The 108692-nt window shown below is 37.8% G+C and overlaps 1 protein-coding gene and 1 pseudogene across 1 annotated transcript; one reads left to right on the top strand and one right to left on the bottom strand.

The window, feature by feature from the left end:
• Nucleotides 1-16207: 16207 nt before the first annotated feature.
• ACADL (acyl-CoA dehydrogenase long chain) lies at nucleotides 16208-68419 on the bottom strand. The gene is made up of 11 exons (XM_077771343.1): nucleotides 68266-68419; nucleotides 62757-62912; nucleotides 59333-59470; nucleotides 57404-57568; nucleotides 48320-48386; nucleotides 42947-43111; nucleotides 41991-42092; nucleotides 40756-40869; nucleotides 27822-27949; nucleotides 23621-23707; nucleotides 16208-17111 (listed from the first exon to the last, which is right to left on the bottom strand). Exons 1-11 carry the CDS (start codon nucleotides 68340-68342, stop codon nucleotides 17018-17020), a joined length of 1293 nt encoding a protein of 430 aa, XP_077627469.1. The 5' UTR covers nucleotides 68343-68419; the 3' UTR covers nucleotides 16208-17017.
• On the top strand, nucleotides 63152-64912 carry LOC144237602 (poly(A) polymerase type 3-like; annotated as a pseudogene).
• Nucleotides 68420-108692: the final 40273 nt, after the last annotated feature.

The following is a 108692-nucleotide window of genomic DNA, read 5'->3' as shown; positions in this document are numbered from 1 at the left end:
CACACACACACACACACACACACACACACACACACACGCCAAAAATACGAGCGGGCGGCTTCCCGCCCTTGCTTTTCTATTTCTGTACCACCGTGAGAGGAAAAGCAAAGCGAAGGGAAAGTCGGGCTGCTTTACGCCCTCCCGCCCGCGCTCGGGCTGCGCTGGCTCCTGGCGTCCAGACCATCCCGTCTTGCGGCTCGAGGGGCAAGTTTTAACAAAGCTTTGTCACAGTTGCCAAATCTGTAAGTCTCCTTGCATTTGCTTGCATACGTGCTCTGCGCTCAAATCCAAAGTCGTAGTTCTGTACGACCCCCGAGAGGCCCTGAAATAAGGTGACAGAGCTGTCCTGAATCCAGCTGGGTGGTTTTATGGTAAAAATGAGGAGCCGCTCGCTCGAGCATTTTAAAATGTGCACAAAGCTGGTTTGAGTGGCGTTAGAGTTAACGCTACTGCAGTAGTGCAAATAAATAAACCGGGTTTTGTGAGGAGATTGTTGGCCAGAGACACAAAACATTTCTGAATCTTGCACCTGGCCCAGGGTTCCACTCACTACTAAACTACACGTGGACATTTCCCCAGCTGCGTACTTAAAAAAAAAAAAAAAAAAACTTTTTAAAATATGTCTCCTGAGGTGATAAGTTTTCTCAGGTTTTCTTAAGCTTCTAATTTACACATAAATAAAGCACGCTATAATTTTGGCTACAAAAAGACAACTGGCATTATTTCAACCTTATTAATTGAATAAGATCATGGGGGGAGGGGAGAATCTAAGGAATTGGAGTTATAATGAAGCATAAGGCATGATACAGATTACTGGAATTAGAAAATAACGGCCTTGTTCTCGATTTTTCTGCAATAACTTTTTATGACAAGCTGCATTTATAGCAGAGAATACTTTCTAAAAATCGCTCATGACAATAATTGCACCTTCGTATGGGGTAAGGGAAGACTGATTTACCTTCCTTGGAATAAAAATGGTAAGCGAATGATGATTTGTGAAAATAGTCAAATCAATACTTACTGAATATTTACTACTCAAAAGGTTGTCCTTGTCCCTTTGGCCAGAAATGCAAAATTTAGACCATAAATATTTTATTTATTTATTTTTAAAGTTTATTTTTGAGAGCGTGAAGGGAGAGGGGCAGAGAGAGGGAGGGAGAGAGAGAATCCCAAGCGCGCTCCTAGGCACCAGCACAGAGCCCCTTGTGGGGCTGGAACTCATAGCCACCAGCACAGAGCCCCTTGTGGGGCTGGAACTCAGGTAACCGTGGACCTGAGCCAAAACGGAGTTGGAACCCCAACCGACTGAGCCACCCAGGAGCCCCTAAAATGTTTTATTTTTTAATTAACAGTCTGAGAAGTCAAATCAGTGTTGAGATAGTTAAAAGGAAGATTTTTAATTTGAGCTGTATATTTTTAAAGACTTTAGGCAGAGAAGAAAGTAGGCATCAATCAGGAGATAGTATCTTTGAGTTTGAGTAGAGGTTGTTTATGATATCATTGGGCTTGAAAAGTACATGTCAACTAGATTGAGTAAATCTTGACTAGCAGGAATTCAGATTTTAACCTGAAGGAACTGTAGTGCACTCAAATGACTTGAGGATACAGTTTTATTTTATGAAATAATTATCATTTACTGCAACAAAGTATTCATATACTTACTGTTTATTGCACATGTTTTGTGATGGGTATTGGAGATACAGCCATAAACAAAGTTCTTGCCCTGGTGGAATCTGTAGATGATAGTAGAGGCATTAAGCTTTGTAATTATATAAGTCATCATTCAGAAGGCATTTTACATACATTATCTAGTTTGTTCATCAAACAACCCAAAGATAGGCTGTTTCCAATACTCCAGGTTAATTCTTCTACCTTGTAGTCAATCCTACGCTTTGCCAAATTTTTAGACTTTAAATAAATACTTCAATCTAAGCCATCACATGAATATAATTTTCTCATTTCTTTCATATTCAATTTTTGAACCTTCAAAAATAATAGAAACTTGGGGGATAGGAAATGATTAACAATACCGGCTTGGCCTAAAAAATGTAGAAAAACCCAGGGGCATCAGGGTGGCTCACTCGGTTAAGTCCGACTTCAGCTTAGGTCATGATCTCATAGTTCAGGAGTTTCAGCCCCATGTCAGGCTCTGTGCTGACAGCTCATAGCCTGGAGCCTGCTTCTCATTCTCCGTCTCCTTCTCTCTCTGCCCCTCCTCCCATATGCTCACTCTCTCTCTCTCTCTCTCTCTCTTTCAAAAATAAGTAAACATTAAAAAATATTTTAAAATAAAAATAAAAAGATGTAAAAAAGTCCAAAGAAGAAAAGCACAGTCATCTGTAAGTCCTGCTGTATTTTATATGAATGAGATGATACTGCACAGGATTGGTTTGTTTGTGGGTTTTTTTGCCCCATTTAACCAAATATTAAGCACATTGTCACTTGACATTGAACATTACTCTCAATACTCTAATATTTGTGGCATATGCATGCTGATTTTCCAGAAACTGTAGAATACCAAAGCTCCTTAATATGAAAACTGACATACTGAACCATTTCTCAAATTGTTTTCCATATTCCTTATTCTGCAAAACCCTGAAAAATGCAGTTAATTTTTTTTTTACCAAGGATATATTATTATAAAGGTAGTAAATTAAAGACATTCTTATTTCTAAGAAAAAATATAACAATGGCTAGGAGACTTACAGAATCCAGCAAGAACAAGGAGAAGGGAAGGGCACCATTCTTGCTGACATAACTATTACCTGTCTGGAAGCACATAAAAGTGTCCAGGTAAGCAGTATTACAATGATTTCATGAGATAAATTTCTCTCGTCAACACTGGTTTTTATTCAGTCACTCTCTTCATTCAGGAAACATGTGCACAGCATTTAATATACAGCTGACATTATGATAAATGCTAGTGATACAGGAAAAAGATCATATTCTAATCTCAAGCAGCTCACAGCCAAGGAGGAGTTATAAGCACATCCTTTACTATCTCCCTTTCCTGATGTGTTTTTCTCCATGGTACTTTCCACCACCTAACAACACAGATTTTGATTCTTCTGTTTTTTCATTGTCTTGTCTCCCCTGGTAGAATGTAAACTCCATGAGGTCAGGAGCTTTTACTGTTTTGCTCACTGCTATATACCCAGAGCCTAGGCAGGGCCCGGCACGTGAAGGTTTCCAATACATATGTGTTGAATGCATGTATTTAATTCTCACATTTGCAAAGTGAGTTTTATATTCATTTTCCAGGTTGAGGGGGAAAAGAAACCTCAGTGAGGTTCAACAATGTATCCAAATTCTCACACTAATAAGGTGTGGCCAATGTAGGATTTGAAGACAGACCTGCCCAGATCCAAATCCAGAGTCCCTTCCCCACTACCTCTCTTGGGACAGAAAGCTAATTTGAAAGCCTGTACCATTTATTCCCAAAATTTCCATGCCCAGGGCAAGTGTTCTCCACTTTTATATGCTAGTATATTTAATCCTTTCTTCTTATGGCCGTGTTTAGAGAGCGGGATAAGAGAAATGTCACGGCTAACAGGTGATAACTCCCATCCAGGATAGATCTGGCTCTAACTAGTCAGTGTCAACAGACAAGCAGACAAAGGGCAGGGTACCTAGCAAGAGCTGTAAGATTCTTAGAACCAGAGCAGGATACAAGAGTGGCCAGAACGGGCCCATGCCTGTAGGGGAATAAAAACTGACTCTTTCTGGATACAGATAGCACCTTTATTCACACTAGTCCTAAATGGGAGACAACTCTAACATCCATCACCTGGTAAAAAGATAAAAAACTATGGTATATCCATATAATGAATATTGCTTGGAAATAAAAAAGAAGAAAATTATTGATAAACAGAACAACATAGATGAGTTTCAAACAGTATGCTGAGTGAAAAAAGCCAGACTCAAAAGAGAGTAAATATTTTATGATTCCATTTATATAAAGTTCTAGAAAATTCAAATTTAACCTATCATGACAGAAAGCAGTTGCTTAGGCCTGTGGTAGGAGAAATTGACCAGGATAAGTATAAAGAGTATTGGAAATACTCTATAATTTGGTCATTTTGAAAGTTAAATGGGTGCATGCGTTTGTCAAAATTCATCATAACATACTTAAAACTGGTACATGCCAATGTATGATAATTATACTTCAATAAACTTGATTTTTAAAACAAGGACTCTGCTTCTGCTTGAAGCCAACTCAGAAATTTGAAGGAGCATTGAGTCCAAAATGTAGATAGAAAAATAAAAAAACCAGTCTGTATTAGCTAAAATGCAGATTATCCATGAAATGTATCTAAAAGTCCAAAATAATGACAGTTCAAAAACAAAAGAGTTAATTATCTCTTATATTTTGTTGACTCTAAAACACATTTGTTTTACAATTTAAAATTTATAAAATTGAAATTGACCTCATTGCTAATGCAATAAGACATCGTTATAACAATGTGACTAATGATAAGCTTTCTTAATGATACATAAATAATGATGCACCTTAAGAGTTAATACGACATGGTACCAAAAAAAAAAAAAAAAAGTTTAAAGGTGGATAGCCCCAAGCAGATATAGAAACTGCACAAGGTCACCAAGGACCCAGGCTGCTTTCTTTTATTCTTGTCTGCCATTCTCAATTTTGACTTCCATTCTCAAATTAACTTCATGGTCCCAGATGGCTATGGAACTCCAGCCACCATATCCACTTTGCAGGCAGCAGACAGGAAAAGGACACAGGGCAAACAGAGCCTTTAAGGCTCCTTCTTCCTCTTCTGATGTCTCTTTCCACAATTCTACAGTTTGGTCTTGTGGATATACTTAGTTGCAAAAGAGACTAGCAAATACAATTAAAGTTGAACCTCCAATAATACAGGAATTATTATAGGATCACTTAGAAAGAAAGGGAGAATAGATGTTGGTTAGTCAATGGTTTCCACTAACTCCCAAAGCAAAATGTCTAAAACCAGAGCTGCTAAATGTAGAAAGCTGGTAGGGGGTGGAAGGATATTAAACAAACAAGCAAAAACAACTAAAAGAGATTTTTTAATTTTTTAAACGTTTTTATTTATTATAGAGACAGACAGAGCCAGAGCATGAGCATGGGAGGGGCAGAGAGAGGGGGAGACACAGAATCTGAAGGAGGCTCCAGGCTCTGAGCTGTCAGCACAGAGCCCGATGCGGGGCTTGAACTCACAAACTGCAAGGTAATGACCTGAACTGAAGTCAGACATTTAACCGACTGAGCCACCCAGGTACCCCTAAAAGAGATTTTTGAACTGCATTCCCTCTTAAAGCTCTGTGGCTGTGTACAGAGGTGTTGAGAATGATAAGCACACTGATGAAATTAGAAAGAATAATGGTGCATATATCTGCAAAAGTAGGTGAGGACCAAAATATAGAAGGCTTTGAGGCAAGACACTAAGTAAGGAATATAAAGTTCAGTAACAGTGGAACCATTGAAGATTATTGTATAAGTAAGTGAAATGGTAAAAGTGTTTTCAGAACACTAATTTCATAGGTGCTTTACTAAAGAAGTGTATCTGGTGAGAAATCACTACCCTCGAAAAACTATCACAACATTCTGATTCATTTCACATGAAATGTGAACATCATGGTATTTCCTGGGATCACTGGTGTTACATTTCTATTATAATATTAGTTTTATTTCCTCAGTTACACAGCATGGGTAAGAACATATGAAATTTGTATTTGTCAAGATGGGTCAGGTTAGGAAGCAGTAACAAAAAATACCCAAGTCAATGATTTGAGACAAACATGTTTACTTCTATCTCACACAAAGTCTGTTGCAGGTACAGGTAACTATCCAGAGCATTTTTCTGCCCTATGTTGGATCTGTATTCCATATTTTGATCTTCTGTCACTTCAACGTCACTTCTACAACTGCTGCCATGGGTAAAACACATACAACACTTCCATCCATAACTCATTGACAAGGACTAGTCACACGGCTCTGCACAAATGCAAGATAACCAGGAAATATAAATTTCTCATGTGCCCAGAAAGGAGACTTGTGCATGGATGAATATTAAAACTCTCTTAACAAAGTCCCATCAAACATTTTTAAATGGTAACAGCAAGTGAGACATTGTCTCATTTGAGATGTGACAATTTTCAAGGCAAGTTTGTAAGTTTTTGATTTTTTTAAAGATTTAAAAAATGTTTACTTATGAGAGAAAGAGAGGGGGAGGGGGGAGAGAGAGAGAGGCGGGGAGAGAGAGAGAGAATGAATGAGTTGGGGAGGGGCAAAGAGGCGGGGGACAGAGGATACAAAGCTGGCTCTGTGCTGATAGCAGAGAGCCCAATGCAGGACTCGTACTCACAAACTATGAGATCATGACCTGAACCAAAATCAGACATTTAACAGACTGAGCCACCCAGGGGCCCCTAGTTTGTGGTAGTTATAGCAAGTATGTGTTAGTTGCCTATTTGGTTCGTATCCCACAATTTCCTTTTCCTAACATTTTCCTGATTTTCATGCTGGTTTCCAGTTCTCCACCCAGCTTATGTACTTTGAGTGAATCTGCTCCTACCTCCACCCTTCAAAGTGGGCCCAAATTGGCTGGGGCCAATTAATGCATTTAATTTCCTTTGGCACTGTCATTGGTTCAAAGGCGGGCATGTGACGAAAACTAGCTCCATGAGACTAAATTTCAGCTCCTATGACCAAAATGCTGGGCATAAGTGCAGTCTTTCACTCTAGACATGAGTAAGAAAAACCATCCCATGACCATTAGAGGAACTAGTTTTCAAATTAGGCCTACACTTGGGGCACCTGGGTGGCTCAGTCGGTTAAGCGTCCAACTTCAGCTCAGGTCATGATCTCACGGTTCATGGGTTCGAGCCCTGTATCAGACTCTGCACTCACAATGAGCTCAGAGCCTCAGAATGTGTTTCAGGTTCTCTATCTCCCTCTCTCTCTGACCCTCCCCTGCTCACACTGTCTCTCTTTCTCAGAAATTAAAAAAGTTAATAAAAATAAATAAAAATTTAAAAAGTAGGCCTACACTATAAATGATAGAACACAGAGATGGAAAGAAACTAGTAAAGTGGGTCCTTAGTGACAAAACTAAGGTATTTGGTCAACCAGTTTTGAGTCTGCACTGTCTGTGAGATTTCCAGTTTCATGAGCCCTTCTTTCATTTTTTTAAGTCAAATTTGATATGGGTTTTCTGTTTCTTGCAGCAGAAAACATTCTAGCAATATAAATTTCTACTGTAAAATGGAACATAATCTATCTCTTAATAAACTTATGTTGAGTTTAGATATAAGGAAAAGACTGAAGAAAAAGTACAATTGTTAGTAATCATAATATATTCAGGAGGGATTTTTATTAAACAGAAGTTAAAATTGAAACAAAAACAAAAACAAAAAAAGAGTGCTAGGTAGCTCAGTCGGTGAAGCATCTGACTTTGGTTCAGGTCATGATCTTGCAGTCTGTGAGTTTGAGCTCTGCTTCGGGTGAGCCCACTTATCTCTCACTCTCTCTGCCCCTCGTGGGATTCTCTCTCTCTCTCTTTCTCCCTCTCTCTGCCTTTCACTCACTTGTGCCCTCTATTGCATAAATAAATAAAGTTGGTAGTAGCTTGGACCTAGAAATACCTCGCTAAAATAAACTAGGGATATTTGGAAAAATGACTAAGTTCAGCTCTAAGTCACAATTTGTACATGATAAGTATGGGAAATTTTATTGTGCAAGAGAGCAAGCACTATCAGAAATAATGAGGTAATGTCCAAATGATCCAGCATTACATGATGTCTGGTACTTGCTTTAAAATAATCCATGACAGAGGTGCTTTGGTAGCTCAGTCGGTTAAGCAAGCCACCTCTTGGTTTCAACTCAGGTCTTGATCTTGCATGAGTTCAAGTCCTGAGTCGGGCTCTGCACGCTGAGTGAGCAAAGCCTTCTTGGGATTTTCCCTCCCACTCTGCCCCTCTCCCACTCACATACTCTGTCTCTCAAAATTAATAAATAAACTTAAAAAATAAATAATCCATGACAGTAGGGGGTATATAGTGCTACAGATGACTAAAGATTAGTCATGAGTTGATAATTATCAAAGTTGGATGATGTATACATAGTGGTTTATTTTTCTGCTCTCTGGACTTTTGTAAATGTTTAACATTTTTTATAATAAAAAAGAAAAAAATAGGAACAAACTTGCAGAAGCTCTTACTGGCCTAAGACAAAACAATTCACACATCAGAAAGAATGATGATTGCAATTAACTAAAATACATCAGCATTTCCAAAATCCATGAGTTCTTCTTGATGCTAGAAAGCCATTATCATTGGAGGTTCTTGGGATATCCACTCATTAGTCTAAAAACTGATAAAAGGAAAACAAAAATCAAGAATTTTTCTGCCTTTAATTTACAAATTCTATTTCAGGATGTGGCAGCCATGGAGGTGCAATTCTCAGATCTCCCTTTAAGAAAGAACTTGCCACTCTGTTGTAGGGAATACAGTTAACTGAGCCTATAGCCGTTAGCACTGTAGGATACACATTAGCTTTTGAGCTGAGGATATGCTCTTCCCAGGCAGTTGCTGGACAATGACTAAGCAGGGCAGAAGGACAAGGGTTTGACCATGTAAGACAAATGTGGGACTCTTCTAATAGGCAGACTTTACTCCTCACTGGCCTGTGCAAGACTTTGTCAGATCTGCTTCATGGTCTAAGGCTGTTTTCTCCTTGCCCACCAACTTCCTTCCATGTTCATCTTTCACAGATGTTATCTCTCAAAAAACCTCTTGAACTTCTGTGTCTCCACTTCTGATTCCTAGATGACTCAAAGTACATACAGACTAACCAAAAACTTGATGAAAATTCTTCTTTATGAAAGTTCATCAATGCAAAAGGAGTTAAAATTTAGAATGTCATCCTTTACCTACCTAACATACCCAATGGATGTTAAAGCCATTAGGTAAAATGTTGATAGGGAATTTCATGGAAATATCAGACTAATACTAATACTATCTGAATCCACTGATCAATGTCAGTATCTCTAAAAGTGAGACAACTAGATTTTATGTATCTTCTGGCACGATGCAATGGAATATTCAGAGTTCCATTTATTAAGTTTTCTGGGCAAAAATATTGACACTGACTCTAACCACGCCTTTAGTGCTATCAGTTTATAATAAACATAGGGAATAAAGGAATAAGTTAAAAGTCACCATGAAAGATCAGTCAGGCAAATCAACAATGGTGGATATTTTACAAAATGACTAGGTTTCTTTTTCCCCAACAAATCAATGGCATGGAGGAAAAAGGGAGAAATAATCCTCAATTCATTGTTTGAGGTTAGCATTATTGTGATAACAAAATGAAGCACAGACACTTCAAGAAAAGAAATTACAGCTAAATGTTCCTTATGAAGATAGATGCAAAAATTCCCAGTATATATATCAAATAGAACCAAGCAATATGTAAAAATCATAACACACAATGACCATATGCATTAATCCCAGAAATGCAAGCTTGGTTCAATACTTAAAATACAATCAATGTAATCTACTATATTAATAATCCAGAGAAAAAAACTATATGGTCATATCAATTGATGTAGAAAGGTATTTGACAGAATTCAAGATCCATTAATGTAAAAAACCCTCATCAAATTAAGAATACTATAAAACTTCTTAAACCTGATCAAGGTTTAAAGAAAATCTGTATTTAATGTGAGACCCTGAATGCTTTCCTCTTAAGATCAAAAACAAGCAAGGAGGTCCATTTTCACAATTCTTACTGTGAAGAGTCCTAATAAGTACAATAAGAAAAAAAGAAAGGAAGAAATGAAAGGAGGGGGGCAGAAAGAAAGAGAGAAGGAAAAGAAGGCAGAGTGGAAAAGAAGAAAGAGAGAAAAAATAATAAAAGATATACAGGTTAAAAAGGAATAAAACTGTCCCTATTAATTTCATAATGTTCCCATTCATAGACATTATTGTCTATGTAGAAAATCCCAAGGAATCTACAAAACAAAACACTCTAGAATTCACAGGTGACTTTAGCAGATGCAAAGTCAAAACACATATAAAATCTCTATGTTGAAAACTACAAGATGCTTTAGAAATAATCAAAAAAGGGGTGCCTGGGTGACTCAGTTGGTGAAGCATCTGACTCTTTATTTCAACTCAGGTCATGATATCATGGTTTCTGGGTTCGAGCCCTGCATCTGGCTCTGTGCTCCCAGTGCAGAGCCTGCTTACGATACTCTCTCTCTTTCTTTCTCTCTGCCCCTCCCCTGCACAAATGCTCTGTCTCTCTCTCTCTCAAAATAAGAGAGATTAATAATAATATTTAAATAGATAATATTTAAATAAATAATCTTTTTAAAAAAGAAATAAATCAAAGATATAAATAAATTGAATCCCTTATTCCCATTCGTTAATTGAAAAATTCAATATGGTAAAAATGGCAATTCCCTCGAAAGTGATTTATAGATTTACTATCATTCCAATCAAAACCCTAGCAGGATTTTTTTTGTAGATACAAAGATTGAAAAATTTGTGTGGAAAGGTAAAAGGACTAGAAGAGCCAAAACAGTTTTGAAAAAGAAGAAGAAAGTTAGAGGAATCCCATTATCTGAAATTTTAAGACTTTCCATAAAGCCACTATAACCAAGACAAAGAAGGAGATACATAGATCAATGAAACTGAACACAGTCCAGAAATAAACCCACACAAATATGTCAACTGATGTTTGACAGAAGTACAAAGGAAAATCAATGGGAAAAAAACGATATTCTTTACAACAAGCAGTGCTGAATTAGACATCTATATTAAAAAAAGTGCCTTGAACAAAATCTCATCCTTTATAAAATTACTAAATGGAACACAGACCACAATGAAGAATCCAAAATACAAAATTCTTAGTAAAAAGCAGAGGAGAAAAACTTTATGACTTGAGTGTGAGCAAAATGTTCTAAGATATGATACCAAATTCATGATCCATAGAAGAAAAAAATTCCAAATTCATCAAAATTAAAAATGTTTGCTCTATAAAACCCACTTCAGAGCTAACTACAAGGGGCCCTGAGTAGCTCAGTTGGTTAAGTATCCAACTTTTGGTTTCAGCTCAGGTCATGATCTCAGTTTATGGGTATGAGACACACATCAGACTCCATGCTGGCAGTGCACCGCCTGCTGGGGATTGTCCTCTCTCTCTCTCTCTCAGTCTCTCTCTCTCTCTCAAAAATAAATAAATAAACCTAAAAAACAAAAGAGAGAACTAGCTTCGGATAGGGAGAAAATATTTACAAATCACATATCCGACAAAGGACTTGTATCCATTGGGGAAGAGCCAGAGACTGATGACCTTGCTTGCGTCCACATAGGCCGCGTGAGCAAGGCTTTGAACAGCTGCTGAATCCTGACAGAATACTTTGTGAGCCCCCTGTAACATGAGAGCATGGAAGGCTTGTGAGGTGCTGCTATGAGCCGTTCCCCAATGGCTTCCCTATCTTCCCAGGAAGCTGTCATGAGACAGCCCTCATTGTTTCACGGTTCTTATGGGGTATGAGCTTTTGCTGTCTTGCCACCCAGAAGGCACACCTACAGCTACAAAAGTAATGAACTGTCATCATGGAATGCAATCTGCAGCAAGAGAGTATCGCCTCATTTCCACCACAGTCATCTGGGCTCTTTTGGCCTCTTTTGGTTCAGTGTCATTTCGCACAAACCACAGAGAGTGGATAGAGTGGATACCTTTAAGCTACCTATCTTTCCACTCTATGTAAACAGTAAATTTAGTCAAAAGAGAGCTCATTGTTTATTTACCGGCTGAATCTGTCAGCCTGGCTTTGCCTTGTGCTTGACAGTATCAGAATATATAAAGAATTATTTTTTTAATGTTTATTTTTTTTTTTAAATGTTTTATTTTATTTCCAGGAGTGAGAGAGACAGCGTGAGCAGGGGAGGGTCAGAGAGAGAGGGAGTCACAGACTGAAACAGGCTCCAGGCTCTGAGCTGGCAGTCAGCACAGAGCCCGACGCGGGGCTCGAACCCACCAACCGCGAGATCATGACCTAAGCGAAAGTCGGACGCTTAACCGACTAAGCCCCCCAGGCGCCCCTTAATGTTTATTTTTGAGAGACAGAGAGAGACAGAGCATGAGCGGGGGAGGGGCAGAGAGAGAGACACACACACACACAGCCAAAACAGGCTCTGAGTTGTCAGCACAGAGCCCGATGTGGGGCTTGAACTCATGGACCACAAGATCATGACCTGAGCCGAAGTCGGATGCTTAACCGACTGAGGCACCCAGGTGCCCCAAGAACTCTAAAGTTTAATATTAAGAACAAGCAACCCAATTAAAAAATGGGCAAAAGACATCTTGAACAGAAAATTCACCAAAGAAGGTATTGGAAGGCAGTACTTATGAAAAGCTGCTCAATATCACCATGCATTAGGGAGATGCAAATTAAAGCCACAGCACGATATCACTACATACATATTAGAATGACTAAAGTAAAAAATGCAGTGCTAGAGAAAACTCAGAGCAACTGGAACCCTTGCGTTGCTGGTGGAGAGAAAAATGGTTCAAATAATTCTGGAAAAACACCTTGGCATTTCTTAGAAAGTTAAACATACGTTTATCTTTATGACCTAATAATTCCTTTCCTGGGTACTTAATCTCAGCAACCAAAATGTCTTAAGAAGATGAATGAATGAATAAACCTCAGCATATCCATACAATGACGTACTATTTAGCACTAAAAAAAGGAACACCCTATTCACACAACATGAATAAATATTAACTTAATTTTGCTAAGAGAATGAAGCCATTCTCAAGAAGTTACATACTGTATGATTCCATTTTTATGACAGTCCTGAAACAACAAAACCATAACAAAGAACAGACTGATGGTTAGGGGTACAGACAAGGTGTGCCTATAAAGGATACGAGGTATTTTGGGGGGATTAATGGAACTGTGGTGGGGCTTGCATGAATCTATTTGCCTGCTATATTCAGAGAACCAAAAAAGGCAATTTTGCTATATGCATGTATACCAAAACCAGGCACGTTTATTATATGTTAACTTAGAAAATAAAATTTTAAAAGAAAGAAACAAGAGAGAAGGGAGAACTGTTATTAAAAACAGAGATTTTAGAGACAATTAAAAAAATGCAATTTGTGAACATTGTTTGGATCCTGATTTGAACAAACTACAAGAGGCGTTCTTGATACAACCAAGAAAAAAATTGTTTAATGTTTGTCTATTTATTTTGAGACAGAGAGAATCCCATATACATTCCACACTCAGCATGGGGCCCAATGCACTGCTCCATTTCAGGACCCACAGGGAGGTCACAACTGAGCAGATATCAACGTATCAATAGCTACCCAGGCATCCCAACCAAAACAGTTTGAACATTGATTTGGGACTATAAATTAAATTTAAGTTTTTAAATTATAATGATGGCCTTGTGGTTATGTAAAAATAATCTCCATCAGTTAGATATTTATTCGGAAGTGTGTGTGTGTGTGTGTGTGTGTGTGTGTGTGTGTGTGTGTGTGAAATAGAATTAAGTCTGGAATTTGATGTTTAAAAATTGAGAAAAAAGTGGGGGACATACATTGGCAAATATTGAAGCTAGTGGTTCATTATACCATCTTGATTATTTTTGAGTATGTTTTAAGTTTTCTGTAATTTTTCTTAAAAATGGAAAATGAGATTTCAAAAACAGAATAGAACTTCCTTTACACATTTAGTATAAAGCAGCAGATATGGTAGGCCTGCAGGTGGTTTTCATCTCAATGTCAAATCTTTCCAATGACGCCAAATAAATAAATGCTGTGTGTGCCAAAAATAATACTGACATATGAAAAAAAGAGTCTCCTAGAAATCTTACATCTTGAACAATGAACTCCTAGAATTACTAGATTAGTAAAGATTTGCAGTTAGATTTTAAAATAGCAAATCAAAACAGCTTCTTTTACATATTGCCATTTTCACTGACACTATCAAAGAAATAAAGGGCGAAAAATAATTTTATAGCAATAATTATTATTCTAAAAACCTCAGCTAAAAACCAAAATTACTCAGGCTTTTCAATTCTCATTAATTATTTACACAGTGTGCCTTTCTTGCTGTGTTGGTCCAGTCTGTTCCTTTGAGCATTATTATTATTTATCATTTCTTGAGCACTTAGCACAGCGTGGTATACAGATGACAGATTCCCTCCCTAGGGGACAACAATCAAAGCCACACAAGCAAAACACGGAGGTTAGCTATTTAAGAAATGAAAACTACATGAAAGATTAAAAAACACATTTTGTATTCCCGTGTTTTACTTTCAGCTTTAAGCCCAGGATACAGCACATGATTCTTTTAGGGGCCCAAAACAAGAGCAAAGTTGGCAAGACAAAGAGAACAACTGGCTTAGAATAGATAGAAAACATCCTAGACAGCAGTCCAAGAAGATATCCTACCTTACAAATCCTTTTACTTTCTGAGGTATAAAAATGACTAAAACCTATTCCTAGCTCTAGTGGACTATAATAGCTTTGTGCGTGGTGTATGATTTAGGTCTGCCCAGCAGACTTTTCTGTTCCTTTTCTTTTGATGATACCACGCTCTGCTTCAGGAACTGCTTCCCCTAGTCTATGTATTCCTGATGAGACTGTCAATCATAATGCACCTTTCCCCTACCTTATAATCACATTGTGCTGAAAGCTGTAGGCCTGGAGAAGCCCAAGGTCATTTTTACAGACCGTGTAATGAAATTTCTCTACAGGGTCCATTCCGCCAATTTGCACCCAAAAAAAAAAAAAAAAGGAAAATAGGTAGAGATAGTGTAAGTGCTGAAAGTTGTAAGCCCCATAACCAGGCTTTCTGAGACCCTGGTTCCTATAGTTCTTTAGATTCTATGAGTTACTCCACAATCCCTTTAAACTACCACAGTCAAGTTTGTGCTTACAATAGTAAAAATTAGGTTTCTTTTGTCATTTGCCCCTGAAAGAATCTTGAGAAGTTAAAAGAACTTGCCCAAGGTTTATTGGCTTCTAAAAAGTAGAGTCATTATTCAAACTCAGGTCTGTCCACCTCTACATAGTAGGCTTTTCCTACTAGGGCAATTTACTTTTTATGCTACAGATGTTCCTAAAATTTAGTTTCATTAAAATGGAGAAAGGGAGGAAAAGGGGCTGGGAGGGTGGGGCTCCATCTGTCTAATCCTATCTGGTTTCCTGGTAATAGGAGGGAGGTGAAAACTACAAATACCGTAATCTGATAAAAAATTGATTTTAACCCACTTTGCCTGGTATTTAATGTCTATTAGCAAGAACTTTAGGTTGCAACCATATAAACTTCTACCCAAGAGCAAACCAAAGGTGTGGAATTTTAGGAAAGAATGGTATCAAAGTAGTTTCTCTTCCCTTTGCTCTACCCAGTTGCAATGGTTGCATTAAAAAAACAATGTTTGATACCAATAATACCAAATAAAATGTTTAAGTTTACCAAGAATACATCTATGTGTTTCCCTTAAAACTGTCTTTATTCACTGTATTGCAAGTATATGCAAAAAGAAAAAAAAAACCAAGTAGTGAAATGATTCTAGCAGAATACAAATTAATGATTTTGTTTTCTGATAATAATTACTTTTAAGTGTCAAACCAAATGTTTCATCACTTTCTTGTTTTCTTTTATTTATTTTATTTTTTAAAAGATTCCATTTTTAAGTAATCTCCACACGCAATGTGGGGTTTGAACTAACAACTCCTGAGATCAAGAGTCGCACGTTTTACCAACTCGGCCAGCCAGCCAGACACCCTGTTGCTTTCCTATTTTAAATGCTTACTTTGTTATTGCAGATATCATGATTTGAAGTCATCTTGTTTTTTTAAAATTTACTTCTTACTTTATTTATTACAACTTACTTGTTTATTCACTTATTAGCAGGGATCTTGCCAGTTTCATTTGCCATCATATTTTTAACAGTTTAGCTTATAGAAGACAAAATATTTGTTAAATTAATTTTTAAAAGTACACTGTTCCAAAATAAAAGTCATTGTTTTGATACCTATAAATATACCATTATATTGAAACTTCGAAACTAAAGGATGATAAATGATTCTGTGTCCTACTATAAAATAAACTGAGATGGAATCTGTTGAAAGCCCAGGTGTCAGTAGATGAAGCAACCACACTCTCTTTTTCTTTTTTTAATGTTTATTTTTTGAGAAAGAGAGGGAGCACAAAGGAGAGCAAGCTAAGAAGGGCAGAGAGACAGAGAGAGAAATCCCAAGCAGGCTCTGTGCTATCAGCATAGAGTCCAAAGTGGGGCTCAAACTCAAGAACTGTGAGATCAAGACCTGAGCCCAAGAAACCAAGAGTCAGATGCTTAATTAAGTAAGGCACCCAGGCGCCTGAGAAGCGACCTCACTGTCTAGCTGAGGTCGAGCAAATGATCAGCTTGAGTCCTAGCAGATCCAAGGCAATAAGGCAGGAGGGCTTCTTGCTTCCAGTAAAAGCAGTTCTTCATTCATCAACCTTTCAGAGACTCTTCATAAGCTTTTGTTTGAAGAAACGATTCCACTGCTTAGAAATAGATTTAGGGGAGGGTGGTTGAAAACATTTGCATTGTATATAATATTTATTTTTCCCTTTCAAAGTCAATGTGCTGTAACTGTTATTAATGTTTTTATAGTATAATAACAAAACTATTGCTGTCTCAATTTGAAAGCAATTATGCTTTTTTTTTTTAATTTTAGGGAAAAACAAACACCAAGGGTTTCTAGAATCAGAAAATCTTTGCCTTTTAGCTATATAAAAAATTTTAAAGTTAAGCCTATATTGGAGAATTTTAGAATCTTTAGGAATCAAAGATTTCTCCTACCACTGTACTAATCTCATATTTGATTTCTGTTTTGACAGAGAGAGCATATAAAAACATGTTTAGCATTTCCTCCTTTTCCAGGTTGCATTTTATCTTGAGTAGATTTAAAACCGGATTAGCTGTAATAGGATTCCAGGATGTGGGCAGATGTCTACTTGTCATGGACGATCTTTCTTGCAATCATCTCCTTCATTATTTCATTGGAACCACCATAGATTGGCTGAGCTCGGGCATCCACATAAGCTCTAAGTAAATCAAAAGATGATTGAATAAATAAAAGATATTGGAAGTTATAAATTTTGTCTCAGCAGGTAACCATTGATTCCATTAAAGTATTCATTTAATGAAATCCAAACAATAAAAGTTCTTTATAAATTACTTTTTTTCAGTATTGCATTCATCCTAGATTTGTATAATTACAAAATTCTATTAAGATACTGATCATCTGTACAGCTTTTAGTTTGCTTGATGAGATTACAATTTCAAAATAACATTTTAAAAAATGTTTGTTTATTTTTGAGAGAGAGAGAGCATGAGCAGGGAAGGGGCAGGGAGAGAGGGAGACAGAGAATCCCAAGCAGGCTCTGAGCCATCAGCACAGAGCCTGATCTGGGGCTTGAATTCATGAACCTTGAGATAGTGACCTGAGCCAAAACCAAGAGTTGGTTGCTTAACCGACTGAGGCCCCCAGGAGCCCCAAAATAACATTTATTAGTATGTTTCATTTGATTTAATTTTGTAAACTTTAGCACATATACTAGCATTTTAAAAAGGCTGTTTCAGGTTTAGAGTGGATAGAATGTCTCAATTTCTTATTATCGTTAATGTTTCCTTAAAAACATTGAAATCCACTGGTTTTATAGGAAACAAAAGAGAAAAGAAAGCACCTATTTTCTAACATCCCTTTAGATTCCCACCGCCACTGCTGCTACCAGGAGTATACACTGATGCTTTAGAAAATACTACTTCACACAAAGTTAACAAGTAACTTATTTTTTGGAAATGATTAATAGTCACTCCAGTAATGTATGACATTACAATACTGAGTAGCTGAGTTTACTCACACACACACACACACACACACACACACACACACACAAACTGTTACCAGGAATTCACTTTTGGTAGCAAAGATAGCAAACATGATACTGTATAGTTGTTCTTACTTTTTCTCATTTCATTTTACCTTCTCAGCTCTGGCATCAGGAAGGATAAATATCATTATTGTTTTGTAGGTAAGGAAACTGAGATGCAGAGTACTTAATACACATACTAATTAATGGTTGTTATTTAATGATCACATAACAGATAATTGGCAGGCTGGAATGAGAAGGTAGATATTCTGCCACTTTGGCAACTACCTTTTTTATTATATCACAATATTTTCATTGACCCAAGCATGTAGGATTAGTTATTGAGCTTTGGACTTTCCTAGTAGAAAAATTCAAAGGTTTTTTTTTTTTTTTTTTTCCAAGAATAGAATCTATTTTTGGTTTTTGCTTTTTTTTTTTCTTTAATTTAACATTTGAGACAAATTAAATGTTCTAGCTCCCTAGGAACATGACCAATTCTCGACTCTTCATATTTATCATGGTACCTTACAAAAAGTAAGCACTCAGTAAATATTTACTGATTTAATGTTTACCAAAGAGTTTTAGAGTCTCAATACCTACCTTTTGTTGAAACTTGAAATCTAAAGACATTTGGGGGTGCCTGGGTGGCTCAGTCAGTTAAGCGTCCTACTTCAGCTCAGATCATGATCTCATGGTTCGTGGGTTTGAGCCCCACGTCGGGCTCTGTGCTGACAGCCAGCTCAGAGCCTGGAGCCTGTTTCAGATTCTGTATCTCCCTCTCCCTCTGACCCTCCCCTGCTCATGCTGTGTGTGTGTGTGTGTGTCTCTCTCAGAAATAAATAAACACATTTAAAAAATTAAAAAAAAAAGAAATCTAAAGACATTTGCATTTTCAAGTATATTTTTTTCTTTTGAACAGATTCCATTGTTGCCCACAAAATCCAGCACTTGCATGTGGAGAATCTACAAGGCACTTTCGCCTACTTCAGCAATCTCAACGCTTTCAGACATTTTTGGATTGGATTGTGCTTGCTGGGTTTTTTTTTTTTTTTTTCACATTAAAGAAATTCCAGTGGAGTAGGTAATGAAAGAGATCAGTAGACCTTTTATAGGTTACTAATTAAATTCAGTCATCAACTAAAATTAACAGAGAAAGGCAGCAAGAGGAATGTTTAACCACGTAGTGATGGAGCTCTGTATCTCAGGCTATTCTTCCTAGCATGGCAGAGAGGTCTTGAAACGGCAACGCTTAAGCCTCGCTTCTCACAGGCCCCAAACCTAATGCGTAAGACTGAAATAAGTTCACATGCTTAAGACTATTTATTAAAAAAAAAAGAAAGAAAGAAAAGCAACAAAACATAAAAGCAAAAAAAAAAGAAGCACCTGTTTTATCCGCAAAATCAAGACTCAGCAATACATACACATGAATACACAAATAATATAGCTTAATTGGAGGATATAAGAAACACAATTAGAATGATTTTTTTCTTTCAAATCAAAATCTGTGCACTACAACCACATACTCCCTAATGTGTCTAATCAGCCTTTTATATTATCTACTACTCTATCTCTTGTTAACTTATATGTTGCGGACGAAATGACACCGAGGACAAGACATACACAAAAGACAGACACAGACACAACTCCGGCCGGAGGAACAATTCTACGCAAGCCCCTCTTGTGGTTTATTTTATACCCCGGTAACTGGATACAAACTGAAACCTACAAGATCCATTCCTTTACCAATTAAGGGCAAGTAGCCAAACACATTTCAAGGACAGGGGGGAGCAAAGGGAGGAAGCGACCACAACATGTTTACTAAGAGGCCTGCTCACAATTCCAGCCTTCTCCTTACTTCTAAGGAGGGCATGTTCCCTCGTTTGCGAGCGGACCCTTAAACTTGGATATTGTGTGCAGGCCTCCTGGCAGAGCATCCTGTTTGCAGGCATGCTTTGCCCAGGCAGGGAGCCCCGTGTGCAGGCACATCCCCGCGTCCCTAACCACGCTTTCCTGTGGTCACTGTCGGGCTCCCACACTTATGAAAAGTTCTTTCTTCGTATCTGGGGTGAGAATTAGCAGTCTAGTTTAAAAGTTCATACAATCTTTGAACAAACCAGCCAACAGGGGGATTATTATACTTGAGAGGAAATATAAGTCTCTCAAATTGAAAACAGGGATTTCAAATAAGTCATCAAGCTATAATTTTTGCTTGCTACTGACCTGAAGGAATTACTTCTAAGAAAACAGAGAACAAGACTTACTCTGCACTCTAATCTTAACCCATGTGGATGGGACTCCTCTCCTCATAATACCTTTCTTAGCACCTGAACTAGTCAAACACTAATCCACTACATGTCTACATTGCCAGCAGAGGTTGGAACAGCACACTTCAGAAGAAAAATATAGACATTCATTATGATTTGACTTTCTTAGCATTATGAATATTGCGAATAAGATAGATTAACATTGTGAATAAAACATGAAAATATACAGAAAAAATTCCAGTGATGATTTAATTTACGCTAGTATAACTCAATGTTTACTTCTGATTTCATGACTACACAAAGATAAAAAACAATAAATCTGCTTTTGATTAAGGCTCTTTGAAGTAGTTCTGAAAGGATATACCAAAATCCAAGTCCAAGGATTGCTAAATAAATAAATTAATTAATTAATTAAAAAAATCATTTAGTTACTTCACATCTTTCTTCCCAAAAAAGGGAAAAGCCCTGGTTTTTGCTGAGTTTTTGTAAAAGGTTATAAATTATAGACACCCTGTGATTAAAGCTTTCTGAACTGCCTCCATGGCTACAGAAAATTAGCAGATTATATCTATGCTACAGCTTCTGTTCTTAATGTAACTTAACCTAAATGTTTATTTTCCTCATTAAAGACCATCAAATGTTTTCAATTATGTTTGCCAAAATGAAAAATGTCAAAGTCAGTTTGAATCCCAGTTTGATAATTTTTCCCTTTAGGTAGGCTGTATTTACATTAAAATTAGAATAGGAAAATTTTTTTAAGTTTATTTATTTTTGCAAGGAAGAGAGAGAATGTGTGCACAGGGAAGTGGCATAGAGAGAGGGAGAGAGAGGGGGAGAGGAGGAAAGAGAGAGAGAGAGTCCCAAGCAGGCTCAGCACCATCAGCACAGAGCCCACTCTGGGGCCTGATGTGGGGCTTGATGCGGGGCTTGAACTCACCAACCATGATATCATGACTTGAGACAAAGTGGGACACTTAACCAACAGAGCCACTAGGGGAAAAAAAAGGTAGAAAAACCTAAGAACAAAAACAAAAAAACTAAAAACTGGAAAAAGTTTTTAGAGGCTCATAGCATTTATATTCTCAGATTTAGAACTAAACCCGACTTGTTTCCACATAGTAAAACTTCCTTGAGAAAGTTTTATAAACTGAAAATATTGCTAAATTAGAGGAAAAGGATATTTTCTAGAGTGATGAGGAGAAATGTCAAGGGGAAGAGGGAAAGAAGGGATTACAGAAATGGAGAAAGAAATATGGAAGAGTATGTTGCTTATTGAGAAGCCTGTACTGCTCCAAACTAATGACAAGAATATTCATGTGTAAGAGACTAAAAGAGGGTGCAGTTAATTTCTTTGGAATTAAATAAAAACTCTTATCTGGAAAAAGTTAATACTTTTAACTTGTTTTTTGCGGGACAAATAATCAAATATTTAAGATATGACAACTTAGATCTTTTTGATGTGTAAGTTTTTTCCTAAAGTGCCTTTTTTTTACTTTTAAAAAGTGATATTTTTAAAAGAAGACATGTAAATGGCTGACGGGTACATGAAAGAATGCTCAGTGTCACCAATCATCAGGGAAATACAAATCACAGTCACAGTGAGCTATCACCTCACACCTGTGAGGATGGCTGTTAACAAGAAAACAACGGCCAACAGGTGTTGACGAGAACATGTGGAAATTGGAGCCCCTGCACACTGTTGGAGGGAATACAAAACGGGGCAGCTGTGATGAAAAATAGTATAAAGGTTCCTCAAAAAATTAAACAGAACTACTGCATGATCCTAAAATCCCACTTCAAGGTATTTATCACAAATAATTGAAACCAGGACCTGCAAGCAATTTTAGCATGTACATGCTCTTTGCAGTATTATTCACAAGAGCTAAGATGTGGAAACAATCTAAACACGCATGAACAGCCAAATGGATAAGGAAAATGGAATGGAATACTGTTCAACCTTCAAACAGAAGGAAATTCTGCCATGTGTGACAACTTGGATGGACTTGAACATTCTGCTAAGTGAAATAAGCCAGTCACTGAAAGACAAATACTACGATTCCATCTACAATGAAGTACCTAAAATAGCCTCCTTCATAAAATCTAAGAGGTATGATGATTGTCAAGAACAAAGGAAGGTGATAATGGGGAGTTGTTAATCAATGGGCATAGGTTCCAGTTAAGCAAGATGAATAGGCCTTAGAGATCTGCAGCACAACCTTGTACTTATAGTTAACAATACAGTATGGCGGGGCACAGGGGTGGCTCAGTTGGTTAAGCTTCCGACTCTTGATTTCGGCTCAGGTCATGATCTCACAGTTCTTGAGTTCAAGCCCTGCATCAGATTCTGTGTTTATAGCGCATAGCCAGCGTGGTATTCTCTCTCACCCCTCTCTCTGCCCCTCCCCTGCTGACATGCACATGTACTTTCTCTCTCTCTCTCTTTCAAAATGAATAAACATTAAAAAAGTACAGTATGGAACACATAAAAATGTATGAAGAGGGTAGATCTCATTGTAAATGTTCTTATCAGAATAAAATAAGATAATTAATATTCAATGCAAATTAAGGGAAGAATAATAACCTATTTTCTACACAATATATTAGCACAAAGTTTAAAAAGCAAGAATGTTCATAGTTTAGGAGGATAAGTTATCCTCAGACTTTTTTCATTTCAGTATGAGTGGCTACTAACTGGAAAAAATAACCTGGCAATGTATTAAAATTTAAAATATGCATACTTTTGAACTAGCAATACTATTTTGGAACTCTGTCCCATTGTAATCGAAAACGCATGTATCTAACACAAACGTATAAAGGTGTTTTGCCACAGCATTCATTGTTTGTCATAGCAAAAAAGTAGAAATAACCAGATTATGGTTAACCATTAAATACAATATTCAACTATAACAAAAGTGATATTAATCCTTCTGTAAAATGATTCAAATAAAGTCAAGCTTTATCACACTGATCTCTTTCCTTTCTTTAAAAATGATAAAATCCTTGGGGCACCTGGGTGGCTCAGTTGGTTAAGCATCTGACTTTGGCTCAGGTCACGATCTCATGGTTCGTGGGTTTGAGCCCTGCGTCGGGCTCTGTGCTGACAGCGAGCTCAGAGCCTGGAGCCTGTTTCAAATTCTGTATCACCCTCTCTCTCTGATCCTCCCCTGCTCACGCTCTCTCTCTCTCTCTCAGAAATAAATAAAAAACATTTAAAAAAATTTTTTTAATGATAAAATCTTACTGGTGGGCTGCTAACCTAAAGCTGTTTCATTTGGTTGAACACACTCTGTAGTCAGCTGACAAATGCAAAGATTTTGCATCTGTTTTCCCTCTATACTCAATGTACAAAATACAGTAAAGAAATTTTCCTTTTCCTTCACATCATCCAGACGAGAGTACCACCACTGCCATACTCACTTTGCAATTGGGTACTCCCACATGTATCCCCAGCCTCCGTGGAGCTGGACACAGTCATAAGCTACGGTGTTTTGTAAGTCACTTGCCCTGGATAACCAAAACAAAAAGCAAAAAAGGAACATTTGAAATGGATTTACACAAGGTGCTTCACAATCCGGAAACAAATGATTTATGACTGTATAAATACATACATGTATCAAACAATTACAGTTAGACACATTAACCAACCAAGAAGATTGACATAAATTACATATGAAATAAACTTCTGGAAAATTTTCACATATTGAATACTTCCTGCATTGGTTGGTTCTGGCTAGGTTTTTGTTAAGGCTAGAAATAAAAAGTGGAAAGCATAATCTATTAGGTTTGTGGCTACATTAGGCCTGAAAAGGACATAATAAAAGTTGAATTTGGTCTAATTTATTTAAATTCTCCATATAATCTAAGTTAACTACATAGTTATACAACCGTCTATTTCCTTTTGCCTTGTAATATGTTTTTTTCTCCAAAGATGTCACTTCTACCCAAAAGTTGCAATTCTGGATTTCAGTAACTGTGAAAAAAAATTTTTTTTAGAGTTTTTCAAAAATAAACTGAAAGTAAAAGTAAAAACCTAAAAGGGTAGACTAGTAACTATTAAAGTACATACCATCATATAGGAAACTTACTAAAGATTATTTGGGTATTATTATTCCCAAAGTATGTGTATATTAATATGAAATATTGAGAAATATTCTTGTTTGATCACATCACAGTAATTTTAACTATCATTAAAATTCATAAGATAATTGGTAGGGATTTTATTCATCTTAACATAAAAATATAAGTTCAAATTCTTTTCAACCCATTTTTCTTTTTTTCCTTTTTAATTAAAGATCTCTTTTAATATTTATTTTTGAGAGAGAGAGTGCAAGCAGAAAAGGGGCAGACACAGATTCACTCTCTGTGGGAGACACAGATTCTGATGAAGCAGGCTCCACACTGAGCACAGAGCCCAACGCAGGACTCAAACCCATGAACTATGAGATCATGACCTGTGCCAAAATTGGATGCCCAACTGACTGAGCCACCCAGGCACCCCATTTTTCTCCTTTTTTCTAATATTTTTTAAATGTTTATTTATTTTTGAGAGAGAAACAGACAGAGCGTGAGCTGGGGAGAGGCAGAGAGCGAAAGGGAGACACAGAAACTGAAGCAGGCTCCAGGTTCTGAGCTGTCAGCACAGAGCCCAACACAGGGCTCGAACCCAAGAACTGTGAGAACATGACTTGAGCTGAAGTCTGGCACTTAACCCATGGAGGCAACCAGGCGCCCCTCCGTTTTTTTTTTTTTTTCTAAGTAACCTCTGCCCACAATATGGGGCTCGAACTCATGACCCCAAGATCAAGAGCTGCATGCTCTACTGACTGAGTCAGCCAGGTGCCCCTAAACCTAATTTTCAATAATGGGAAACCTACTGCAAAAGTAAGCACAGATACATTTACCTATTTTAAATAATTTTTAACTCTCAGCAATAGCCAAACTATGGAAAGAGACCAAGTGTTCATTGACTGATGAATGATAAAGTTGTGGTATAGTTTATACAATGGACTGTTACCCAGCCATCAAACAGAATGAAATCTTGCCATTTGCAACAACATGGACAGAGTTAGAGCATATTATGCTAAATGAAATAAGTCAGAGAAAGACAAACACCATTCGATTTCACTCATATGTGGAATTTAGATACATATGGGAAACAGATATACATATGGGAAGGGGGGGAAAAGAGAGAGAGGGAAGTGAACCATAAGAGACTCTTAATGATAGAGAACAAACTAAGGGTTGATGGAGGGAGGATGGGAGGGGACGGGTTGAATGGGTGATGGGTATTAAGTAGGACATTTGTTATAATGAGCATTGGGTGCTATATGTAAGTGATAAATCACTAAATTATATTCCTGCAACCAACATTACACTATATGTTAACTAACTAGAATTTAAATAAAAATTTGGGAAAAATAAAAATAACTTTTAACTCAAGCCATAAGACAGGTGAGGATATGTCTAATAAATACAGTAGCAATATAATGATTAACAGATAAGACTCAGGAGGCAACAATATTTGGAATTCTATAAATTTTTGTATTTGGCAAGTATTGTAGTAAAATATTTACTAGGTATATCTAGTGGCTTCCTCTTCTTCAATGTGAAGTAAAAGTTTGTCTATACACTTGCTGTTTTTAAGAACAATGAGGTCAATAGCTATCTGAATATATCTTTTCCTAAAAATACTTTCCCCAAAAAATTTTTTACACTTTTCCAACTAGTCACAGCATTTGCTATAAATGTAAATATAAAATGTCTCCCCTAAAAGTAGAAGTTCCCAGTAATTCCACATCAATTCTAAGCTGACAGTTTTATTATTTTGGAATCATTTCATAAAGAACTATTCTGGATATTTCTCCATTTGATTCCTGACTGAACTGAACACAGGTTAATGAATAATGACAGGAATTTTTTCTAGGTTATTTTTGGGCTAATGAGATATGAGAATGTTTGTTTTTAAAACAGAGGAAACCAAACCCATTTTCAGTCTCTGATATAAACTATGTTCTTGCATCTTAAAATACACAAAAGCCTTATAGGAGTCTCTTTTCAATTAACTCATCTTTAATACCATTGCTAATCATCTTTAATACAAATGACAGTTCTTTCCAAATTTAATAGGACACTTTCCCTTTCATTTAATAGAGCATGTGCAACTTTTGATTGGATAAACTTTCAGAAACTTTTCTTGGGGCACGTGGGTGTCTTAGTTGGTTAGGTATCCGACTTCAGCTCAGGTCATGATCTCACACTTTGTAAGTTCGAGCCCTGCATCGGGCTCTGTGCTGACAGGTCAGAGCCTGGAGCCTGCTTCAGATTCTGTGTCTCCCCCTCTCTCAGCCCCTCCCATGTGCAAGAGCTGTCTCTCTCTGTCTCTCAATAATAAATAAAAACGTTAAAAATTTAAAAAAAATTCTTTTTTTAGATCCGGACACCATTTTAAAACAGAAAAATGGAGTCCAATCGACTCATTTTACAGATATCAAAATGTTGGTCCAAAGAGAATTATTAATATTTTTAGGCATATTTATTTATTTTGAGAGAGAGAGAGAGAGCACAAGAAGGGGAAGGTCAGAGAGAAAGGGAGAGCAAGGATTCCAAGCAGGCTCCAAGCTGTCAGCACAGATCCCAACTCAGGGCTTGAACTCATGAACCGTAAGATCATTACCTGAGCCAGAATTAAGAGTTGGACACTTAGGGGGCGCCTGGGTGGCTTAGTCAGCTAAGCGTCCGACTTTCGCTTAGGTCATGATCTCGCGGTTCGTGGGTTCAGGCCCCGCGTCGGGCTCTGTGCTGACTGCCAGCTCAGAGCCTGGAGCCTGTTTCAGTCTGTGACTCCCTCTCTCTCTGACCCTCCCCTGCTCATGCTGTCTCTCTCTCTCTCTCCTAGAAATAAATAAAAATATTAAAAAAAAAAAAAAAAGAGTTGGACACTTAGCCAACTGGTTTCCCCAGGTACCCTAACCCAGAGAGAATTAAATTTAATTATAGTTATTTAATGAAAGAATTGGGGTTCAACCTCAGAAATCCAAGTGGTACTGTTCTTTTTTGGTCTCACTATACTGCCACTCATCAGATAATTTGAAATTAAACTACTACTTGAATGAAATAATCAGTCATCCTTCAGTATCTTACTATCTTATTTTCTTTTTAAAATGTTTGTTTATTTATTTTAATGTTTATTTATTTTTGAGAGAGAAAGAGAGAGATAGAGAAAGAAAATGTGCACGGAGTTGAGGAGAGGCAGAGAGAAAAGGGAACAGAGGATCCAAAGGTACATCTGTGCCGACAGCAGAGAGCCCAATGCGGGGCTCGAGATCACAAACCATGAGATCATGATCTGAGCAGAAGTCAGACTCTTAACTGACTGAACCACTCAGCTGCCCCAATATCTTATTTTCAATTGCAAGCTAAAAGTTAAATCAACTTGAGTAATTTTTAGCACACTATAAATAGGCTTAATAGGACCTTTCAGCAGTTTTTAAAAAGTTGGTTCTTACTGTTAGTTTTCATTTTCAGTCTTCTTTTAAGACCCTCAAGGCTGAGTTTAAAGTTGGAAGGATTCCATCACAGTCTATGCAAACCCCACATTTAATTACCGAAGCGTGCATACCAATATTTTGCCATGGAAGCAGTGACAGAGTCCAGACGTTTCTCTGTATGCAGCTGGAGACAGCTGTCCACAAAAGCTCTGGTGACACAAATGTGTGTTTTTAATTCTGCTAACTTATGCTGCACTGTCTTGAATTTAAAAGAAATGAAAAGAAAAAAAATTAGCATTGTAAAAGAGCATATTTTTAGTTACCTAGCATATCTAAAATTATATAATAAAAGATCTTTAGAGCAAAACAAAAGTGGAATCGCTGGTTCTTTTTTTTTTTTTTTTTTAATCTCCCAAAGAGGCATATGTTAACTAAACAGCTTAAATTTAAAACCCACTCTACTCATCACTAAGGAAACTTGTACTAGAAGACGGGGAAAAAAAGAGATAAATGATAAATAACATCTCATGTTTTAGATTAAGAAGTTTAGACCATTTAGGGAAACTGCTTGAAAAACAGCATGACTTTGATAGATGACCACCATCTTGTGGTATAGTCCTGTAAGTACAGCTGTTAAAACACCTATTTTCCCCTGGAATCTAAATCCATGAAGGATTTCTCTCTCTCTCTCTGTCCCTCTCCCCAGTTGTCTCTCACTCTCTGTCTCTCTCTGTCTCTTACTATTTTCTCCCCAGTTCTCTCTTTCTCTCTCACTCTCTCTTTAAGAGAGAGAGAGAGAATCTTCATCAGCTTTCATGCTCAGCACAGAGCCTGACTCAGGGCTCCATCCCATGACCCTAGGATCACAATCTGTCAAAATCAAGAGTGGGTTGCTTAACTGACTGAGCCACCCAGGAGTCTCCCCCCAACTTTTTCAAGTATACATATTTCTCTATTCTGCTTCTTTGTGTTAGAGTAACAAGCAAAGTAACAAGCTGGAAGGACAACAATAAAAATATTTATTAAACATTATTTTATATTGAAAAGTAAGTAATCTAGATCTATAGAATGCAATAGAACACCATCAGTACTCAAGAGATCAAAGTCGTGTATCCTTCAGCCGCTTCCACCTCTCTCCACCTTCCGGAACCCTCTTAATCCCCTTAATAGCTAGTCTCTAACTTGAACTGACTGGTCGGGAACGGTCAATATCAACATTTTATACTTTCTCTTGCCAGCCATAGACAACCTATAGCAGCTTTGGAAATCATTTTATCTAGACTGTTCTCAAGTGTTCTTGACTGCTTTCACTTGAATCAAATATTTTTACATTACAGATTCTTGGCTCCCACAACTTAAATTCTGAGTTTACATTTTGGTCTCTTTGGCACCAACTTTTGAATGTCCTTCAGGAAACTGGCTTGGATTTGACATACTGGCTTTCCACTTTGAGTAACCCTCCAAAATACACCCCATTCTAGTTGACCTCTTAGGTTTGAGGCCCAGGTCTGGTCAGCTGGCAGTATTTTCCTTGTGAAAATACAGAGAGAAACAGGGTTTTCATCATTCTGCTATGGGATTTGAATGAGACCTTCACTTTGCCTAATAAAAAGCATGGAAGGTAGTGAAAAAGGTACCAGAGTTGAACTCAAACTAGACATTAATGTGCCCCACCTGTGCACTGGCAAATTCAAAGCCAAGACTGAGCTCTCAATAGGAAGGCTTTAGGAACCAGATTCTCAAGAGGATGCTGGCCCTGTCTGCCATTCCTACTGGTTATAGCAATTCTCAAACCACAAAACTGAACCTTTCAACATCATTGTAGTGGGGACAGTTTGGGTACTTTACATTTCTAGAAAGGAGTAGAGAAGGAATATAGTAAGACTCAGGACCAGGCAAGACCTGAGTGTCAGGAGGAGTAGGAGCTCTGAGGGACAGATTCCTCAGAGATGTATCAATATAACTACCATACTAATGAAAAAACCCAACTGACAGCCTTTCCCTTGGCTTTATTCCATCCTGTTCTAGAAACAAACAATATAGCTGGCACCTAATGGTTCTAAAACCAAGCAGTAGGAAGGCTGGTGCCACACATTTTCCACTCAGTATCCTGGCATCTAATTCAGAACATGCTGGGTCACATCAAAACTTTCTTCCCCTCTCACTCTTTCCTTCCATTGTCTATCTCCCTTTCTATTCATTTATATTTAATTAGGCCAAATCTCCACACAGTAAATCAGCACAGAGTTTCCCACCCCCACCCCATGCATCCAAGATTACACAGAAAATCTAAAGATAGAACAAGAAATGAAAAAAAAAAGTTGGGAAATACCTTTCTATACATTGAAAACAGATGAGTATATATTCCCTCTAAGCCTACTCCTGGCTCAGTTCAAGGACACTATCTGTGATACTTCATTTGGAAGGTAAGGAAGAATCTGACAAGTCTCAAGATACTCTTGCCCTCTCCCTACTGTGATGGCACACTTGAGGACTTATGTGCTATTTACAGTTGAGAGAATCAAGATCTCTAAGCCCAATTCCCTCACATGAGAGCTGTTTCTCTGGAAGTTCTAGGAGATTCCAGAAGCTGAAGTTAAATTTTAGACCATGATGAGCTCATTTACAACTCTTTCTTTTAAAAAATTTTTTTGTTGTTGCTATTTAATGTTTATTTATTTTGAGAGACAGAGAAAGGGAGACAGAGCACGAGTGGAGAAGGGGCAGAGAAAGAGGGAGACACAGAATCCGAAGCAGGCTCCAGGCTCTGAGCTGTCAGCACAGAGCCCGATGCAGGGCTGGAACCAGGAACCATGAAATCATGACCTGAGCCAAAGTCGAATGCTTAACCAACTAGAACTCTTTCTTTAATTCCTTTAGTCAGGTCCACAGGTTTAAAGAAATCTAAGAGTACAAAATTTACTCTCTGGGGATAAAGAGATTAAATATTTGCATATTCTCATATTCCTGGCATCACATTGGGTGTTACTATAAAAAATTTGTTTGTGTTCATCCCCACAGACATTGTATCATGCTTTCAGAAATTATTGCATAATGGATGGTGGCTAATAATTATACTACACATTATCAGCAAGGTGCTTTTTGTGAATGATCAACACTTGTAGCAGTACTTTTAAACATTCATTTCTAATTGCTAATAGATAATACTACAGCTAGCATTTCAAAAAAATTCCTCAAAACTTACTAAGTGAGTCAGATTGAGTCTCCTTCAGAGTTCTGAACGACATAATTCTAAGAATCATAGAATTATAGAATTGGAATACACTTTGGAAAGGTTATCTAGCCCATGTTCCATTTAAACAGTACTGTTAATTGTACTGTAATATATTATAATTCAAATATAAAATATAACATCTTCAGTTTGCCACGTGATTTTATAGTTAATTAACCCCACACTCAAGGTCTCAGGAACTGGATAATTACATTTTGGAGGAATGTAAAGATGAAGCATCATTTTTTTTCTCTCCTATTCCTTTTCATAATATTTGGTGCCCTTAGAATCAATAGCACATCCCATACAAGAAATAACTAAAGCTTGTCTTAGAAAAGAACATTGAATTTTCACTTCATCTCCCATGGGTGAGGGAAGTGGAGAAAGAAAAAAGGTCTATCTACTTTATATTTCTGGGTAGTCAAACTAGTGTATGAGTTAAGGGTTTATGTTCCAGGAGCACCTGGGTGGCTCAGTCAGTTAAGCGTCCGACTTCAGCTCAGGTCATGATCTCACAGTTCCTGGGATCCAGTCCCGTGTTAGGCTCTGTGCTGACACCTTGGAGGCTGCAGCCTGCTTCGGATTCTGTCTCCCTCTCTCTTTGCCCCTCCACTGCTTGCATTCTGTCTCCATCTCTCACAAATAAATAAAACATTTAAAAATTATTTTGAAAATTAAAAAAGGAGTGTAATTTCCAGAGTTGTAATATACGTGTAATTTGGGAAACTTGCTTAGCCTCTCCATGCCTCAATCTCCTTATCTGTAAAATGAGGGTAAAAAGAATGCTTATCTAGAGAGTTGTGAAGAAAAAACAAGAGAATCCATTTAGTACAGTGTCTAGCACATGGGAACTGTCATCATCGGCAAGAGGCGGCAGCAGGCCTAAAGCTGCTAAATTCCCCGCACGCGGGGCATGGAGGCCTCGGATCCCAGGTTGTATCCCTGCTTGATTGCGACACTTCCCCCACCCCCCACTCAGCCCCCAGCAGCAGGGAAGCAGCGACCTACGGGACTGTTTAGGGTGGTATAAACAAAGCCTGCACAGACTGGGACCTGGAAAGGAGGCGGGGCGTGGGGCATAGAACTCAGCGCACCTTGGCTATGTCCTCGGCACAGGGAGATCGGACCCAAAGGAGTAATTTGCAGCACTTGGTTGAGAAGGGACTGGGGAGATGCCATTTATCTCCCCATAACCACCAAAATGGGGTCTCAGGGAGCAGCCAGCGGGACACAGTGGAGGCGAGACATGCCTACTCCAAACCACGCCCATCCCCGCCAGAGAGCTGTTTTGTTGTTGTTATTGTTGTTGTTTTTACCTGAGCCTGGGTTTGCTTGTTTATTGGTTTTGTCTGTGCGTTTGTGTATCTTTGTTCCCTGTGTGGTTGTCTGTTTTCTTTTTCCAGGTCTACCTCAAGAAACAAACCAAAGTGCACATGGTGGAGAGTCATAAATACCACTAGAGTAGGGAAACAAAATAACCAAACTCTGAACAAGAGAAACTAGGAGACACCATTCAAAGAACAGACAGGCCCTGAACAGTCAAGGAGCCCTCTTTAATATAGTATGACTCACAGGGGCAGAGTGTACAACAAGCTTTTACAAGTAACAAGAGATAGAAAGCTAACCAAAATGACGAAACGGAAGAACTCTCCTTCAAAGAAATTCCAGGAAGAAATGACAGCTAAAGAACTGCTCAAAACAGATATAAGTAACATAACTGAACAAAAATTTAGAACAATAGTCATAAAATTAATCATTGGGCTTGAAAAATCATGGAAGACATCAGAGAAACTTATGCTACTAACACTATGGAGCTCAAAAATAGTTATGATGAATTAAAAAATGCTATAAATGAGAAACATAATAAACCTAGAGGCATTGAATGCAGGAATTGAAGAGGCAGAAAGGAGAATAAGTGATTTAGAAGACACAATTATAGAAAAAGAGGAAGCTGAGAAAAAGAGATAAACTGATCCAGGAACATGAAAGAAGAGTTGAGGGCTCAGCAATACAATCAAACGGAATAATATCCGTATCATAGGAATCTCAGAAGAGGAAGAGAGAAGAAAAGGTGCTAAAGGAGTCCTTAAACAAATAATAGCAGAAAACTTCTCCAACCTGGGGAGGGAAGTAGATGTTGAAATTCAAGAGGTGCAGAGAACTCCTTTCAGACGTAACTTGAATTGATCTTTGCATGACATATCATAGTGAAGCTAGCAAAATATAAGGACAAAGAGAATTTTGAAAGCAGGTAGGGAGAAAAGGGCCCTAACATACAAATGGCAACCTATTAGAGTGGTTACAGACCTATCTACTGAAACTTGGCAGGCCAGAAAGGAATGGCAGGAGATCTTCAATGTGATGGACAGAAAAAAATATGCAGCCAAGAATCCTCTATCCAGCAAGCCTGTCATTCAAAATAGAAGGAGAGATAAAAATCTTTCCAAATAAACAAAAATTGAAAGAATTTGTCACCACTAAACCAGCCCTAGAAGAAATCCTGAGGGGGACTCTGAAGGAAATGTTGCAAGGCACACAAGATACCAGAGACACCAACACAAGCATGAATCCCACAAATGACACAAACTTTAAACCCATATATTTCAATAATAACACTGAATGTAAATGGGCTGAATGCTCCAGTCAAAAGATATAGGGTAGCAGAATGGATAAGAAAACAAAATTCATCTATTTGCTGTCTACAAGAAATGCATTTTAGACTGGAGGACACCTTCAGATTGAAAGTAAGGGGATGGAGAAATATATGTCATGCTACAGGAAATCAAAAGAAAGCCGGAGTAGCTATAGTTATATCAGACAAACTGGACTTTAAATTAAAGACAGTAACAAGGGATGAAGAAGAGCATTGTATAATAATTACATGGTCTATCCATCAGGAAGAACTAATAATTATAAATGTCTATGCACCAAATATGGAAGCACCTAAATATATAAAACAATTAATCACAAACAGAAACAATCTTATAGATAAGAATGTGCTCATAGCAGGGGACTTTAATACTCTGCTTATAGCAATGGATAGATCAACTAGACAGAGAATCACTAAAGAAACAATGGACTTGAATGACATTGGACCAGATGGATCTGACAGATATATTTAGAACTCTACATCCTAAGGCAATGGAATTAACTTTCAACTCAAGTGCACATGCCACATTCTCCAAGAGAGACCACATACTGGGACATAAAGCAGCCCTCAATAAATATAAAAGAATTAAGATCATACCATGCACACTGTCAGACCACAATGCTATGAAACTTGAAATCAACTACAGGAAGAAGTCTGGAAAACCTCCAAAAACACGGAGGTTAAAGAACACCCTACTAAAGAACGAATGAGCCAGTGAGGCAATTAGAGAAGAAATTTAAAAATATATGGAAACAAATGAAAATGAAAATACAACAATCCAAACTCTATGGGATGCGGCAAAGGCAGTCCTAAGAGGAAAGTACATTGCACCCCAGGCCTATTTCAAGAAATTAAAAAAAGCGAAAGTGCAAAGTCTAACAGTTCACCTAAAGGAACTATAGAGAGAGCAACAAGAACACCCCAAACCCAGTAGGAGAAGAGAAATAATAAAAATCAGGGCAGAAATAAACAATATAGAAACCAAAGAAACAGTTGAACAGATCAATGAAACCAAGATTTGGTTTTCTGAAAAAATAAACAAAATTGACAAACCACTAGCCAGGCTTCTCAAAAAAAACAAAAAACAAAAAAAAAAACCAAGAGAGAGAGCACTCAAATAGAGAAAATCATGAATTAAAATGGACTTGTTACAACCAATACCTCAGAAATTCAAGCAATTTATCAGGGAATACTATGAAAAATTATATGTCAACAAATTGGACAACTTATAAGAAATGGACAAATTCCTAAACACACACTCACTACCAAAATTCACACGGGAAGAGATAGGAAATCTGAACAGACCCATAACTAGTGAAGAAATCAAATCAATTATCAAAAATATCCCAACAAATAAGAGCCCTGGCCCACATGGCTTCCCTGGGGGAATTCTACCAGACGTTTAAAACAGAATTAATACCAATTCTTCTCAAGCTATTCCAAAAAATAGAAATCGAAGGAAAACTTCCAGACTCATTTTATGAAGCCAACATCACTTTGATTCCCAAGCCAGACAGAGATCCAGCAAAAAAAGAGAACTACAGGCCAATATCCCTGATTAATACAGACACAAAAATCCTTAACAAGATACTNTAGATCATTTTCTCACACCATGCACAAAAATAAACTCAAAATGGAAGAAGGACCTGAATATGAGACAGGAAACCATCAAATCCCTATAGAAGAAAGCAGGAAACAACCTCCTTGACCTGAACCGCAGCAATTTCTTACTTGACACATCGCCAAAGNAGGGCAGATGGGGTGGGGGGGAGGGGAAGGGGGTTGATGGGCATGGAGGAGGGCACTTGTGGGGATGAGCAATGGGTGTTATACAGAAACCAACTTGACAATAAACTATTAAAAAATAAATAAATAAGTAAAATTTTTAAAAAATCAGTCATTATTTAATAACTGAATTTTACCATTTTATTATCTATTCCATGGAAAATCATAAGATTTGAGTTCAAATATGGAGGGTATTAATGAAAAGAAATAAAAATCTTATAATAAATAATTGCTACTTAAGTATGGTTAGGTCTCCATTCTACAAAGAAAATGATTTATTTGTGAAATGCACCGAAATCATCAGAAAGGCCCCAAGTGTTCAAAATTCAAGCATAACAAAGAAAAAGGAAACTGAATAGTTAAATTATCATAAAATGACATTTGTCTAAGTATCATACAACATTTAAGGGTCTTCTCTTTCATTTTAATAACTAGAACAATAGCATACCCAGCTCTAGAATAGGAGGTGTAAGCATATATTGGTCATTCATCTTCTTTGAATCCATTCCTAGATTGAATATGAAAATATTCAATGGTATTTATTTCAATAAAACAGTAAGATTCGAAGAAATATCTTAGATATCTGAGAACACATATATTTTCTTGGAAAACCGTATTACAGGTAGCTGTAGTACACTGGTGGAAGCGATGCTACTGCCACCTAGTGACAGTTTGGTAAACTACCTTTGAAAGAAGGCAACAATAAAATGGTGCTTGCTTGAAAAAGATTAAAACTATATCCTCTCTTTTTGCTATCAAAATATATGTATTTATTTAGTATATGTATCAATCAAATGCATATATTACAAACCTTTTTTCTTCATTATACCAATTTTCTATTTCCTTCATGGTCAAATGTCAAATCATATTTAACGTTCTATGCTATAAACAGCCTGGGTAATATCATAGTCATCCTTGTGATAATTTAATATGAATTCCATAAAAGGAAATGTAGATGACCAAGGGGATGGAAAATATGCCTATCTGATGTACTTTTTATACTGTCCGTAATAGGGCTACAGGCATGAAGTAGTGGTGGTTGGATTTCAGAAGTCAAAGCTATTACAGGCACACTTTGTTTTGTTGCTGTTTACTTTATTGCATTTGCAGATGTTGCATTTTTTCCAAATTGAAGGCCTGTTGCAACCCTATGTTGAGCTAGTCTATTGGTGCCATCTTTCCAACAGCATTTGCTCACATGTCTCTGCATTGTATTTTGGTAACTTTCACAATGTTTCAAACTTTTTCACTATTAAAATATTTGTTATGGTTATCAGTGAACTTTGATGTTACTCTCCCTCTTGTTTTGAGGCACCATGAACCACATCCATATAAGAAAGTGAATTTGATCCATAAATGTTGTGTGTGTTCTGACCTTTCCGCTGGCCAGTCGTTCCCCTGTCTCTCCTCCTCCTTCAGCCCCCCGACTCCCTCAGACACAACAATACTGAAATGATACCCATCAACAGCCCTACAATGGCCCCTAAGTGTTCAGGTGAAAGGAAAAGTCACACGTCTCTCTTTAAATCAAAAGCTAGAAATAACTAAGCTCACTTATGTCAAAAGCCAAGATAGGCTGGAAGCCTGGCCTCTTGTGCTAGTCAGCCAAGCTGGGAATGCAAAGGAAAAATTCTTAAAGGAAATGAAAAGTGCTACTCCAATGAATACGTGAATGATAAAAAAGTGAAGAAGACATGTTGCTGAGATGGAGAAAGTTTTAGTGGTCTAGATAGAAAATCCAACTAGCCACAACATCCCCTGAAGCCAAAACCTAATCCAGAGCAAGGCCCTAACTCTCTTCAATTCTATGAAAACTGAGAAAGAAGTTTGAAGTTGGGAGAGGTTGATTCCTGTGGCTTAAGGAAAGAAGCCCTCTCCATAACATACATGTGCAAGGCGAGGCAGCATCACTGATGAGGAAACTGAGGCAGGTTATCCAGAAATTCTAGCTAAGATAATTAACAAAGGTGGCCACACTAAACAACAGATTTTCAAAGTAGATAAAACAGCCTTACATTGCAGGAAGATGCCATCTAGGACTTTCATAGCTAGGAAGATATCAATGCCTGGCTTCAAGGCTTCAAAGGACAGGCTGACTTTCTTATTAGGGGCTAATGCAGCTGGTGACTTTAAGTTGAAGCCAATGTTCACTTACTACTCTGAAAATCCTAAGGCCTTTAAGAATGATGCTAAATCTACTCTGCCTGTGCTCTAGAACTGGCAAAATAAAGCCTGGATGACAGCACATCTATTTACAACATGGTTGGCTAATTGCATGTTTTAAGCCCACTGTTGAGATCAACTGCTCGCGAAAAAAATTTCTTCCAAATATTACTGCTCATTGACTATGCACCTGGTCACCCAAGAGCTCTGCCTGAGATGGACAATGAGATTAATGCTGTTTTCATGCTTGGCTAAGACAACATCCATTCTGCAGCTCATAGAGTAAGGAGTAATTTTGAATTTCAAGTTGCATTAAGAAATACATTTTATAAGGAGCACTAAATACCAAAAATACCCCCAGTCGCTGTGTACCCCACTTCCTGACAGTCTTAAATGTTTGAGGGGAAGAGGGCAATCACTGAGAATCACTGATAGGTGTAAATTAATGATGTGCAAATGAAAAGGAATATAAAGTATAAAATCCTTACTCTTTTTTTAAGTCACTTATTCTTATTATTATTTAATGTTTATTTATTTGTTTTGAGAGAAAGAGAGAGAACATGAGTTGGAGAGAGGCAGAGAGAGGGAGAAAGAGAATCTGAAGTAGGCTCTGCACTGTAGTGTGGATCCTGACCTGGCACTCAAACTCATGAGCTGCAAGATCATGACTTGAGCCAAAATCAAGAGTTGGATGCTTAACTGAGTAACCAGGCTCCCCTAAAATCATTATTCTTTTTAAAATTTTTAATTATTTTTTTCCGTTAAGTTTATTTATTTATTTTGAGAGAGACAGAATCCCCAGCAGACTCCACAGGCTCAGTGCAGAGCCTGACACTGGGCTTGAACTCACAAAACTGTGAGATTGTGACCTGAGCCGAAATCAAGTTGCTTAACCAATGGAGCCATCCAGGCGCTCCTCTTTTTTTTTTTTTTTTAATGTTTATTTTTGATAGGGGGAGGGGCAGTGATAGGGGGACAGAAGATCTGAAGCGGGCTCTGTGCTGACAGCAGCGAGCCCAATATGGGGCTCAAACTCACAAACCATGTGATCATGACCTGACCTAAGTCAGATTCTCAACTAACTGAGCCACCCAGGTACCCCTAAAATCCTTACTCTTAAGGAAATCACAATTTAGGCAAGTCAAGTCATATTGTTTTTTAAAAATGTTTTCTAAAGTGTGTGCCTCATTTTTATAGATTCAGAACAACTATTTTTAGATTTGTTATGCTAATAAGAAAGGATACAAAGAAGTTTTTTCGGAATGGAAAAAGTTTACTTGATGAACACCAGAGTAAGTTCCTTTATTGGAGCAAAATAGATGACATTATGTAAGGGAAAAATCACAAACTTTAATGAGTGCTTACTTTGCCAGGCAATATTCCGAGCACTTTGTGTGTAGTATCTTGTCTAATCCTCACATCAATTCTATGAGGTAGCTACAGATATCATTCAATTCTTGCAAATAAGAAAATGCTTCCTAGAGAGATCATATAGCCTGACTAGACCATGGAGATCCAAGTAGCTGATCTAGGGCTTAACTATGACTGAAGTTAATTTCTTTTCTTTGTTTTTTTTTAACTTTTTAAAAAAAGGTTTTATTTATTTCTGAGAGAGAGAGAGAGAGAGAGAGCGTGATCAGGGGAGGGTCAGAGAAAGAGGGAGACACAGAATCTGAAGCAGGCTCCAGGCTCTGAACTGTCAGCACAGAGCCTGATGTGGGGCTCGAACCCACGAATCGTGAGATCATGGCCTGAGCTGAAGTCGGACGCTTAACCGGTTGAGCCACCCAGGCATCCCATCTGAGGTTAATTTCTGTAATGCTGGTCCTAAAGTCTACCAAAGTGTTTCATCTCTGCCTTGCCCTTCATAAAGCCCTTCATCTAAGCCATTCCACTTGAAACTGTTCAAGTAAATTTCCAATTCCGGGTTTTTTGGTGGTAAAATGTTTACTCAATTTTATGCCTAAACTGTGTATAAATTTTTCTTTCATTTAAGAAGAAACTAGAGTCTAATATTTGATTGGTATGGTTAGTGATTATGGCCACCATGTGCTGAGTTCTTTGGCAAATACCTTAAGCTTCCCTGCAAAACCTTAAACAAGGTTTAACCTTCTCAGTGCTTGATCCTTGACAGCTAAATCCTAGTAAATCTAAAACACAAAAAAGCAGAAGGTGCTATTATAAATCCATAATCATTAACCTCATCTGAGTCCTCAATACTGCTCACAGCCTTACTATATTTCTCTAGTTCGTTCAGTCTCTTACTTTGAAAGGCTATTTCAAATCTTCCTCACTCTCTTTGGACACCTCCATGTCCCCTTCACTCACCTCTCTCTAAGAGCTGAGTTTCCGTATGTTATTAAGGAAAATGGAAGTCTTCATAAAGAGCTTTTGCAATTTTCTACCAGGAGAGCTAAGGGTTTGACTGAACTCATACCCATCCTTTCATCATTTCTTCTGTTACAATGGAGGAAACACCTCTGCTGTGGGGGTGGGTGGGAAGGCCGATCTTTCCATGTGCTTTGGCACCCACACCTAAATGCTTTCTCAAATATCCTATGCAGTTATCTTCTTCATATCTACAATCTTTCCTTCTTTATTAAATCCTTTCTCTAGGTATTAAAACATGCTTCCGGCATTCTCATTCTAACAGTAACAAAAACACTTAAAACTACAATATGTTACTTGACCCCAAGATTCTGCCTGCCACCCCCCATCTTCTTCTTACTCCCTAGTAACCATCTTTCTCTTAACCACCACTCACAGCCAAGCTCAGGAAAGAGCCATGTGCCATCAGTATCTTTACTTCCTCTGGTCTGGCTTGACCCCACTCTAGTCCATTATCAGCTCCCTATTGCTATGTCCAATGGACACTCTTGACTCTTATCTTGTTTTCCCTCTAAGCAACCTTTGGCCCTACTTCTGCCTACTTGAAATCTTCTTTTCTCTTGGCTTCTGTGACACTCCTTGCCTGGTTTGCTCTTTTCTTTCTAGCCCTTCATCCTCTGTTGTCTTTTGCAGGTTCTTTCCTCCTATGCCACCTTTAAATCCTACATTTTTCTCAGGACTCTGCCCTAGAACCAATCTCTTCTTATCTTACTCTCTACTCTTTCTCCCTCAGGGCTCTCGTCCACCTTCATGAATTCTAATACCACTTCTATGAAAATTACTCCATATTTGTGTTTAGAAGAGGAAATTGATGTCACTTAATACTAAATCATGATAGTAAGCTTACCTGTAAATCTGCAACCGTTTTCCCAAAAGCTTTTCTTCCTCTAACATAATTCCTGGTTTCTTCGAACATGAATTCACTGCCTGACACTGCAAATTCAGCAATTATCAGCCTTTCCTAGAACCCAAAATTAGGTCTTAAGCATCATTCTAATTCCACAAGTGTTTTTTGCATGATTTTGATGATAAGAAATCCAATAAATAATCTTTATAAAACTCCTTAAAATTATTTTATTTCTTAACTCTATAAGAAAATGCTCCCATAGATATATAAGAATATTTTGATATATCCAAAATTCTTTAAAACAAATCCTTTATTTTTATAAATGTCTGTCTTTACTACATATATAGACATCATTTATTTTACTCCTTCTTTTCATCAATCATCTATGAGAAAAGAAATATGAAATTGCTGATTTTTATTTATTGATCTCTGTGTTCTACATATTCTAATGGGTCTATGGAAATCAACCTCTTAAAGTGGATAAGTTAAATTCTGCCTCCTAGTGCAAAAGCATGCATGGTCAGTTTAAATCCATCTTGCTGGTGATTTTTGTATTCTATTTCTATGGCAGTATTCCTAGCCTTGACTCCAGTTTAGCCCAGGCTGTGGCAGTCCCTAGGCAAATGCACCTATATTTCTATGCTGGCATGTGAGGTCCAACAATCACTTAGGCACCACACTCCAAAAACACAGAAGTGAGAGCTGACTAAATGGGCTAAAACTTTTCAGGACGATTCCCTGGTATCATTAAAAAAAAAAAAAAATTCTGCCAAATGTTTGGCTGATATTTCCTTACAAGGAGCTAAGAATTCTTGACTTGTAGTTAAGAAGCTAATGTCATTCTAAGAAGGTATCAAAGAACTAAAGTACCTAATTTCCCTACTCATTTATAAGCTTTGATTGGATATCCCTGAGTTCATTTATTTACTTATCTAGCCTATAAAACTCAGGTTGTTTGTTTGTTTGTTTATGTAGGCTCCACACACAGCACAGAACCCAATATGGGGCCTGAACTCATGACCCTGAGATGAAGGTCTGAGTTGAGATTAAGAGTCTGATGCTTAACCAACTGAGCCACCCAGGCATCCCAAGAAGTCAGGGTTTTTTTTCAACTTTAAGTTTATTCAAATGATTGGCTATATCACAAGTTTTATATGCATGAGTTTACATAATTCTATATTATTTCATTTTACTTTATTAGTTAATCAAAAGATGGAATCTTTAATAATTCTGACCTGTGGAAGCTCTTGCATGAGGTAATAGAAGCCTTTATTCTCTTCTCCAAGTAGGGCACTAGGTGGCAACCGTACATCTTCAAAGAATAATTCTGCAGTATCCTAAGGGGTCATACAATTAAGTACAGAATTATCTCACTTAAATCTCCTAACACACTAATGAGGTGAGTATTATTTCCATTTAAGGGCAACAAAAACAAGAACAAAACAAACTGGAAGCCAAGTTGGAGTGGTTAATGAATACATCTAATAGGTAGTACACCAGGGATTCAAACCCAGATCCATCTGATTCTAAAAATTTGTGGCTTTCCCACTGCAATACTCCGTCATTCTAGTTCCAGTCTCCTCCAGATTTGTATGTACTGAGAGCTAAGGATTTCTCACGCATATTAAGTAAAACATGTTTTTCCTTTTGGTAATGAGAAAACTACCAAATAATTACCAAATAATAGAAAAATATTTTCTGCTTTTATTTCATAATTTTCTTCAATCAATTTAATATAAGGTCTATTAATATATAATTAAGTTTGCCATTTCTGAAGCAGATATTCAAAATATGCTGATTCACTTCCACTACTAAACAGCACAAAGAGATACAGTTGGATAAATGGAATAAATCTTACCTTTTTTTAAAAAAATGTTTGTTAGTTTGGAGAGAGCAAGCATGAGGGGCGGAGGGGCAAAGAGAGAGTGGGAGAAAAGAATCCCAACCAGGTTCTGGGCTGACAGCACAGATGCAGGGCTCAAACTCACAAACAGTGAGATCATGACCTGAGCTGAAATCAAGAGTCAGAAGCTCAACCAATTGAGCCACCTGGGCACTCCTCCCTTTCCATTTCTGAAAAGCATATTTTCAGAATCTGACGTAGGAAGGTATGATTTGCTATATGTAGTTCTACAAAGTATAATTGAGTAAACTCAATGATTTATAATTAATAATTCATATTGTAACTTACCTGGGCTTTTAGTCCCATTTTATGTAGCTTTCGTCCCTTGATAAATCCTTTCATTCCAGTTTCCACCAAAAAAAGGCTAATGCCATGGGCAGGAGAATGAGCTTCACGATTTGTGATTGCCACTACGATCACAATGTCACTTAGGCACCCATTACTGATGAATACCTGCAAACCCCAAATATACTGTGACACTCCACAATAAATCAGGTCCATGTTTAAGTCATGATGGGAGGAAAGTATATTCAAGAAGACTAAACCAGACAAGACATGCATTATGCTTCTCTTTGTACTCTACCCAAGTATCTTCAGTGTTGATTATTTATATATCAGGTTATTAAAGAGTACAGGGAAAACAACCCATTGCTTCAAAGAATGAAGTCAGTACATTTTCATTACACAATTAATACTGTAAATAATAATGAACAGAGCTTATACCTTTTCTAAATTAAAGCAAAATACTCTTATTAAAATGATAAACTGTATTTTAGAAAGAAATCGCAGATGAAAAAAAGGAATCTGTTCTAAATGGCAACATTAAAGTATTTGTACTCTCATAACAGTTTTGAAAAAGAATGGATTTGATTTGGATGTTACATGGCCTACTTTTTTCCAAATGGCCTCAATAAGGAGATAGTGATTAAAGAGGGATACTAAATAAGAGATATTAGAATACCAGATGATATTTATTTATCAAAGAAATACATCCAGCACAAATATTAATAATTAACCCATTTTGTGTCTTTCCTGGGTCATCTCAAGCACTTCCATGGCTTTAATTACTATTGATCTGCTGATGACTCCAAATCTTTAAGTCAAATTTCTTGCTAGGTTTCAGACCTGTATACTTACCTGCCTCTGGAGAGTCCATTTGATGATTCATGGGCAGAACATATCCGTTCCTACCCTTAACTCTTAACTAATCTTGAATATCAATCTATTTTTCCTATCTCAGTGAATGGTGCCAAAAAAAAATCATGTTATCATCTTGCTTCATATTAAATTTGATATCTAATTCTCTCTAATCCATGTCAATACTTTATGAATCTACTCACTTCCTTTCTCTTCCATTGCCATTACCTTATTTCGAGGCCTCATCATTTCTTAAGTTCCCACAACTGATGTCTCTTCACCTCTATTATCCATCATGATGTCAGAGACCTTTTTATAATGCAATCTAATCATATCATTTTCATATTTTTAAAAATTTGAATAGCTCCGTAATAGGCCTCAGGATAAGTTGTAAACCTTTAGAGGGGCATATAAAACTCATGAAAAACTGGCACTAGCTTAACCAGTCCAGCCTGATCATTTGTCCCATTTTTCTCATTCACTGTCCTCAGGTCAACTCCACTGAACTATTTGCTGTCCTCTCTATTCCAAGGTCTTCTTTACCTATGTGTCTCCGGAAATCTCATTCCCTCCACTGGAGAGGCTGTTTCCTAAGGCTAGGATAAATCCTATCATTCTGGACTAAGTTCAGAGTTCTTCCAAAAAGTCTTCCCAAATTCTCCAGGCCAGGTTCAGTGCTCCCATAAGCACCCTGAATTCACCACCATCTTAGCATTTATTGAACTGTATTCAAATGATCTATTCTTGTCTCTGTCCCTTTGAAATAGTAGGGGTACAAAATGGCATTGGTTACTCCCATCACCTGACATCCATGCTTTTTATAAGATTTATGTTCTAAAAGCCACAGTGCTGTACATACAAATAATGGGAAATAAGCCTATGATGTTAGTGTTGTCTATATGATAGCAAGTGAAGGTGGGTGGTGGCCTGGTTATAAGTGACACGACAATCAAAGACCCTCAACATTTTTTCTGTACAAGGAGCTTCTCGAGAGCAGGGACTATTCTCTATTCATTTACCTCTCATCAGTGCTTACAATAGTGTTTGGCATATAGAAGTCCTTCAAGGAGTTTGCTGAATAAATGAGAAAAATGTATTCCTGAAAAAAAATTTATACATCATGGCAAAAATATTTTTCTACAATATTGCTCCATTGCACCACTTGCTCAAAAACCTGTCAAGTCTCCCAATTTCATATCTTTCCAGGAGAATAATGACCATCTGTGCATGTGTAGGGTTGAATTGCTGAAGTAGTGGTTTTCTGTTTTGAATCACATGTCCAGGGATTAGTGTCTGTAAGCTCTAAATTCATGGTCTCAGACATATATTAACAGACATTATTATAGATAAAAGACAAATAATGGGATGAAAGGAAGGGAGGAGCTGTTTACAGAGCAAAAAGTGTTCACTTTAACACCCTGACTTCAATTTGCTAATAGTGAATAGAATTCTTCAGCAGTTTTTTTAGACACAATTATGGAAGAAGGTTAATCGATTCTGAACCATTTCTGCAAGAGTCTGACATAAGGCGAGTATTTCCAGCATGACTGCTTTCCTTTACTTATAAGAAAATTCTCTTTGTAAAAGGACTTTCTCAATTTCATTCCTAATTATGACAGTCAAAACTCTTAATAAGGCTGGGATTATCCCTACTGAGGGTCATCATTTTGGGGGGTATTTAATGCTTATAAGTTCATTGTAGACATTATAAATAGTATATTGTTATAAGGAAAAAGGAAAAAAAATCCTTGAGTCCATCATATAGACACCATTATGAATTTCCTTTCTGTTTTTTCCCTTTTAATGTAGTTGAAATATATGTGCATTTTGTTACTTAGCTGATACCTATGTATATAAAAGTTATTAACTTGATCTCTTCATTTAATGTAATTATTTTCCTAAACCATTAGATACTATGTGTTGATGCTTTAATGGGCTCATCTTAGGTCATTTTTTTTTTCAGTTTATTTATTTATTGGGGGGAGGGGAAAGGCAGAGAGAGGGTAGAGAAAGAATCCCAAGAAAGTTCCATGCTGTTGGCATGGAGCCCAACACAGGGCTCAATATCTCAAACCATGAAATCATGACCTGAGCCAAAATCAAAGTCAATGCTTAACTGACTGAGCCACTAGGTTCCCCTTAGGTCATCTTATTAAGGTACTATATTCACTTACTTATTCCTTTACTTTTGCTTCCTTTCAACTTTTTGTTATTTCTAATAGAGGTTTGGAAATAATCAATGGTGCTTTCCTGGATGGTTCCCACAGAAGACCTGCTAACAAAGCTGGAGTCACAGGAGAATGTGGTTCCCATTTGACCAAATATCTTAGTCTTCAGTGGCCCTCTGCGTGCAGAGTTAAGTGATGATTATACAGGAATAGACGCATCTTTATTATAATCCTTAGGACAAAGTTGTGGGGAACAAGTTACTAATTCCCTGAGGGTGCATGGATGAGTTAACAAGGCATAAAGAATTAAAAAGCCACAGAATGAAGCCACCCAAGGTTGGGTAAACAAGATTAGGTAAACAGGGCAAAAGACCCCAGTAGAGGACAAGTACTGGAATAGGAAATCTCAGGTTGAAAACACCCAAAATGAGATAAACAAAATTAGGTATTCAGGGTGGGAATGCTTCCCCCCTCCTCTCGGTCCCCTTAGTACAATAGCAGAAACCTGTTTTCACAGGAAAGAAGGACAAAAACAGGAAATCAAGACTTAAGACTGCAGCAAGGCAAAGTTCCCAGAGCTGGAGTTAATTAGCAAAAGAAAGGTGCCTTGTTGACCCTGAGGTAGCGTGCTTTGTTCTTTTTAAAAATTTTTTTTTTAATTTTTTATTTATTTCTGAGAGAGAGAGAGCGCGCGAGCGAGCGAGCGCGAGCACGCGCGAGCGAGCGCGGGTCAGAAAGAGAGGGAGATACAGAATTCGAAACAGGCTCCAGGCTCTGAGCTGGCTATCAGCACAGAGCCCGACATAGGGCTCAAACCCATGAACCATGAGATCATGACCTGAGCCGAAGTTGGACGCTTAACCGACTGAGCCACCCAGGCGCCCCTAGCATGCTCTGTTCTTCTTGTCCCCTAGGCCAGTTTAGGTAAACAGTTAGTGTCTCATGTTTGCTATAAAAAACCTTCTGCCCAGCACCAGGATTTTGTTTTGTATTGACCCAAACCTCTAACACCAAATATCATCAAAATCCCCTTTCCCTCACACCTATGAGTTAATGTTCATGGTTTCATTGCCTCTTTGTGCATGTCTATCATGCTTTTTGGCTTTCTGATCCTAATAAAAATGGAGTAAGGACCCTTACTCAGCACTTTTGTTTCCTCCCAGACATTAGCCTCTCTCACATGTCAATCCTGTATCCGCTCTTTTGCTGGACAAGAGAGAACACCAGACCCAGAGTCTACGACAAAAAGTATGTTTGGGAAAATACTAGTGACTCAAGATAATCTATAAAGAGAATTCCCTAGGGCATAAGACGTATTGTATCCAACTTTTAGAGGTTTATAAAGCACATTAGCATATCAAAGAGAAGTTACACACATTTTCTAAATTTATTTGATACCACAGATACTATTTTTCTGTATCAATAACTGTAAAACTAGATTATGGAATGGTCTTTAGACCTAGGATGCTCAAAACATATTCTTCAGACCCATGCCAGCCCACAAGCTGCTATTAGTCCTTGATAACATAAGTAAAGAAATCAAGACTGTTTACAAAATTTTACAGCAGTTTGACAGTACCATAACATTCAAACTTGTGATTGTGTAAATGCAAAAAAATTAGTCTAAAACTAATTATAAGTTTAAAAAAATTCAAAGAAAACAAACATAAATTAGTTCTTCAATAGGCTTTGAAACAATTTTCGGAAAGACCTCCTTAGTGCAGAAAATAAACATCTTTCCTTCACTTAACACTCAGTCAACAATAAATATTTACTGAGTGTGTACCAGACACAGTTTTAGGTAAACAAAATCCTCTGTCATTAGTAATAAATTCTAAGGGACATATTCACCGCTTAGCCTTTCTGTAACCTTAATTGGAGGGACTTCCCAATTCATCTGGGTTGATGTGACTCTCAGAAAGATTAAAGGGCTCTCAAATTCTATCAAAGCTATCCTTCTCTCCTAAGAATTTTTGAAACTCTTCTTGATATTTACAAGGTAAGATTTTATCCCCAATTTTTCATTAATATCAAGTTTATTAATTATCGTTTGTCTCATATTTGTACAATGTGAGCCTCTTCTTCCCCCTTTCTGGCTTGATAAGGACTGTTTGGAAGCTAAAACTTTTGCCATATTAATGAGGGGAGCCAGCAAAATGAAACATACAAGAAGAACAGATCTCATGTAATATGTAGTGTTGCAAAATTCACACTGTCCCCAAAACAAAACAACTTAAGTAAATTAAATTATTACATGAGTCCATAGAAAGAGAATCAATAAGGAGTAGTCTCTGAGACACTGTTACTCATGGCATGACTCAGGACAGAAGGGCTGTAGAAGCCCCTCTTTACATACCTTGCTTCCATTGAGAATCCAGTCACTTCCGTCCTTTTTGGCATTTGTTCTTATTCCTTGCAAATCACTATATTTTTTTTAAAATGAAGGAAAATTCATTAGTTGGTAAAAACTGAATTACTTAAGTGTTGTTATGTAAGTATGTATATAATGTGATAATTCAAACTGTTCATATCATGAAAAAAATTGACTTCTAACTAACATTAAGAATGTTCACACAAATGCACTGAAAAACCACGTCTGATGTATTATATTCTAAACCTCTTGTATAAATGAATATATGATTAAGATTACATAAAATGGCCAGATTTTATAGAGCATAAAACTCCCAAGTAGATCCCCAAATTGGACTCAGATTGCATCTCAAAGCCCACTATATTTGAAATTATTTGTCACCATATATTTGCCTGCCTCTATTCATCTTGATTCCTTCCCCTATCTCTGTTGATCAAAATTTAGCTATTTAAAATGCTTCCTTTAACAAGCCTGCTCTAAACATGCAATAGATTATTTTTCTAAATATAAACAAATATCCATAATTAAAATACAAAGTGTACAGACAATATTTCTGACAAAGGAAAAATACTGAAAAAAAATTACTTCCTAGAGTAAACATTTCTAAAATACATCCCTCCACCATTTTTCAGTGGAAATAGATACACACACGCATATTTTTATAAAACTTGAACCACATATGTGATTTCGACCTTTCAATAATATCTAATGCTTTTCTATAATTTCATTTTTATCAATGGCATAGAATTACATTGTATAGATTTATCATTTTCTTCAAGCAATCTATTGTTGAACAATTAGTAGTTTCTAATTTTTATAAATATCCTAGAATGAATACCATCATGTATAAATAGTCTACATCACTTCTCCTGATTCTTCTTCTTGAATATGGTCTTTATATTATATACTCCATGGCACTTTATTGCTCTTTGTATCAGGCTGAATAATGACCCTGAATATAATAAGTCCTAATCCTTGGAAAGGGACCTAGAAAAAAGGTCTTGAAGATGTGAGTAATTTAAGGATCTTGAGATGGGAGACTATCTTGGATTATCTGATGGGTGGGCCTGAAATGCAAATGTCCCTGTGAAAGAGAGGCAGCAGGAAATTACACAGGCAGAAGAGGAGGGGAAATGTGAGGACCGAGGCAGGTTGGAATGAAGAGAACACAAAGCAGGGAACAGTGAATGTCAGCCACCAGGAGATGGAAGAGGCAAGGAATGGATTCTGCCCTAGAATGTCTAGAAGGAGTGAAGCTTTGGAGATATCTTGACTTGGGTTAATTTATACTGATTTTGCACTTATGGCCTTTAGAACTATGAGAGAATAAATGTCTGCCTTGTGATGCCACCAAGTTTGTGGTCATTTGTTACAGAAACCATAGGAAAATAACAATCGCTTACAGCATTTATCTTGAATTTCCGGGGTTAATAAAAAGATCTTACCTTTATGCCTACACCACTTCCCAGACTCAAGTCTTTTGAGGACAAACGATATATCAAGTTTCCATGCCCTTCACCTAGCATACTGCTTTGCACACAAAAGCACTCAAACATTTGCTAATTTACATTCTCAAAGATGCCAAATGTGCAGAAAGGAATTAATACAGCAGGTCTCAGGCTGCTATCTTTAGAAAAGCCTGGTTACAAGATTGGCTCTTTGGCTGGTCTCTGTGAATTTGGAGTTCAGGAAGATTCCCACCATTAGCAGAACAGATAGGAGTAGCTCACTGTATTCAAACTGTTTGTGTAAATCATATGATTTATGCTGAACACATGTTTTTCTTCTGGGAATCTCAGCCTATGTCATATGCTAGGCAGAGAGTGTTTCTGTGCCCGACCTCCAGTAGAATTCTGGGCACTGAGTCTCTAACGAGCTACACTGGTAGGTAACAGTCCACAGGTACTCTCACAACTGGCTGCTAAGGAATTACACGAGTCCTGGGGTACTCCACTGAAAGGGCTCACAGAAGCTCTGCACCTGATTTTCTATGCATTCCAGTGCACGAGGCTTTTCCTTTTGCCGATTTTGTTTTGTATTCTGTCACTGAAATAAATTACACGGTGAAGACAATTATATGCTGAATCCTGTGACTCCTCGCTAATCACTGAACCTGGAGCTGGTCTTGGGGACACCGGACATTGTAAACAAGGCATTTGTTTGAAGGGTAAGTTAAATGACAAAAATCTGTAGCTTTGTTTTCAGTAAAAGGATAAATGACTATAAGGGACATTTTATCTTTTTAAAGCTTTTTAAAAAAATATTTATTTTTGAGAGAGAATGAGAGTTGAAGAGGGGCAGAGAGAGAGGGAGACACAGAATCTGAAGACAGGCTCCAGGCTCTGAGCTAGCTGTCAGCACAGAGCTCGATGTGGGGCTTGAACCCACAAACTGTGAGATCATGACCTGAGGTGATGTTGGACACTTAACCGACTGAGCCACCCAGCCAGGTGCCTTTTTATTTTTTAAAGCTTTTTAAAATTTTTTGTAATTTTATTTGAGAGAGAGAAAGAGAGAGGAGAGAGACCATTATGGGGGAGGGGTAGAGGGAGAGAGCGAGAGCGAGAGCGAGAGCGAGAGAGAGAGAGAGAGAGAGAGAGAATCTTAAGCAGGTTCTATGCTCATCGCGGAGCCTGATGACCTGAAATCAAGAGTCAGACACTTAACCAACTGAGTTAAGTGTGCCCCTGTTACTATTATTTTTATTATAAGGAACATTTTAAAGCTGTGTGCTAGTGTATTCTAACATAATTTTCATTGTAAGTCAGTATAAAATGTTAGTTCCTAAAATCAGTACATGGCTTATTAAGATAAAGTAACAAAGGTAATGACACAGCTCAGTTTGTGGATTAAAAAAAGCTCTTGAATGGTAAATATGAAATATTAAAAATATACTACTAAAATATATACTACTTAGCATTGCCAAGAATTCAGACCTTCACAATAATCGTATTAAGTATCACTGATACAAACATTGAAGTTCAGACATTTCACCCACAGTCACAGAGCTGGTGTCAGAATACTCTGGATCCAATGTAGTCCTAGATTTATTTGTTCTATGAGTTTGGTTAAAATATTTCATTTCTCATTTTCTGTTCTCCTTTACATAGGGATCACAGTATCACTTCATATAGATTACTGTGATAGTCAAATAGAAAATCAGCATGAAAGGTACAAAATGTTAAGGTATCATACAAATACACATAATTACACATTAGGGAGTCTCCTATGTAAGTGGGAAGGAAAAGCAGCAAGGATACCCTAGATCTTTGCTAGCAAACTTCACCTTTTTGGTGAAGGCCAAATCAAAGCAAGAATGTAAGAGTAGACAAATTGTTCCTGAAACCTGGTGCAACAAACCATCCCCCATCTTTCTTCTTTACCTCCCACATGCTTTTTCTTTCTTTTTTCCGAAAGTCCTCAACACCGGAACACTCTTCTGCATCTGTTGTTTTCCTTCACCCCTGCGCTCACTCACATGGCCCCTTTGCTTGTCTCTAAATAACTGACCAATTTGCTACCCTTCCATCACTCATACAAACCTTCCAAACCATCTGCCTTTTTTTCTCCATTCTCGTTCTCAGTTTCCTTCTTAAGTATATACACCTAACCACAGATGAGGACAGAGAACTTAAATAAACAAAAATCAAGCAAGCCTTTGTTTGCATGTGTAAGTTGGGGCAAGTTGGGATGTCTGATTTATTGTTCTCTAGGGAGAACTAGCATTCAATGGCTTGGAAAAGGAACAGACTGTTGCAGAGCTAACATGATGTAATCCAAATGTTGGTGAGTCACCCACTTATCTTGGAACAACGATCTAAATTAAAAGCAAAGGGAGATTAAATTTGTATTTCTCTTAGATTACATTTTTAGGCAAAAGAAGCATACAAAAACCTTTTATCTTTGGCAAAACTAAATATCAGCATTGGCCTGTAATTATAGGTTTACATTTGGGAAGGAGAGATACAATTTAAGCATGTGGCCAAGTCACACTATGGAATGCTAAGCCACTTAACAATAAATAGCACTGTCAGAAAAGAGAATGTAAAACATTAGGTCCTGATCTTGGTGGAAACAAGTCTTGGTTTTCAGTTACTGCTTCTGCCACGCCTTTATGTTGTTGCTCTGCACTGCCTGCTTCCCATTGGCCTAGAAGTTGCTGTTCCCTTCAACATAAACCCTTCCCCTCACTGCGCTGGCCTGTCGCACTACTGCCTCTCTTTACGCTCTCTTTCACCACAAACTCTGAAAGTTAGTCTGTGTTCTCCACATCTGTTTTCTCAATGCCCATCTCTCATCCAAAGCAGTTTCTGCCCCTTCTCTCTACTGAAACGACAATCAAAAGATCACCACCAGTGGCCTGCCATGATCTTTTCTCAACCCTCAACAGTTTTGTGGCCTTGATGTTACTAACTTCTCACTCCTGTCCTATCACCTTTTCAAACTCACTTCACCTCATGCTCGTGACAGCACTGGTCTAGATTTCTTCCAAACTCAATCCTTTCGTCTCAGTGGCTGTCTTCTGTACAGTTCCAAAGGAAGCATCATGTCCAAGGTTTCCTGTTTGCTCTCCTTTTCATCCTCGAGGGCCAGGTCCCACCGGGTGGAAGCTCCTGCCCTTCATTCTTGCACAGTTAGTGCTTTCTCATTTGTCACATCTCACGTTACTATTTTTTTAATGTAGTAATATAGGTAGGTGTTTATTTTATGTATTAAGGTTTTAATTTTAACCCTAGTAAACATACAGTGTTATATTAATTTCAGGTATACAATATAGTGAGTCAGCAATTCTATACATTATTCAGTGCTCATCATAAGTGCATTCCTTAGTCCCCATTACCTATTTCAGCCATGCCCCTCACTTCCCTCAGGTAAGCCGTCAGTTTGTTCTCTATAGTTAAGAGTCTTTTTCTCAGTTTGTCTCTCTCTGTCTTTCTTTTTTCCCTTTGCTCATTTGTTTTGCTTCTTAAATGTCACATATGAATGAAATCATACAGCATTTGTCTTTGACGGACTTATTTCACTTAGCATTATACTCTCTAGCTCTATCCATATTGTTCCAAATGGCAAGATTTCATTCTTTTTTATGGCTAAGTAATATTACAAGGTATATAAATATACCCCACTTCTTTATCCATTTATCTATCAATGGACACTTGGGCTGCTTCCATAATGTGACTATTATAAATAATGCAATAAACAGAGATAGATGTATTCCTTTGAATTAGTGTTTTTGTAACTTTTGGGTAATTACCTACTAGTGCGATTGCTGGATTGTAGGATAGCTCTATTTTTAATTTTTTGAGGAACCTCCATACTGTTTTCCACAGTGGCTATACCAGTTTGCATTCTCACCAAGAGTGCATGAAGGTTCCTTTGCCTCCACATCTTCACCTACACTTGTGGTTTTTTATGTTTTTTCATCTTAGCCATCCTGACGGATGTGAAGTGATATCTCATTGTAGTTTTGATTTACATTTCCATGAAGATGAATGATGTTGAGCATCTTTTCATGTGTCTGTTAGTCATCTGTATCTCTTTGGGTGAATGTCTGTTCATGTCTTCTGCCCATTTTTAAATTGGACTGTTTGGTGTTAGGGTGTTGAGTTGTAGAAGTTTTTTATATACTTTGAATACTAACCTTTTATCAAGTATGTCATTTGCAAATATCTTCTCCTATTCAGTGAGTTGTTTTTAGTTTTGTTGATTGTTTCTTTTGCTGTAAAGGAGCTTTGTAGTCTGATGTGGTCCCAATAGTTTATTTTTGCTTTTATCTCCCTTGCTCCAGGAGATATACCTAGAAAAATGTTGCTATGGCTGATGTCAGAGAAATTACTGCCTGTGCTCTTTTCTAGGATTTTTATGGTTTCAGATCTCACCTTTAGGTTTCATACATTTTGAGTTTATTTTCATGTATAGGGTAAAATTGTCCAGTTTCATTCTTCTGCATGTAGCTGTCCAGTTTTCCAGCACCATTTACTGAAGAGACTTTTTCTTATTGTATATTATTTCCTCCTTTGTTAAAGATTAATTGACCATATAATTGTGGGCTTATTTCTGGGTTTTCTATTCTGTTCCATTGATCTATGTGCCTATTTTTATGTCAGTACCATCTTATTTTGATTACTACAGCTTTGTAATATAACTTGTAATATAACTGGAACATTCTCCAGAATAGATCACATATTAGGCTACAAAACAGGTCTCAACAAATTCAGAAAGATCAGAGTCATACCATGCATCTTTTCTTACCACAATGTTATGAAACTAGAAATTAACCAGAAGAAAAAAAACTAGAAAGAGCACAAATACATGGAGGTTAAATAACATGCTAGTAAACAATTAATGGGTCAAATAAGAAATCAAAGAAAAATCAAAAAGTACATAGAAGCAAATGAAAATAAAAACACAACAGTTTAAAATCTTTGGAATGCAGCAAAATCAGTTCTAAGAGAGAAGTTTATAACAATACAGATCTACCTTAAGAAGCAAGAAAAATCTCAAATGAACAACCTAAACTTAGGCCCAAAGGAGCTAGAGAAGGAAGAACAAACAAAACCCCAAACCAGAAGGAAGGAAATAATAGAGCAGACATAAAATATAGAAACTAAAACAACAACAAAAACAACAAACAAAACAATAGAACAGATCAATGAAGCCAGGAGCTGGCTCTTTGAAAACATGAACAAAATTGATAAACCTCTAGCAAGACTCAGCAAAAAAAAAAAAAAAATCACAAATGAAAGAAGAAAAATAACCAACACCACAGAAACACAAACAATTGTAAGAGAATGTCATAGAAAATTTTAGAGGATAAATTCCTAGAAACATATAACTTATCAAAACTGAAGCAGGAAAATATAGAATAGAATATAGAATATTTGAACAGACCAATTACCAGCAAGGATATTGAATCAATAAAAAAACCTCCCAACAAACAATAGTTCAAGACCAGTCAGCTTCATAGGCAAATTCTACCAAACATTTAAAGAAGAGTTAATACCTATTCTTCTCAAACTATTTCAAAAAATATTGGGCACCAAGGTGACTCAGTTGGTTAAGCATCCAACTCTTGATTTCGGCTCAAATCATCAACTCAGGATTGTAAGATTGAGCCCTGTGTTGGGCTCTCTGCTGGCAGCACAAAGCCTGCTTGGGATTCTCTCTCTTACTTTCTCTCTCTGCCCCTCCCCCACTTGTGTTCACATGCTCTGTCTCTCTCTCTCTCTCAAAATAAATAAATAAACATAAAAAGAAGCTATTCCAAAAAATAGAATAGGAAGGAACACTTCCAAATTCATTCTATTAGGCCAGTATTACCATGATACTAAAACCAGATAGACAAAAAAAGAGAACTACAGGCCAAAATCTTTGATGAACATAGAGGCAAAAATCCTCAATAAAATGCTAGCAAAATGAAGCCAACAATACAATACATTAAAAAAAAATCATTTACCACGATCAAGTGAGATTTATTCCCAGAATGCAAAGGAGTTTCAATATTCACAAATCAATCAACGTGATATGTCACCTTAATAAGAGAAAAGATAGATGCAGAAAAAGCATTTGACAAAGTACAACATCCATTCATGATAAAAACCCTCAGCAAAGTAGGTCTAGTGGAAACATATCTCAACATAATAAAAGTGTTATATGAAAAACCTACAGTGAACTTCATTCTCAATGGGGGAAAACTAAGAGTTTTTCCCTTAAGGTCAGAAACAACACAAAACTGTCCACTATCACCACTTTCATTCCACACTGTACTTAAAGTCTTAGCCCACAGCAGTTAAACAAAAAGAAATAAGATGCATCCACATTGGTAAGGAATAAGTAAAACTTTTACTATTTGCAGATAACATATACTATATATAGAAAACCCTAAAGACTCCATCAAAAGTTTATTGGAACTGAAATTAATTCAGTAAAGTTGCAGGATACAAATCAATGTACAGAAATCTGTTGCCTTTCTGTATACTAATAATGAAGTAGCTGAAAGAGAAATTAAGAAAATAATCTCATTTACCATTGTACCAAAAATAATATAATATCTAGGGATAAATTTAACCAAAGAGGTGAAAGACCTGTACTCTGAAAACTATAAAACACTGATGAAAGAAATTCAATACAACACAGAGAAAAGGAAAGACATTCCGTGTTCATGGGTTGGAAGAACAAATATAGTTAAAATGCCTATACTACCCAAAGCAATCCAGGTTTAATGCAATCCCTATCAAAATACTAATAGTAGTAGTTTTCATAGAACTACAACAAATAATCCTATAGAATCACAAAAGACCCCAAATCGCAAAGCGATCTTGAAAAGGAAAAACAGAACTGGAAGTATCACAATTCCAGATTTCAAGTTATATTGTAAAGCTGTCACATCTCAGTTTACATGTAACCCTTTTTATAGGCCTTCTCTAGCACTCATCTTTAATTTCATTTTTCCCTTTCCTACGAAACACACATACACCATTAATCTCTAGCATAGCACCATATTTCCTTCATAGTACTTATCATAATTTATAATTAGGGATATATTTATTTATGTGTTTCTCGTCATTCTCTTCAATAAACATAGAGAGCACATTTGTTTTTGTTCACCACTGTGTATCTGGCACATTAAAGGCACTTAGTAAGTAACCTTCAAATGACTGAATAAATTATCTTCTTCATTCCCATTGCTCCAAATCTTGCCACCCCAGCCTGCATCCAGAATCCCATATCCCTACCTCTAATAGCCTGCTGGACATTGTCACATGAATGTCACACCGTATCCAAAATCTACCATGCTCCAAATTCAAGTCACACCCTACCATTTTATTTGCATTACCCTATACAAATATCTGAAAACAGCATATATTATGCTTTATTGTGCTTTATATATGATAAGGCCTTATTTTCCTACTAGAATTTGAAGTTACTTGAGCTTATAAATTAAACTTGTGTTTATCTTTGTATCCTTCCTCGTACATCATTCAGTGTTTGTATGAAGTGAGTACTGAGCAAATACTGGCTGTTAGGGCACTGCTTCCAAAAATCAAAATCAAATGAATGTTGATTTACCTTCCAGCCCCAGGCTCCGTCATTGCTAGGGCACCAATACATTTCCCAGCAGTCATCTGGGGGATGAAATGCTTAATCTGTTCTTTGGAGCCATAGTGTGCAATATAGGGCATGACAATATTTGAATGAAGAAAAAAACCTGGGCCTGTACAATTTGAATATGCTCTTAGAGAGAGAAAAAAGAAAAAAAAAATTAAGGCACAAAATAGTTATTTTGTTCTGCTTTCAGTTTCTTTGATTTTCAACTAAACAACAAATTATTAAATCTTCTTTTTTCAAATTATTAAATCTTAACACATTGTTCCACACTAGCCTGTTTCCCCACAAACCTAGAGCTCCTGAAAATTTTCTTTGTTTTTACTAATCTTTTAATTTTTGGCACAATTAACAGTACTATAACAGAGCTCCATGAGTATTTACCTAATGAATTAAAAGATAAAACATTTCAAAGTATGGATCATCTACAATTGTATTACCCTAACATAGCAACTGTTTTCATTTTGGTGAATTACCTTTGCCCATAGGCATATATTCTAATACAGTCACAGTCATGGTGTGAATTTGCCCTTAACTAACTTTTTTTTTAATGTTTATTTATTTTTGAGAGAGAGAGAGAGACAGAGAGTAAGTGCGGAAGGCCCAGAGTGAGAGGGAGACATAGAATCCGAAGCGGGCTCCAGGCTCCAAGTTGTCAGCAAAGCAGTACTCCAGCTCAAAAACCGTGAGATCATGACCGAAGCCGAAGTCGAAAGATTAACCGACTGAGTTATTAACTTTTTTTTTTTAATTATAAGGCACGAAAAAGTCTTTTTTCTTTTTTTTACATGTTGTCACAATACGCTGGAACAGCTATAAAATATTCCAAATTGTTTATATAATATAATTTACATTTTTAAAATAATTTAGTTATTCATTCTCCAACTAGCAGACATTTAGATTGCTTCCATATTTGGAGGTTTATGATCTAACATGACAATGATTTCTGTACATAACTCCCCTTTTTTCTATTAAATTATTTCCATAAGATAAATTCTCCAAAGTAGCATCTTGGATCAAAGAGCAGAAATATTTTCATTTTTTGAATTAAAATTGGTGAATGTTTCACCAAAGCATTTATTGTTCTAATTTATAATGTCACTAATAGTATGGGTACGCCATTTTCACTGCAACTTTGTAAGCAGAGAGTATTATGATTTCGAATTTTCACTGACTTTTGCAAATACTCAAAATGATAACCTCCAGGTTAATTTAAATTGCATTTGGCTGGTAGTAAGGATAAACTTTTTTTCATCTAAAAGAACCTATTCGGGGGCACCTGGGTGGCTCAGTTGGTTAAGCATCCTCCTTTGGCTCAGGTCATGATCTTGCGGTTTGTGAGTTGCAGCCCCATGTGGGGTTCTGTGCTGACAGCTCAGAAGCTGGAGCCTGCTTCTGATTCTGTGTCTCCCTTTCTCTCTGTCCCTCCCATGCTCACATTCTGTGTGTGTGTCCCTCTCTCAAAAATAAGCAAACATTAAAAATAATTTAAATAACCAAAATAATAAAAGAACTTACTTGTATTTCATTTTGATGAACTGCTGGTTCAAATCTTTTGCCCATTCATCAACTGAAATCTTTATTTCTTCTTATCTATTAAACTTTAAGTATATTTGATGGGGATATTTTTCCACGTTTTTTTAAACAAGAATAATATACACATGAGCCAACAGAAATGAAGCAATCTCTTTAATTTTCAGCAGCACCTATTCTAACAACTTAATAGGGCATGTTCCTGTCTTCACACATTAAAACATGTGCAAATGGTGCATATATTCATTCACATTTTACAGTTTTCAATATTATAAGATTAGAAAGCATATTTTATCATCTCAGAAAAGTGAGCAGTGTGCTTACAAAACAAGATTCCACTTCAAATGTCTGCATACTTACTGTTCCTCCCAAGCTATAGCTGCTGAATATAAGTCTCCACCAATACCTCCTTGATGCTCTGGAATATTGATACCGAGGAGTCCTTGTTTGCCAGCTTTTTCCCAAAGCTCCCTGCTCACTTCTCCAGATTTCTCCCATCTGCAAATAGCAAAGATTTCAAAATCGGAGAAAGAAACATTTTTCATATTATTTAAATGGTCATAAATTGATTTTATGAGTGATTTTTGTATAGGGATGTTCCCTTAAGGTAATTGTCGTTGACATTGGCCATAATGTTCTATTTGCACTGAACTCTTTTATCATTTCTCTTCCTTCTTATTCTCTTCTTTACTTCTTCATATTTGGCACTTTTCTCCTCCCTTGACTATTCATCAGATCTGCAAATTACATGCACTGACATTCACAGGTACAGTTTCTCTCAGCTGGTCCTCTTAGGATAGGATCTTACTTGTGCCACATAGTCACAGGAATTTGTCCAGTCTGTCCTATAAAGGCAATTGCCCTCTGTATATTACCTTAAAGTGCTGAACTAATGGGGAGGAGTACATGCAAAAAGGTGACAAGAGCGGGCAATCTCATTACAGTTTAACTAGGAACAAAAGAGGCACATAAGCATCTTCCAGCAGAGCTGCTATCCAATGGACTTCTGAAAAGAGTAGATTCTGAATAAGGTTGTGCAACCTCGGCTTTTCTTTTTTAAAAATAAGAAAGGCAGGGCACCTGGGTAGCCTGGGTAGTGCAGTGGGAGCATCTGACTCTTGATTTCAGTTCAGGTCATGATCTCATGGTTTGTAAGATGGAGAGCCATACTGGGCTCTGTGCTGATGGCTTGGGATTCTCTCTCCCTCCCTCTCTCTGCCTCTGCTCCGCTTGTACATGCGCTCGCTCATTCTCTCTCTCAAATAAACATTTTTAGAAAATGAGAATGGCATGAGAAGAGATAGCTAGTTGGAAATAATGAATTTGAGAATTTTTGTTTCATTTTATTTTTTTAAGTGCGAGTTAGATATACTTGTTAAAAATGAGGTATATTTTTGAAGATACTGTTGAAAGGTAAACACAGATGCCTCAAAAACGTTTAAAGGAAGAGTCTGATTATCATGTATGTTTTAATGTACATATTGCCTAAATTAGCTTTTGGAAATATTTTTATCATTAACTTCAAATCTGTCAACTTCCATCATTTTTACTTCAAATCTTCACCAACTTTTCTGGAACAAAGTTTCAAATCAGTAGAGTAATGAACAAAAAGGATTCTCCTAGAGCGTATCTTACTAAATTTCTTCCTTCCTTCTTCCCTTTCTTCCTTCTTTTTTTTTTTAAAGAAATAGTTGCTTTTCACCAATGACCAGTCATGGCATCAGGTTTAGTTAATTTTGGTCATTTTTACCGAGAAAGCATTAATAAAATCTTAATGGAAGCTATTTAAAAATGTTTTGAAAAACATTTAAATTACAGTAAAGTACTGGCAGTGAGTGAATTCTAGAAATGTAGCAAAATCTTATTTTCATACAAATGANGGTTTCCAATGGCTTCAGATCTTTTCTGTGTGATGTATGGGCGCGAGTGCAAGTACGGAGCTCCTTACTTCTCCGCCATCTTGCCCCCTCTCCAGATGATCAGTAGTTAATCAGTTAATCAATAAATATCTCATCCAGCAGTAAAAATATTTTAAGGTGGTCCATTGCCAACCAAGATTTGCATTATACTGGCCTATTGAGCTTTCATGTATTTTAATCCATTCACGAAGCAGAAAAAAACATATGGAATTGACGAGTAACTACTTAATTGCCATTTAATCAGAGTATTCAAAATACTACTCTCAGGTTGAGTTGCAAATTTTCAGATTTTCTTATTTTTAATTGTATATTTTAAAATTCATTTAAATAGCTTTGGACTAACTTAAGAATCCCGTGATCTTCCCAGGCCAGTTCCAAACTACATGCCTGAAAAACAAACAACCCAGTGAAGAAATGGGCAGACGATATGAACAGACACTTCTCCAAAGAGGACATCCAGATGGCCAACAGACACATGAAACGATGTTCAGCATCCCTCCTCATCAGGGAAATACAAATCAAAACCACACTGAGATACCACCTCACACCAGTCAGAGTGGCTAAAATGAGCAAATCAGAGAACTCTAGATGCTGGCGAGGATGTGGAGAAACGGGCACCCTCCTACACTGTTGGTGGGAATGTAAACTGGTACAGCCCCTCTGGAAAACAGTGTGGAGGTTCCTCAGGAAACTAACAATAGAACTCCCCTATGACCCAGCAATAGCACTGCTAGGAATTTACCCAAGGGATACAGAAATGCTGATGCATAGGAGCACATGTACCCCAATGTTCATAGCAGCACTCTCAACAGTAGCCAAAACATGGAAAGAGCCTAAGTGTCCATCAACGGACGAATGGATCAAGAAGATGTGGTTTATCTATACCATGGAATACTACATGGCAATGAGAAACAATGAAATCTGGCCATGTGTAGCAACATGGATGGACCTTGAGGGTGTTATGCTGAGCGAAATAAGTCAGGCAGAGAAGGACAAATATCATATGTTTGCACGTATAGGAGGATTAGGAGGAACTTGACGGAGGAACAAGGGGGAGAAGAAGGGCGGAAATGGTGGGGGAAAGGGAGAGAGGCAAACCATGAGAGACTCTTGAATGCTGACAAAAACTGAGGACTGATGGATGTGGGGGGGAGGGGGGATGGGCATGGAGGAGGACACTTGTGGGGATGAGCACTGAGTGTTATGTGGAAACTAATTTGACAATAAACTATTTGTAAAAAAAAAAACAAAAAACAAACAAACAAACAAAAAAAGAATCCCGTGATCTTACAGTATTACAGTAAGAACAGAAAAAATGGTAATGAAGCAATTAACACAGTATATGTTCTGTAGAACAACATTCTAGAAAATGTTTTATTTATTTTTTTAATTTATTTATTTTGAGAGAGAGAAAAAGAGCAGCATACGTGTATATGCGAGGGAGGGAGAGAGAGAATCCCAATCAGGCCATGCACTGTCAGCACAGAGCCTGACTCAGGGCTCAAACTTTCGAACCCGTGAGATCATGACCTGAGCCAAAATCAAGAGTCAGGTACTTAACTGACTAAGACACCCAGGTGCCCCTAGGAAATGGTTCTTAATGTTATCTTTATGCATATTACTTTATTTATTTAAAAATTTTTAATGTTTATTTTTGAGAGAGAGGGATGCGGAGGGGCAGAGAGAGAGGGAGACACAGAATCTGAAGCAGGCTCCAGGCTCTGAGCTGTCAGCACAGAGCCTGATACAAGGCTTGAACTCACCGACTCTGAGATCATGACCTGAGCCAAGTTCTGATGCTTAACCGACTGAACCACCCAGGCACTCCATATGCACATTACTTTAAAGGAAAATGTGCCACTTACTCTTCATGGTAAGGAATCACTTCTTCTTGAAAAAACTTCCTTACACTTTCCCGGAAAATGTCATGTTCTGAAGAAAAGATTCTTCGAGTTCCTATATCTGTTAATTTTTCAGCAGAAGGAGTTTCCAGACGTTCCTTCCCTCCAGAATGAGAATATCTTAAAAATATACATACACATTAAGGAAATTAAGTAAAATTGTTACCCTTCATACCCAAATTAATGCCACTGAACAACATGGGAAAACACTGATTTTCTTCCCCCAGACACTGTAAAGGTAGGTAGCAAGAGTCTGAAACTTGACACACCTGTTTAAATTTGAATGTTACCACTTTTGATAGGATCTGGATGAGATCAAGTAGTTTGTCCTCATTCAGCTTGCTCTTCACTTGCAAACCATGACTACCCACATGTCTCAGTTGAGGTAAAACACTGTTATCACATGATGTGAATTAAATTATGTAAACCAATACCACCACAGAATATTGATAAGTGTTCATGTAATGTACAATATTTAAGATGATATTAACATATCCAAATTACTATTTCATTCAGAATCACACAATTTGAAATGACAGGTGTGTAAGATATAAACTATGGGGATGTTATTGCCATATTAGAGGCAACTGGGTATATATATAAAAATTAAAAAGTGTCCATGAATCCCTATAAGGATTAGAACAGAATTATTCAAGATCTTCAGAAACCAATCCTTCCCTCTCCATGCCCCCTCATATTACACTTAAAATTAGACTGTTCTATAGTTCCTTTTAGTTCAATGGTCTTCAGGTTTATTTCCCTTTTGGGGCTATTCCTGAAAAGGTTCTGAAAATCTGTGTATCACCTTGTATATCCTCAAGCTCATATCTAAAAAACCTTTTTACCATATATGCAAATATTGGCAAAGGATGTTTTTGTGTTTTACATGAAAATCTGTCTGGGGTTTCTCTCCTCCTTGGATGGACCTTCCTTATTTTTTTTTTTTTCTGTTTTCTTTCCTCCTCCTCTCCTTCTTCTTCATGTTTTTATTTAAAAGGTAGTCTTGTTTATGGGCAACTAGGTTGTCTCAATCCTTTTTCCTCCACGAAAGGAATTATTTTTACTTTATGTAATTTTATTGAGCCTTATGAACCTAATTGTGTCCCTCCCAAATTCATGTTGAAGCTCTAACTCCCATTGTGACTTTTTGAGGTAGTTAAATGAAGTCATAAGGGTGGGATCCTAATTCAAGAAGATATATGGCCTTATAAAATAAGAGAGATCTCTCTCTGTCTCTCTTTCCCAGTGTGCACGCAACAAGGAAAGACCATGTGAAGACACTGGAAAAAGGCAGCCACCTACAGACCAGAAATAGTGCTCTCACCAGCACTTTGATCTTGGATTATGTAGCTTTTAGGACTATGAGAAACAAATTTCTGTTGTTTAGGCCAGCCAGTCTATGGTATTTTGTTATAGTAATACACTTAATATGCATTAATGTAATATCCAACATTTTGCTTTAGGTTTATCTTTTACATGGAACTTTTAATGGGAGTTTATGAATATAATTTGAGATGCCTTTTAGGTACTAATCTTTGGTTGTGAACATGTAATACTACAAATTTTATACTTGGTCTGACTTTTGCCCTCATGGTTACTACTCAGTCATCCAAATCATCATTTTTAATAGCTTGTTGATCAGAGTAGCTTTTTCACCTCATTCTACAACAAATTGAAACTGCAGGAAGAAGTAAGATTTAAGCGCCGTTGAAGAGGCTTTTGTACCAGTTATCAAACTGTGTTTTGATGGGATAGAGATTGATATTTTGTTTGCATGATTAGCGCTGCAGACTATTCCAGAAGACTTGGACTTACGAGACGACAGTCTGCTTAAGAATTTAGATATAAGATGCATAAGAAGTCTTAACGGTTGCAGGGTAACTGATGAAATTTTACATCTAGTACGAAACATTGACAACTTCAGGTTACCTCTGAGAGCTATCAAACTGTGGGCCAAATGCCACAACATCTATTCCAATATATTAGGTTTCCTCGGTGGTGTTTCCTGGGCTATGCTAGTAGCAAGAACTTGCCAGCTTTATCCAAATGCAATAGCATCAACTCTTGTACATAAATTTTTCTTGGTATTTTCTAAATGGTATGTGTTTAGATTATATTAAAATTGATCGTAGACACTGAAAAAAATAGCATATTCATTAATTTGGTCAACAAATACTTTGAGTGCACTGTTCAGGTAATGGGATACAACAGTGAGCAAAATAAAGATCTTGGTCTTCAGACTCACATTTCTAGAAGGGGAATCTGAATAACTGTATTATTTATAGTAAGGTAGCAAGTTATAGCATATATGATAAATTCTATGGTAAAGAAAAGCAGAGCAAGGATCAGAGTGTGTGTCTGGGACAAGGCTGCGGCAATGGCGGCAGCATGGAATAGTGCAGTCAGGGTAGGTTACATTAGAAAAAATGAGATTTGAGCAAACATCTCAAGGTAACAGTCAAGAAGATTTCTCAGTAGAATTTAAGTTAAGAAAACAATTAGAGCTGAGTGCCTTGGTAGCTAAGTCAGTTAAGCACCCGACTTTGGTGCAGGTCATTATCTCCCAGTTCATGGGTTCGAGCCTCACGTTGGGCTCTGGGCTGACACCTTGGAGCCTGGAGTCTGCTTCCAGTTCTGTGTCCTTCTCTCTGCCCCTCCCCCATTCATGCTCTGAATGTTTGTCTGTCTGTCTCTCTCAAAAATATATAAACACTAAAAAATTTTTTTCTAAAAAAACAATACAATTAGAGCAAAAGGTGTCAGGCATGATGGTATCTGATGCATTCTAGAAAGAGCAGGGATACCAAGTGTACATTGAGTGCAAATAGTAGATAAAGTAAGAAAGTAACAGTGAGAAACTATGTACAAGCGTCTTACATACTACTGTGATGTTACATCAAATAGACTAAAATTTACTTTATCCACTAATTAAAATGATTGGTTCCAATTCCCAGCTAGTAGAAATAAAGCTCTCATGCACACATTTGTCCATACTGAGAGTTTTTTCTCAGGAAAAAAAAATGTGCTGAGACTAGGAAACTGTGCTCTGAAACAATGAATCATTTTTTAACATAATTAGCAAACAAAAAAATGGAATTTACACTCCAGTCCACCTGGATCTTAAAATTTTATATCCCATATTACCTTAAGAAACCTTTGGAATATTTCTAAGTAAAATACACCAAGACGTTAGAAAGTGAAAGTAGTACCAGAAAGAATAGACTTTCAGGTTAGTCATATGTGTTCAAGAGAGCATATGAAGAAAACCAAAACACTTGACGCGAACGTGTTGGAACATCCATTTCTTGGAGGCAAGAAAATTTTACTGAACAAATTGGCCCCTTTTCTCCCTATAAAGACCAGGAAATCGGTACAAAAAGAAACTTCTAATTAAACAGGCTAAGCTCTAATTGTTATTCTTTGAAAACTTCATTTACATTATAAAAGGGAGACAGCCCCCACCAACACCATGAGCTATACTTGGAAAGTGGTTACAAATATACAATTCCAGATCTCACTCAGATCTACAGAATCAGAATCTGTAGCTTTTTAAGAATTTTTAAAGTTTCCTTTATTTTGAGAGTGAGAGAGAGAGCATGAGCAGGGAAGGGGCAAAGAGAGGGAGAGAGAGAGAATCCCAAGCAGTTTCCACAATGTTAGTGCAGAGCTCTATGCAGGGATCGAACTCCCAAACCCTGAGATCATGACCTGAGCTGAAATCAGGAGTCAGATGCGTAACTGAGCCACCCAGGCCCCCAGAATCTGTATGTTTAACGACATCCTTGAATGATCCATATGCACATTAAGAAGCCTGCTATAATAAAAGTTAGTCCCAAGCCTATTCAGATGGTCCTCCTTTTTCCAAAATTCTCTATGAGATTTTCTTCCTATACTTCAACCATAATAACGTATCCCAACAGATGTAATGCAGATACAGATATGAGAATTGGGCTGTTTTCTATTAAGCCAGACATTAAAGAATCTATAAAAATGTAAATAATGTCTCTCTTCTTGTTTTGAAAAAGCTACTTTTCATAAAAATGTTATTTATGTTAACACGTAATGGGTTTATTGTTACTTTTACTTATTTATTATTGAGATATAATTGACATATATAGCATTACGGTAGTTTCAGATGCACATGATTTCAATATATGTATACATTGTGAAATAATCAACACGGTAAGTCTACTTAACATCCATCACTACACATATTCATAGTATTTTTTCCTTATGATAACAACTTTTAAGACCTACTCTTTTAACAACTTTGAAATATACATACAGTATATTTCACCATGCTGTACATTACACTCCATGACTTACTTTATAGCTGGAAGTTTGTACCTTTTGACACCCTGCCCCACCCAAATCTGTTCTGTGTCTAGTTCTTTTTTTGCTTGTTTTCTGTAAGATTCAACTTCTAAGTGAAATCATACAGTATCTGTCTTATTTCACTTACCATAAAATTGTTGCTTTTAATGAACTAAATATGTACTTGTAAAATTTGTTTTGTAGGTATCTTTTGATATTCATATGGATAGATACAACGCACACCAAAAAAAAAAAAATCTCTGAGGGGGTTAACTTTCAGAGCATAAAAGAGTACTGACACCAAAAATCTGAAGATCACAGTTTTATGAAGTTCTGGAGAAGAGCTTAGAAAAGTATGTGCATCCTAAAGTAAAGTCACCATCTCGGTGAAGTCTTCCCAATTCTCCTCAGAAAAGAACAGACATTTTTCCTCTCCTATAGCATCTCAGAGTCCCACCAATGTTGTAATGAGCCAGTTTATAATTCCTGTCACACTCCTTACGTACTGAATCCCGAATGCTTCTAGTTTATCTGATGAATGGATTTTATATGATACAAAGCTTTTGATCTTTTAAACACCTCCTTAATAGTCACAGAGCCACTTAGAGCCACTCTTCTGGATTTAATTAACTACAGGGTTTGTTAAATAAATCTCAGTGTCGTTGGGTGATGGGCCTGATGTCAGGCTGCCTTCTTCGGGTCACTCCTTCAAGCAGGCTTCGCAGTAGGTGCTCATGCGTTCTCAGGATCTGCACTCACCGGTTCCCAATCAGGCGGCGGCTCTCCTCCACCTTTGTAATATCAAAGGGTGCAGCCAGAACTCAAGTAAACAGCCCCAAAGACGTGATCCCTCACCCACTTGCGCCTGCTGCACAACTGACGAGCTAGAGTGGGGTCAGAGAATGAGCCTTTGGCGAACTCCACTTGAGGCTTTCCCGCGGTGAAGGAGTCACAGCCGATACCCTACCCCGCGCGCCCCGGCCGCGCGCCCCGGCCGACGTGGGTCCCACCCAGGCCCAGCCCCCTATGCACGGAGTCTCTCTCCCAGGCCGGCGCACCTTGAGCGCCGCTGCGTTCGGGGTCCCCTAGAAGGGTGGGTGTCGCCGCCCCTGCCCCGCAGCCCCCAGGGCCGTGTAGCTGGAGCCCGGCGGGCACTGACCTCGCGGCCGGCTCTGAACGCAGGGCACCCCGGCCCCTCCACAAGCGCAGGGAGCTGCGGAGCAGGCGTGCAGCCATGACTGGGACGGCGAAGGGCGGCAGGGGCTCCGGACGCGTCTCCTCAGACCCCAGGGAGAAGTGCTGGGCGGGCTGATGGTCTCCGGAATGGCGCTGCTGGGCCTGCTGGGGATGAACCCGCCCCCCGTGCGGAGCCGGAAGCCAGAAGACCCGCCCCCCGCGAGCTGGAGCAGGCGGGCGGCCTGCGGCTGCAACACTTCAGAGTCGCGCTCACCCAAGTTAACATTTGACTAGAATTCGTGCATTGTCGTTTTCCAGAAGTCATGAAATAATGTGTAATAATTAACGTTTCCACCAGAAGATAGTCTGAGCTATTGAAATTTACGAACTCGGGTTTTGGAGATGGGAAATCTCTGAGGGATTTTGAACTCGAAATAGGGTTTGCCGAGTGGAATTCTAAGGAGGTAAGGCAGGCCATTCATGCCGTTCTACTAGTGGTGGACAGTTATCAAGGCCTGCAATTGGGCAAGTGACAATGAGATTTTGTGTTAGAAATCAAGAACTTGTTCACCGAATGCAGAATATCAGGAAATTAAAAAAAAAAAGTTAATTCCAAACAGAACCATGTAAATATTAGTTGACTTCAGGGGAGCACTGGCTGTATGCAGGCTTGCCCAAACTCTAGACTTGGCTGGCTGGTAGTCTTAGGACCTCTGCCAATGGAAGTCTGTGCCAGGGTTTTTATAAGTTTCATGGGGCCAGCCTCTCGATTTTTCAAGATGATAATTGGCTGATCGATTTACCTGTCCCGATGGGTCAATAAGAGACGTTTTTCTGCATGGTCTTGCTGAACGTCTGAAAAATAATGATAAAACACTGCTTCAGCGTGCCTCAGTGTGGTCTGAGAATCAGGGAAGCAGCAGCACTACTTTTTGAATCATAACATTTGATGATGAGGTCCAGGATTCTGTATAGTAACACATCTCACAGGTGATTTTTTTTTACAGGCTTATTAATTCACTTTTAATTTCTTCATAAAAAAAACAATATGGTGGCAACAGCTGGAGACTGGATCCTCTGCATGGAGACTCTTGTAGAAGGTTCGTGAACTCCTGTTAGGGAAACTTGGTGAACGGGGTCACTTTCTAGAGGCGTCTTGGTAAGATAGCCATAGGTCTTAGAGATGGCATTAAAGATGGCCTTGGCAGGGGCACCTGGGTGGCTTAGACGGTTNCCTTGGCAAAGTCGCCTGTGGTGGCAGGGCAATCTTTGGTCTAGGTGTGGCTGTTGTCTCTATCAGCTGTCCTCAGCAGCTTCTTGGGCCCAGTTGAGTCCAGTGCCCCCAGAGGCAGGCCTGAGCCATACCAGTGATGATATTTAAAGTGAGGTTCACAAGCCAAAGGCTAAGAAAGAATTATTGAGTCTTCTTTGGTGCAAAAAGGTGATTTTATTAACGCACGGGGACAGGACCGGTGGGCAGAAAGAGCTGCACTGTGACTGATGATATATTTTCAAGTTTGTGGCGGAAGGAAGGTATAGCTAACTTAGGTCCCTAAGGAATTTCTGGATGCTGAAAACAGGGTCTCACAGGATCTTGAAGACTTAGCTATTGTCAAGATAAGGTTGCTTTTAGTTTCATTTTTTTCTTTAATGTTTATTTTTTGGAGAGAGAGAGAGAGAGAAAGAGAAAGAGTGAGTGGGGAAGGGGCAGAGAGAGAGGGATACAGAATCTGAAGCAGGTTCCAGGCACTGAGCTGTCAGCACAGAGCCTGACATGGGGCTCAAACCTGCTAGTGCCTCCAAGATGATACTTTGCTAAGGGCATAAGGGAATCTTGGCTTAACATTATCCTGACCCCTCAGGGCTCTATAAGAATACTTTAACACATAAAAATTGCTTTGGAAACAAACTTCCGTTATCTCAACTACCCCAAGATATATGCTGGCAATCATACTAAGCTTATGGCCCCCTGATATACATCTGAAGGGTCTCATGATTGAGCTTTTACTGAATGGTAATAAATGGCATTTTCCTAACAGCACCTGGCCTCTCAATGTCCTGAAAACCTTGCTTCCAAAGTTCCTTAGAGACTTACTCTAACCCTAACTCTCTCCCAACCTGAGCGTATATAATCACTTACCCCGTCACAACCTCAGGGCAGCTCTTTCTGACCATAGGTCCTGTTCCCATGTTTTAATAAAATCACTTTCGCACCAAGACATCTTCAAGAATTCTTTCTTGACCATTGGCTCCAGACTACTCCACCATCACCCTAAAACCCCATCCCTCACTGCCCTGTGTCTATAGAGAGGTGGGCCAGGACCATGGCCCTGCACGTGGCAGAGGCTGTCTCCTTGGAGCACATAACACCCAGAAACAACTTGGCCATTGTAGTTCCGGATGGTGACAAATACCTTGAACTTGGTCCACTGGCCAGTGCAGGTCTGTTTTTGGATGGCCCTAATCTTTAAAGAGAGACATAAACAGAAAAAAAGTTGATCTCAGACTCCTTAATAGGCAAGGAGAAGAGTTAGAACTCCAAGTGATATGGTTTGAAGTGTTGGGGTTGGGACCCATTGCCAAAAAAGAATTCTTGAGAAGTCTTTGGTACAAAAGGTGGTTTTATTAAAAGCATGGGGACAGGACCCATGAGCAGAAAGAGCTGCTCTGGGGTTATGAAGAGTGACTGATTATATACTTTCCGGTTGGGAGGTGGGTAGGGATAGCATAACTCTCTAAGGTATTTTGGAAGCAAGGTTTCCAGGACCTTGAGGGGCTAGCTATTGTTAGGAAAAAGTCATTTATTACTGTTTAGTAAAAACTTAGTAATGAGACCCTTCAGATGTATATCAGTGGGCCATAAGCTTGGAGTATGATTGCCAGCCTATATCTTAGAAGGAAGAGGTAAAAGAAGTTTCCAAAGGAATTTTTATATGTTAAAGTAAACTTACAGGATCCTGGCGGGTGGGGATAATGTTAAGCTAAGATTGTATTTTGCTCTTTAGCAAAGTATCACCACTGAGACACCTGAGCTCCCAGAGGAAGGTCACTGTTCCTATGTCAAGGACTTGTCAATGGGCTGTAGGTTATAAGGAAATTTAATTTTTCATTTGCCTTTCTTTCCCACATCACAAGGAGTTTGTCTTCCTGTCCTTGAGCAGGAGGCCCAGCTTAGTGGGGAGATATCCTTGCCCTTGCCTTGGCAAGTTCTGCGGCTCCATCTCAACAGGACCACGTCTGTGACCGGGACTAGGGACTGTTGCTGAGGTCTCTGCGTAGAACTCTCTGTAAGTGTTAGTTGTTTTTTTCCTCCTCCACTCACAGATTCACAAACATTTTCAGGTGATCCTGACTTTTAATAATGGCCTTTAATAATCAGCTTGACAAAATTAGATTTTTCTAACTCAAATAATTGGCTCTGATAGTGATATTTCAGATCAAGAAGATCTGAACAAGATAAAAATTTATTTGTCTATCAAGAGGAAATGGCAGTTTTGGGGCAGAATTACGGGAGAGCTGTGTGAAGCAAGCAGGCCTTTGTGGTACATTGTGGCTATGTTTGCGTCTCTGAGCAGGACCAGGCATGCCCATGTAGATGACAAAGGCAAGATTTCTCTAGAGAGTATTAGAATTATTTCCAAAATCCCTAGGAAATACAGTATTGTAAGTGATGTGAAGTGTTGGGGTACAGAGCCAATGGCCAAGAACGATTTCTTGAGATGTCTTTGGTGCAAAAAGGTGTTTTTATTATAGCATGAGAACAGGACCCATGAGCAGAGAGAGCTGCACTGGGGTTGTAAAGAGAAGTTGGTTGTATACTTTGGAGTTGGGGGGGAGGGCAGTAAAGATAAAGGAAATTTCCAAAAAGATTTTCATATGTTAAAGAAGACTTGCAGGATTCTGGAGGCCTGGCTATTGTCAAGCTAAGGTTATTTTTCTTTTCTTTTCTTTTCTTTTCTTTTCTTTTCTTTTCTTTTCTTTCTTTTCTTTTCTGTTTTATTTATTTCTGAGAGAGGGAGAGAGACAAAGAGAAGAGCAGGGGAGGGTCAGAGAGAGAGGGAGATACAGACTGAGCCACCCAGGCGCCCCAAGCTAAGGTTTTTTTCCCCTCTAACAAGGCATTACCATTAAGACAGTGGGGGAGTTCCTGGAGGAAAGTTACACTCTGTCTTAAATATTTGTCAATGGGCTGCAGGGTATAAGGAAATTTTTCTCTACATTCCCTTTTGCCTTTGTTCTCCACATCATTGAAGAAACCCTAAGCCTCCTAACTTTAGAGGGAGTGATTAGTGATGTTTGTGGAGATGGGTTTCATTATACGTTTCCATTTACATAAAGAGATTAGGAAGACATTATCTATGTTTAATGAAATACAACACTTAAATGATCTATAAGCTATTTTGAAATGTGAAAATACTTAACAATTGTTTTGGATACCTGCCATACCTCCTTGAAATATAAGCTTTGATTGCCCCCTTTGACATGTAATCTTGCTGTTTTGCACCTTTATCTCATCTTTTCTTCAATGAACATTTTTTTTCAAAATTAAGTTTCTATTTGCACTTCAGGTCTTTTCTTTTTTATATTTTATTTATTTTTAGAAAGAGAGAGAGAGACAGTGTGAGCAGGGGAGGGACAGAGAGAGAGGGAGAGACAGAATCTGAGACAGGCTCCAGGCTCTGAGCTAGCTATAAGTACAGAGCCCAATGCGGGGCTTGAACCCATGAACTGTGAGATCATGACCTGAACTGAAGTCGGAGAGTCAACTGACTGAGCCACCCAGGCACCCCTGCACTTTAGGTCATCTTAATTTTTCATCACAATTATTGTTTTAGATTTTTATTCAGAAATAGTTTAAAATTTGCAAATATAGTACAACTAACTCCCATATGCCCTTTGCTCAGACTCCCCAGTTGTTAACATTTTGCCCCATTTGCCACATATACATGTTCTTTTCAGAGTCATTTGTGGATAAATTGGATACATCATATCCCATTCACTTCTAGTGTATATTTCCCAAGAATAAAGGTATTCTCTTAATAACTGTAGCACAGTTATCCAATGTAGAAATTTAACCCTTATATAATATTCTTTATTTANACTCTATGCCCACTATGGGGCTTGAACTCATGACCCCGAGATTGAGTCACGTGCTGTACTGACTGAGCCAGTCAGGCACCCTGAACCCTGATATAATATTCTTAAATTATATCTACAGTCCATATTCCAATTTCAACAAATGTTCTAATAATATCCTTTCATTACAGTGATGTCTGATAAAATAAAAAATGGAGATCAGCCCTTAAAATTGCCTGAGTGGACAAAACCATTTCAGTCAAAAACTGAATTTAGCTTATTTTGCAAGACTGACTTGACCTGGGTCATTTCTTACTTCTGCAAGTGAAAATCACTGGCAAAACTTGAACTCTTTTTCCAAAATTGATATGAGGACCGACTCCCTTTCCTTTAAGAAAATCCCGATACCGTAATAACTAGTCACTGTGAAGAATAGTCACTGTCTTCCTTACCATACAGAAGTACTTCCCCACTTACTGTTGGGAATAAGTTCCAAGACCCCCTAGTGGATGCCTGAAACCATGGAAGCACCAAACCGTATTATATACTATGGGGTTTTTTTGTTTTTGTTTGTTTGTTTGTTTTGTTTTTTTGTTTTTAAATTTTTTATTTATTTTTGAGAGAGAGAGAGAGACAGCATGAGCAGGGGAGGGTCAGAGAGAGAGGGAGACACAGAATATGAAACAGGCTCCAGGCTCTGAGCTGGCAGTCAGCACAGAGCCTGACGCGGGGCTCGAACCCACGAACCGTGAGATCATGACCTGAGCCGAAGTCGGACGCTTAACTGACTGAGCCACCCAGGCGCCCCTATACTATGTTTTTTATACATACTATTATACCTGGGTTTCAGGGGTGCAAGAGCACGTGGTTCCTGGGGTCCCAAACAGATGGGGTTCAGCAACTCTCCGCTGACAAAATCCAAAGGTGGAGAAACCAATGGTGATAAAACAAGAAAGGAATGTCATTTCAGTGAGGGCAACACTAAGAAGACCATGGACTCAATGGTCTCAAAGACTATCTCCAAAGTGTTATAATACTTCCAGGTTTATATAAGGAAAATCTGGGGGAAAAGTGGGTGGGTCCATGTGGGAAGGCAATGAAGGTCAAATTGATCATTGTCTTAGAGTCAATCCAAACTTAGTTGTTGGGGTCTTGCTGGCTCAGGGTAGACCTTATTGCTTAAGAGGGTAGTTTGGATTCCCATTAGGGGATGCTTTGGCCGCAAGGTCTTCTTGTATTTTTTTTTTAATGTTTATTTATTTTTGAGAGAGAAAGAAAGGGAGGGAGATAGTGCAAGCTGGGGAGTGGCAGAGAGAGAGGGATACAGAGGATCCAAAGCAGGCTCTGTGCGGACAGACAGCCAGATGTGGGGCTCAAACTCATGAACCATGAAATCATGACCTGAGCCAAAGTCAGACTCTTAACCAACTGAGCTACGCAGGCACCCACCCCCAAGGTCTTCTCTTGGAGCCAACAGACAAACTGGAAAGAAGAACCCAACTAGAAAGGGTGGGGTCAAAATGGAGGCAACTGAAATCCTCTTTCACTATGATAAAGCTAATTTTTGAATTAGGCATAGTAATAGATTACCAACAATAACATAATAATTATAATAATGTACTATTAAAAAGTTACATGCATATGATCTCTCAAACTATCTTATTGTACTGTACTCACCATTCTTCTTGTGATGTCTGCGTGATGAGATGTAGTGAGGTGAATGACATGGTCACTGTGATGTAGTGTTAGGCTACTGTCGACCTGACAAATCGTCTGTTTCTGGATCACAGATGACCATGGGGAACTGACATTGTGGAAAGTGAAACTAGACTGGGATGGGGCTGGGGTTCACTACTGTTAAGCTGCTTTATAGCAATAAACCCCTGAGCCTTATTCTGTGTTTTGGTTTGAGTGCTTCCCGTTTATGGACTGTCTTTTTTGTGTGTGCGGAAGAAACTTTTACTACTTCCTTCTTCAGTGATTCACTGGTTTGATTTGACTATTTCTGAACTTACTGACAAGTCCAATGCAGAATATTTTGTTTTCTTGTCTCTCTAATATCCTTTCACCTAGCGCAATTCCTTTTGTCTGATAATTCATGACATTGACATTCTTTGAAGAACAAAGCCAGGTAGTTCTAGAAATAACCGAGTTTAGTTTCTCTGAAGTTTCCTCGTGGCAGAATTGGTATGTCCTTCTCAGTTATTACAGCAGAACATTCCTGAGGCTGGTTTGGCTTATTTTTTGGTGAGGTTAATTTAAACCATCTTAATTTTTTTAAATATAATTTATTGTCAAATTGACTAACATACAGTGTGTAAAGTGTGCTTGCTTTTGGTTTTGGGAGTAGAATGAGCACCCAGTGCTAATCCCAACAAGTGCCCTCCTCAATGCCCATCACCCATTTTTCCCTCTCCCCCTACCCCCGTCAACCCTCAGATTGTTCTCTGTATTTAAGAGTCTCTCTTTTGTTTTGTAACTATTTTTTTTCTGTTTGTAGCTATTTTTTCCCCTTCCTTTCCCCCATGGTCTTCTGTTAAGTTTCTCAAGATCCACATATGAGTGAAAACATGATTTCTGTCTTTCTCTACCTGACTTATTTCACTCAGCATAATACCTTCCAGTTACATCCATGTTGTTGCAAATGGCCGGATTTCATTCTTTCTCATTGCCAAGTAGTATTCCATTGTATATATAAACCACATCTTTATCCATTCATCAATTGCTGGACATTTAGGCTGTTTTTATAATTTGGCTATTGTTGAAAGCACTGCTATGAACATTAGGGTACATGTGCCCCTATACATCAGCACTCCTGTATCCTTTGGATAAATTCCTAGCAGTGCTATTGCTGGGTCATTGGGTAGTTCTATTGTTAAATTTTGAGGAACCTCCACATTGTTTTCCAGAGTGGCTGCACCAGTCTGCATTCCCACTATCAGTGCAAGAGGTTTCCCATTTCTCCACATCTTCACCAACATCTGTTGTTTCCTGAGTTGTTAATTTTAGCCACTCTGACTGGGATGAGGTGGTATCTCAGTGTGGTTTTGATTTGTATTTCCCTGATGATGAGTGGCATTGAGCGTCATTACATGTGTCTCTTGGCCATCTGGATATGTTCTTTGGAAAAATGTCTATTCATGTCTTCTGCCTATTTCTTCACTGGATTATTTGTTTTTCAGGTTTTGAGTTTGATAAGTTCTTTATAGATTTTTTATACTAACCCTTTGTCTGATATGTCATTTGCAAATATCTTTTCCCATTCCACTGGTTGCCTTTTAGTTTTGTTGATTGTTTCCTATGCAGTGCAGAAGCTTTTTATCTTGATGAACTTTTAATTCTCTTGCCTTTGGAGACGTGTTGAACAAGAAATTCCTGTGACTGAGGTCAAAGAAATTATTGCCTGCTTTTTCATCTAGGGTCTTGATGGTTTCCTGTCTCACATTTAGGTCTTTCATCCATTTTGAGTTTATTTTTATGTATGGTGTATGTAAGTGGTCTAGTTTCATTCTTCTGCATGTTGCTGTCCAGTTCTCCCAGGACTATTTGCTAAAGAGACCGTCTTTTCTCTGTTTTGTCAAAGATTAGTTGACCATACATTTGTGGGTCCAATTCTGGGTTCTCTATTCTATTTCATTGGTTTATGTGTCTGTTTTTGTGCCAATACCATACTGTCTTGATGATTACAGCTTTGTAGTAGAGGCTAAAGTCTGGGATGGGGATGCCTCCCATTTTGGTTTTCTTTTTAAAAATTACTTTGGCTATTTGGGGTCTTTGTGGTTCCACACAAATTTTAGGATTGTGTGGTTCCACACAAAGTTCTAGCTTTGAGAAGAATTCCGATGNGTATGGTGTATGTAAGTGGTCTAGTTTCATTCTTCTGCATGTTGCTGTCCAGTTCTCCCAGGACTATTTGCTAAAGAGACCGTCTTTTCTCTGTTTTGTCAAAGATTAGTTGACCATACATTTGTGGGTCCAATTCTGGGTTCTCTATTCTATTTCATTGATTTATGTGTCTGTTTTTGTGCCAATACCATACTGTCTTGATGATTACAGCTTTGTAGTAGAGGCTAAAGTCTGGGATGGGGATGCCTCCCATTTTGGTTTTCTTTTTAAAAATTACTTTGGCTATTTGGGGTCTTTGTGGTTCCACACAAATTTTAGGATTGTGTGGTTCCACACAAAGTTCTAGCTTTGAGAAGAATTCCGATGCAATTTTGATTGAGATTGAATTGAATGTGTAGATTGCTTTGGGTAATATTGACATTTTAACAATATTTATTCTCCCAACCCATGAGTATGGACTGTTTTTCCATTTTTTGTGTGTCTTCTTCAGTTTCCTTCAAAAGCTTTCTATAGTTTCAACATACAGATCTTTTATATCCTTGATTATGTTTATTCCTGGGTATTTTATGGTTTGTGATGGAATTGTAAATGGGATTAATTTCTTGATTTCTCTTTCTGTTGCCTCATTACTAGTGTATAGAAATGCAACTGATTTCTGTACATTGATTTTATACTGTGCAACTTTGGTGAATTCATGTATCAGTTCTAGCAGCATTTTGGTGGAGTCTTTTCGGTATTCCATGTAGAGTATCATCTCATCTGTGAAAAGTGAAAGTTTGACTTCATCTTTGCCAATTCTGATGCCTTTTATTTTGTTTTGTTGTCTGATGGCTGATGCTAGGACTTCCAGCACTATAGTAAACAACAGTGGTGGAGTGAACATCCCTGTCGTGTTTCTCATCTCAGGGGGAAAGCTCTCAATTTTTCCCCATTGAGGTTAATATTAGCTGTGGGCTTTTCGTATATTGCTTTTATGATGTTTAGATATGTTCTTTCTATCCCAACTTTCTTGAGGGTTTTTATTAAGAAAGGATGCTGTACTTTTGTCAAATGCTTTTTCTGCATCTATTGACAGGATCATATGATTCTTATCCTTTCTTTTATTAATGTGATGTATCACATTGATTGATTTGTGAATATTGAAGCAGCTCTGCAACCCAAGAATGAATCCCACTTGATCATGGTGAATAATTCTTTTAATATGCTGTTAAGTCCAATTTGCTAGGATCTTGTTGAGAATTTCTGCATCCATGTTCATCAGGGATATTGGCCTGTATGTGGGGGTCTCTGGTTTGGGAATCAAGGTAATGCTGGCTTCGTAGAAGGAGTCCAGGAGCTTTCCTTCTGTTTCTATTTTTTGGAACAGCTTAAGAAGAATAGGTGTTAACTCTGCTTTAAATGTCTGGTAGAATTCCCCTGGGAAGCCATCTGGCCCAGGACTCATTTGGTGGGAGATTTTTGATAACTGATTCAATTTCTTCACTAGTTATAGGTCTGTTCAAATTTTTTATTTCTTTCTGTTTGAGTTTTGGTAGTGTTTGGGTATCTAGGAATTTGTCCATTTCTCCCAGGTTGTCCAGTTTGTTGGCATATACATTTTCATAGTATTCTTTGCTAATTGCTTGTATTTCTAAAGGATGGGTTGTGATAAATGCATTTTCATTCATAATTTTATCTATTTTGGTCCTCTTTTCTTTTTGCGAAGTCTGGCAAGTGGCTTATCAATTTTGTTTATTTTTTCAAAAAACCTGCTCTTAGTTTCATTATCTACTGTTTTTTGGAGTTTTCTTTGGATCCTATATTGTTTATTTCTGCTCTGATCTTTATTATTTCTCTTCTTTTGCTGGCCTTGGACATTTTTTGTTATTCTGCTTCTAGTTCCTTCAGGGGTGCTGTTAGATTTTGTATTTTGGATTTTTCTTGTTTTATATATTTATATTTGGGTGCCCCTGAATTCAGTGCCTAAACATTTATCATTATTGACTCTTCTTGATGGATACACCCCATAATTATGACATAATGCCCTTTTTCATCTCTTGTTACAGTCGTTACTTTAAAATCTAGTTTGTCTGACAATAAACTATTAAAAAAATAAAGAACATTTATGTACAAATAATAATAAAATAAAATCTAGTTTGTCTGATATAAGTATGGCTACTCCAGCTTTCTTGTGACTTTAAGTAGCATGATAGATGGCTCTCTATCCCCTCACTTTCTTTTTTTTTTAAATATTATTGCTTTTTTAAAAAAAATGTTTATTTATTTTTGAGAGACAGAGTGCAAGAGGGGGAGGGGCAGAGACAGAGAGACACACAGAATCCGAAGTATGCTCCAGACTCCAAGCTGTCAGCGCAGAGCCTGATGTGGGGCTTGAACCCATGAAGCGTGGATCATGACCTGGGCTGAAGTTGAACGCTTAACCGACTGAGCCACCCAGGCACCCTATCCATCCTCTCACTTTCAATCTGAAAGTGTCCTCAGGTCTAAAATGGGTCTCTTGTAGACAGTAAATAGATGGGTCTTGTTTTTTTTAATCCATTCTGATACCCTATGTCTTTTGATTGGAGCATTTAGTCCATTTACATTCAGTGTTATTATTGAAAGATATGGATTTAGTGTCATTTAGTGTAGTGATATCTCTGGTCATTTAGTGATGTCTCTGGTCATTTAGTGTCATTTTGTAGTGATGTCTCTGGTCCTTTGTGGTAATATTCTTTGTAATATTCCACTCACAGAGCCCCCCCTTAGGATCTCTTAGGGCTTGTTTAGTGGTGATGAATTCCTTCAGTTTTTGTTTGTCTGGGAAAAATCTTTATCTCTCTTAGTTTGCATGATAGGCTTTCTGGATAAAGGATTCTTGGCTCCATATTTTTCCTATTCAGCACATTGAAAATTTCCTGCCACTCCTTTCTGGCCTGACAAGTTTCAGTAGATAGGTCTGCTACTACCCTTATGTGTCTACCCTTGTAGATTAAGACCTGTTTGTCCCTAGCTGCTTTTAGAATTCTCTTTATGTTTGTATTTTGCCAGTTTTGCTATGATATGTCATGCAGAAGATTGATTCAAGTTATGTCTGCAGGGAGTTCTCTGTGCCTCTTGGATTTCAATGTCTGTGTCCTTCCCCAGATTGGGGAATTTCTCAGCTATGGTTTGTTCAAGTACACCTTTCACCCGTTTCTCTCTCTTCTTCTTCTAAAACTCCTATGATACAGATATTATTCCATTTCATTGAATCATTTAGTTCTCTAATCCTCTCCTCAAGGTCCAGAACTTTTTATCTCTTTTTCTCAGCTTCATCTTTTTCTATAATTTTATCTTTTATTTTACCTATTCTCCCCCCTGCCTCTTCAATCCTTGCTGTCACCACCTCTAGTTATTTTACACCTCATTTATATCATTTTTTAAATTCATCATGACTATTTTTTAGATTCCTGATCTCTGCAGCAATAGATTCTCTGCTGTCTTCTATGCATTTTCAAGCCCAGCAATTAACCTTATGACTATTATTTTAAATTCTTATCCAGTTATATTGTTTATATCTGTTTTGATCAATTCTTTAGCTGTCATTTCTTCCTGGAATTTCTTTTGAGAATTCTTCCATTTCATCATTTTGGCTAGTTTTCTGTCCCTTATGTGTTTTAAATGCTTGTTATGTGTCCTGTACCTGTGAACAGTTCTATATTAAAGAGAGGTCATACACTGTCCAGGGTCTGGCCCTTCAGGAGGGGTTTTTTGGAGTGTGTTACTTGCTCTCTGTTGTTGTGGCTCTGGTTGCTTTATCTCCCTATGTGTAGTCATGTTTTGGGCCCTCCACCAAGTGTACTTTGATTTGTTTTCTGAAGTAACCCTGGAAAAGAAAACAAACAAACAAACAGAAAAAATAAAAAACACCCACTACAGGCAAAACAATGGGGTAGTGTTGTTGTTAATGGAAGACATCTTATCCAATACAAAGAGAGATATGACAAGGGTAGGGAGAAAGAAAAGAAAGGAAAATTGACTAGGCAGAGAAAATCTATAGCTTAATCCAGAGAAAGAGAGAGGGGAAAATAAAGGAGATATAGAACAGGTATAAAGAGAATAGATTAAATATGTCTTCTTAAACCAACAACCAGAATAATCAGACTAGAGGAGGGAAGAGATAAGAAAGAGAAAAGGAAGAGGGAAAAAAAAGAAAAAAATATATATAATAAGAATTGTCCAATAATTAAATCAGAAAATGAAAAATCACTGGGTGCCTTGGTATCAGAGGCAATGCTGGTCTGGAGGAGGGGCTCTCTGGTTGTTCAGTATCAATCATGCTCTAGTAGATACGCAATTACCAAGGGTGATTGAGGGGGGTGTGGTTTGGTGTAAGCAGGTCCCTCCTCCCCTCTGGGCCCACTCTCCATTCCCTGAGGCCCCACCTTGTTGGTGATGGGGAGAAAAGTGGTGAACCCTGTTCCCTCCTCCACAGACCAGGTGTCCCAAACCACTATGTTCTGGCTGTCCTCCCAGTGCTGTAGGCACACATGAGGTGGTTTGTTCTGCTCTGCAGACTCCAGTGCCTCCCTGGACTTTGGCTGAGATTTAAACCCCAGCCTCTTAAAGACTCCCACTCTGTGTGGCCCAGTACTGAGTGCCTTTCTGTGCTGCCAATATATAGTCTTTGGCTGGTGGGCGCAGGCAGTCTTTGTCCTTTGAACAGTTTTATACCTTCTTCCCACAGCACTCTGGGGAGGGGATTGCTTTTTCCCACTGCAGACTATGCCTCTGAACTAGTTACCAAGCATGGGACTGGCTCCCCTCCTCCCCAAGTGCACAAACTGGGCAGCCGGCCCCAGTCTGGAGGAACCCCCTCAGTGAGAGGTTGGATCTTTCTCTATCCCAGTCCATGGTTTTTCTCTTGTCCAGATTCAGACCTATGCTTCCCAGCCTCTCTTTCTCTTCCAGTTTTCTCTCTGCAGAAAGGGATCCTTCCCCCGGGCCTATGCCACCCATTCTATCTCTCCCAGTTCGCAATCACGCACCTGTGGCCCGTCAGGTTGTCCTCATGGGCTCCTGGAGACGTCTTTGTCTCTCTGCAGCCTGGACTCTTGGAATTCAAAGTCATTTGGCCTCAACACTGTTGTGTTTGAGGCATGAGGGAACTTCGGGTTCCCCAAATTCTCTGCCAGGTTGGATCTCTCTTGACTGAGCCACCTTAACTTTAATATCTTAACTTGGTTAAGATGGTGTCCACCAGTTTTCTCCATCATAAAGGTAGGGTTTCAGAAGTTCATGTGTTTCATTTTGTGAAATAAGAACAAATGTGCTCCTGAATGCAGAAATGATTTAGTCAAATTGGCCAGTGTTTCATGAACACTTTGAGCCATTTATATCTCCCTGGCAGGAATAAGTCACATCTTTTACTTGAGAGTTCTACTGGCAGGTTAGAGTGCTTTTATTAATTGAATGTAAATTAGGGCCAGAGTAATCAGGGAATGTTCCAGTTAGTGCATATACCTTGAATTTAGAGCTTTAGTAATTAAGGGAAAGAAAGATAGGGCACAGGAGGAGCTTGGAACAAAATTAGGAAGGCTTCTAGAAAGGAAGGATGGTAAGGAAACCAGTCTGAAGTTTGGATATTGGGAAGAAGTAGGAATTCAGTTTCATCAGATAAGTACTGGCTGGGAGACACCCTGAGACATAGACTTACAGTATAGATTAACACATAAGACTAACTGGGTTTAATCCTAACTCTGTTCCTTACCAGTTGTCTGTTGTCATTGTGGGGATTAAGTTCTGGTGCTTATGTGAAGGGCATTGCAGAGAGGTTTGCTGCATTGTTGCTATTCAGTTCATTTACTGTTGGCCAGTATTTCTATTATTACTGAATATCACACCACGGAATTTAGATTTGATGTAGTAGGAGACAGAGTTCCTAAGACCTAGAAGAGTAGAGTTTATTCATTTATTCATTCTCATATTCAGGAAATACTAGTTGAGTTCCTCCTACTGTTAAGGGCACAACATTGTACAAGATAAAATATCTGCCTTCAAGGATCTTGGAATACAGATATGAAAGCAAGACTGGTATAAGACAATTTAAAATGCAAGACACAATATGATAAATGTAGGAGTAAGGTAACAGTGCAGAGCAGGGAGCTGACTCTGTGGGTAGCCTCCTTGATTTGCCTTTTTTTCTCCACTTTATTTTATGGGATAGTGGAAAAATCATGGGCATATAGCATTCCACAGATCAAGACCGAAGTTGGAATCCTCTCTCTTGAGTTAATTAATCTCTCCTCCATGCCTCTGTTTCCTTATTTGTAAAATGGAGATATTAATAGTGTCTACCTCACAGGGTTATTCTGAGGCTAAAACAAGGAAAAATCTGGGAAGCATCCCATCTGGCAGCAATAGGAGTCCAGTTCACAGTAACATCATTACTGTTTTTCCCTACCTTAATCCTTAGGAGAGGCCATTAGGAAGGCTTCTAGAAAGGAAGGATGGTAAGGAAACCAGCTCTTCCCAAGTTGCTAGGAAAACAAAACCTATGGAAACTGAGCCTTCCTTCTGATTGAGTTAGTCATCATTCATTCAGAAAGCTGCTCCTTCTATTTGCAGATATTTAGGCCAGTGTCTACTGGCCACTTTAGTTAACGCTTGTATTGTGAGGGTGAGCAAGGGCTACCAGTGTTAGCTTTAAGTCTCTGTTGTGTTCATTTCTTTCAATAGCTTGTTCCCATTTTAGAGAAAGCAAGAGAGAAAACAGCAAAGCCCCCATTACTAACACCATTTGAGAAAATGCTGCCCTTGCTTGTCCTTCATCCCAGAGTTTGTAATCAACACTAGGGTTTTTTCAAGCTAAAACAAATGTAAGCTAAGGTGCAAAAGACTTTCACTTGTCCAGATTCTAAAACTGAACGATAATTCTGGTTAAATGTTCTGGTCTGGTATAAACAACCAGTTTGAATGTTAGACTTTAAACTTTCTTCGCCTTTAGGGGAACAGATATTTCATATTCCATATTTTCATGTTTTAAAGGAGAACCCAAGATTCCAGACCATGAAGGGACAGATGGGTGGTGTAACTCTCTGGAAGCTTTCAAATGTATTTGGCTATGACAATGAATACAGCAGTGTCACAGGATCACAGGTCAGACAGCAGTAAAGTCTAGCAAGTGGAGCCAAGCATGGGCTAAAGATAAGACATTACCCCATGATTAAGACAAAAGCAAGGGAAGATGTGGCAAGGACAGGGGTTGGCTGGAATCTACCAGATACTGGGAAACCTCTGAGACTTGCTAGAATTTAATTAAATTTTTTTTTTGAGAGAGAGAGAGACATCTTGAAATTGTGAGCAGGCACGGGAGGGGTAAGAGGCAAAGGGAGAGGAACCTGAAGGGGTTCCATCTCATGACCATGAGATAATGACTTAAGCCAAAATCAAAAGTCTGATGCGTAACCTAGTGAGCCACACAGGCACCCCTTGCTTAAATTTTCTTAAGATTCCTTTGTATACAGGTTTATTGACACAGGTCACTCGTAGGTGGCATGGACTTAGTAAAGATAGCATAAATTCTCTTAATTTCCATTTACTCACAGTAAGTGAAGAGCAACAGTACCTATATCATGGAGTTGTTGGAAGGATTTTTCAGAAAATGAGGATGAAGAACAATGATAGGATTATAATAAACACTCAATAATTGGTAACTATTCTATTCATCCTTGAGAAATATCTATATTTTGGAGTACAAAAAAGGTAGAGAAACTCCTAAAAACACTTAAAAACCCCCAAAAAACTACAAGCTTAAAGAAGAAGAAAAAATTACCCCTAGTTCTCCAATTGAAATATCAGAATCTTTAACCCTTTGGAGTATATGAAGGAAAAAACAGCTCCTAACTGTTTTAGCTCTCCCTCTCATAATAGTACTTATTTGATATTATACAAAGATACACTGTCTTATATGTTTAAGAACTGTGTATGCCATGTCTCTTAGTTAGAGGGTAGGTGAGGTATGGGCATTGTATATGTTTCTGTCCTGATACCTGTTTGTAAATATCAGATCCACATGGTCTTTTTCTGGACTGATGGAAATGCCAGCTTCTCTAACTTCAATCACTAGCTGTCTGTTTATAAATGTATACACATGGAGTGATTATTTTATTATTTTATATTTGATTTGAAGAGTATATTTTTTTAATGTGTATTTGTTTCTGAGAGAGAGACAGAGAGAGAGGGGGAGAGGCAGACACACACACACACACACACACACACACACACACACACAAAATTTGAAGCAGACTCCAGGCTCTGAGTTGTCAGCACAGAGCCAGATGCCGAGCTTGAACTCAAAAATTGTGAGATCATGACCTGAGCTGAAGTCAGATGGTTAACCAACTGAGACACCCAGGTGTCCCATGATCTGGAGAATATCTTGATGTCACATTAAGAGAATGGACTCTATCTCCTAGAGCACTTGTTCGCTTGAGGTAGATGCTGCAGTACCACACTGTTTAATTGCTGGGTATATTCAGTTTAAATTTTATTTAATCTGATTTTTGTTTGTTTGAAGAGGTTTTTGGAGAGAGGTTGATTTTGATTTTAAATATAAAAAAATCCAAAATGACAAAAAAACCCTGAATCTGGAATTTGTTTTTTAAATTTGTCTGAATATATATGTATATATGTTTCCCTTACAGAGGACAATAGTTTCAGAACTAGTTGCTATTTTTTATTTTGGAACATTTTCTTAAAAAAATAATTTAAGTAATCTAGCCAATATAATTCGTGCAGAAAATGTGATTTTCAGCATTAAGAATGGATTTGTTTAAACTTCAGGCTTGGGAATCTTGTTTCTAAATTTCTTCCCTCTGGGCCACACCCATAATAACAATATTAGTAATACATCTTTTTAAACAATAAATCGTTAGTCAATGTGAAAGAGATTATAAAATTTATGTTTTAGGGCTTCTCTGTTCTTTATATCTGTTTTATACAGAGCTCATTAGAAGTATGTATGGGGTGCCTGGGTGGCTCAGATGGTTTAGCATCTGACTTTCGCTCAGGTCATGATTCTTCAGTTTGTGGGTTTGAGTACCGCATCAGGCTGTGCACTGATGGTATGGAGCTTGCTTGGGATTCTCTCTCTTCCCCTGTCTGCCTCTCCCCTACTCATGCTCTGTCCCTCAGAAATAAATAGGGATTCTCTCGGGATTCTCTCTCCTTCTCTACCCCTCCCTCATTTGTACTCTCTCTCTCTCTCAAAAATAAGTAAACTAAAAAAAAAAAAAAAAAAGAAATATGCATGTCCTCTGATGAAAAGCAAACTGATAAAACCAGCCAGGCAAATTTTATACACATTTTAATGCCTTACAGTGTCAGAAAGATGATTGTTACACCATTTTGCTTGTATAATATTGAATTATTCTCTGTGTAGATGATTTTTATTCAAAAGAAGATATTCTTTCATGGTAAGATTTCTCCAAAAACAGATGTCCTTTTTTAAAAGTATATTTTCATTTATTTTGAAAGAGAGAGAGAGAGAGCAAGGCAGGGGAGGGGCAGAGAGAGACAGAGACAGAATCCCAATTAGGCTCTGTGCTGTCAGTGCAGATATATATATATATCTCCTTTGCCATAGTAACTGGACCTCATCTCAATTTGACTACTTGAGAAGATAAGTTTGACATAATTTCTAAATTTTTTTTAACATTTATTAATTTTTAAGAGACAAAGTATGAGCGGGGGAGGAGCAGAGAGAGAGGGAGACACAGAATCAGAAGCAGGCTCCAGGCTCTAAATTGTCAGCCCAGAGCCCAACACTGCTCAAACCCACAAACTGTGAGATCATGACTTGAGCTGAAATTGGACACTTAACTGACTAAGCCACCCAGGTGCCCCTGACATAATTTCTATAGAAACCTGAATATCAACTTCTTGGGGGATAAGAATCTTAACAGAAAGGATTTAGTGAAATTACTCTATAATGGTCAACTAATATCGTTGAGTGTCAGCTTATGGACTGGAACCATGTGGACCATGCATTGCACTTTTAATTTAAGAGTTTATTTCTTTTTTTCTTATAAAATTGGCAGCCCTATGCTTATCTCCATCTGCAGGGAACTCCTTCAACTTCCCACATTCTTTCCCAAATGTATTGACATGCCCATTCACTGTTCCCTTCAATCTAAGAGAAAGAACTGTCTGTTCTCCTGTTCAAAAAATTATCACCCCTTTCTCAAGTTTTCACTTATCTGTTGACACTATTCTCTTTACCCCAGATACACATACACACATAAACATACACATTTCACAACAACAGCATGTCATGCCACTGTAGCTGGCAAAGAATTATTAACTAGCAAAGAACTGCAATAGCTTCTGGGAAGAGATTAGAATTTCCCAATCTGTAACCAAGGAAAATTTCTTCCATGGTTTTCATTAAGATTTTTATAGATTCATTTTGTTCATATGTAAATTTTTGATCTCTCTAAAATGTATTTTTGGCCTAATGATACATTTTTCTTTCCTTAGATGACAACATTTTTTCATAGGACCATTTATTGAATAATCATCTTTTCTACTGATTTAAAATGTCACCTCTATCATTTGTATTCTCTTATATATTTGGATATAGATAAATCTTCTATTCTATTCATCTGCTTGTCTGTTCATTTGTTCATTCATTCATTCACTCAACAGTACTTATTGGGATCTTATACTGGCCTCAATGCCAGATGCTCTTCTTGGTGTTACAGATTTACAGTCATAAATAAACAAAATATGTTTCTCAACTCTGTGGAACTTGGTGGAGATAAGTCCTGTTTCTGTTAATGAGCTAATTACCTACTGTTTTAATTATTTTGAACTTTAATTTGGGAAGGGAGGTTGTGGATGAAGGACAGGGAGGGGAAGACAGAGTAGAGAGAGATGGAGAGTATGTTAAGTAAAGAGATACTATAGAAGAGTGAATGGGCTCTATCTACTGTAGCAAATACTACTATCTATAGAACCCTGGGCAGATTGCTTACCCTGGACCTTAGCTTTCTCAGTTGTGAAATGGGGATGCTGTAGAGGATTATTGTGAAGCTAAATGAAATATTTGTAAATCATCTGGCTCATAGTAAAACGTTTTCTTCTTCACCTTCTCATTTTTGGGGTAGCTAAAGCCTCCTAATATTCAACTGTCCATCTTTCAAAATGGAATTTTTAAAATCTAGGGCCTGGGTTGGGACTAGAGCTTGGAAATGTTGAGTGGATGAAGAAGACTTCATCACTTTGGGGAAAACTGGTGAAAAACAGCTCACTCCTCCTTGAAAATCCAAGCCCAGGATGTTTCGGGGACATTAGGCTTCTTACAGTGGATGAAGAAAGGAAAGAAGTGTAAGGACTTTGATGACAGCCAGTGGCACACAGAGAGAAGGGTGGATAAAGAATATCTCCTATGAGCTTGCTGTGATTCAAGTGGTAAATCCTTAGACAAGTTGGCATCCCAGGACAAAGTTCATTACCAGTGCTCATGGAGGAAGAATACCCCTAAAGCTTGCAGAAGCCACAAGAGACATCCTGTCCTTGCCAGAGAATACAGTGTTTTGCCACCTTCTTGAACTCTCTGCCTTATTGCGTGAGGCCTGTAATTTGCTGTTATCTTGGTCACAAGATGGGTAGGCTCTACAAATTGGTGGTGATTATTGCCTTGGCTGCTAAGCCTCGCTGAAAGAGTGAAAACAGCAGTGAGAAATCCCAGATTTTTTCTTTATTTACCCAGAGGGTGAAAATGGTTTTCTTTTATTATCCGGGGAGAGAGAGAGAGGGAGAGAGAGAGAGAGAGAGAGAGAGAGAGAGAGAGAGAATAACATTTGCATTGTAAATTTTCATCCAGATACTTCTGGATGGAAATACACATTATCTGTGCTACAATATGTCATCCTTGCAGCTCAGGAAAACTTTAGCACGTTAACCTGTTGAGACTGGCAGCCAAAGAGTTGATAAATATTGTCCCATTTTCTCAATTTAAAGGTTATGTGCCTTCTGGGATATTTAGCAAAGCACCTTCATGATCTATAAAGCAAGCCATACATTTGAAGGTAATTACCTTTGAAGGTTCACTCTTAAATAAGATCTATCTATGTATCTCAAAGTCTATCTAAGATATTTAAGATCCAATTTTGATTTGGATCCAAAGCTGTATAAAATTGGTTTACAGATCACCTTTTTCCTTGTACACTATCACAAAATTAGAGCTGTACTAAAAACATCCCTAGAGTTTAAAAATTTTATTCCATTGGGGAAAAAATAAGAGTTGTTTCTTTTTTTCATCTCTTTGAACTTTCTTCTTGTTATGGAGGCCAGTTTTCTCGGTCCCTGGGAGTTATGCAAGAACTCATTATTCCATTAAATTTATAACCCATTCTTATGATCCCAGATTTTAGAATTTAAACAAGAATGCAGTCAACTGATGAATTTAGCCATATGTATTTTTTGCTTAGCTCTTAAAAGCCAAAATAATTTACTCTACTTGTTGTACTGAACTTCAATCACAAATAATATATTTGAATTGCTGGAATTAAAGTCTCTTAAAATTATAATAGCAGCAAATATTGGCACTCCATCTAAAATTATTATTCCTGGGGGTTACTAAACATGGTCTCTTATGATTTTTGAAACTAGGAGCTAATTGTTTATACTTTATTTCAAACATTTACTCAACATAACTACTATTGTACATGGACTTAAACCTATTTGGCCACATATAACCTTTAAGATTCTTTTTGTCAGATAATAGTAATCATGGGAAAGTTTGAGGTGGGTAAAGGTTGTCCATTTCCCCAAATTTTGATGACACATTATAATAAAAGCAAGTCTCAGACAAAATTTTATTAAACATGTATTTGCAAGCAAGCACAAAACAGTTCATACAACAAAACAGTTCATACTACAAAATAAAAAACCTATTTCTTTGTTAAGTGTGGGAAGCATTTCTGATATATTTCAGCTTATCATGTATCTTTTTCTTTTATTTATTTACTTATTTAAAAAATTTTTTTAATGTTTATTTTTGAGCTAGAGACAGGACATGAGTGGGGGAGGGGCAGAGAGAGAAAGAGAGAGAGAGAGAGAGAGAGAGAGAATTTGAACCAGGCTCCAGGCTCTGAGCTGTTAGCACAGAGTCCGATGCGGTGCTCGAACTCACAGACCACAAGATCATGACCTGAGCCAAAGTTGGACGCCCAACCAACTGAGCCACCCAGGCACCCTGTATCTTTTCTTTTAATATTGTTTATTGTCGAGTTGGTTTCCATATAACTCCCAGTGCTCATCCCAGCAAGTGCGTTCCTCAATGTCCATCACCCATTTTCCCCTCTTTCCTACCCCTTATCAACCCTCAGTTTGTTCTCAGTATTTAAGAGTCTCTTATGGTTTGCCTCCCTCCTCTCCTTAACTATTTTTTCCTCTTCCCCCCAACCACGGTCTTCCATTAAGTTTCTTCTGATCTACATATGAGGGAAAATATATAGTATCTTTCTCTGCCTGACTTGTTTCACTTCACATAACATCCTCGAGTTCCATCCACGTTGCTACAAATGGCCAGATTTCATTCTTTCTCATCGCCATGTAGTATTCCATTGTATATATAATCCACATCTTCTTGATCCATTCATCAGTTGATGGACATTTAGCCTCTTTCCATGATTTGGCTATTGTTGAAAGTGCTGCTATGAACATTGAGGTACATGTGCCCTGATGCATCAGCATGCCTGTATCCCTTGGTAAATGCTAGCAGTGCTATTTGCTGGGTCATAGGGGAGTTCTATTGTTAATTTTTTGAGGAACCTCCATGCTGTTTTCCAGAGTGGCTGCACCAGTTTGCTTTCCCGCCAACAGTGTAGGAGGATTCCCATTTCTCCACATCCTCGCCAGGATCTAAAGTCTCTTGGATGTTCATTTTAGCCACTCTGACTGGTATGAGGTGATATCTCAGTGTGGTTTTAATTTGTATTTCCCTGATGATGAGTGATGTTGAGCATTATTTCATGTGTCTGTTGAGCATCTGGATGTCCTCTTTGGAGAAGTGTCTGTTCATATGTTCTGCCCATTTCTTCACTGGATTATTTGTTTTTCAGGTGTGGAGTTTGGTGAGTTCCTTATAGATTTTTCGGACAACCATGTATCTTGAATACCACTAGTTTTCCCACTGATGATCTGAATAATGATTATGATGACAAACAAGTCATTAATTTTACCAGTGAAAACATCTTTCTGATTTTCACTTTGCTGATTAAGAAAGTATCTGAGTTTGATATCCCTTTGTTGAAACATGAGAAGCAGAAGTACTCTGATGTAACTAGGACACAGAAAGATTAAGTAATCCTCCTAAAGTCGCATAGCTAGCAAGTGTCCCAGCTTGTCTGATTCTGTATCCCAAAACAATGGGCCCATATTTTTCCTCTTAATCTCTCTGAACTACAGGTATTGATAAATTATCTAGAAGCAAGTTGATCTACTGCTTTGAGGATATAACTAAAAAAAATAGGCTGTAATCGAACCTGCAGAAGAGAGAAAAGAAAATCTGACACAAGAAACTGCTCCAAGTTTTAACTGTAGAATGCAGAAAGCTATCCTAAATACAGATATCTATTTTTAGAAAGATAATATCAGATCTCTACTTATCTTGATGATCATTGGGTAGAGATAGTCTGGGTAAAAGAAAACATCCTGCTTAGTAGAGATTCACAGTAGTATCTCTACTCTGATTTCTCATTTAAAGGGAATCAGATGCTAACAAAATAAACATGACACAAACCCTAAATTGAGTTGTATTATTTTCTTACTGATATCTTGAAAATATCACATGATATTGAGCTCTTCAAGATTTTATGATACTGGTGGAGCATAATTGTTCCTGTTAATAGAAACAAAATACTAATGATTTTTCTAGAAACTCGTCCTCCAAGAAGGTATCTTTGGAATAAAAGTAATGAATATGATGAAGAGTTGGCTATAAAGACCTGAGATGAAATTCAGTGTACAACTTCTCAAAATTCTGGTTTTCAAAGGAAAGTTTTTATAGGTCAGACTTAGGTATATGAACGTCTTCATTTATCCCCCTCCATTTCAGTTTTCTTTTCTTTTTCATCACCAATCTATACACTATGTTTAAAATAAAACATTGTTTCCTTCACCCCCTTACCCTGCGGCTTTTCCAAGTCTGATGTACCATTGTTCTCCAGTCCTTTTAGGCTTGAATCATTGGGCCAATTTCTCTCACTTCTAAATATTAAATAGTCATCAAATACTAATGATTCTACTTCTAACATTTTTCAGACATTGTGTTCTTTACATTCTCACTATTAAAAACTCTGTATTAGTTTGTATTTAAAAATATTTTTAAATGCTTATTCATTTTTTTTGAGAGAGAGATGGAGACAGAGCATGAGTGTGGTAGGGGCAGAGAGAGAGAAGGGAACCCAGAATCCAAAGCAGGTTCCAGGTTCTGAGCTGTAAGCACAGAGTGAGACGCAGGGCTGGAACACACAAACTGTGAGGTTATGACCCGAGCTGAAGTCAGACGCTTAACCAACTGAGCCACCCAAGCACCCCAGTCTTAGTTTGTATTTTATCTTTACAGGACCCTTTAGAATAGCATCTGTAGTGAGTTGAATTATAGCCCCCAAAAAGATATGTCCAAGTTCTAACCCTTGGTACTTATGAATGTGACCTTATTTGGTAAAAGAGTCTTTGCAGATGGAATTAGCGATCTCAAAATGACATTGTTTTGGATTAACTACGTAGACCCTGAATCTAATGAAAAGCACCTAAATTAAAACAATGAGATATCACTGCATATTTAATAAAATGGCCAAATTCTAAAATACCACTATCTCCAAATGATGAGGCTATGGAACAACAAGAACTCTCATTCATTGCTGGTGGGAATTCAAAATGGTATGGCCACTTCGGAAGACAGTTTTGACAGTTTCTTTTGAAACTGGATATATTCTTACCTGTGATCCAACAATCATGTTTCTTGGTATTTACCCACAAAGGAGCTGAGAGCTCTGTCCACACAAACCCTGCACATAAATGTCAGTAATTTTACTTATATATGTATTATTTTTATTTATTATTATTTTTTTTACAGATAGTTTATTGTCAAATTAGTTTCCACNCACCCGGTGTCTGCGCGGTTCTTTCAGGGGCCCCAGTGCCCGGGAGCTACAATGGAGGCAGGAGCGCCACTACTCTGAAGTCTAGCCTCCAGGAGCCAGCACAAAGAAGCAGTCTGTGCGCTCAGCCCCCCCACCCCCGGGACCAGTTGGTGCGAGGGGACCTGGTGTGCAGGTATTTGGCAAGTATGGTCTTTCTATGCACCGAGCGGAGGTTTTCCCCCCTGAGCGGAGGTTTTTCTGTTTCAGACTCTCTCTTTTTCCCCTCTCACTCCCCGTAGAGGGTAGAGGGGGATCGCCTCCCACCCTGGAGTCTCTGATCCCCGCCCGATTTTATCTTCCCCGGTTCGCACTCACGTTAGAAGCCTCTCTCAGTGGATTCTGCGTCCTTTTTCTCCCAATCTCTCAGGTTTTGTAAGGTTTCCAATGGCTTCAGATCTTTTCTGTGTGATGTATGGGCGCGAGTGCAAGTACGGAGCTCCTTACTTCTCCGCTATCTTGTCCCCCTCCAATTTTACTTATATTTTCTAAAATTGGGGGCAACCAAGACATCCTTTGGTAGGTAAATAGATAAATAAACCAGGGCACATGTAGACAATAGAATAGTATGTAGTACTAAAAGGAAATGAGCTATTCAGCCATGAAAAGACATGGGGGATCTTTAAATGCTTATTTCTAAGTGAATTAAACCAGTCTACAAAGGCCATATGCTGTAAGTTTCCAAGTATATGACATTCTAGAAATGGCAAAACTATGGAGTAAATAAAAGATCAGTGGTTGCTAGATTGCCAGGGGTTGGGGGAGGGGATGAGGGGTAAATAGATGGAGTGCAGAGGATCCGTAGGGCAGTGAAAATTCCATTATGATGGATATATGGCATTATACATTTGGGCAAACCCATAGAATGTACAGCACCAAGACTGAACCCTGCTGTAAATTAACTGGGTAATTTTAATGTGTCGTTGTAGGTTTGTCAAACGTACCACTTTGGTGTGGAATGTTGATACTGGGGGAGGCTGGGCATGTTTGGGAATAGAGTATATATGGGAAGTCTCTGCACCTTCCTTTCAGTTTTGCTGTGGACCTACAACTGCTCTAAAAAAAAAAAAAAGGTTTTTAAAAGTTTTAAAATTTTATTTTAAGTAAGACCCATACTTAACATGGGGCTTGAGCTCACGACCCTGAGATCATGGCTTGCATGCTATACAGACAAAGGCAGCCAGGTGCACACCCTCCTTTGTTTTATAAAGCTATCTTTTATGTTTTTGTACAAAGAAAGGAGAAGACACAGGAAAAGGCCATGTAGAGATAGAGGCAGCCATTGGAGTTTTGTAGCCCCAACCAAGGAATGCCAGAAGCCACTGGAAACTGGAGGAAGCAAAGAATGGATTCTTCTCAGACCCCACGGAGGGAGCATTGCCCTGCTGAGACTTTGATTTTAGACTCGTGGACTTGCAACACTGTGAGAGACTAGATTTTTATTGTTTTAAGCCAGCCAGTTTGTAGCAATATGCTATAGCACCCCTGGGAAACGAATACCATATCTATTTTCCTACACTCTGCTGTCTACTATGGTCTGTCTGCCAGAAGTGGTCATCTGTTGACTTTGCTAACTAGAATCTTCACCACTTTTTCCATTAATAGCTGTCATGTTTTCCTTGGAATGGCATCTCTCTCTCATTCTGCCCATAGGGTATGCATGGGTATGGTAGATGGTTTTCGCTTTAGTGGTCTCAGTCTTTCATCCTTCTTTGTATTACACCCATTAGTATGTAACTTTGGGTTTCTCCTCTACAGTTGAAATTTATTTCCCCAACCTGTGTGATTTTCTTTGGCTAATAGAATTATGGGAAAGTGAATCAAAGCCTCAAGAAGCTTTGCATGTTTCTGATTCCTCTTTTGCACTCCTGCTGTGCCATTGAAGTTCACGAGAAGAACCCAGCCGCCCCCAGGCATGTGAGCAATAATGCTTATCATTGTAGGTTTTTGAAGCTGTGTAGTTGTTTGTTACACGGCATTACTACTGTAATAAGTAATAGATATTTTGGGTTTTAATGGGGCTCAGAGCAGGCTTTCCCCAAATATGCCTCTTTGGCATATTGATTATTTTGAGCTAAAGTTACTTAAATAGCTGGTACCACGAGGACACCCTGGTCGCCTTTTGTCCCCCTGGAAGCAGGAAATAAATTCCTCATGTAAAGACTATTCTCCCTGTAACTCAGAAGTTGCTTTCTATCCAAAAAGCATCCTTATTGGCAAAGGTAGGGAACTCAGGTCCCACAAGGCTATATAAACAAGCCTTGTTACTGCTTCATTAATGTGCTGGCCAAACCCCAACTTCCTTGTCTTGTCGATTCTTCACAAGTTTATTTTTTCTTTGTCTAAAAGGTATAAGGTATCTGCTTTAGTTACTTCTTTGAGTCTCATTTTATGAGCTCCTATAGGTATGAAATTAAATTTGTTTTTCCTCCCTTTGATCTGTCTTATGTCAATTTAATTATTAGATCAGCCAAAGAACATAGAAGGGGAAAAAAGGAAAAACATTTCCTCCTCAACAATTTCTATTCTCAGGCAGCCAAGAGCCTGTAACCTGGACCTGAGCACAGTGATTATTTTGAGCTGTACATGTTAATCACGTTCTCTAAAAATAAACTCATTTCTGAGTTAGGAAAGAGGACATGATGTTGGACTGGTGGACTTGTTGCTAATAGAAAATAAGATTGGAGTTACTGGGCAACATCATGACTTGCAAATAAAACTGTTACAGGGGAAAGCTGAGTAATCAATCCAGGGAGAGACTGAGTTCAGAGTCCTGTTGAACCCTTCAATCCAGCTATGCCTGACTTTTTAGTTATGGGAGTCAGTAAATTATCTTTTCTGATAATCTAACTTGAGTTGTGATTTTATCCCATCAAAAGAACTAAAAGTTTTATCCAGATCATACTGCTGCCAAGCTAGATTCCTTAAAATACTATTTTGATTGTGCCACTTTCAGAAAATCACTGCTCTTCATTTTCTTTCAGATTAGTTCATCAATCAAAGCCCTCCTGGCCTCTGATTCTCAGTGTTTCATGAGTGCTGATTTCTTCTGACTCTTTTGTTTTTTATACATTACAACCATTTGATGTTATTTTCCTGCCTTTTTGTTTTTGTTCCTGTGGCTCCCTTTGCCTGGAAAGCCATCCTTTTCTGTTTTAGGTAGAACCTAACTACTGTAATAAACAATCCCAACACTTCAAGAGTGCAATATAATAAAAATTTAATGTTTGCTTATATCACAGTCTTCATGAAAGTAGTGTAGAAGGAGGTGGTTGATGACATGCAGACATTTATGTACCCAGATCTTTCCATTTTATAACACTGTGTCTTTGATTTATGACCTCTAAGGTTTACAAGAAAGAAGAAAAAAATAAGGGAGCAGAAAATCTAACTAGGATTTGAGCCTGAAAGTAGTCTACATGCTTTAGACCTATGTCCTGGGCCATAACTAATCACATGATCCCATATGGCCTCATTTGACCCCATCAAGACTGAGTAGGATGGAAAATATTATCTTCCTGGGGCGTCTGGGGGGTTTAGTCGGTTAAGCGTCCGTCTTCTGCTCAGGTAATGATCTCACAGTCCATGGGTTCGAGCCCCGCATCGGGCTCTGTGCTGACATCTTAGAGCCTGGAGCCTGCTTCGAATTCTGTGTCTCCCTCTCTCTCTGTCCCTCCTCCACTCATGCTCTGTCGCTCTCAAAAATAAATAAACATTAAAAAAAAATTTAATAAAAAAATATTGTGTTCCTTTGTGTTCAGGTGGGGGAGGAAAAAAGTTGGTGACCGTATAGCTTTGACTGTCATATTTGCCATCTCCATGTGTAGAATCCTCCCAGTAGAATGTGACTTTCCATATTCTCTTTGATTTGTCGAGGTGATTTTCTGTGTGTTTACCTTAGCCCCTTTTAAGTTAATTCATTCAATCAGGAACATATGTAAGTACATGTTTACTGAATTCCACAGATAGAAAGATGAATATGACCTACTACCTGTCCACAAGAGTTCATTGTCTTGGAAGAGACATAGACCTAAACAGTTGTAATGTGATATAAGAGGCACAGTTATAAAGGTATTTACAAATTCCTAATAAAGCATAGAGGAAATAAGTTTCTTGATGGTAAGGACTATATCTTGTTTGTCTGATTATCTTCACAAGTACAAAGAATGTGTAGAGGGGAGTCTTGTGCATGCTAAACACTCAATGATTTCACTAAGTATGAGTAAGTGAGCTAATAAAGGAAGAATGAATGAATGAATTCGTAAGTACTTTGAGGTATACAGAGGTAGAGTATAAAGGGACCTGTTCAGATGGGAGTTTTGTTTTTCGTAATTAAGTATCAAAAAATATATACAAGAAGATTAAATAAGAGTTTTAGACATGTACAAAAGGTAAAATGCAATAAAGTCTTAAAGAATAAAGGTTTCCCCTGCTATTCAAAAATAGCATATTCCTTTGAACAAAATAGAAACAATAACCATTAATTTATATGTTAAAAATTTGGAACATTCTCCCCACCCCAAAAATAACCTCTCTTAGGCTTTACTGATACTTAAGACACATTTTGCTAACAATGCACACAATAAATTGTGATAAAGCACAGATGCTCACAGACACAGTTCAACTCTACAGTGGCTTGGTGGTGAGCTGCTGTGAGGTCCCTGGGGGAGAAACTTGGAACTTGGAGGGGCCCTCCAGCCCCACTGGGTATATACCAGCTCAATAACGACTCACTGCAAAACCTACAAAGCTATTTTCGCTTTTCACCTGTCATCATGAAAGTGAAAATCCTTCAAATTTCTTTCAGTTAGTAAAAACAAGTACTAATGTAGGTCTTTCATAAAAGCCAAGTGGCCTCACACAAACTCAAAAAGTGGGGAAACCTGTATTGGCAAAATGCCTCCATCTGTGATCTGCGAAGAGGTAAATCTACAAAGAAGTAAAAACCTCTTCATAAAATTGTACGTTTTATGATTTTGACCTTATCTTCAATATACTTAGTTCCAATGCTTAATTTTAGTTGGTAGAAGGATATAACAACTTAGGAAAGTTCTAGATAATCACCAAATGCAATGAATTGTAGTTTTTACCTAGAATTCTACATCCTGCGTGAAATTTTAAGAGAGAGTGCCAATCTCTCATATACCTATCAAAAGCTTTTATGCAAGTGTGAGTCAATATTGGAGGCACTTCAGGAACATTTTCAGAATAACTTGCTCACATAAAAGATTTCATGAATCACTGGAAGGCAGAGAATAGTGGTTTATCACACTTACCTCCTAAAAGTTCTGTCTCCCTGTATTAGTTTCTTTTTGCTGGTATAACAAATTGCCACAAAGTTAGTGGCTTAAAAGAACACAAATTTATTACCTTACCCTCCTGGAGGTCAGAAGACAAATAAGTTTCACTGGCCTAAAATCAAGGATGGTGACAGGCATGTGTTCTCTTAGAGCCTCTAAGGAGGGCTCTGTTCCCTTGCCTGTTTATCCTCTTAAAGGTTGCCTCCATTTCTTGGTTCACAGCTTCTTCAACCACTCTACTCTGCTTCTGTCTACACATCTACTAATGAGTTGGATCCTCCTCCCTCCCTCCTATAAGGAAGGACCTTTGTGATTACATCAGGTTCACCTGGAATCCAGAATCTACCAATCTTAGTCATTTCTGTGAGGTCCCATCTTATCATGTAAATTAATTTATTCATAGGTTCTATGGATTAGGACATGGACATTTTTGGGAAGCCATGATTCAGCCTACTGCATTTCCTTCATATGCAATTTTTAAAAAGATATTTGTTTTGAGAGAGAGAGTGCAGGCACATCCAAGTGAGGAAGGGGCAGAGAGAGAGAGAGAGGAAGAGAGAGAGAGAGAGAGAGAGAATGAATCCAAGCAGTCTCTGCCTTGTCAGCACAGAGCCCAACTTGGGTCACTATCTCATGAACTGTGAGATCATAACCTGAGCTGACATAGAGTCTGACACTTAACTGACTGAGCCATCCAGACATCTCCCTTTCATATGTAATTTTTTAAATATGAGGATTAATTTACATTTGTGAGTAAATGAGAAATGCATGTGAATAAAATGCTTATCATAGGGTCTGCTGTGTAATCTGTAGCAAAGAAATGTTAGTTATTATACTTTTCAAATATCTTTTTAAATAGAATTCTGATGAGTGCAGCATTGTCTTGTCTTATTCATGGCCACATTTGTGTTGTATAGGGTGAGTGTTCAATGAATACTTACTACATGAGAGAATAAATGCTGAATATCTACAGCAGATGCATATTAACTTTTCCTTATATTCTGTTGTTTCTTTATATTTCATAATCACATGAATGAATTCCTTGTGTGTATATAATATATATATATTTCCATCCTACTGTTCCTGGTACTCTGGAGAACCTGCTTAAAATATACTGAAAATTTGAAAATTTAGAATTCAGGTGGAGCTGGTGGTAGTTGCTTCATTCATTTTCAGTGGGAACTCAAATAATGAGCTGCCCAGGCTAGGAGTGTGTCGTCTTATTTCATGCTCCCCACTTGTATGATCTTTCTTTTGACTTGAATCCAGAGTAAAGTAGCAATTATGGCTATAGAAAGTAAATAATGTAGATTTTGTTTCTGAATATGAAGCTACAGAATTCTTTTGAAAGCTCTCAGAATTGTAAAGATCCAATAATTAGGATTAAGTAATGCAATTCTCTGAAACATATTTCATGGAAGGCAGATGCCTTTAATAAACCCATTCATACCTAATTCAGTTTCCTGGTCCATCTAGAATCATTGCAATTAGATCAGTGATCTAATTCTTGATTTTAGCAGAAAAATTATTTTAAATATGACAGCTTTAAAATGTCTATATTTCTAAATGAGGGAGCACACTCATGTATTGGCTAGCATTTTAACCTGAAGAACAATTCTATGTTTATGGCTTTTAAGTCTCTCTCAAGTGGGAAAAATAGGAGGCATAGGGGGGAGGAGTTTGTATTCTTATTCCTTATCTCACCCATTCAATACCAAGTACATGCTCATTAGCATGCTGGGATATAGAACTGTCTCCATTACTCCTCTCTCACCTCCCATTTTTCTTTTCTAACCTACTCCATTAGCTTTGAGGAGTGGATTCCCAGTGTATGCACTACTTCTCAGTTAAAGTAAAAAGATATATGAGACCACAAAATAGAGTAGCAGATGGTTTTTCAATTTGTGGATCATTTCTACCTTCTAGGTAGAGAGAAGAGCACATACAAAGCCCGGAGGAGGAACAGCTTGAGGGTTTAGCCTGTTTGTAATATAATGTGGTGAATGAGTAGGAGACTGGTGTGTGACGTGGGGAGGAGGCAGCTAATCTGAGAACCAAGTCATACAAAGCATTGGAACCCAGGAGAAGGATTTAAGATTTTATTTTAGCATCAAAAAGAGGCCTAAGTGTCCCATCAACGGACAAATGGATCAAGAAGATGTGGTTTATCTAAACCATGGAATACTACATGGCAATGAGAAACAATGAAATCTGGCCATGTGTAGCAACATGGATGGACCTTGAGGGTGTTATGCTGAGCGAAATAAGTCAGGCAGAGAAGGACAAATATCATATGTTTGCACATATAGGAGGATTAGGAGGAACTTAACTGAGGACCATGGGGGAGAAGAAGGGGGAAATAGTGGGGGAAAGGGAGAGAGGCAAACCATGAGAGACTGTTGAATGCTGACAAAAACTGAGGACTGATGGATGTGGGGGGAGGGGGAATGGGCATGGAGGAGGACACTTGTGGGGATGAGCACTGGGTGTTATGTGGAATCTAATTTGACAATAAACTATTTGTGTAAAAAAAAAAAAAGAGGCCAGGGATGGATTTTAAGTGGGGGAGTGGAATGATTGTTTACATTTGTGGGGAGGGGATTGGTGGGTGGTTCTCTGGGTCCCAGTAAAGTAGCTCTTTTGGTGAGAAATGATGGTCACCTGGAAATAGATGTAGTGGAGATGGAAAGAAATGAATGGATTCTCAATATATAGTTTTTGGACAGAATGGACAGGGTTTGACAATAGTCTTCATCTGTTCAGGCTGCATAACAAAATATCATGCATTGGGTAGCTTATAAACAACAGAAGTTTATTTCTTACAGTTCTAGAGGTTCAGAGCCCAAGAGTGAGGTGCCAGTAATAGTCAGGTTTTGGTTTGTCTTCCAGGTTACTGACTTCTCACTGTATCCTTACCTGGTGGCAGGGACAAGAGATCCTTATGGAACCTCTTTTATAAAGGCACAAATCCCATTTCTGAGATCTCTACCTCTATGACCAAAGCACTCCCCAAAAGTCCCATCTCCTCATATTATCCCATTGGGGGTTGGGATTTCCACATATGAATTTTGTGGAGAAAGAAGGCCACAAACATTCAGACTACAGCATTGACAGATTAGATGTGGAAGTAACATTTCACTTGAACTTGATAGAAGATATAGCTCAGTAAGTGGTTGGAAATAGGGTCACTTTACAGTCATGAAATAGTTTATGGAAAAATCTGTCATTTCTTGTCACTTCTACTTTGAACTGTTAAGATTTCTCTGGTGTGGATTCTAAGTCTGGAAGACTGGTTTAATGAACCATTCTACTCTTAAATAACATGTGACACTATTTAAACAAGTTACTGAGATTTGTGTTCTCTTCATGTAGAAAGGACGTCATTCTCTTGTGTTATAAAATCCCCCATGATTTAATGCAGGACTGGAAGAATAGAAAGGGTAAAGTAAGGAGGGAGGAAAGGTGAGGAGAGAATGGATGAGCTGGAAGCCAGTGAGTAAGGTCTACAGAAGTGGATCTTTTTCATTAAGTATCAGTCTTTAGCTGAAGAGTGGGCTACTTCTGTGGGCCTAGAGGATTCAGGAGGGTTTGGGATTCAGTATTTTTGAGTGCATTAAACCAAAGTTCTTATTCCATGTTTCAGGGTCTCAGTCCTTTCTAATCCAGGAATAGTTTGATTTAGCAGGACTGAGAATTTAATCTCCTCTGTATCTCTGACACCATTATAATTGAGTCCTGGGCCTCATTCTCAGTCTTTACTCTCTCTGTCCCAAGAATGCTTTGCATTTTCCTTCTTATTTCCGTTGTGTATACTGAAAAGTCTTTTACAAAATCAACAAACATGAGTGAAAAAAAAATTTCTTAGTAAACTAGGGATTGATGGATATTTCCTCAAACTATAGACTATTCTGTCTTGGCCCCCAAACCAGTATCATGATGACTGGAAGCACTAGAAGGTCTTCATTTCATGTCAAAAAATAAACAAAACAAAACAAAAAAAACAAAGACAAAACTTTCAAATAGGGTATGTGAGAGCGAGGCTCTTGTTTCATCTCTAATGAGGAGACTTGGATAAACAAATAAAAAGAAAAGCAATCTCATTTATGTTTAGAGCTTTTGAAGAATATAATGAAGACTGAGTAAAGTGAACTTCAGAAAGGATAAAGCATAGAAGATCGGGGTGGCACATCAGAGGGACATCTTCAGTCATTTCCTCCTCTTGGAAGACAGTGGACAGAGGAAGTCTACTAAGACAAGGAGAAGCCAGCTGAATTTTTAGTTTAGTGTGTGTGCATAAGCTGGTACACAGCAATGGGATTTCCAGGAGTCCAAACTCAGAGCTAATCATTCCTGTCCAGTTTTCCACCCTGGACTTCCGCTCTTCAGTAAACCTCAGTACCACTAAGAGGATTATACATTATTGGTGGGAAGTGTAAATTGTTACAACCTGTGAGGAAGACAACTTAGTAATAACTGTCCAAATCTCAAGTGCTTAAACGTTTTTACCCAGTAATACAATTTGGGGGAATTTATCCTATAGCTATGCTTGCATGCCTAGCAAATGATCTATATGTAAATTATTCTTTACGATGTAGTTTGTAATAGGGGAAAATGTAAATATTACAAATGTAGGGAACTGATCAGCTAAATTATGATCCGTCATGCAATATAATATAACATGTCTGTATAAAAATGAGAAAGTACTATATGTATAAATGTGGAAAGATTTCCCAAGATATATTGCTAAGTAAGAAAAAAAGCAATGTACAGGATATTGTGTATGGTACGGTGCCTTTTGATTAAAAAGGGGGATATAATTAGAATATATTTTGTATTTGATTGTACAAGTATCAAGAAAATCTGGAGACATATGCAAGAAGCAGTAGTGGTTATTTGTGGGGTTATTTGTGGGGAGAGGTAGTGGTGGGAATATAAGCCAAATCATGATAAAATTGTGCTGTAGAGAGAATTTGCATAACTTATTTAAAATTTGTTATCCCATATCAATATAACACTTTGAAATAAACCACAAGAAAAAAATGGGAAAGACAAGAAATACTTGGAGACTAAAGAACATCCTACTAAACAATGAATGGGTGGGGCGCCTACGTGGCTCAGTAGGTTAAACCATTGACTTCAGCTCAAGTCATGACCTCAGCTGTGCTGACAGCTCAGAGCCTGGAGCCTGCTTCCGATTCTGTGTCTCCCTTTCTCTCTGCCCCTCCCCCACTTGTGTGTGTGCATGCGCACACACACTCTCTATCTCTCTCAAAAATAAATAAACATTAAAAAGTAATAATTAAAAACAGAACTAATGGGCTAAGAAGTTAAAGAGGAGATTTAAGTAGTACGTGGAAACCAATGAAAATGATAACACCACAGCCCAAAACCTCTAGGATGCAGCAAAGGCTGTCAGAAGAGGGAAGTATATAGCAATCCAAGACTTTCTAAAAAAGGAAGAAAGGTCTCAGATATACAACCTAACCTTACACCTTAAAGAGTTGGAAAAAGAACAGCAAATAAAACCCCAAAACAGCAGAAGATAGGAAATATTAAGATTAGAGCAGTAATCAAAGCTATCAAAGCCAAAACAAAAACAAAAACAAAAAAAAACAAAACAAACAAAACAAAAAACCCCACCAAAAAATAAAAGAAAACAGTAAACTAGGAGCTTGTTCTTTGAAAGAATTAATAAAATTGGTAAACCCCTAGCCAGTTTGATCAAAAAGGAAAAGGAAAGGACCCAAGTAAATAGACTAAGGAATGAAAGAGAAGAGATCACAACCAACATTGCAGAAATACAAACAATAATAATAGAATATTATGAGCAATTATATGCCAATAAATTAGAAAATCTGGAAGAAATGGAGAAATTCCTAGAAACATATAAACTACCAAAACTGAAACAAGAAGACAGAGAAAATTTGAACAGACCCATAACCAGTAAAGAAATCAGTAATAAAAATCTCCCCAAAAACAAAAGTCTAGGGCCAGTGGCTTTCCAGGGGAATTCTACCAAACATATAAAGAAGAGTTGCTACCTATTCTTTTGAAGCTGTTTCAAAAAATAGAAATGGAAGGAACACTTCCAAACTCATTCTATGAAGCCAGCATTACCTTGATTCCAAAACCAGATAAAGACCTTACTAAAAAGGAGAATTACAGACCAATTTCCTGATGAACATGAATGAAAAATCCCTCAAGAAGATACTGGCCAACCAGATCCAACAATACATTAAAAGAATTATTCACCATAACCAAGTGGGATTTCTACTTGGGATGCAGGGCTGGCTCAATATCCACAAAACAATTGATGTGATACATCACATTAACAAAAGAAAGGACAAGAACCTCAATAGAGAGAAAGCATTTGACAAAATACAGCATCCTTTCTTGGTAAAAACCCTCAAGAAAGTAGAAGGATCATATCTCAAAATCTTAAAAGCTGTATATGAAAGCCCCACCACTAATATCATCCTCAATAGGGAAAAACTGAGAGCTTTCCCCCTAACGTCAGGAACACAACAGGGATGTCCACTCTTGCTACTGTTATTCAACAATAGTATTGGAAGTCCTAGCCTCAGCAGTTAGACAATTCAAAGGAATAAAAGGCATCCAAATTGACAAGGAGGAAGTCAAACTTTCACTCTTTGAAGATGACATGATACTCTATCTGAAAAACCCAAATGATTCCACCCAAAAACTGCTAGAACTGATTCATGAATTCAGCAAAGTCTCAGGATACAAAATCAATGCATACTTATAAAATTTAAATTAAAATTCATAGTTGAATTACAAGAAAGTCAAGGAAAGGCCAGCTATCGAAAATGAAGAGGGAAACAAATAGCACAGTGAGTGGGAATTGGAAATGTAGTTGTTGGTTAGAGGCAGGAAGGGATCTTCCCTGATCTTGGTAGTTAAGGGCTTGAGTTAAATTTTTAATCTAAAAGGTGAGAAGTAGATACTGAGATCCTGCAGTTCTCAAAGGGCTACATGCTAAGTGAAAAGGCAAAGAAAATGCCTGCTGTTGCTAAAATAGTAGATCTTAAAAGTTCTCATCATCACAAGAAAGAAAAATAATTGTACCTATGTGGTGATGGTTGTTAACTAGACTTATTGTGGTGATCATTTTGCAATATATAACATAGAAAATCATTATGCTGTATACCTGGAACTAATAATATGTTATTTGGCAATTATATCTCAAAAAAAAAAAAGAAAAAGAAAAAAAGGAAAATTAATCTATGCATAAATGCAAGCATGTAAGTGACAAGGAAGTTTATACACCTCAACCTGGCTCTGGGTATGAGAAAAATACTTTCTAAAGGATTTATAACTATTAGTCTGACTTCACTTAGGTTTAGGTTTCAAATATGTACCCACAAGAATGGCTAAAATTTAAAAGAATAACATAAAGTTGTCCATTATTGCCATTATTATTTAACATTTTATTGCAGTCAAGAGGAAAATATATACATAAAAATTAAAAAGGAAAATTAATTGCAGATATTATTATATATCTAGAAACTCAAGAAATCAACTAAAGAAACTATTTTGTACCACAATTTTTGTCAGGTAGCTGGGTAAAAAATAGTGAAAAGAAATGCATAATTTTCCTATATATGAACAAGTAATGTTTTTTGTGCAAATATATGAAGTAGTTTGAAGAAACAATAGAAAAATATGAAAATAAAAATAAATGAAAATAAAATGAAAAATAGATGAAAATTAAAAATAAATGAAAAACATCCTAGCGAATGTAAATGAATTAAGCTTGCCGGTTGAAAGACAGATCATCTGGTTGGATTAAAACCATTAAAACAACAAACTCCTAAAATTAAAAAAAGAATGGTAAAATTGGGGTCTCCTGGCTGGCTCAATTGGTAGAGTGTGTGACTCTTCACCTCAGACTTGTGAGTTCGAGCCTCACGTTGGGTGTAGTGATTATTTAAAAATAATAAAATCTTAAAAAAAAGAATTGTGAAATTTTGAAAAGAAAGAAAAGTTATAAAGATTGAATCGGAAGTACAAAAGTTGTTATTATTAGCAGATAAAGATTTCCTATATGGAAAAATCCAAAGGAATGCTGGGACAAATTATTGGAAATAGGATCTCAAAGTTTACGGTATATGAGATTGGTGTTAAAAATTCAATTGCTTTCCTATACACATCAGCAACAGAAAATGTGAAAGTGGCAGAGCTGACTGTGTACCAGACCAACCTCCTGGTGTTCATTGTCAAGACTCTTTATTAAGTAATCTGCAGTTGATGAGTAATCAGTGTGGATGAAATGCAGCTTCACTGAAGAATGGGCACCAGTCACGTAACCCTCAGAGGACTTCGTGACTAAAAGGTGGAAAGCCTGGAGGCCCTCTCAGTGCTGAGCTGTTCTTGCACATTCAATTTTGTGTTTCATGACCACAAATGACCATATGGGGATTTTTAGAAATTAAGAAGCCAGGCCTGGGCATCACCAGACTTTGTGTCATCATGTATGCTGTATGGCTGGCTGTTATATTTTCTTCCTTCACGTTAAGTAAACGTAGTACTGGATGAAGTCAGTTATTTCTTGTGAATTTAATTGCCAGTCTATATTCAAGACTACTACTGTTCATAGAGAAGAGTGAGTGTTTCTTCTCCTGAAATTATTTTATAAATGTAATAAAATTACCATCAAAGCAAAATCTTATATATATAATATGCTTATTATATATAAAAATATACAAATATTATATTATATATATAAAGGATCAAGAAATATATAAAGGATCAAGAAAAACACATTTCTGAAGAAAGACAATTTGGGGAGGGAGCTTACAAAGTTGTATTGTTCTATAAATTGTGCTGGGACAATTCCTTACCTATATGTAAAGATAATATACATTCTTAGTTTATACTTTATCCCAAAATCAATTTTAGATGTAAAGAAAAGCTATAAAACATTTAGAAGAGAAAATAGGAGATTATCTTTATTGTCTCAAAGTAGATTCTTTTAAAATGTTTTACAAAATTTTAAAGGAAAGGATTGGTAAATTTGATTATGGGAGAATTGAAATATTCTGTGCATTACAGACATGTCTGATTATTATTCAAAATATAGGGGCCCTGGGTGGGTCAGTCCATTGAGCATCCAACTTCAGCTCAGGTCATGATCACAGGGTTCATGAGTTCAAACCCTGCATTGGACTCTATGCTAACAGCGTGGAGACTGCTTCAAATCTTCTGTCTCCCTCTCTCTCTGCCCTACTCATGCATGTGCTCTCTCTTTCTTTCAAAAAACCTCCACAAAGTACAGAAAATACTTCTATAAAACAGTGAGAAAATGATCAAAACTCCTCCCCAAAATAAACAATGGGAAGAATAGGCAAAAGAGAGAAAAATCAACTGACAAATACATGAAAAGATGATCAACCAGATTGGTAATCAGAAAACTAATTAAATCTGTAATGGGAGAGCATTTCAAACCTGGCAAGTTGACAAATATAAATATGAAAATTTACAAAACTGACAACAGAATTATCAGTACTTATACTGTCTTTGGAAGTGCAATGTGGCAGTACTTCAGTAAGTTCAAGATGTATTTATCTTGAATGGGAGCCAGTGATTCCATTCCTCAGTGTAGATCCTAATGGAGTGGTTCTCAAAGTGTATCCCTAGACCAGCAGCATCAGCATCATGTGGGAACTTGTTAGAACTGATCATTTTAGATTCCCACCCCTGACCTTCTGGAAAACTGGAAAACTGGAACTGGAAAAATGCTGGAAATGGGGCCCATCAACAGTGTTTTAACCAGCTCTCCACGTGATTCTGATGAACACTAAAGTTTGAAATCCACTCCCCTAGACAAAAATGACATATGACCATAAAGTAACATCTACAAGAATGTTTATTGCAGAATTTTTTATAACAGTGGAAAAATGAGAAGGATCTTAAGTATTCATTAGTGTAGAATAATGTATGAATAATATAAAAAATGATGTAAGAATGTATAAATAAATTCAATTGTAGTCCTATAA

The sequence above is a fragment of the Crocuta crocuta genome, unplaced genomic scaffold, assembly GCF_008692635.1.
Source record: "Crocuta crocuta isolate KB4526 unplaced genomic scaffold, BGI_CrCroc_1.0 scaffold160, whole genome shotgun sequence".
Lineage (NCBI taxonomy): Eukaryota > Metazoa > Chordata > Mammalia > Carnivora > Hyaenidae > Crocuta > Crocuta crocuta.
The sequence above is the reverse complement of the archived record's forward strand: the minus strand, read 5'-3'. Positions and strand labels throughout refer to the sequence as shown.

What these genes read in the sequence shown, in the direction of transcription:
- ACADL (XM_077771343.1), bottom strand. Translation starts at nt 68,342, where the DNA reads ATGGCTGCACGCCTGCTCCGCAGCTCCCTGCGCTTGTGGAGGGGCCGG. An exon ending in GCTATAGCTTGGGAGGAACA is followed by an intron (nt 57,569 to 59,332) that starts GTAAGTATGCAG and finishes TCTCTCTCTAAG; the next exon opens with AGCATATTCAAATTGTACAG. An exon ending in TCATGCAAGAGCTTCCACAG is followed by an intron (nt 40,870 to 41,990) that starts GTCAGAATTATT and finishes TTTGGGTTCTAG; the next exon opens with GAAAGGCTGATAATTGCTGA.